The sequence below is a fragment of the Lynx rufus genome, unplaced genomic scaffold (genome assembly GCF_022079265.1).
Source record: "Lynx rufus isolate CCGP_SWC_20201006 ecotype Redwood Valley unplaced genomic scaffold, mLynRuf1.p SCAF_34, whole genome shotgun sequence".
Taxonomy (NCBI): domain Eukaryota; kingdom Metazoa; phylum Chordata; class Mammalia; order Carnivora; family Felidae; genus Lynx; species Lynx rufus.
Window position 1 is genome coordinate 2,684,644 of NW_025814850.1, and position 115,260 is coordinate 2,799,903.

General features: G+C 43.4%; 3 protein-coding genes, 1 long non-coding RNA gene and 1 pseudogene across 6 annotated transcripts; 4 read left to right on the top strand and 1 right to left on the bottom strand.

Annotated features, from left to right (window-relative positions):
* Positions 1-18,550: 18,550 nt before the first annotated feature.
* Positions 18,551-18,674, top strand: LOC124522262 (uncharacterized; annotated as a pseudogene).
* Positions 18,675-30,441: 11,767 nt separating this feature from the next.
* On the top strand, positions 30,442-45,297 carry MEIOC (meiosis specific with coiled-coil domain). The gene is made up of 8 exons (XM_047093549.1): positions 30,442-30,507; positions 31,087-31,221; positions 34,496-34,653; positions 37,549-37,653; positions 38,551-40,417; positions 40,956-41,090; positions 44,464-44,644; positions 45,068-45,297. Exons 1-8 carry the CDS (start codon positions 30,442-30,444, stop codon positions 45,295-45,297), a joined length of 2,877 nt encoding a protein of 958 aa, XP_046949505.1.
* A 2,826-nt stretch (positions 45,298-48,123) lies between these two features.
* CCDC43 (coiled-coil domain containing 43) lies at positions 48,124-58,757 on the bottom strand. Its single transcript, XM_047093550.1, has 5 exons — positions 58,527-58,757; positions 54,499-54,586; positions 52,797-52,932; positions 51,290-51,348; positions 48,124-49,735 (listed from the first exon to the last, which is right to left on the bottom strand). The coding sequence occupies exons 1-5, from the start codon at positions 58,728-58,730 to the stop codon at positions 49,548-49,550; spliced, it is 675 nt and encodes a 224-aa protein (XP_046949506.1). The 5' UTR covers positions 58,731-58,757; the 3' UTR covers positions 48,124-49,547.
* Positions 58,758-58,850: 93 nt separating this feature from the next.
* On the top strand, positions 58,851-76,676 carry LOC124522219 (uncharacterized). 3 transcript variants are annotated; one of them, XR_006964714.1, is made up of 4 exons: positions 58,851-58,950; positions 59,489-59,780; positions 68,068-68,126; positions 76,496-76,676. It is a non-coding gene; the product is annotated as an uncharacterized LOC124522219 (long non-coding RNA). The 3 variants fall into 3 exon arrangements; XR_006964713.1 differs by lacking the exon at positions 76,496-76,676 and having other exon boundaries at positions 68,068-68,669; XR_006964715.1 differs by lacking the exons at positions 68,068-68,126; positions 76,496-76,676 and adding an exon at positions 65,374-67,285.
* A 4,693-nt stretch (positions 76,677-81,369) lies between these two features.
* On the top strand, positions 81,370-114,333 carry DBF4B (DBF4 zinc finger B). The gene is made up of 13 exons (XM_047093251.1): positions 81,370-81,415; positions 82,671-82,736; positions 95,060-95,214; positions 98,703-98,888; positions 99,506-99,556; positions 100,326-100,413; positions 102,724-102,800; positions 104,457-104,490; positions 105,940-105,989; positions 108,526-108,638; positions 111,388-111,496; positions 111,623-111,747; positions 112,553-114,333. The coding sequence occupies exons 1-13, from the start codon at positions 81,370-81,372 to the stop codon at positions 113,226-113,228; spliced, it is 1,776 nt and encodes a 591-aa protein (XP_046949207.1). The 3' UTR covers positions 113,229-114,333.
* Positions 114,334-115,260: the final 927 nt, after the last annotated feature.

Sequence of the window (115,260 nt, forward strand, 5' to 3'; positions counted from 1 at the left end):
TGAAGTCGGACGCTTAACCGACTGCGCCACCCAGGCGCCCCTTGTGGGTTTTTTTTAAATGAGTGTCTGAGTCGGCAGTAGGTAACTCTGTCCCCACAGGGAGGTAATGCTGGCCGTGTGGGGTGAATAGGGATTAGGATAAGATGTTTAGAAGGACCTGGCTGCCTCCAGGTTTGAGTGGATCTGGGACTAAAGCGGTGGAACCTATGCAGAGGGTGAGGTTGGGACAAGTCCCCACTCATGGAGACCCAAGGCCCGTCCAGAATTTGTCAGCCCTACTACGAGCCTTCAACCTCCATATTGGACTCCCTGGAACACCACCATCCAAGTGACCCCTTCCACTGATTCAGAGAACACCGTACAGTTTCCCAACAATGTTGAGACCCACCCAGAGCAAACTAGGTATGCATTTAACCTCATTTAGGGCTTATTATTACATCTTCACTCTTTTTTTCTTCTGCTTTTAACTCTCATCTTTAATTTATGCTACTTTGCATCTTCTGTATCTTGTAAGCCTCTGTAAACCCATCGCACAGCAAGGCAGGATATAAATAACATTTTGAAAATAAAATTTACAGGAGTACCTGGGTGACTCAGTTGGTTAAGCGTCCAACTTTGGCTCAGGTCATGCTCTCGCAGTTCGTGAGTTTGCGCCCCGCATCGGGCTCTCTGCTATCAGCCTACTTTGGATCCTCTGTCCCCTTCCCTCTCTGCCCCTCCCCCACTTGTGCACATGCATGCTCTCTCTCAAAAATAAATAAACTTAAAAATACGTATAATTTGCAAAACGCTCTCATGTACATTTTTTCTTTTGGTGCTCAGAACAGTCCATGTGGAAGGTAAAGGTAAAGCTATTGCTATTTTTAGGCCGAGAGAGACTGAGGGACCTGGTCAAGCCATTGAATGGTGGAGTACAAACCAAAACTCGTGTTCAAACTCTGAGGTACCACTCTGTCCTCTGAAGAAGGCATCATAAGAAAGCCCTGGAGAAGGACCAGGTTGACTTCTTGTGGCCTTGCCAGTGCACACATCACCACCCAACATTGCTGACAGGCCTTTTAACAGAGAAGCATCTGTGCCTGTCTGCCTCAGGGGAAGGAGAGAGATGGCTTTCCATTTCTCCTTCCAAGAACTCAAAGTGAACAAATGCTCCTCCTTCCATCAGACATATTCACCACGCTCCCTTCACTCCGAAAAAGGGCAAACAGGACACTATTCTCCCAAGCCCTAGGCACAGGGTCCTGCTGTTCTCTGTAGGGCTGATAGGATTTCCTCACTTTACTGGGGTGGCTCTGCTTTAAGATCCCTTTCAGAAGAGGGTCTACAGGGATGGCTGCAGCGGTTGTGGAAATGGGTCCCAAACTCTTCTCATTTCTCAAACTCAAAGTAGGAAAGAAAACAGGCCACACGTCAAGGAAAGCCTGCTCTCTAACAAACATTGACCAACTGTAGGTGACCCAAAGATGGGTCACACAGTCTCTGCTTTCCAGTCTTCAGTTTGAGGTGCGGCAGGAATGAGGATGTCAGCAGACATGAGTTATGAGAGAAATATAAACAACAAAGCCCGACTGAGGAGCTGAGCTGGAAATCTGGGGGATCTGAACAGGAGTCTTTGGGGCCAATTACATTTGGAAAGGACCCAGAAGGATATGTAAATTTATCTTCTTTCTAGAAACTTATTACCCTTACTTTTTAAACAAAGGGTGGGGTGGGGTGGGGAGAGAGAGAGAGAGAGAGTTGAAGCAGGCATAAGTGATGGAAGGGGAGCAAAGAGGAAGGTGTTCTAGGCACAGGAGGCCCTGCAGGGGCAGAAGCACAGGGATGGAATGTAGGCGCACTTGAGAAGCATTGAGTAATTCAGTTTGATTGGAGCATGAGGTAGTGGAAAGGACTGGAAAGGTAGACCAGAGCCATATCACCACGGGGGCCCCTAAATTCCAAGCTAAGGAATTTGCACTTCATTTAGTAGGCCACAGGGAACCTCCACAAGTGACTGGATTACCAGTGTGCTTTAGGAGAGAAACTCCAGCAGTCGTGCGTGGGATGAACTAGAGGTAGAGGTCCTGTTAGCTCAGCTACTAGAGAATGATGCGGGGGGCGCCTAGATGGCTCAGTCGGTTAAGCGTCTGACTTCAGCTCAGGTCACGATCTCGCGGTCCGTGAGTTCGAGCCCCGCATCAGGCTCTGGGCTGATGACTCGGAGCCCGGAGCCTGCTTCCGATTCTATGTCTCCCTCTCTCTCTGCCCCTCCCTCGTTCATGCTCTGTCTCTTTCTGTCTCAAAAATAAATAAACGTTAAAAAAAAAAAAAAAGAGAATGATGCGGGCCTTCATACAGACGCCATGCTTGGGTATTGGAGGGCAGGAAGACATTCATTCAAAATTCCCATGTCTTGATTCCATCTTTATTCAGAGGATAGATACAAAGATGAACAAAGACGCCAGCCCTAAGCTGATTCATATATAGCCTTATGGAGAAAGCAAGTAAAGGAGCAGCTAAACTGTAACAGGGTTAAGTGCATCACAGGGTCAAGTGCTCTGGGACTGCAAAAAAAGGGGGAGTTGAGAAACGGTTCAGAGGTTTCCCATGTAGAAAAGAACACTGATCCTAACATCTTTTTCTTCCCCACTTTCATCTAAATAGTACTGCTCATAGATGCATTTATGTTTAGCTGACATCTAATCTGAGGAAGTTTCAACCGGCCACTTGTTGAGCAAATAACACCCCTGAACGCAGACAAGTGTCCAGGTACCTGCTCTTTGTTCATCTTCCTCACATCTAGAGGGGAAGGATGGGAAAACTGAAGCAGTGACTGACCCATTGGACTGGATGGTTTGTGAAGCCCCAGGTCTCAGGGCTAATTCTGACCTTAAGACACGTCCCCACCTCTCAGCTTTGCTTAATTGGGTTACAGGAATTAGTCTTGAGAACAGAGAAAAGGCAAGAAACCACATTCTCCTCACTCTTAAGCCTCTAAAGAAGAGGTCAAGTGAGGTCGCCCCTGCTTGACCTGGTGAGGATGGCCAAGCAAGGAAAATGGCTGCTTGGGAGACATGATAAGGCAGGCCAGCATGGGACAGGCAGAAAAGACTGTGAAAGTCAGACCAGGGACAGCGGGAGGAGAAGATGCCCCAACATGGTGCCTGGCACATGGGAGACACCTGCTAATTAATTACAGATTGCATGAATGAATCCCAGAGGTCAGGGGATCCTCATTTCAAGAGAAATGTAATTATAACCATGGTGAGAAACCATCTTTCACCTATGGGAAAGGCAAAGATCAGAAGTCTTGATAAGATTCTGTGTTAGTGAGGGTGTAGGAAACATACCCTCCAATGCCCTGCTGATGCAGCCATAAACAGGCAGCTTCTGTGCAAGGCAATTTAGCAGTATTGATCAGCATTACAAATGTGTGTAATTTGTATTGAGGCAAGCAATCTCATTTCTGCGAACTTATACTGCAGACACGCACATGTGCAAAGTGACCTACGTACAGTGTATTTATCTGCAGCTTTGCTTGTAATGGTACAAGATAGAAAATAATAGGGATATGGTTAAATTGATTATGGTTTATCCATTCAGTTCAATACAGGTATTATGAATTATGACGAGGACTGATCTGCTACATAAATTACCCCCAGAAGCTACAGGAAAAATAGTGTGCATAGTATGGTACCATTTGCATGAGCAGTAAAAAACAACGCGTGCATGTTTGTATGCTATCATTTGTGTGGGAAGAAGAATACATATTTGCTTACATAAGCACAGAATATCTCTAGAAAGAAACACTAGAAAACTTCTTGGGTTTGCCCCCCAGTATGATGAGCTGGGTAACTGGGGAGCAGGTACCTTGTATACTCATTTTTACCTTTAAAATTTTGTACTATGTACAAGTAGTGCTTACAAAAAAACTTTTTTTTTTTTTTTTTAATATAAACAAATTAAAAAGAAAGGAACAGTCAGGGAAGCTTCTGGTTGTTTCCTCCAGCAGGGGCTCCCAGGGCAGCACGTCCCTGTGTGCTAGTCTATAGCACCCCCTGGTGCTGTCTGTGAGCACGCACTGCGCAGAGAAGGTGTGGGGGTGACAGGGCAGGGGATTCTTTGAGGAACACTGGGGTTTCTTTTAAAAAAAAAAGAGAGAGGAAAGGATAGTGTACAATATTGGAGCCGGAGGAGACTCAGAAAGGACAGTGGCATCAGAGATGTAGCGGGAGAGGCGCTGGGAATGAGCGGTCCTGGGTTCGAGTCCTGACTCTGCCCTCACCCCCTGTGTGCCCTTGGACACATGACCCTCTTAGTAAGTCTCAGCTCTTACCCCATAAACTGCTCTGATAATATCTACCTCTAGGGTTGTTTTGAAGATCAAATAGGGTATGGAGTATGAACAGTGCTTTAGGATTGGAAAAGAGCTATAAAAATCTAGGGGATTATTTTTTAACTAGCCCCTCTCGTTTTATGAGGAAATAAGAGGTAGTATAGGGCAATGGTTAAGACAAGGACTCCGCAGACAGAACTGCTGCACTTGGAAGCCCCGTTTTACCACCCACTGGCTTGGGTGATCTAGGGAAAATTACTTAAATTGGAGACTTCCATTTTTTATCTGTCAAATAGTGTTAATAATAACATTCTCAGGGTGCCTGGGTGGCTCAGCCGGTTAAGCATCTAACTCGGACTCAGGCAGTGATCTCACAGTGAGTTTGATCCCTGCTTTGGGCTCTCTGCTGTCAACATGGCACCCACTTCGGATCTTCTGTTTCCCTCTCTCTGTGTTCCTCCCCCGCTCTCTCTCTCAAAAATAAATAAACGTTAAAAAAAAAAAACAACAGGGGCGCCTGGGTGGCGCAGTCGGTTAAGCGTCCGACTTCAGCCAGGTCACGATCTCGCAGTCCGGGAGTTCGAGCGCCGCGTCGGGCTCTGGGCTGATGGCTCAGAGCCTGGAGCTTGTTTCCGATTCTGTGTCCCCTCTCTCTCTCTGCCCCTCCCCCGTTCATGCTCTGTCTCTCTCTGTCCCAAAAATAAATAAACGTTGAAAAAAAAAATTAAAAAAAACAACAACAACATTCTTGTAGGGTTGTTGTGAGGATTAAGTGAGTAAATACATGTGAAGCATTTGCACACAAAAAGTGCTGAGTAAGCATCTGCTATTATTGACTTCTAATATATCCAATGCTTATGTCCCTTTTGTAGGTGCTTGATAAATGTGAGCGAGTCTTACCATTTTATATGTGAGGAAATTGAGGCTATGAGAAGAGATGTGCCTCGTTCAAGCTATCCAACTAATGAGTAGTAATAATTCTCCCTCTAAAGAACCTTAGACATCTCCTGGACATAAGTGCTCTAGTTCAGAGGGCATTTCCAGGTGGGGGTGTGTTTCTTAATCCCTGCAACCGGAAGTAAAATTGGACTGGAAGGGGGATGGGAGAAGGGAGGGCCATGAGGAAGAAAAGCTTTCTTGGGGGAAAGATATGGAGAACAGGGCTTGTGGGGAGACAAGAGGCAGGCCGGGTCAGGGTCTATGAGAATTTAGCAATGAGATGTAGCACAAATAGGAAACTGAGTGTGAACTTGGGGTACAGGACACTGGGAGGGCTTTAGTGGAGAGGCTCAAGGACAGGGGATTTTCAGCCAAGTTTCTGGTAGGGAGGAAGTGAGAACATGATAATGACCATCCTCAGCATGAATAAATACTTCCCGAGACAGGCAATATGGTCTGGTGGGAAGTGCACTAACAACTATTTATCGATCGTCTGTGATGTGCCAGGCTATCAAGCAAACACACAGAGTTAACAGACTGCTCTCTGCTCACTGGGTGACCTAAGGCAGATTACTATACTTTGAGCCTCTGTTTTCCCAACAGACATAGTAATACATACCTGGTGGGTTCTCACGGAAGATGAAGTTAGGCGACAATGAATGTGAAAACTACCACAGTGCCTGATACCCTGAGGGCACTCACAAACATGGAATTGAGCATCTCTTTGTAAGGCACTGAGTCAGGTACTGTGAGGGAGACAAGAAGCCTGAGATGGGAATCCTGTGGCCAAAGGGCTTGGAGTCTAGTTGGAGAAACAGGACACATGGAAGATTTAAAAACAAAACCAACAAAGGTCACCATTATACGTTCCAAGGACTGGAAATGAGCAGGTGAACGGTTTGAGGAATGAGCACCCACCAAGGGCTGAACTGCTGAAGGAGGCTCCCCGAAGACATGTGAGTGAGACCTTCTGGGACCTAATAAAGTTGAGAAGAAGGAAATGCGGCCTGATGGAGAGCAGAGTAACGGTGCAGGGGTGCAGGACGAGAAAGGAGTGACGGCACAAGTGCTGACTGAGCGCCCGCACTGGGGTCAGTCGCCACGCCAAGGCTCTCCCCGACCTCATCTTACTGGGTCCTCACTGCAGCTTGTGAGGTGCGCATCTCTCTCCCTATTCTATACATGAGAAATGTTGAGAATCAAGGAGGTTAAGTAACTCACTAACAGTCATGCTTCATAAATGGAAAGTCAAAATTCAAACCCAGAACTCTGGCCACAAAATCCACGGAAAGGGACTAAAGTTGGCGACATGAGGCTAAGGAAATCCACATTTTACTCACATTCCTTCACTCATTCAACTACTATTTAGTGAGTGTTTACTATGTGTGAGGTATTATGCTAAGCGCTGGCTGGGCTACTGTGAACGGAACAGATCCCTGCCCTAATGAGACTTTATGGCTTGGAAGCCAGGCAGCTTTTAAATAAATCCACAGCCGAATAAGTGCTATGAAGGAAACAAAACGAGAGGGTGTTATGAGACAGAACAATGCAGGCCCTCAATAGGCTGGGAGGTCAGCCTCTCTGAGTAAGTCACGTTTAAGCTGAAGCCTGAAAAATGAGTAGCACTGGTTTGTGTGTGTGTGAGGGAGACAGAATCCCGAGCAAGAGGGGCGTTCCCGGTAAAAGTAATAGAAAATATGAAGGCCCAAAGGAAGAAACTAGAGATCACGTGGAGGAGCCTTGGGAAGGAAGAGGGTGCCGAGGTGAGGCTGGGGAGTGGCACAAGCCACATCTCATGGGTCCACAGACACCACATTAAGAACTTCGGACTTGACCCTCAGGGCAATGAGGAATCGGTGCCTGGTTTTAAGCAGGAGAGTGACATGATCCAATTGACTTCTGAGAAAGATCAGTCTGCGACGCTGTGTGGGACAGGACTGAAGTGGCTAAGAGTGGAAGCAGCAGCAGCGAACTGCAGTTGCCTCAGAAGAAGGCTGGCGACAGCTTGGATGGGGGTGGAAGTGTGTCTCAGGAGTGGAGAGGTGAGGTCTTGAGGACAAACTGCTTATGAAGAGGGTAAGGAGAGTGTTTGTCAAGGTTCCCCCTGAGGTCTGGAAGTGCCATTTTGGAGATGGGAAAGTCTGAAGGAGGAGCAGATTTGGGGCAGCGGGGGTGAACCAGGAGTTTACAGCACTGTGGGCAAAGGGGAGGTGGGGATACGATTTGAGGTTATTCAATCCTGTTATAGAAGATAAATAAGTAGGTAGTTTTTAAAACATGAGCGAAACATTTTAAGATGTTTTAAGTATAGGTGAGTAGCTAGTAAGCAACATGTTTGTTAGACCTAGGCCGAGGTCAAGTAGAGCATGTGTGGTAGGACTAAGAGATGACTAATATTCACAAGATGCCTGCGTATTAAATAGTCATGGGACACTAAATGCATAAAAGTTACTAAATAGTTATGACATCCTAAACATGCATAAGATACATAAGGCACTAAATATACCAAAGGCAATAATATTCAGGATAGACTATATGTACATGAGGACTCGATGTTCATAAGGTGTTTTTTTGTTTTTGTTTTTAAGAAGGCTTCATGCCCAGCATGGAGCCCAACATGGGGCTTGAACTCATGGCCCTGAGATCAAGACCTGAGCTGAGATTGAGTCGGATGCTTAACTGACTGAGCCCCCCAGGCGCCCCACATGAGGTTTTAATATGACACTTTGGTGACATCTACTCTGGTATGTTCCCTGTCTACTCTGCCGAGATATACAAATATACTCATGGCTGCTCAGGAGGCTAAATAGCAAGTTACAGCTATGGCCCCGCATGCTTGTTCATATGTTTGCCATTGGCCCCCAGTGCACTTTCATTCTGTGGGTCCCCTAGCTTGAATTATAAGGACTCTGGTCCTTATAATTTCAACAGAGAAGCCTGATGCAGCACAGAGAGATACAGAATATATAGACACTGCATACCCCAAAATTCAGGTAGTGTGTTCCTTCCACCCTGCTTGTACACTACCCTAAGTTGATAAAGTAGTCCCATCCCTCTCCTTCCCCTTGTTTCTTGCTATGTGTTTTAATTTGACTTAATAAACCATACGATTTGAGCATTTCAACTCAATCTATGCATCCTTTCTATTTTGCGACCTTAGAGATAGCTCACTTGGTCATGAACTTGGGAAGCTACCATTGCAGTAAGCGGATTTCCCACACAACAGAAGTCACGGGCATATTTTTTGCAGCGAAGGTAGCATGTTTCAAGTGGTGTTTTGGAAAGATGATGTGGCAGCTGAGTGTGGCATGGATTGAAGCAGGGAGACCGAAGGTAGAACTGAGGCAATAGTCCTGGCTGGAAACTCTGAGACCCTAACTCAGGGTGGGAGCACTCAGAATAAAAAGATGGGGTGGACTTTAAGAAACATTATAAGGGGAACATCAGCAGGATTTGTGATATACTGGATTTCAGGAAGACCTTGTGGATGGAGTCAAAGACCATTCAGAATTTCAAATGTGGAGAGCTAAGGGAGTGCTAGATCCACTGAATCAAATGGGGAGAAACAGGAAGAACTGGCTTGGAGATGAAAACTGTTAGGTTTTAAACCAGTTGGTTGCAGGTGCTCAGGGGGCCATGCAGCTGGAGATACCTTAACCTGGTTAATTCCAACAATGCCCTTGGCATTGACCGATCCTTCTCTCTATCCCTTACATCCATGTAGTCTCCAAGTTCTGTTGCTCTTTTTCATGAAAATGTCTCATATCTGTCTCTTACTTTCTCGTCATGTTTACACTAGGGCCATGTCTCCAGTTCAGGTTCTGGTCCTTACATCTCAGATTCTGACAATAACCCTCTAGCTGGTGCCCTCTCACACACATCTTTTTCAACTTGTTAAAAAAGGAGGCTCCGGGGCGCCTGGGTGGCTCAGTCGGTTGAGCGTCCGACTTCGGCTCAGGTCATGATCTCGTGGTCTGTGAGATCGAGTCCCGCGTCGGGGCTCTGTGATGACAGCTCGGAGCCTGGAGCCTGCTTCAGATTCTGTGTCTTCCTCTCTCTCTGCCCCTCCCCCGCTCATGCTCTGTCTCTCTCACTCTCCAAAATGAATAAATGTTAAAAAAATTTTTTTTAAAAAGGAGGCTCCACGCCCAACATGGAGCCCAATGCAGAGGTGGAACTCAAAACCCTGAGATCAAGAACTGAGCTGAGACCAAGAGTCAGACACTTAACTGACTGAGCCACCCAGGCGTCGCTCAGACATCTTGACATTGAAACATTCCGCTTCTGCAAGGCAAAGAGGGTCATGGGGGGGGCATTTAATTAATTGATCCAAATGTACAACATGGCTTGATATGCCTTTTCTCCTTTTGGTGCCACTGTGGATGGCTAGGGAGAAGAATCAACCTGGTTCTGTTTTCCCCCATGCCAAGCACTGGATCTAGGAGAGTTGGGAGGACTGAGGAGCTTTGTTGCACTCAAAGCAACTGGTCTCCAAGTCTGCTGTTGATGATTTGCTATTGTGGAGGGCAAAGGAGAGATGGGCAATGTCCTGTAGCCACATCCGAGTAAGGACACCACATGGCTGTGGGGGATGATAATGACGGCAAAGTACCTGGCAAATAGCTGTCCCACGTTCTTGTCAGTTTGGGGTTTGGGCATGGGGAATGTAAGATGAGGATGTGGCAGGGAAGAGTCACCCCAGAAATGGAGTAGTAACAAGTTTCCATAGTAGAAGGGGTCAGAGTTAGGGGCAGGCAGGGAAGGCAGCTGAGTAAGTTGTGGGGACAAAAACTCAAATCCTGAGTAGAGAGTAAAGGATGGAAGGAACGAACCATGGGTTAAACAAGCAAGAGGTCAAATCTAGGGGTCCTAGGGCAGAAAGGAAAAAGCAGGTAGCATAGTGTGGGTAGATAGACAAAGCAAATATAGTCTGAGAAATCAAGTGTCAGGGAGCAGGAACGCAGGCTGGGAAACTGGAAAGCAACCAGTGAGGCACCAGGCACAGGGCTGAACCTTAAGCGTCAGAAAAGAGCAGCAAAAATGCAGCCAAAACCATTACAAGTCAAGGGGTCTCCATTTCCCAACTAGAACCAGACCCATTTCAGGATGTGTGTTTCTTATAACTTGATGATGGTTGTTCCATTATCATCCTATCTTTTGCCTGGCCAAGGATGATGTTTCTGAGGCTTACAGAAACAACCATGAACATATTCCTACTATTTCTCCCTATGCTGGTCTGAGTCCAATGATCACTTAGTCATTCCTTTGGGAATGAAATCAGCCTGCTTGTCTCCTGGGGTGAGAAGGCTAGGAGGAGGATAGGGAAGAGACATTTGGAGCTCCCAGGTCTGTGGCTCACTGCAGATGAGCTTGAGATCTGAGAAACCTCTCCATGCAAGCAAGACACCTGGAAGTTTTAAAGAGGTCTGATGTGGATTTTGTGGGAGCCAATTCTTCCCTACCTTACCAGTCAGGCATCAGCCATCTCTGCATTCCCTGAGGACAGAAGAAAAACGGGTGCAAAGTGACCTATTTGACAATGTTTTCAAAGCGTTCTTCAATTAGTTCACTATCATTTACTATTTTATCAAATCATTAGAATGCAAGAACCAAAAGCTGAGGTTGAGCCCCAGCTCAGCCTTAGCTGAGTGGTCTCAGGCAAATTACCTTGTCTCTCTGGGCCTCATTTTGCTTATCTGAAAAATGAGGAAATAGGAATTAATGATTCCTAAGTTTCCTTCCAGCATTAAGGGTTTTTAGTCCCCATGCTCCGCCCATCCCCCCATCCCCCAGAGCACACTTATACTCAGCACGGAGAACTGGATCCTGTTATTACTAAATGAATGTATGTCAGAAATCCAGGCTGAAAAGGGGTCATCTGTATAAACATACAGTTAGTTATTCACGTTAGTTCTCATCTAACATCCCTTGAAGGAGAAGTCTTTTTTTTTTTTTTTAATCTTTAACGTTTATTTCCTTATTTTGAGAGAGGGAGAGAGAGAGAATCCTAAGCAAGCTCTGCACTGTCAGCACAGAGCCCAGTGTGGGGCTCGATCTCACAAATCGTGAGCTCATGCCCTGAGCTGAGATCAAGAGTCAGACACTTAAACGACTGAGCCACCCAGGCGCCCTGAAGTCTCATAGCCATTTTAAAAATTGTCAGTCCACTTGACCTAATTTGTTCATTATCATCACTTACTATCTCTCTAAAGTCTTTAGTATGCATCTAAATGATGATAATGGCTTACTAGTTTATAGCAAATTGGAAACATGTCACAAAACCACACAAGCAGGTGGGAAAGATGCTATCATTAAATAACCCCCTGCTTCTTTTAAACAGATGAAGAAATTTACTAGGACCAAGTGATGATATTGTCCAGTCACAAAGGTCGCAAGAGCTGCCAAGTGGCATTACTGCATACTGAATCCATGCCTCTCACTTCCATATGTAGGGCCTCTGTCCTCTGAGAACACACATCCAGGACTACACGTCCCAGAGCTGGCTGTCTTTCTGCAACTGTGAAGGGCAGGTTGGGCTGGTATGGCCCACTTCTTGGAATTTGCTGAAATACCCCAACCCCACCCTGCCATACTCAGAAGCCCACCTAGTCTTTGTCCCATATATTTTCCTTTCTACTTTAAAATGTGAGTCTCCTCTGCGGGAAAGCCAATCCATATATTTCTGATTCGTTTACACTAAATTTCTCCAAAGTGCTGACATCCCCAAACTTCATACATTTTTCTAGAAGAAAAGAGGGAGATGCTACATACGGGATGACTGAGAAGAGATGAAGCTCCCAGGATTCCTCCCTTTGGGAAAATGATGTCTCCCATCCCTCTGGTGGTTGCTGTGCCTGGCTTTGACTCCACATACCAGCTCCAGCTCCAGCCAAGGTGACAGTTTTAACACCTGGGCCAGCCAGCATGGGACTCCATCCAGAACACAGAACATAATAAAGCAAGAAATGAACTTGATCCTTGATAGCTTGGCCAGGGCATGAAGTAACGTTGTGAGACAAGCACATTCCTTCAAGACAAACCTGACTATCATAATGAATGTAGGGGCGCCTGGGTGGCTCAGTCGGTTAAGCCTCCAACTTCAGCTCAGGTCATGATCTCATGGCTCGTGAGTTCAAGCCCCACATCAGGCTTTGTGCTGACAGCTCAGAGCCAGGAGCCTGTCTTGGGTTCTGTGTCTCCATCTGTCTCTGCCCCTTCCTTGCTCATGCTCATGCTCATGCTCTGTCTCTGTCTCTCTCTCAGAAATAAATAAACATTAAAAAAAAAAAAACAATGAATGTAAAAACATTCATTGGGATAATGTGATGGGTAGCCCTTGATGGAGAGACTATATGGACACAATGAAGCACGGTAGAAGGTGCAGGGTAGAACCCTAACCTGGGTTCAAAGTGTGGATCCGACATTAAACCCAGGGACTTTAAGCAAATTATTTCATCTCAGTGAATATCATCAGAAAACCTCCACCCCAGAAGATTGTTGTAAGAATTTTTCAGTGAGTTAATGTGTATGACAGGACAATTAATAGGCACTTAATAAATGGCAGCTAGTAGTATATTATCTGAAAGTAAAATGCTGTATGTTGAATTCCCTCTTAATTTCCATTTAAATCATGCACCATGCAGTCTCCTGACACCCCACTAAATCCAATATGGAAGTTTTGATAACAATCAATCAACAATATTTTAATGAGACCGTGACTGTGTAAAGCTAGTGCCAGATGCTATGAGGGTGGACTGGAGGAAAAAAAAGTAGCAGGTTTACAAGGTGGTTGAGGAGACATAACACAAGTCACAGATGCTTAACAAAAATCACAAAGCAATTTAGCAGTAGATTAAAAGAATCCGAGCTGAGTCTTGGGCTACTGGGGACGTAGAAGTAAGCTTGGGGGATACAGAGGCATTCCTTAATCATGAAAGGCTTCTCAGGCACCTGGGTGGCTAAGTCATTAAGCATCTGACTTCAGCTCAGGTCATGATCTCGCAGTTTGTGAGTTTGAGTGCCACATTGGGTGAGCACAAGCCCAACTGTGGGTAAAAAAACATGAGCCCCACTTTGGGTGAGCCCTGCTTCTATCTCTCTCTCTCTCTCTCCCTCTCTCTCTCTCTCTCTGCCCCTCACTCCCTTGTGCCCCCTCTCTCAAAAAATAAATAAAATAAAATAAAATAAGTGAAAGGAAAGGCTTCTCTATAATTCTGAACTTGGACTTGGATTTTTAAGCTTCCTTAACACATGGTGGATCTAAAGCCTGGGATTTTTTTTTTCATTTACATCCAAGTTATTTAGCATATAGTGCAATAATGATTTCAAGAGTAGAGTCTAGTGACTTGAAGCCTGGGATTTTATAATATAAGTTTAATTTTTTGTGTTAAAAATTTGTGTGTGTGGTGGGGGTGGGGTGGAGAAAAACTGTTTCGTGGGTATGAAGTTTCCCTCTTAGGGTAATTAAAGTGTTTTGGAACCAGATAGAAGCGATGGTTGCACAACAGTGTGAATGTACTAAATGCCCCTGAATTGTCCACTTTAAAATGGTTAACTTGGGGCACCTAGGTGGTTCAGTTGGTTAAGCATCCAACTCTTGATTTCAGCTCAGGGTCTTGAGATGAAGCCTCGCGTTGGGGTCCATGCTAAGTGTTAATCCTACTTTAAATTAAAAAAAAAAAAGGTTAACTTTATATTACATGAATTTCACCTCAATTTAAAAACTTGTGGAGGGATGCCTGGGTGGCTCAGTCAGTTGAGTGTCCAATTCTTGATTTCAGCTTAGGTCATGATCCCGGGATCATGGGATCGAGCCCCGCATTGGGGCTCTCTCTCTCTCTCTCTCTCTTTGCCCCTCTCTCCCGCTTGCTCTCTCTGTCTAAAACAAAAAATAAAAATAAAAAAACTTGTGGAAATAAAAATATTTTTTAAAGGAGTAGTCCTACCAGATATAAGAAAATATCTTTAAGCTACAGAAATTAAAACATTGTGTTATTGGCACAGGAACAGATGATAGATCGAGGGAACACAATGGAGTCCAAAAGTAGACTCAAGTGTGTTTGGAAAATTAGTGTACACTAAATTAGACAGTTAAGGGGCACCTGGGTGGCTCAGTCGGTTAAGCGTCCAACTTTGGCTTAGGTCATGATCTCACAGCTGGTGAGTTCAAGGCCCGCGTTGGGCTCTGTGCTGACAGCTCAGAGCCTGGAGCCTGCTTCAGATTCTGTGTCTCCCTCTCTCTCTGCCCTACCCCTGCTTGCTCTCTGTCTCTCAACAATAAATACATGTTTAAAAAAATTAGTTAAAATCAGTGGGGGCAAGATGGACTGTTCAATAAAGGCTGTTGGAACGAGTGGCTGACTATTTGGGAAAAAAATTAAGTTGGACCCATACCTCACAGTTCATACCAAAATGGATTCCAGATGGATTAAAGAATTAAATGTAGAAGAATGGAAGCAGGAGAGTACGAGAAAGAAAATATGGTAGTACTTTGTATAATCCTGGGGTGATGAGGGATTTTTACAGGCTTGACATGAAGCCCTTGAACCAAAAAGGAAAAGATTGGTAAATTTGACTCCACACATAAAACATACAAACAGAAGCAACTTCTGTATATTCTGTATGGCAAAAGTTACTGTAAACAAGGTTGAATGACAAATAAGTTGGGAAAATATTGGCAACTCTTATGACAGATAACTAATTTCTCCAATACATGAAGTACTTTTACAAGTTAAAAAGAGAAAGTCAATTACTTCTATTGAAAATGAGCATAAGAATGGATAGTATATAAAAGAAAAGCTGAAGAGTATATGGGTGGCTTAGTTGGTTAAGCGTCTGACTCTTGGTTTTGGCTCAGGTCATAATCTCACAGTTCATGAGATGGAGCCCTGCATCAGGTTCTGTGCTGCTTGGTATTCTCTCTCTCTCTCTCTCTCTCTCTCTCTCTGCCCCTCCCCTGCTCACACACACACACACTCTCTCAAAATATATAAACTTAAAAAAAATACTTGTAAAAAAAAAGAAAAGCTGAATGGTCAATAGACATATAAGAAGATATTTAACTTAATTAGTAATTAAAGAAATACAAATAAAATGAACAAGGAGATTATATTTATTCTTTACCAAATTAATAAAAGAAGAAATATATGATACCCAGATAATAGATCCTCTCTGCACTTTTGGTAAAGATAGAAAATGGTGTAACTTTCCTGGAGGGCATTTTGTCTCATGTATCAACATATTAAGTGAACTTAATCTTCAAAGCGCCTGGGTGGCTCAGTCGGTTAAGTGTCTGACTTCGGCTCAGGTCATAATCTTGCCGTTCGTGAGTTTGAGCCCCATGTCGGGCTCTGTGCTGATGGCTCGGAGCCTGGAGTATGCTTTGGATTCTGTGTCTCCCTCTCTCTCTGCCCCTCCCCTGCTCATGCTCTGTCTCTCTCTGTCTCTCAAAAATAAATAAATGTTAAAAAAATTTAAATGAACATAATCTTTATAAGACAAGTGAACAAAAATAATAGGTAAAAATTGGGGGGTGGGGTGGAATCCAGAATGTTAATCAATAGAAGATAGGTCCATACTACTGGATTATTCTGCAGTTAAAAAAAAAATACACACTTTGGGGTGCCTGGCTGGCTCAGCTGGTTAAGCATCTGACTCTGGATTTTGTCTCAGGTCATGATCTCACAGTCTGTGGGTTCAAAGCTCATGCTGACAGCATGAAGCCTGTTTGGAATTCTCTCTCTCCCTCTCTCTCTGCCCATCCCCTGCTCATTCTCATTCTCTCTCAAAATAAATAAATGAAAGAAAGAAAGAAAGAAAGAAAGAAAGAAAGAAAGAAAGAAAATACTTTGATAATGTCTCATGATATATTGTTGGTTGAAAATAGTAAGTTGCAGAATCACATTATACTATAGTATCACCTCATTTTTTGAAAAAAAAAACATATTATTTACTTTTGTTTGTATCAAAAGTAAAAAAGTCTGGAATAGGGTGCCTGGGTGGCTCAGTTGGTTAAGCGTCTAACTCTTGATTTTGGCTCAGGTCATGATCTCATGGTTGTGGGATCAAGCCTTAAGTTGGGTTCTGTGCTGGGCGTGGAGCCTACTTAGGATTTTCTCTTTCCCTTTCCCTCTGCCTCTCCCCAGCTCACACACGTGACTTCTCTCTCTCTCAAAAAAAAAAAAAAAGTCTGGAAGGATACATACCAAACTATTAATAGTAGATACTCTTAGAAGGGAGTGAAGAAACTAGGGGGAAGAAACTTACATTTTATTTTGCACATTTCTGTAGTGTTTTCAAATGTTTTAAAGCAAGTGTATATTACTTTTATAATCAAATAAAACAAATTTGAGAATTAATTATAAATTATAGAAAATTTGCATAAGAGAATATTTCAAAGGAATATATATCATATATACTATTATATAATGTATATATAATATATACTGTATGTGTATATATATATATATACATATGTTTGTATATATATATAAAATCTTCTTCTAAGTCTACAGATAGAAAGATCTCCATCAAATATTGTCTGGTGAAAATGGCAGATGCACATCACAATGTATCCCCATCTCTTTTATAATATTTTCCAAAAAAAACAACGTAATAACCAGAAGCCCAAAGGGGGGGGAATTTTTTATAACCATCTTAAATGTAATAAAACACACACACAAAGATGTACATGAATGTGGTAGTGCATGAACTTATCTATGTAACTATAATTTCACAACTGTCAGGACAGAACCTAAAACTAAAGATCTTGCTAAAACTAAAGCACCATTTCATGGAGATAATATTTACCACTACCATATTAAATTATGCCCCATTGTTTCTATTTGTGCTGTGGGGAGGAAAATTAGTATGACATGTGCTTTCCATTATGCTCATGCATGAGTATACACATATACATGGAAGAGAGACTAAAGGCTTTGAGAGTATGATGCGATTCCTAGGGGCTTTTTCTTTTTTTCTTTAACCTATTCTATATTGTTTAACTTCTCCACAAGCAGTTGTTATCCTTGCAAAGTGGAAAAAAATATTTACGGAAGAAGTGAAAATTAACATAAAATGTATGTATTTTTTTTAGTTAAGTTTTTTTTAGTAACTGCTCCCAGGATGAGGAATTCCTGAAAGTGTTTTCTGATTGTGCACTGGCCAAAGAATATGTCAAAGTCATGACCCACGCAACACCCCTTCCCTCAACGTATGACATTTTCCTAAAGCCCAAAAAGAAAGCTCCAACAACAAGAAATAAATAATCAAGATGGGGGGGTTTGTGTGTGAGGCTGGGAGTACTGGGTAAACAGAAACAGCTGAACTCGCCAGGCAGGGTTTAATCTTAATATCCAGTGAGGGGACCTGTAAACCACATCACCACAATCCCCTTAGCCCTTGAAGATCATGTAGCATCTCTGACTAGTACAGATCATAGTTCCCCACCAGAGTTTATCAGATGGAATCCTCTTTTCTCCTAAATCACAAAAATGCAATAACCATGCAGATGACCAGACAAAACCAGGTCACACAAGTTCCCTCCAAGTACTGTTTATTCAGGGATTTTATCTGTACAATCACCGAAACAGCTCCATGATTGGTAGAATTTACTGCACTCACAAAAATAAACCTAGGTAGGTACGTCAATAAAATATCAACACAACCCGTTAAAAAGTGGAAAAGTTTCAGGGACAATGAAGGAGAGTAAAACCATGGGGAAGAGAAAAGAGAATGTTCTCCTTAAAAAGAAAAAAAAAAAGTGGAAAATTTCAATACCAGTCTAGTCCACATAATACCAAATAACTGACTTTGATTTTCAGTTCAAGAGATTATGATTTGTGTTCTAGTAAATCTAACTAGGTTTCTGAAGTCAAATAGGTTTTTTTTGCATATTATATGCACATACATTTAATGGGGGGAAGGGGGAGAAGCCCCAATCGTTTATAGGAAAAATTGTTTCAGAGTCATACTCAGGGCTTAGCGCTTTCCAATGGCTCTTGTGAGCATTAGCGTTAAGGTTCTCACCACTGGTTCATACTGCGTTAGAAAGTAGGCCCTCCAAGGGCGCCTGGGTGGCTCAGTCAGTTGAGTGGCTGACTTTAGCTCAGGTCATGATCTTATGGCTTGTGAGTTTGAGCCCCATGTTGGGCTCTGTGGTGACAGCTCACAGCCCGGAGCCTGCTTCAGATTCTGTGTCTCCTTCTTCTCTCCCCATCCCCTGCTTGCACTTTGTCTCTCTCTCTCTCTCAAAAATATAAATAAACATAAAAGATTTTTTAAAAAAGTATGATCTCCATACTCTGGTTTCTCTTCAGATTGCATAAAATCTTTCACCTTTTACTGAAGATTTCCATGGAGAGAAACAATTCTGGACTCAGAATTGTTCACTGATTTTTTGAGAACTTGCTGGGAAAAAATAATAAAATAAAAAGTATGGGGCACCTGGGTGGCTCAGTTGGTTAGGCAACCGACTTTGGCTCAGGTCATGACCTTGCAGTTTTGAGTTCGAGCCCAGTGTCAGGCTCTGTGCTGACAGCTCAGAGCCTGGAGCCTACTTCAGATTCTGTGTCTCCCCCCTCTCTACCCCTCCCCTGCTCATGCTCTGTGTCTCAATAATAAATAAACATTAACAAAAATAATAAAATAAAAATAAATAAAATAAAATAAAATAAAATAAAATAAAATAAAATAAAAAAGCATGATCCCCAAAATCTAAAAACAAAGACAAAAAAATGGGTAGGAGATTCCACTCTTAACCACACTGTCCCCACATATGAAGTCTTTAGTTCTGCTTTCCATCCCTCTTCCCCCCAACTCTGTTCAGACTCAAAGCTATGCCACCTCTTCTCAGGAGTGGAGAGTTGCAGAGAGAGCTGCTTAAAAATTTATCAACATCACAGTTACAAAATCGTTCATTTCTGGTTATGTAGTTACCATGACTGACCTGCTGTGAGGAGAGAATATTTTATGATCTATCCCTCTTAATTGGAAGGGCTGCAGGAAGCCAGGCGTCTCACTCTTTAAGATGTAGAAGGTAGAAGAAATGCTAGGGATAGACAGGAGGCTAAGAAGTCCGGTCTTTCATTTCCAGCCAACAATGTTGCTGCATAATTGAAGTTGGAATCTATAGGATCAAAATCTTTATTGCCTGTACTACCAGATGAGCAAGTTCCATCAGGATATTCCCTAGCTTTTCATATTCAGACCAGAGGGAGTAAATTACCTAACAGTTTGTCTTTTCAATATGATGATAATATTTAGTGAAACATATGCCTGTTTTGTAAAAGTATAGATAAATTTGCATGGCTATGTCCATGCTCTCTCATCTTACACTTTGAACATACTGAAAAATAGCTGGTTGGCATTATGAGGACACATGTGGTTGAAGAGCAATGACATTAATGGAAAGTTCTAATCCTTTCGGCCAAATGACCACTGGAAAATGTCCATTTGAAATCAGGTAGACATTTGCTGAGAAGATTGTTCTGAAAGCAAAAGGGAAGCAGTCGCTATCAATGTTAATTTCATTGTCATGAAAAGCTTGGGGAGGCTGGAGGTCAAGGTTCTGGTGTTGGTACTGCAGTTAACAGCTATGTAATCATGGACAAGGTAAATCACCTCTCTGAGTCTTGGAGTAGGAGGGAAATAATATATTTTCTGCACAAAGACAGGGGATGGCCCAGGTAATCTCAAGTTTCCCTGTCAAAAGCTCTTGGAACCCCTGATCTCAGCTGAGTTAGCATTTAATGTGATAACCGGATAGTAAAGTTGTTCTTGGTCTGGCTTACAGGGACCAAACATAACACCAGCCAAACTCACCATCACCTGCATTGTGCACTGAATTCACCAATCAGTATTCACCTGCAAGCTCTTGGCCAAAAGGCATAGGTAGAACAGTAGTTCTCAAAGTATAGTCCTGAGACCAGAGGCATCAGCATCACCCCTGGACTTGTTTAAATATGCAAATTATGGGACCACACCCCAGATCTATTTAATCAGAGACGCTGGGGGTTGCACCATTTTGTTTCTTAGTATGTCCTCTAGGAAATTCTGAGGTAGGCTAAAGTGTGAGAGCCACTGGCAGAGATTAAAAACAAAACAAAACTATTCAACTGATGTTTGGAGCCAGTCAGGTTGCTTATGACACAAAAAGAATCATAGTGGTAGATCAGAATAAGATCATTGGCCCAGAACATAGTTCCCAAAATTTGTTTGATTACCAAAATTTGTATGGCTATTGCCACACATACAAAACTGGTGTCTTATTCCAAAGGTCCCTGGAATTTGTATGTTAAGAAGCCACTTTTTATTTTCCTGGAGAATATGCTACTTATAAAGCATATATATATATATAGATAGATAGATAGATAGATAGATAGGGAAAAAAAACATTATTGTATATTATATTCTCCTTCCTACCAAAGAAACTGGGGCTACCCCAGGACGGTTGCTTCTAAATTTATGAGGAAATACCTTACTAGTCAGGGAATCTGATCTACATGATGCCAAAACATCTAGGTAAAATATGAAAGTTTCTGCAAATAAAATATTCACCAACTTTGGTTTCAAAAAACTTAAATTTTATCTCTTTAAAAAAACAGTACTAAGGTGGTTCCACCTGCCCCACATTTTACTGATTATTTCCAAAAGACAACAGCTCTATCCTGGGTAGTAGCAAATTCTCTCAGTGATCAATGATTATGATGATGATTACATGAGTAGATAATTATAAGATGATGCCTTACTACAGACCAAGAGTTGAAAACAAAGTGCCTGTGATCTTGTTCATGTCCCTTTCTCCAAGAGGCAATCCTTTGAAGGAAACGGGAGTTCTAGAGTCAGCTCTGGCACCACCAGCTCTGTGATTTGTGCTTCTCTGAGCCTCATCTGGACACCTAAGGATTGGGTCAAATGATCCCCAAGAGCACTTCTAGATTTAAAAAAAAAAAAACTTTAATTCTATGGTTATACTAACTTGAAATTTTCAACATTTTGAACCAGAACAATTTAGAGTTGGAAGGAATGTTACAGGGTGATTTATCACACCCTTTATTTTACAGATGAGGAAATTGAAGCCCAGAGAAGGTAAAGGCCAGAAATCTGGAGATCATCTGGAGAAAAGCTGGAATAAAACACTAGGCCACTTGATCCCCCAGCTTACTTTCCAACAGAAACCCCCTGATAGATTTCCCTCTTGATGCCCCATATTTAAGATGAGCTAGACAGGAAAAGCCAGATTTGTGTAGAGTTTACCTACGTGAAACAGTTCCTGCCTCTTCCCACTCGCAGCCCAGAGTCTAAACTCAACTCAACTACAGAATCTAAAGATAACTGACTAGAGGAGACAGTTCTTAAGTGAACAGAGATGCAAGACCTCTCCTTAACTTTGACAATGAAGTATGGTTGAAATTGGGAATAACACCTCTCAGTGAGGCCTCTTCTAATTATTAATATTCACATCATTACAATGTTCAGGGAGTGTGCAACAAACCAGCTCATATTAGAAAGTTAAATAGTCCAGGTATAATCAGTAGAGCAAGGAAAAAAGGAATGAAGGGCCTATGGGTGGGGCTGGGGGAAGAGAGGAGAGACAGAAAGAGAGAGGGAGAGAGAGAGGTGAGAAAGAGAGAGAGAGAGAGACAGAGAGAGAGAGAGAGAGAGAGAGAGAAACTCCAGACTGGTGCCAATCTACTCAGGAATGATGCTATTATTATGGGTGGAAGGAGTAGGTTAAAGAGGGAAAGCCAGGAAGAGTACTGTTGCCAAGAACTGTTATCAATTAACATTCTGGAAAACACAGCCATATTTCTCTTCTTTGGGGATTCTATAAAATGAGACCATATAGATTCATTGAGCCAACAAGACTTTGGTTGCATATTGGTGGGGGTGGTAAGGAATAAGGATCAAGAGGCTCACAAAGGGATCCAGACGTCTGCTTCACTGGAGTGGAAAAAACCATCATAATAATTTCCACAATATATCTGGCAGAACAAGGTGCTGCAGAAGCCAAATACACTGGCTGAGAGTAGGCATAAGCTGCACAGAGAGAGTGAGAGTTTTAATTCAAGAGGTGTTGCTGAGTTATTAAAGAAAGGGGCCAGCCCTAAATCATAGGCTTACCTCTCAGTTTGGTGGAGCTATCAATCTGATGTTCTCTCGTCCTTAAGAAGGAAGGCCCCGCATTTGGAGAAAGAAGCTACTGAGCATCTCTCTGTTCCTTTTGCTGGGTCCATAGTTCCTTGTGCAGTTCTGGAAGGCAAGAACATTATTGGTCTACCTGTTTGTAGCCTGAAAAATGCATAGATCAAATCTTGCAGCCCCAAAATACCACTGAGATTAGGGTTGTAAGGGTCAAGGAGTTGGGCCTAAAAGGTAAGCAAAGGTTGGGAACAAAGAATAGGGGCAAGTTAAAAGCAGGGTCCTCTCCTAGACAGCATGTGGAAGCTGACAGTCTAGAACAGAGCTTAGCAAATATTTTCTACAAAGCACCAGATAGTAAATACTTTAGACTTGTAGGCCATAGGGCTCTTGCCACAGCTAGTTTTCTGCCACTATAGAGGAACAGCAACCACAGACAATACAAAAATAAATGAGTGTGCCCACAGTCCAATAAAACTTTATTTATGGACAATAAAACTTAAATTTCATATAATTTTCACATGTCATGGAATATCATTCTTTTGTGATAATTCTTGAAAATTTACTTTCAATTGTTTAAAAATTTAAAACCATTCTTAACTCATGGGCCATATAAAAACAGGCAGTAGGCCAGATGTAGCCCACAGGTTGTAGTTCACTGACTCACAGTCTAGAGTAATGCTAACAGAAATACAATGAGAGCTACAAATGTAACTCAAAATTTTCTAGTAACCCTATGTCAAAACAAAAAAAAAAAAGCAGGGGAAATTAATTTTAATAATGTATTTTATTTCACCCAATATATCCAAAGTATTTTAATTTCAATGTTGTTGATATAAAAATTACCAATAAGGTATCTTGCTTTTTCTTTTTTCATACTAAGTTTTCAAAATCTGGGGTGCATTATACACTTAGAGGACATCATAATTCATTCTAGCCATATCCCAAGAGCTCAATAACTACATTTTGGAGGTTATCATGTTGAACAGTACAGGTCTAGAACAGTGTCTTCAAATTTTAGCTTGCATCAGAATCACTTGGAGGGCTGTTAAAATAGAGTTTTCATTCAGTAGGTTTGAGCAAGGCCCCCAAACTCCATTTTTAACAAGTTCCTAGGTGGTGGTGGTGTTGATCTGGGGACCAGATCTGAGAACTACTTGTCTAGAAGCTGAGCAGTAAGAAAAAGAAGAGAAACAATGAGGAGCCAGGAATATGTACAAGCAAGAGGTAAACAAATGTAAAACAATGAGATACCATTACATACCTATTAGAATGGCCAAAACTAAAAACACTAACAAACACCAAATGCTTGTGAGGATAATGGAGCAACAGGAACTCCTGTTCATTGCTGGTGGGAATGCAAAATGGCACAGCCACTTTGGAAGACAGTTTGGTTGTTTCTTACAAAACAAAACATACTTTTGCTGTATAATCCAGCAATCATGCTCCTTGATATTTATTCAAATGCGTTGAAGACATGTGTACACGAAAAACAGCACATGGGTGTTTACAGCAGCTTTATTCGCAATTGCCAGAACTTAGAAGCAACTAAAATGTCCTTAAGTAGGTGAATGTATAAATTGTGCTACATCCAGACATGAAATATTTATGCAGGGCTAAAAAGAAATGAGCTATCAAGCCATGAAAAGACATGGAGGAAACTTACATGCATATTACTAAGAGAAAGAAGCCAATCTAAAAAGGCTACATATTGAATAATTCTAAGTATATGACATTCTGAAAAAGGCAAAATATGAAGACAGGAAAAACATCAGTGGTCACGAGGGGTTAGGAGGAAGGGATGGATGAGTAAGTGGAGCACAGAGGATTTTTAGGGCAGTGAAATTTTTCTGTATGATACTATTATGGTAGATACACATTATTATACATTTGTCAAAACCCACAGAGTGTACAACACTAAAAATGAACCCTTATGTAAACTATGGATTTTGACTGATAGTGATGTGTCAATTCATCAACTGTAACAAATGTACCCCTCTGGTGCTGAATACTGATAATGGGGAAGGTTGTGCATGTGTGGGGCAGGGAGTATATGAGAACTCTCTGTACTTTCCATTCAGTGTTGTTGTGAGCCTAAAACTCATCTAAAAATTAAGTCTCTTATAAAAAAAAAAAAAAGAGCAGGAGGGAGCAAGCACCAGATCATCAGGCCAGACAAGCAGTAGGACTCGAGATCAGAGGTAAAGACCTTGGGTAAACCTCCCATACTCTGCTTTCCAAGAGTCAAGGAAGTAGCTTTTCCAGGTTTCAACTTTGTAGGTACCCTAGGGATGGACAGCCTGGAGAACCCTGCCTGATCAGGGGTCAGCTCAGAACCTAAGCCAGGTTTTAAAATCTCTTGCAATGGAACAGCTATCTCCAGGCTCTGACAACTTGAAAAAGATACAGAGTCTCATTATTTAACACAATGATTTCTAAAACAACCCAGTTTTCAGACTGAACCTATAGGTAGGTGCTGTCACAGTATCTTAAGGCTGCTCAAATAGAATATAAGATAGATGAAATAATATAGAAATTTGTGCTGCTTAAAGATTGCAACAATAAGGTGAGCTGTGAGTTTTCAGAAAGATTCTATAAATACATAATTTTTTCCCACCTTAAGGGTATATAATCATCCAATTTGGAAACCACAGTTTTCATGAATATTCTTTTTTTTTTTTTTTAATTTTTGAGACAGAGAGAGACAGAGCATGAGCAGGGGAGGGGCAGAGAGAGAGGGAAACACAGAATCCAAGGCAGGCTCCAGGCTCTGAGCTGTTAGCACAGGGCCGAATACGGGGCTCGAACTCACAGACCATGAGATCATGACCTGAGAAGCCAGACGCTTAACCGACTGAGCCACCCAGGTTCCCCCTTTTTTTTTCTTTTCCATAAATGTTCTTTTAACTTAATTACCATTGGGAAGTAAGCTTACTTGCCGTGGTACATCACAACACACAAAGCTTTGCTAGAACTTTAAAAATAGACCCCTTCATAACTTCTTGAACTCTGTAGCCTAAATTAAAACTCTGGATCTTAATTTTTTTTAAGGAGCTGTTTTCTGGCTCATTGTGTCAGAAGACCCTTATATGGTCTGGGGATCCCTTAAATTCAGGAGAAATTTAAAGGCCTAAAGGAAATTTATAAAGACAGCTTTAAAAGATGTCTTTTTCTGGTGGCACTCTTCTATGAACCTCTTCTAATGTCTGGTTCCAATCAAACACTGAGAAATAGAAACTCAGTTCTGGAGGGCAGTGAGACAGATATTCAGAACTTTTCATTTTATAGTGAAAACTCTAGTTCAATATATATGTGTGTGTGTGTGTATATATATATATATATATATATATATATATATATATGAAGAAGCTATAAATATAATGCTAGAGAAACAGAAAAACACTAATTTGAGTAATTAAAAAAGGGAGTAGTTTCAAATAGCTCTGATAAGGAGCCTTTTGTAAGGCTTCTGTCATCCTTTTTAAAAGAAAAAGGTAAGCCATTCAGCCAACAAAAGAGTTTTTTCAGGAATAGCAGGAAAACTGCAATTCAGGACAAGCAAACTCTGGCAAACCACAAGCAAGTCCTGAGAACAAAGTGAGAGGGGTCCTTCATAGAGCTAAGGAGGAAGTTGGGAGGGATGCTTTGAACAAAAGTTCATTGGAGGAAAATGAGAGCTGGAAGTGGTGACAGCCTCTCATTGGCTGAAGGTGAGGGTAGCTTCCTGTTGTTGGGCTGAGAGAAAATCTTCCTTCCTGCTGGACTAGGCAAGCTGGGAGGAATGGTCGTACATGTGTGAAAGCTTGCCCTTCATGTTTTCCCAACTCCAGTTTTGAGTGAAGTTTCCTTAATACATTTTCACTCTTCCCACAACCTGTTGAGGTTGAGAAACCACAAATGGAAGCCCAGTTAACTTTCAAAGGTATAATTTAGATAATTTAACCCCTCAAGTCAGAGAAGCCTATAAAGAATTGCATGGTTTGAACTGAGGTAGATTTGCAGTCCATTTAAGTCATTGGACCACTAGTCCACTAGGAAACTGGAAAAGCAATTCATTTAATACAGATGTGAGCATAAATAATAATCCTGCAGTGATATATAATTAATTATATACTGACTTGCAATTATATGATTGCTTTCTATGAAGAATTAATTCAGAGTTCTCTCTTTGGCATTGAGACTGTGCCCCTGATACACCTTGAACTTTCAAAAATATGTATCTTATTTGAAATTGAAGTTTTAGTTGGGAGAATAATGAAATCCTATTTATTTTATCACTCAAAACATTTCTAGGGGGCAGACTGACTTTTTTCAATGAAACTGATTATTTTTGTTACAAAACAAAATGTTTAAGTATGTGTAAAAGTATAAAAAGGGCTTCACTAATGTAACTGAAGAGTACCACATTGTACATTGTCTTCCAGTTATAAAACAAAAACACCCAACCTTGTATATTTTGATGAAGTGTGCATTCTGCACTAATTTTTAAGGATGGAATAGGTTTAAAACATTTCCAGTTATATCAAAGAACGTTCTTAAATATCTTTTAAAAATCCAATCATAAGTTCATATTCACTTAAATATCCCAAAATAACAAGGAAAAAAAGGAGTTTACTTGAGGGCACCATCATTCTGAGATGGACCAAGGTTATCAAAATGTAACCAATTTTATGACATAAAATTCTTTTATGGTTGCTCCTATATAGGAACATTCAATAAATGGAGAAAGAAGGTCACCATTCCCCCAAAAAACTAAATTCAGATGAAGGCAGAGAATACATAAAACAATTATGTAGGTATTTCTAACTCCTCATTTTAATCTGAGGTTTGTATATATCTTTGGGTATGATTGTGAAATCCATCCCCCCCAACACATACATTAAGAATGAGACCTTCTAGGGGTGCCTGTGTGGCTTAGTCAGTTAAGTGTCCAAATTCGGCTGAGGTCATGATCTTACGGCTGGTGAGTTCGAGCCCCTTATCGAGCTCTGTGCTGACAGCTCAGAGCCTGGAGCCTGTTTCAGATTCTGCGTCTCCCTCTCTCTCTGCTCCTCCCCCACTCATGCCCTGTCTCTCTCTCTCTCTCAAAAATAAACATTGAAAAAAAAATTTTAAGAAAGAATGAGACCTTCTAAAAAAGAAATACAAGAGCTGAAATAAAGAACTACTTACATACTAAATACTTGCCCTGCTTCATAACCAAAGTGTTCTTTTAATAATGTATTCACTTGTGTTCAACGGGATGTTAAATTTTCCTATAACCTTTGGGTTTTTTTTAATGTTTATTTATTTATTTTTGAGAGAGACAGAGAGAGTGAGCATGAGTGGCGGAGGGGCAGAGAGAGAGGGAGAGAGAGGACCCCAAGTGCGCTCCGAGCTGTCAGCACAGAGCCCAACGTGGGCTCGATCTCACTAACTGGGGATCATGACTTGAGCCAAAATCAAGAGTCACATGCTCAATGGACTGAGCCACCCAGGCACCCCAATACCCAAAAGAATTAAAAAAACAAGAAATCAGATACTTATACACTAATGTTCATAGCGGCATTATTCACAATAGTGAAAAAGAGAAAAATCCCAAGTATGCATTAACTGATAAATGGATGAACAACATGTGGTATACATGTACAGTGGAATATTACTCAGCTATAAAAAGGAATGAAGTTCTCACACATGCAACAACACTGATGAACCTTGACATTTGCTAATGAATAAGAGTCACAAAGGGACAAATATTGTATGATTCCACCTAGGTGAGGTACCTAGAAGAGGCAAAATCCAAGTGACAGAAATTAGAATTGAGGTTATCAGGGGTTGACGGGAGAGGAAATGGGGAGTTATTGTTTATCGAGTGCAGAGTTTCTGTTTGAGATAGTGAGAATTATCTGGAAATGGATAGCAGTGATGGCTGCACACTAGGAATGTACTTAATGCCACTGAATTGTCCACTAAAAAATGATTACAATGGTAAATTTTATGTATATCTTACTACAATAATGAAGATATATAAGAGGTTTCATACTTGTTCAAAATTCTTTTGGGTACAATGGGGGAGGGAGAGGGGTACAGAATGCTGTCAATGAAAGGGGAGAATGAGCTGCACATCAGCCACTTTAAGGGTGAAGTACGGAAAGAAATTTAATTGGTACAGCCACTTCACCTGATCAGCTTGCTTGCTTTTCTTTCTTTCTTTCTTTCTTTCTTTCTTTCTTTCTTTCTTTCTTAGTATTTTTTTTTTTTTTATTAGGGATGCCTAGGTGGCTCAGTTGATGAAGGGGTGGACTTCAGCTCAAGTCATGATGTCACGATGGGGCACCTGGGTGGCTCGGTCAGTTAAGCGTCCGACTTCGGCCCAGGTCATGATCTCGCGGTCTGTGGGTTCGAGCCCCGCCGGGCTCTGTGCTGACAGCTCAGAGCCTGGAGCCTGTTTCAGATTCTGTGTCTCCCTCTCTCTCTCTCTCTGCCCCTCCCCTGTTCATGCTCTGTCTCTGTCTAAAAATAAATAAACGTTAAAAAAAAAAGTCATGATGTCACGGTTTGTGGGCTCAAGCCTCACATCCAGCTCTGCACTAATAGTGCAGGATTCTCTCTCCCTCCTCCTCTCTCTGCCCCTCCCAACTCACACACTCTATCTCAAAATAAGTAAAACAAGAATACACACACACACCCATACATATAATCTTTATTATATTTTAGGGAGAGAGAGAGAGAGAGAGAGAGAGAGAGAATGCACAAATGGGGGAGAGGAGCAGAGAGAGAGAGGGATTCTTAAGCAGGCTCCATGCTCAGCACAGAACCCTCTTGGGGGCTGGATCCCAGGGCCACCCTGGGATCATGACCTGAGCCGAAATGGAGCCCAACTCTCAATGGACACCCAGGCAGCTCTCCTGGTCTGCTTTCTTAAATCAAAGCTGGGTAGAGATCCAAAATAACTATTGGGACAATATGCGCCAATAAAACTTATCCCCCTGTACTATTTCCGTTTGTTCCTGAATTAAAAGAACATCTTTCACCTTAGTGAGCGCTTCTCAGGTTTTGATTTTAAATATAAGCACCTTAAAGGTGTTCGCAGCCTCTAGGTTTCTCATCTTCCATATTTCAACGCACACAACATTTAGCATTTCTCTGAGACTATCATATCTCCAAATGAGACTGCCCACGTAAATGGCCTGTCTGGCGCAAGTCAGAGTGAAATATGTTCAGGAGTTACGTTAAGACCAAAACGCCTTCACCCCGATTGTAGCCTGGGTCCTAGAACAGAGGGCAGCTCTGGCCTCGGGAAGGGGGTGTCCCAACAACACCCAACTCCATACGGGTTCCTCACCTTCTGTAAACAGGCACGTCTATTATTCTCTTGGCTGTTCCAAAGGACTCTGGGAGTTAGGGAAGGGCCCAAGGGCCAAAAATGAAATGTTGGCACAAGGTGCGCAGCGATAGGTTTAGATTATCAGCCAGTTGCTGAGCGACTTCTCAAATCTTCCGACCACCTCCACCGCTTCTCCCACGGGGTAGGCCTGCTCTCTTTCCTTATCTTCCACGCCCCGCCCCTCCGCTGCCCTATTAGCCAATCATAGAGCTGTTGCTTGCCAATCAGAGCCAATCCCGAACAGGTTTACTTTGAGCGGGAAAGATTCAGAAGCTGCGGGAGAGCGAGGTCAGTTAACGGCCCCTTCTAGGCTTTGTCTGGGGTGGAGGGGCGGAGGGGGGTAACAGGCCCTGGAGGCGGTTGCCTATTGGCTGGGCAGCGGGCCAATGAGAGGGTGCGAAGCGAGGGGCGGGCCTCCTAGGAGGGAGGGGGGCGGGGCGGGCTGGTGCAGGGTCGCGTGCCCGGTCTCGAGCAGGGGTAGGCAATGTAACGGCCTCTCCCCCCGCCCCTCCCTCCCCACTCCGGTCCCCTCACCCACAGACTGGCTCCAGGCAGCGCCCGGGGCGGCGGCGACAGCGGCGGCAGCGGCGGGGTGCGGGCTGAGGGAGCCGGGCTTCGACGCCCCCCCCTCACCCCCGTACCCCAGGAGCTGTACCTAGTCCAGGAGGGGCTGGGGGGCTCCATGGAGGTGAGAGGCGGAATCACCTGCCCGCCCTCTAGCCCCCCAGGCCTGAGGGAGGGACTTGAGGTAAACGGTGGGGACGGTCAGGGTCCGGGGGCGGTCGAGCTTGGAGGATGGCTACGGTGAGGAGAGGCGGAGAGCGTGAGCGTTCCCAAGACGCGGTTCTCTGAGGAGTCCGCGGCCGCGCTGGAGAGTGCAGGTCGTCGGGGACGATCCCCGACGGGACGCCCCGTCCGGTCGAGGCGCCGGTGCGGGCGGGGGACGCTTCGGTCGGGGCCGGGCTCGGGTTGGGGGGCGCGACGCGGGCTGATAGGACGGGCGGGCCGGGCCGCGGTGGCCGCGACGCCGGGGCTACGGCCATCTCCTCCGCGACGGGCGGCGGCGGCGCTGAGGCAATGGCCGGCGGCGTGGGCCTGTCACGGCAGTCGGGGGCCACACCTTTGCGGTCGGCCCGCAGGCAGCCCGAAGGCAGAGAGGGAAGCCCGGGGACAGAGGCGCCGGCCCCGGGATCGGGATCGGTGTCCTCAGAGCGGATTCCGAGTGGAGTGGCGAGAAAAACGGCGGTGCCCCAGCCGTCCGTCGTTTCGGTCCTGCCTTTGCACTGCGTGATGCCTCTCCCGCTTCCTCCCTGTCCGTTTCGTGCAGCCCAAGGTAGCGTTCCGTGGAAGCGCGAATCGCTGCTGGAACCTCGGTGCCGACCCCAGCAGTAGGCTAACGGACGTGTTCAACAGCGTGATGCTGACCGGCTCCACGTCCTTCTATGATTGCTACAAATCGCAGGTCCATCCTTTGTTAGAGGATTTTTTTTTTTTCTTCCCTAAATCAAACTCGTTTCCCAGAGCCCATTCATATAAGGTGTTGAAATTGCTCCCAAGTTTAGGACCAGAAAGCCAAGAACATTCTTTCTTTCTGTTTAAAAGCCGGTAATAATTTCAGTACAGAGTCTGCGCAGTTCCATACTTTGCTTTGAAAACAAGATCTTACATTATTCTTGTTTTCATTTTGTCCTCAGAAATGTAAGAAAATCCATACTTAGTAAGACCGTAAAATAGTTGTTGCTGCAACATTTAGTGCAAGTCGGCACAAACATACCTTTGTTAATTTGAAGGTGAAGTTTTTCTTTACTGCTTCGCTTTCTGGCTTTAACAGGGTCTTGGATTACATGCTACCTTTTACTGCATCTAAAACATTTAGTTTTATTAATCATATTAAACCAGGCTTTGGGTAGTGTAAGTCATTTTCATTTGAAATTATTTATCCAGGACATCAGTGTTGATATTGTTATACTTTGAATTATAACAATAGCCCAAAATAAATAATTTTATTTAATCCTACAACTTTGTATAATATTACACCTGCTATACAGACTGAGAAGCTGAGGCTCAGCTTGATTCATGTCTTAAGTGACAAAGCCTAAGTGGACCCTAGGTCTTTTTCCTGCCAAGACCAGCATTCCACTGCTCTCCATATTGTTTTCACAGCTACTAGAATTTACGTGAATTTAATTTCAATCAAGTACATTCAGGGTATATAAGTGATACATTTTGCAGTTATCTAAACTGATTATTATGCCAAACCCAAGCATTTGGGAATTTAATTCCCATAAATGTTTAAAACATTCCCATAAATGTTTTAATTTAATTCCCAGATATTTAAAATATAATTATGTTTTATTTTAGCTGTTTGTTTTATCCTAGAATATGAAATTGAAATCAATCTTATAAACGGATTTATTGCTAATACTCAAATCTTACTTTAAAATGTAAAACAAACTTGAAAGAATACTCCTAAAATGCATTTAGTTTCAAATACTGTGTATCTTGTTTGATATTTTTGATATTACATAATCTGAAAATACTTCTTTTAAGTCACTATCTCAAAAAGATGAACAATTACTTATGTCACTTTGGATGTTTCACACTAAAAGAGAGTTAAGGTGGGTCTATGATAAAAATTTCAGAACTAAAGGAATAAAATTATGAATGATTCCAAAGATAAAAGCCTTTGCAAAAGTTATTGCTAGCTAAGAAATTCTGGAAAGTAGTTTTTAGTGACACAGCAAAATTATTTCGGTTCCTCAGTTTCCCCAGTTTCAGAATAGTCAGCATTATATGTATATACATGTATATACAAGACAGTTATAACATGTAGTTTTCAAATAGCAGTCATAACCGCAATTTAAACAAATGGTTGTAAAGTATTTGACATTTTTAAAGATTGGTGATTGGAAGATATTAATTTTCATATTTTATTGGTATAGTAAATATTTTGTTGGCATAGTGTTTAAATTTTTTTTAATGTTTATTTTTGAGAGAGAGAGACAGGGAGAGACAGCAACAGCGTGAGCAGGGGAAGGGCAGAGAGAGAGAGGGAGACACAGAATCCAAAGCAGGTTCCAGGCTCCAAGCTGTCAGCACAGAGCCCAACGTGGGGCCCGAACTCACTAACCATGAGATCATGACCCGAGCCAAAGTCAGACGCTTAACCAACTGAGCCACCCAGGTGCCCCAGAAACTTAGTGTTTAAAGAGTTGTATTTCAATTATGTCTATGAAGAACAAAAATTTAAGAATACTTTGATCTAATATGTCTTCTCTATGTAAATTTTGTAAAAGCAATTAGAAAATATTTTTATCTAGGATTATATTTCCTCTGTATTTATAAGAAAATACTATTTCTACTGTGTCTAGATATTTATAGTTATTACATCTCAGATTTCATTTGGAGAGTTAAAATATGTGAATGTATACTTTCAGACCTCTTTAAAGAAGCATTTTCAGAATAAAATACATCTAAATAAGTTTAATCTTTATTATTTAAATTCATTCTATTTTAAGTATTTAAAATTATTTTCACTGCATATCAATCCCTCTTGAAAAGAGGCAGTATTTTATTTGTTTATTTGCTTATTTTTGAGAGAGAGAGAGAGCATGCATGTGAGCAAGGGAGAGGGGCAGAGGGAAAGAGAGAGAATCTTAACTAGGCTCCAAGCTCAGGGCAGAGCCCATCATGGGCCTTGATCCCGCAATTGTGAGATCATGACCTGAGCCAAAATCCAGAGTCAGACGTTTAACCAGCTGAGCCACTCAGATGCCCTAAGAGGCAGTATTTTAAATGAATAAAATCTTAAAACTCAAACTTTTACCTTATTTACTGAAATTATAGAACCATTCACAAAAAAAGAAAAATGACACCTAGTGAGTGTTGATACTTCGATCTGAGTGAAGAAAGAAGAAAAAGAAAAATGAGCTTATATTTTTCTTCTAATTGTAGTAATAGCTTTTAAATTTCTGAAGACATAAAATTTTATATATCATCATTTTTATAATATCTCTTAGAAATAGAAACTAGGCTGAAAATTAAAAGATAGTCTTTAAAAGTTCCTACAGTAGGAGTAAGAAGGCCTTGAGTTTGGGTTTAGTTTTGTCACCTATCAGCTCAATAACTTGTAGCCTCAGTTTCCTTGTTTTTATAGCACAGTACTCTTGTCACAAGGTTGACTGAATATAATTTTATGTAGAATTTCTTTGCAAATTCCATATGAATAAATGTACATTCACCTTTTTCCCCCCACAGATTAGGGGCATTAAGACTGAATTTTGTAAATGATTTCTTGAAAATAACACTGCTAGTGTCTACATAACACTCATCTGTTAAAAAAAATTATAAGTGCAGTAATTGTGGGTGTTTCATACCAGGGATAAGCAACAAATACTGATCAAATCTGCTGAGTGCCTGATTTTGTAAACAAAATTTTATTGGAACATAGCTATGCCCTTTACATATTGTCTATGGTTTGCTTTGGTGCTAGAACAGCAGAGTTGAGAAGTTTTGACAGAGACCTCACCAGCCAGCAAACCCTAAAATATTTATTGTGGCCATTTACAGAAAACATTCATGAACCCCTAGTGGAAAGTAAGTTTAAGTGGCTTAGTCTAGATTTTAAGTCTCCCAATTCCTACGCATGTGTTATTTCCTCTCATATCTCATTATTTCACTAATATTCTGTGTAATTTTGATGTGTTTGATGTGCAAACATGTCTTTAAATTTTCAGAGTGAAGACAGTGTTGATCTAAGGCAGACCTATACTCCACTTTCTTCATCAGCAGAATATTCAAGTTCTATAGATTCTTCACTTTTCTATGCACCGTGGTCTACTTATGGAGATGATACTAAACAGCCTTCTAATTCTCAGATCAATGTAAAGAACAGGTAAATTAATAAATTATATTTTTCAGGCTAAATGAAAACTTAAAGTTTGATTACATGGGAACCCAGTTGTATTAGCTCTTTATTCCTTACATCAGCATTTTAATGTTATGGCATTACAATATTATGTTTATCAAACTTTTAGAAACCCTACACTGGGCAGTTCTGTGTTGTAATTTTTAGCTCATTACTTTTTGTTTATTCATTAGAGGCAACCCTTAGTGAGTAAATCTTAAATTCCTCTTTCTAAAGATGACTTATATACATGGGTTATTTTTAGATCTATTTTTCATCCAATTTAATCTAAATTTTCAGTAATTATTTCCTTCACAAGTGTAGAGCAAGCAGGATTTTATCAAACATAAGATTGATTGATTGATTGATTGATTGACTGATTGATTTTTGAGAGAGAGAGAGAGAGAGAGAGAAGGAGCGAGCAGGGAAGGGGCAGAGAGAGAGGGAGAGAGAATCCCAAGCAGGCTCCATGTTGTCAGCATGGAGCCCAGTGAGGGCCTTGATCTCACAAACTGCAACATCATAACCTGAGATGAAATCAAGAGCATGATGCCCAACCGACTGTGCCACCCAGACCCTTCTAGTTATTTAAAAAAATTTTTTTTAATGTTTTATTTATTTTTGAGACAGGGAGAGACAGAGCATGAACAGGGGAGGGTCAGAGAGAGGGAGACACAGAATCTGAAACAGGCTCCAGGCTCTGAGCTGTCAGCACAGAGCCCGACGCGGGGCTCGAACCCGCAGACCGCGAGATCATGACCTGAGCCGAAGTCAGCCGTTTAACCGACTGAGCCACCCAGGCGCCCCTCTAGTTATTTTTTAATTCCATTAATATTAGAGGCCTAACTCTGCCAGATCTCTCATACTAGGGATATTACAATTAACACGGCAAATATTATCTCCAACTTTGTAGCTCTTACAATAAAGATGATGATGATGATAATGACAACAACGACAGTGACGACTTGCTGGGCACAAATATAGTGAGGTTTAAAAAGAAGTATAGGATATTATGGGAGCCTGTTGGAAAGAGAAGTCTAAAGGAGTAACATCTACCTTTATTTTAATTATGTATAAGGGAGCAGTTGATAGAGGCTGATACAGCTTTAGTTTAATTGGACAATAATTATTTTTAAAATCTTATATGTTCTTTTTTTTTTTTAAGCTTCTTTTTAAACTCTGTACCCAATGTGGGGCTCAAACTCATTACCCCGAGATCAAGAGTCATATGCTCTACCAACTGAGCCTGCCGGGCACCCTCCTTAAAAATCTTATTAATTAAAAAATGTTTTTAAAATGTTAAAAATTGGGGTGTCTGGCTGGCTCAGTCAGTGGAGCATGTGACTCTTGATCTTGGGGTCATGAATTTGAGCCTCATGTTGGGTACAGAGATTAGTTTAAACAAAGTTAAAATTTTGGAAATTTTGGTGAGTTCTGTATAATAGTGATCTTATTAGAAAGACTATATAATATATAATTCTACAAAAATATTTTTTCAGTTGATATATGTTCATTGAAAAAATTCAGACTTTACAGAAACCATAAAAAAAAGTGGAAGTTCACCTTAACCCTTAACAGTTCCCAATAACAAGTATTAGTAGTTTAGTATATATTACATTGAATTATTTTAGAGCTATACTAATATATTATTATATCAAAAAACTTATCCAATCTTTTTGAAACAACACGATATAGTAGAAAAAGCATTAGACTTGTAGGCAGACCATTTGTTCAGCAGGTGTACAGTATGACAAATCACATACACTTGTAAAATACAAGTTTCTTAAGATCTCAAATGATCGTTCTTCAATAGCTGAATGATTACTAATACCTGCCCATCTTATGTTATGAAGATCAATGAACTATTTGAGTATTATGCAAATATAAAGGTATTTTTATTTCTAAGATGCCCTAACACTATGAAATGTTAGAAATAAAGTACGAGAAAATAAGAAGCTATAACTTAAAGCAACATATTACTTCTAGGAACAGATTAGTTGAAATAGATAGGACATTAAATAGACAGGACATTAATAGATAGGCACTAATTTTCCATCTGCTTGTGGTTTTTACATTTTGTATTATTTAGACAGCATTAGTCACAAGGTGGGATTTCAGATACATAGAGCTCCAGTTACTTTAGTAAGGATTTAGGGATAGCCAACAAATCTGTTAGATTTAAGTGACAACTGTAATATTGCTGTGGTATCTAGGATGACCATATCACATTTCACTTTTTAAATCCAACATTTGGTCTAAAGAGTCACAAAAATAGAGTAGCAGATTCGTATGGTTTCCAAATCACAAATGAAAAAACTGAGCAAGTGTTGACGGAATAACGTATAATGGGACCAGATATGCTTTTAGAAGCAGCCGTGGTGCCAAGTGTGTCTAAAACATCGTAAGTCAGAGATTTATATCTTGGAACTTAAAATGAATAGCATGTGTTTGGGAGAAACAAGAGTTAAGCATACATTGCAAACTAGACATAGGATTTGAAATGGAGAAACATGTACCATAGGCACTATGCTAAGGTGGAAAATATTCTTTAAAAAAAAAAAAAGTGGGAGGTGCAGAGAGAGAGAATCACAAGCATGCTCCATACCACCAGCACATAGTCCAACACGGGGCCCAAACCCACTGTAAGATCATAACCCAAGCAGAAATCAAGAGTCAGACGCTCAACTGACTGAGCCACCTAGGCTCCCCTAAAGTGGAAAATATTCTTGAGTTTCTGTTGCCTCTTTATTTGAAATGATGGGATAAATTCAATCCAGATATTTTATAGAAAAATAATGGTATAAGAAGTCTGGAAATAGAAATCAATATATTGAATTTCAGTATGAGGAAAATAATTTACATGTGATATTCATTTATTTTTAGGATTCAAACGGAAAGAAATGACTATGGCAGTGAAACAGACTTATATGGACTTGTGTCTAACATTTTGGAAGAACAAGACAAGTCACAGCCATATTTTGCTGAGGGGTTAGTATATAAGCTATATGGTATATAGTAAGCTTTTAAATTCACACATACTAGATTACTGTATTTATTAGCTTTTATTTTTACTTAATAGGGGATCATCTGACAATAGACATCTTAATTCAAATATTTGTTTCTAGCAGCCTTGACTTTGCTGAGGTACTTGCCATACAATTGGAAGTTTCAGACTTTAATTTGCTATTAAGAACTGTCCTTTGGAAAGTTATTCTTGCATAATTCAGAGCTATTTCCCTTGAGTTCTAAAGTTTGGCTTAAAGAGTACAAATTCCAAAGAGCTTTTATACATCTATCCTAAAGAATAAAACTATCATTGATGGTATGCAGAAATACGTATGGACTTTGTTCTTATGGTAAAAATTTTTTAAATACACTTTGATTGATTTTTCGGGGATGGAGGCCATATTACCCAAATGCGGTACTTCATAAATAGGGAACTATGCAGCACACATGTAACCAATTAAAATATTTTAATTTTATCAAAGTACATCTTTTTCATTTAAAAAAATGTGGTCAACAACATTTTTGTATTCTATAATAACCTAATTAAAGGAAAAACTTATTTTGTTTTCTGCTTACTGTAGATAAACAATTCATGCAAGACCATGTAGTCCCCAGCCTCAGGCCTCAGTTGATGCCTCTTGGGAAAGTATACTGAAGACATATTAAGATAAAAATGCATATTAATGTAGTATGTGGCACATTTCAAGTGATAGAAAATTATTTGGATGTAATGGTAATTTATAAGGCAAGGTTAGAAAGGATTAGATAATGGGGAAGTGAGGCAATATGAATGTTTTGAGAACCTGTTCTACCTTCTCCACTGAGAAAATAAAGTCATTTAAAATCTGAGTTGTAATTAAATATATTTACTTGTTCTAGGACCTGCTCCTCCAATTTAAAGTCAGTTTGGCCAGTGAACACAAGCAGATTTGCAGATCACCATGACCTCTTAACAGAAACCAAAAGGCCAATAGATACAGCCATCTCTCAGCAAGCTTTTTATAGTGGTGAATCTGTGTCAGCAGTGGAAAAGCAATACCTGCATAATAGTAATCTAACACCACAGCAAAAAATAGATGAACTTTATCATGGATTTACTGGGTTAGACCTTGAAGAACAATGGATGTACCCCTCACGAAGTGATCATTCTAATTGTTACAATATCCAGACAAATGATACAGCTAAGACAACATTCCAAGATTTTCCACTTATCAAAAACTGTTTTACATCACAGACTGGTCTGTCTGACATCATGAAAGAATCAGGAATTGATACTTACCCTTATGGAAGAGAGAAAATATGTGCTAAAGGTCTTGAAGCACCATTACAGCAAAAAAGGGCAGAGATGTTTCTTTCTCAATTTAATAGATACAGTGAAAACACAGATTATTGTAGATACCCAGAATATGTTCATCCTAATAAGGTTAAGCTTAATAAGTGTTCAAATTTTAATGTCCAGGATAGTAAAAAATTAGCCAATGGCACACCTGAAACACCAACGATAGAAGCAGACACCTACACAAAGTTATTTCAGGTTAAACCAGCAAATCAGAAAAAAATGGAAGAGACAATAGCTGACCAGCAGAATTTCACATTTCCAAAAACCACACCACATCTGACAGAAAAACAGTTGGCAAATGAAGCAGCATTCACTGCTGATTTTGGCTTAAAATCAGAATATGGACTAAAACCTCATGCGGGTTGTCCAGCTAATAATGATTTTGCTAATGTCACAGAAAAACAACAATTTACTAAACCTGACCCCTCAAATTCTGAGTATTTTAAATCTGTGAATTTATTATCAAACTCAGCAACACCTTCAGGAGGTATCAGGTTAAACAGACCAACTTGGATGAATGTCCAAACAAAAAATAACACTCCTATTCCTTATCGAAATCAAGGTAACTTGATGAAATTAAATAGTCACTTAAGTGTAGCTTCTAAAGGTTCTAACCATTCTTCAGATTTCCCCCAACTATCATCCACAAATTTAACCCCAAATAGCAGTTTATTTCAGAAGTATTGCCAAGAAAATCCTTCAGCATTTTCTAGTTTTGATTTCAGTTACAATGGTGCAGAAAGAATTCAATCTGTCAATCACATGGAAGGACTGACAAAGACTGGAGAAGAAAATCTCTTTGAATCAGTTACTGATAAAAAAATAAAGCAGCCAAATGGATTTTGTGATAACTATGCAACTCAGCAGTATGGGATCATTGAAAATGTAAACAAACATAATTTTCAAGCTAAGTCTCAGAGTGGACATTATGATGCTGAGGAAGGTCCAAAGCACTTAGATGGCTTATCTCAAAATACGTATCAAGATCTGTCACAGGGTCATTTTAATAGCCACAGACAGGGAAGTGGAGACAACAATATTAATAGCCGTGTGAATTGCACACAGGCATCATGCTTTTCTAATAATTATATGATGGGAGATTTAAGGCATAATCAGAGTTTTCAACAAGTTGGTTCAAATGGGTTTCCCCTAAGATCCACTCACCCATTTGGCCATTCAGTTGTTCCACTGTTGGATTCTTATGATATGTTTTCTTACGATGACTTAAGCCATTTGTACCCTTATTTTAATGATATGATGTATGGTGATAATTCGTTTTCTGGTTTCGTGCCAACTTTTGGATTTCAAAGACCAATTAAAACCCGTAGTGGACCAGCCAGTGAACTTCATATTCGACTAGAAGAGTGCTATGAACAATGGAGAGCATTAGAAAAGGAGAGAAAAAAGGTAATACAAATCTATCCATTTAGGAGTAACTTGGGATGTTCTGTCTATCTTCATTTTGTTAGTGTAGTTCAAGAGTACTTGGCCTTATTTCTAAGCTGAATTCTTCCATAATGTGCAGTGTTTAAGTCCATGACTATAAGGAATTAGCTGACATAACTAAAAAAATGTGAGGCTTAAAAAATTGTTATTTATATAAAGTTGGGGGGTTTTTTGCCTGTGAAGTAGACTTTTTCCTTAATGAGCCAAAAGTTTACTACTTTTGGGGCTCCTGGCTGGCTTTGTTGGAAGAGCATGTGACTCTTGATATCAGTTTTATAAGTTCAAGTCCCACATGAGGTGCAGGGAGACTTGCAGGTATTTTATATGCATTAAATATAGAAAATACAGTGGTGTTGTGGTTTGCGTTTGTTCTGTTTGATACTGAAACAATTTTAAAGTACTCATTTTCAATTTATTTATTAGGCCTATGAGAAATGTCACTCATAACTGAATCATATTTAGAAAACTCAGCATCTAAAAATTATATAATTTTTTACAGACTGAATTGGCCCTGGCCAAGAATTACCCAGGAAAAAAAGTATCCAGTACTAACAACACTCCAATTCCAAGGCTGACCTCCAACCCATCTCGAGTTGATCGCTTAATTGTGGATGAACTTCGAGAACAAGCCAGAGTAAGCTGTAAAAACATCCAATGATGGATTATTTCATTGCTTGATAAAATTTTAAAGCATTTCAGCAAGTCAGAGTTCTGAATGATTTTTAAATCACATTTATGCATAATTCTCTGAAATAATTATCTTTTCCATGCTTGGTCCTACAACTATGATTAATAGGAAAGGAGAAATAGCACCCCCTCAATCCTTTAAAAAATTTTTTTAACGTTTATTTATTTTTGAGACAGAGAGACATAGCATGAATGGGGAAAAGACAGAGAGAGAGAGGGAGACACAGAATCTGAAACAGGCTCCAGGCTCTGAGCTGTCAGCACAGAGCCCCACACGGGGCTCGAACTCATGGAGCGCGAGATCATGACCTGAGCAGAAGTCGGACGCTTAACCAACTGAGCCACCCAGGCACCCCTCAATCCTTTTAAAAGTAGGTTTAGTAGATGCACCTGGGTGGCTCAGTTGATTAAGGGTTCAACTCTTGATTTCCCCTTAGGTCATGATCTCACAGTTCATGGGATCAAGCCACGCATCAGGCTCTGCACTGACAGCATGGAGCCTGCTTGGGATTCTCTCTCTGCCCCTTTCCCTGCTCTCTTTCTCTCTCAAAATAAAAAAATGAACATTAAAAAAAAGTAGGTTTAGGAATTTAAATGGTTTCTCTTTAAGAAATCTATATCAGCAATACAGCTAACTCTCAACAGAATTTTAAGGCAAAAATAATTTTGAATATTATTTATAAAGTCCCATTTCTCTAACAAAACAAAACCAAAAAAAAACCCCATTTGTTTTCTAGCTAGATGAACAAGCTGTATTTGCATTATACAAAATGGGACATTAACAGGGAATTACTGTTTTCTTAACCCTGCACACTTGAGTTATTCAACAAACATTAAGTGTATCCAACAATGTATTAAATACTGATAAACTGAAAAAATACTGAAGAATGTAGGTATACCTAAATTTATAAAATAGCTTTGTTTTAGAAAAGTAGTATATCACTTCAAATGTAAAGAATCCTGACGTTAGGTCATTTTGTAATTTAACAAATGATTATTTCTATTACCTCCTTTGAAATTTCAGAATTTTCTAGAATTTAATACAGTAGGGTAAAGTTTTTCTTTTTTGACCTTCCTCTTATAAAAACTTACACTGTTTTTCAAATATGATAAAAGATTCCTGGGAGGGGCGCCTGGCTGGCTTAGTTGGAGGAGCATTTGACTCTTGATCTGAAAGTCATAGGTTTGAGCCCCACACTGAGCATAGACATTACTTAAAAAAAAAAACAAAAACAAAAACAAATTCCTGGGAAAAAGCACGCAGTGAAGACAGCTTGCTTCTATGATTGAATAAAAGCCATTTTAGGAACCAGAAAAATCAACATAGCAGAGTCTGTTTTATTGAACATCAGTTTCATCTACTTTGCTGTCTTTAAAATATAGATGTGAATTACCTCAATGGAAAAGAGTGATTTTTACCTAGCTTTCAGTTGGTCGGTTGAAATTCTTTTATCAAATTTGTAAATTCTTACAATGGATTTATCAGTATTATAGTCAGATACCAACATGGGTTACAGCCAGATGTTAATAAAAACTTCAATCTTTTATTACTTTTTCTTAAAACCATTCCAAGTTAGGGGCGCCTGGGTGGCTTGGTCGGTTAAGCGTCTGACTTCGGCTCAGGTCATGATCTCAGGGTCCGTGAGTTCGAGCCCTGCGTCGGGCTCTGTGCTGACAGCTCAGAGCCTGGAGCCTGTTTCAGATTCTGTGTCTCCCTCTCTCTCTGCCCCTCCCCTGTTCATGCTCTGTTTCTCTCTGTCTCAAAAATAGATAAACGTTAAAAAAAAAAATTTTTTTTTTAAATAAAAAAAAACCATTCCAAGTTAAAAGTCCTTTTTCTCAGCAACACATTTCTAGGCAATTAATCAAGGAATTGCAAACTTTAAATAAACTTTTTCAGCTTTGCTTATGCTTCACATTAATTTAGGTTATGTTTATAGCTGTTGTAATAATTTATCTATATTTAGCAACATTAGGGGCACCTGCATGGCTCATTCGGTTAAGCATCCGACTTTGGTTCAGGTCATGATCTCATAGTCCGTGAGTTTGAGCCCCGTGTCGGGCTCTGTGCTGAACGCTCAGAACTTGGAACCTGCTTTGGATCCTGGGTCTTCCTCTTTCTCTGCCCCTCCCCCCCCCCCGCTCATGCTCTCTCTCTCTCAAAAATAAATAAACATTAAAAAATTTTTTTTTTATATTTAGCAACATTAGACCGATGATCACAAAGGGTAAAAATATTTTTACATGTACTATTTTCTGGTTTGCAGGTTTTATACAATTCTGAAAAGAACCACCTTTTTTATTAAAAATCACCTGTGCAAATTTATTTACACTTACCATTTATTTAAATGATTCTTATTTTAAAAATACATAGTTAGAAAAAATGTGTAATTAGTAGCTCACTGGAGTTTTTCTATGCGATTTTTCCTTTTTTTTCTTTTGTTGTTTTGTTTCCTCCTCAAAGATCCTGGTGGGTTCTGTAATTGGGAGGAAAATATTTAATAACTGTGTACTTATGTTTTCTCCATAGACCCAAAGTGGCATTACTCCAAAGAAACTTGAAATGAGCGTGAGGTTAGAGGCATTCATTCAGGTGCCATTAGCTTCTTCATTGAGAGATATTTTTCTACTCTCCCCAGTCACTGAACACCAAGGTCTTCTGTGAATTTTAAATCATTTAGTTCCCAAAGGCAATGACTATATTTATTTGATGTTCAAATCCTAATTATTGAAAAAGTTCTCTTTCCATACACCTTTCAAGTTTAGAATTTGAGATATAGGTATATGCAACTATGAATTGTACTCCCCTTACTGATCCTACTGGATTAGGGATTCCTTAAAACTACCACTAGTATGACCTGAATATTTCTGATTTTCAAAAGGAGAATATTGAAAGCCCAGAAAGGACTTGCCAAGGTCAGGATTAATCAGTCTAGGACTTCTCCCTTTTTAGCTCAATGTTTTTCCCTTTAGATTACACTACCTCCTAAAAATGTTTTATTTGCAGGCTGTTCTCTTATTTGCCAAAAACAATATTACATCTTAAATTTACACACCCTGTCAGCTAAACATGGAAATGTTTAAATGTTTGATTTTTTAACTGTTTATTCCCAGTAACTGATTACCAAAACAAGTAGGTACAAAAGACTGCCTTAACATCTTTATTTTCCCCAGCATGGTGTCAGTACACAGTAGGCATTCAAGTGTTTATTTGATGAATACTACTGCTCTCATCTCTGTTCTCCTTCATTGAAAATTTGTTCTTAAAGACAGAGCAATGTGGTTACATGCCTTATCAAAATTTAAAATGTTTCCCTCAGGTTGTGACTCTACTAGGCAAAATGGAACGTCTTCGAAGCTCTCCCCTTCATGCCAATATCTCTACTGCTCTTGATAGACACTTGGAGTCCATTCACATTGTACAGTCACGTAGAAAGGATGAAATTGTTAATGCTTCAAATCGGCAAAGGCAAGGAGTTCCTAGATGCCAAGATGACAGAGGTATAAGTGTTAATGCATATTCTATTGATAAGGCAGTGAGATAATTTGAATGTTGTTAAAATCAGATTCTGAGTTTAAAGGTTGGATTTCCAAAATTGACACTTAGCTAAAGGTAAATTGGTAAATCATGCCCACATAATTTACTCCATAAGTACTTTGGTCAGTTTGGTTAATTTTACCCATTTAATTACAACTCTGTCAAAGTCTGTGTTCTCCCCAAAGCATAGTCATTGTCACACAAGTCAGAAACAGTATCAACACTTTTTGATATTAAGTCAAATAGTTAACTCAGTCAATAGCCATCTATCTCTTATGAAAATAATAATGTTTGATCATTTAATAGCACAGCATTGGGCTTTTTAAGAGTTAAAGGATACATAAAAGATATCTAATATGAACTGACACTGAGTGTTTTCTTTACAGATGTTTTTGCCCTTGCTTCAGCAATTAAAGAGATGTGTGTGGCTACTCGGAAAGCACGCACTACCCTGTGGTGTGCACTTCAGATGACCTTGCCAAAAACAGCCAGTACAGCTGGCCAAACAGATGTGGAAAAGGCTTTACAAGATACAGTAAACTGTGAAGATAAAGTCCATGAAAACATAAATAATAGCAATCCAATGAACCAGAGAGGTGAAGCAAACAAACATTAAGGAAATGCCAGCAGAAGAGTAAAAAGCTGATAAGTAAATGTATCAAGACATGCTAAAAAATTTTAATGAACTTGTCAAACTTGAAAACTTCAGTACATTAATTTTCTTCCAGATTTAAAGTTAGTACCTTAATGAAGTTTAACTTCTATTCAAAAATCTTCTATTTGGAATGGATCAGATACAATAGTTTAAGGTGAACTCAGAGAGAAAGTTGACTACTCTAGGGAGTTCTGAGTAGTCACAGATAACAAGTTTAAGTTAATTAAATATTTCCTAACAGCTAAACTATTGCTTAAGCCCATTTGCAGTGCAGGTAAATGCAAATGTGAAATTGTTCTAGAAGATAAGTTTCATTTAGCTCTGCCTTAGTAAGTATAATTCCAAATAATGAATCTAAGTGACTGTAACCCAATTATGGCTGCAGTCTAGTAACCAAGACAAGTTTTGATTGTGATATAACTGTGTTTTCCTTACAAAACTGGATAATACCTAGGAAACCAAGGAAAACAAGGATGAACCCAATATTCATGTAAAAATTTAATATTTAAAAATACTACCATATTTATAAATTTGAAATCTTAGTGCCTGCGTATATGGAGGGAAATGCATCTGATTCTCCTAAATTAGTGATAAAAGTGCCAGTGTAAAAACCATGCAAGTTACTGAATATAAAACCTGTTCAAATCATTTGCGTATATTCTTTAAAATTTAATTATACTATCAATTATTAAATATTTCCAGTTTTAAAGTATTTAAATTCAATCAAAAACAAAACATTTCCTTTATCTGGATCTTTTAGACTTGATGCACAGTAACTAAAATAATGACTATTGTTTTAATACCCCTATGAGGTAATAATACCCTTATGAGCATTTTATGAGGGTATCACGAAGTTCTAAAATATACTTTTTTAAGGTTAATCTTTAGTTTAGTTTGCAATTGGTTAGTGTATATTTTGTGTAGTTGTGTTCATTAGTTAGCTTCTGTGTTTTTTTAAAACAGCTCTTGAAAGCTTGGCTTTTTCTGTTTCTCATCACTTAATATCTTTGTATGAAACCCAAGTAATTTATTCATTAATATGAAATGTTGGTATTATGTGACTCAGAAGATCTTGGGTTTTAACATTTCTAGCATGAGTTAAACTATAATATAATGTACTGATGAAATTTAATTGAACTATCCTTGACTGGAAACACTGATGTTTTAAATGGTGTTTTTCCTAGTTTTAGAAATCCTGGTATTAAAGAGTGTAATCACACCACATAAATTTTCTTTAGATGATGTGCGGAAGAAACTGATTGAGAATGCAGGAGTAACTGTAGGGAGAAACATTTTGATCACTGATATGCTTTAGAACTACCGAAATGAATTACATTGAGGGTAGTCAAATAAAATAGATCACCCCACCACAGTCACTGCATGGAAAGTGGTTAAGTTTGACATAAGACATGTTGGATGTTATGAAAACAAATACTGTACTGAATTTAGTCTCTCAGGAAAATATTAATAAATTACTTTGTTGAAAATATTTGGTTTCATTTTTTTATATCTCTGTGTTAGTTTCTAACCTTAAGTATCACAAAGGTCATAAAACCAGTCAAATTTCATTTCACTGATAAGAACTGGAGCCGAGTTTTATATTTCATCAACAAGAATATTGGTAGACAAAGCAATGCCATTCAGATATCCTTGCATTGAACCTCCCCTCCTTCAAAGATGAAATTTTTGCTTTGCCTTTATACTAATCCAGGCAAACCAAAATAAAAATTCTGGATAAGTTTTTACATGACCGTTGTCAGAAATGAAACACTAGTCTATTCATAAAAACCAAACAAAAATTATTTGAAATTTTGTTAATCACATCACCCTGCAGATAATTCTCAAATTAGTTGGTTATCCCCTTCTATAGGTATACTCTCTAATGGATGGTTCTTATATACAGTACTTCTGAATTACAATCTATAAGAACATAAAATTAACATCACACATAATCTGTAATGAAACTGATGTTCCCATTATTTCTCATCCAAAAGAATTTGGTGTACTCCATTTCTTTTAATAAACAAAGCAATTTATACAAAAGTGGTTGAAAATTACCTTGAATTATATCAGTGTCCTTCCACTTGAACCATCCGCTACTTTATAAAGTTTTAGAGGGTTGGGAATTAATGTTATGACTGAAATTCTGATTTTGGCTTAAAATGTCAATCACACTATAAAAGATACAGTTGTTTAAAATTTGCCCTTTGCAATATTGAACATTTTAGACATAAAGGATTTCTCAGCACCTGAATTAAGTGGCTAACCTTACTCAAAGTCTAGGGAGCTGATCCTTTTTTCTTAAACATTAGCTCAGGATATGCCTAACTGTAGAATACATAATAGAAAATACATAATTTCAAGTACTCTTCAGGGATTCATGGATATAACCTGACTCTGCTGCAGAGACCAAAATCAAAGTGAGAATAAACCAAAAATCCAAAATAAGGGTTAATAAAGTTGGCTCCCTCATACCCTATCTGTGGCCACAGCCTATTGCTGCTGCCACAGAGGACTAAGACTCCCAAAGTACTTCCAAGGCTTTCAAAGTCAATTTACTGACTTAACAAAAAAACACAGTAATCTTTCTGATCTCCTAATACCTAACCTCACAGAAAAGAAAACTGAGGCAGAGAATTTGATTCTAGGAAAAGGTTCTACTATTAAAAGAGCATATTGGACTAAACAAAATAAAATACAGAGCAAAATTCATCACATTCCTAAGTGACTATTCACACAATTCATTTCCATGGGTAGCTGGAAGGAATCAGGATAAATCAGAAAACAGTGATTTAAATAGTTTATTTTTTTAAAAGGTGGTTACTTTTTTAAAATGCAATGCCACGCTTATAGGAGTGTATAGAGGTGACATATCTTTTCCTTAACCATGCTTCTTTTTACCTTCTGCACAAAGGTAAAAATTTTTGTTAACCTCATAGTTAATAGTACAAAACAGAGGTCAGCAAACATTTTCTCTGAAGGACCAGACAGTAAATATTTTAGGCTTCACAGGCCTAAAGTTTTATCACATGTTTCTTCTTTTACAACACTTTAAGAATGCAATATTCACTGTTGACTCGCATTATATAAAAACAGACTGGGCCAAATTTGCTTGTCTGCAGTAGTTTGCCAACCTCAGGTATAAAATACCTACTGTGTCTTGTCAGGGAGATGCCTCCCTTCAGGCTTCTTGACAGTCCACTGCCTGAAGTAGAGAAAGGCCGTATTTACAACTGAATGTGGCTTGTGACCAAAGTAGAAACAGAGTTCCCGCTCACTTTTGACTCTCCTGGTTTCTCCATTCATTCAATAAATTTGTTGAGCACCCACAACGTACACTCCTAAATATCTTTGTGTTCGCAGAGATTTCCAGTGTTTGTTCCTTAAATGCATGGTTCCTGCAGTTTCTCTCAACCTGTAATTATCAGGTCTTTATACTCATGTTTTAGGGCACATCAGGATTAAAATCTCTACTAGTGCTCAAGAGGACACATGATTATAAAAAATGAATCTAGCTAACAATGATCTCCTTCCACCCAATACACATCCTTCTTCAAAACTGCAGCCTTGATGAGGAAAAAAATATGTGACTACACTTAAAAAGATACTCCTTTTCCTCCCATAAGCTGAAACTTAAAAAAAATTGTTTTCCCCTCAAATCTAGAACATCCACCACATAATTTCTTCCATTTTCATAGGTCATTGCCATGTTAACATAATATCTAGACCCAGGTAGGGCTCTTCATTAGTTTTCTATTTCATCCATAAAACAATACATTTAGGGGTAAATAGTACTTTCAAATAGTACTTTATGCTCCCACATTTCATCTCGGGAAAGGAGTGGTCATGATTCTGCTCCTTTAGGATGAAAACTGTAACTGTCAGCTTTCTGAATATTTCTGTTATTGATCCTAGGTAAGGGAAGACTTTTTAAGTAGCCAAAAGGAGCCAGAACTTCAAGATTAAAATATAAAAGTTGCCGCCATTCCAGATCTTTGGTAGAGACATCAACTACAATAATCTGATTACCCACACCACACAGACATGGCACATTTTGTAATTAGAAGTGTTTGTGATTTTCCTTTTGACCATGTAAACAAAAGGGACAAAAGCACTCTGCAATGTTCTCTCATTTCTCTTAAATACACATGTGCACAATCAGCTCTCCCTTTGATCAAGTCCATGAGGAGAAAGAACAGAGTGGACCAAGGTTATCGCTTCCGCTCCCCTCTTTGTGTCCTTTTCTTTTCCTTTTCCTTGCGCTCCTGCTTGGCTAGTTTGTCCCTCTCCCTCTGCAGCTTGTCCTGTTCCTTCTTCCTTTGGGACTCATCCCGAAGTGAGTCTCGTTCCAGTTTTCGGGCATTGAGGACATCTTCCACATTGGTGTTTCGGAACAGAGCTACAGATGAGTTAAGGGATTAGGGTACAGGTCACACAGGCCTCAACTACTGCTCTTTCCTTATTCTTGCTGTCCTCCCTCTACATGTTCCTAATCTTTACAAGAAAACTCCTTATGATAATTTATCTTTGGTCTAATGGGAAATCCTGAAACTACCATTACAAACGTTTAAAATTAATCCTCAGAATAAAAACCTCAGACTTATCTAAATTTAAATGTTAAAATATTTTATGAAAATGAAATTTCATTCCAGAATAAGCACTTAGATCATGGCAGACTATTGTTGAAGTATCTAGGCTACTTTCAGTCAACAAGAATATCAATGTAACTGGCAAAATTTTTATGTACTTGGCACTATTAAAAATGGCTGGCTCAGTCAGTTAAGCATCTGACTTCGGCTCAGGTCATGATCTCGTGGTTTGTGGTTTGAGCCCCACATCAGGCTCTGTGCTAACAGCTCAGAGCCTGGAGCCTGCTTCGGATTCTGTGTCTCCCTCTCTCTCTCCCCCTCCCCCACTCATGCTCTGTCTCTGTCTCTCTCTCTTTCTAAAATTAATAAACATTGAAAAAAAATGCTTGAAAAGAGGTAAATAAGTTGTTTAACCTTACTAAACTTTATCAATTTGCTTTTTTCCCTACACCACTGAAGCTTAAGCAAAAACTATGTCCTAATAACCACAAACTCTGAATTTATAGAAGATAAAAAATACGTTTAACCAGTTAGAAAATACCTAGCCAAAAACTTTACCCCTCATTTCTTAGGACTTTAAAAATACAACCTGGGGTGGCTGGCTGGCTCAGTCGGAAGAGCGTTTGACTCTTGATCTCAGGATTGTGGGTTCAGACCCCATGCTGAGTGTAGAGATTACTAAAACAAACAAACAAAAAAAAAACCAAAAAACAAAAAGCTCAAAAAAAGAGCAAACCCCTGTTACTACCAAACAAGCTCCTTCCTACTCTTAAAACATAACTTTTATTGCTTTAGTGCTTTAAAATAACTCAGTCTTCCTCTTCTGTGATAATCCACCATACTTGTCTTTAAGAAGGTGGGTTCTTAAAAAAACAAACAAACAAACAAACAAAAAACAGTGGATTCTAAATGTAGAAACTTCTCATAACTGATTCTTTTGGGACGTTCCTCAGCACTTGTTTCCACCTGTCCGTAATTTTAGCTCAAAAGTATTCAGTGTTTGTGTTCTCTTTCTGACAAATTATAAAGTCTTTGAGGACAAAGTCACATTTTAATCTTATTTTAGTTTGCTTCCATCACTGGGGATCCCAGTGCTATACACAGGGTACATTGATTCTTATTTTCCCTTAGAAATTCTTAAGAAATCCTTCCTCCCTTCACAATACAGGTGAACATGTTTTCTTCGGGAAAAGTTCTTGTTAAGAGTGACCATTTATGGTTGTCCTAGGAATGGGGCTCACACGCTGGCCTGACATGAGTTCCTATTGGTAAAAGGGAGGCCCCAGCAATGACAGCAAAATAAAAACTGTTCCTCAAGAGTATTTGATGGAGAAACACTTGGGGATGGACACAGAGAAGGATACATTTATCAGAACCAATGTTCATTGTGGTGGCGCCTGAATCATCCTTCTCATCTGCTTCGGTGAGTGATGTCAAGGAAAGTCCGATGGAAAACAAAGGCTAGCACATCCCAACCCAACATCAGAAAACATTCGACGAAGTGATGGGTAGGAAAAGCATGCTGAAGAAAAACTGTCAGGGATGTGGTGGTAACCCCAGCAGAGTCATCTTTAAAAATCTCAACGTGGGGAAAATTATTCAGAGCGACTGTAAGATCCTTATCTCCTGGCAGCTGAAAAGAAACAGCCTGGTCTGGGTGGACTGGCCCAGGACTTGGAAGCCAGGGGATGGTGAGATGACTTCTAAAACAGTGCTTCTCAGGGGCACCTGGGTGGCTCAGTCAGGCGTCCAACTCTTAATTTTGGCTCAGGTCATGAACTCACGGTTCGTGGGTTTGAGCCCCCTCATTGGGCTCTGTGCTGTCCACACAGAGCCTGCTTGGGATTCTCTTTTCCTCTCCCTCTCTCTCTCAAAATAAAAAAAAAAAAAAACTTAAAAACAAAACAAAACAGTGCTTCTCAGATCTTCCTGGCAACTTGTTAGGAAAGCACATTCTTGGGCCCCATACTGGACCTACTAAATCAGAAACTGGGGAGTGGGGCCCAGCAATCTGGATTTTAACAAGTTCTCCAGGGGAACCACTGCTTAAAACATTGTTCTTTTCTAGCCCAGGAAATGAGACTGTGTCATTGGAACCCTAGCTCTGCTGACCCTGGCAATAAAAACATCAGGAGAAGAACAAGTTGGCCCAAAAGAGCCTAACAATTATTTCCTAAGCTCGTGACGAGACAACTAACATTTCCGGTATCATGTCCACCACATAAGGCACCACATACTCCAGTCAAGCAGGCTCTGGAAGCTAAGCATCTCCTAAACAATTTCAAACTCAAAGGGAACCAAGCCTGTCTCTGGTCAAGGGCAACTGCCTTTGTCACGGTGCCCAAATTCCAGATTTGGGGATGTGATCTTTCAATTTTGTGGTCGCTGGAGTATTAAAAAAAATAATGAGATTCAAATGAAACTGCCCCAAATTTGGGAATCCTTCATCCAAAATGATCTGTATTCTAGTCCTGGTTTTGCCACTAAATCTATGCATATCTCTGATTACACATTCCACTCTCACTGTCTCCGTTCCCTCATCAACTGGGAAACGAATACAAAGACTGGTTATACGTATGACACTGTACTAGGCAGAAAGGTATTATACAAATATAAACATACAGCTGCATCTTAGTTTCTGGAAATACAATATAAACAGTCCATTATTAAGGCATTATTTCTTTCACACTGAAGTTTCCAACTATCCCAATATCAATTCTCACACCCACGAAGGGCCAGAGATCAATGCCATTTCAGAGAGAAAAATTCAACTACACGGAGAGATTGGCAACTTCCCAAAGCTCACTGCAAACCAGCAAACATGTCTGACTTGAGCCTCAGGGGATGGACCCAAGACTCCAAAAAGGATATTCTTCTTCATCTGTCACATCAGCATACTGGGCCAGGAGGGCAGCTTTTCTCTGTTTCTCTTCTTCTGACACCATCCTGGGCTTCACCACAATCTGTGCCTGCTTCTCAATTAGGGTGGCAATGGCCTGTACCTCATCTGGGAGGGGAAGGGAAGGGAGGGACAACAAGGTTGTATGTAAGAGAAAACAAGCTCACCGAACCACCAGTCCACCCAGGCAGTGCTTACAGGCAAGGCAATGGCATCTGCTGATTCTTTAGGGCCCTGGGGTTCAAAGGAGGTGCCTCAGGGGCCAAAGAGAAAGGAAAGAAAAGGCCCTGCAGGCTAGGCTTTAGGTCTTGTATCTATCTTCAATCAGAGCAGCCCTGCTTTAACCTGTTTTATAAATTGAAGTTTTGCTGCTTTACCAAAAAAAAAAAAAAGTCAGGGCGCCTGGGTGGCTCAGTCGGTTAAGCATCTGACTTTGGCTCAGGTCATGACCTCATGGTTGGGGAGTTCAAGCCCCACATCGGACTCTGCGCTGACTGTGCAGAGCCTGCTTTGGATCCTCTGTCTCTCTCTCTCTGCCCCTCCCTTTGCTTGCGAGCTCTCTCTCTCAAAAATAAATACACATTAAAAAAAAAAAAGTTGAAAAGCACTGCAATAGAACCACAGAAAATTTGGGTTCAAGCATGCAACTTTCTCTCCTCTCAAACCAGAAACATAAGAAGGAATCTAGAATCAACTTATGCTGGTCCCTTTCACAATGATGATGATGCCAGGTGAAATATGTAATTTTTTTAAAAGTTTATTTTTGAGAGAGATAGCATGCATGAGCAGGGCAGGGGCAGAAAGAGGGACAGAGGATATGAAGCAGGCTCTGTGCTAACAGCAGCGAGCCCAAGGCAGGGCTGGAACTCTCGAACCACGAGATCATGACCTGAGCTGAAGTTGGACACTCAACCGACTGAGCCACCCAGGCAACGCCATAGATTATTTTAAAATAAAGTCAACTAAGTTATCCATTCTCAAAGAAAGGGGGCAGCGGTGTCCAGTAGTGGTTTTTATGCCTGGACTCACACTAGAATCATCTGGTGCAGCTTTTTAAAAAATGCCAATACCTGAGCCCCAACCCCAAAGATGTTTCTACAACTAGTCCATGGTATGGCCCTAGCACTGGCACGTTTTAAAGTATATCAAGTGATTCTAATGTACAGCCAAGACTGGGAACCAATGTGTAGTTCAGAATAGATTCAAGTTTGGCTTCTAGGATTTCAGTTTTCTGCAGTTAATCTGTCATACTAATGGTGAGTATATTAACCCACTTCTCTTTCATTTCCAGGGGTGACAAATTTAGCTGAATAAAGCAAAACATCAACCACAACTGTTATGAAATGAGAATATGGAAAAGGTAGGAGGTGGGAAAATATAGTTGGCCTCATACCTGCCATGAAAATCTACAAGGGACAGTAGAAAGAGGATGAAAAGGAAGAAAGCAAAAGCCACAATGGAGGGGACTATGGTCAGGTGGAATGGAAAACTGTAAAAAAGGAAAAGGAAACCAACATCCAGCTAAAAAGTTCCAGTAAGCTGCTGGGTGTTTGCCAGCTTAAATTATCTTGGGCAAAATGTGTAGAAAATAGCAAAAACTCAAAATTCTCTAACAGCTGTACAGTAAAGGTCATTGGACAAGGCACTGCAGTTTAGACAAACTCCCAACTCTACCTTCTTTTTTCACTTTGGTGACAACATTCTGACTTTCCGACCATCGTTCCACAATCTCCTTGCAGATGTGAAGAAGAGAATCTTCCTCCTAGTTGGAGAAATAGACCAGTTAATTTCCCGAGGCCCTCAGCCTGAACAAAGCCCATGCACAGGGCACAGCTTGCCTGCTGGTGAGGAGAAGTCACGGGGAGGATCTGGGGGCCACAGAACAAAAAGCATGTTTCTGTTTTGAGGCTCTGGAAACAGAAGTAATCCTGTGTCTGAGGCCCAGAATCCACACCTGCTAGGTCAAAAGCACCCACTCCATCCTGCCAAGCACCAGGGGAAAGGATTCCCAATAATTCAGGACAGTCGTCCTCATACTTTTGGAGCAAAAACCTGTTGCCTGAATCAAAGCCGTGAAATCTTTCTTGGCTGCTACACTCAACTCAGTACATTCTCCAAGGTTCATCCACTTTCGAGCTGGAACATATCCGTGACCTTGCTGAGCTGACCCCACCTCTTTAGGTGGTAAATGAGTAGATGGTCTCCTATCCAACCATCCTTTTGTTCACTTTACACAAGCACACATATCGTCCACACACATGCCGATCAATCTTCCTTACCATGATATAAGAAAAAGGATGTTGGCCTTGGTGTCAGACATACTTAAATTCAAACCCAGATCTATGAACAAGATTCTTAACTTTCTGAGCTTCACGTCTTCCCAGGATTTTAGGAAAGATGAAAGAGAATGTGTACGAAGTCCCTACCCTGCTTGGCAAAGAATAGGCATTTCAACAGATATAGGTATTTCCCTCCATTTTCATTATGGCTGCTTCACCATCTTCATGCTCCACTCTTCAAAATGAGCTGTCAGAGTTCACATTTACTAAGTGCTTAGCATGTGCCAGGCACTGTTCTAAATACTTCACATAAGAACTCTTAATTCTTAAAACAATCCCAAGATATAAATACCATTCTTAGTTTATGGATGTGGAAACCAAGGCCTAGAGGTTAAGTAACTTGCCCAAGGTCATTAAGTAATAAGTGGATTAAAAAGGATTTGAACCCAGCAGTCTAGCTCTGAGCCCATGTTCTCAACCATTATATTATACCATCTCTCAAAAGAAAGCGAGGAGAGACAGAACACAGACTTTTTTTAAGATTTTACTGGTTTTTTAAAAGTAATCTCTAGGGGCGCCTGGGTGACTTGGTCGGTTACGCGTCCGACTTCGGCTCGGGTCATGATCTCACGGTCCGTGAGTTCAAACCCCGCGTCGGGCTCTGTGCTGACAGCTCAGAGCCTGGAGCCTGTTTCAGATTCTGTGTCTCCCTCTCTCTCTGCCCCTCCCCTGTTCGTGCTCTGTCTCTCTCTGTCTCAAAAATAAATAAACGTTAAAAAAAATTTTTTTTTAAATAAAATAAAATAAAAGTAATCTCTATACCCAACATGGGGCTCGAACTCACAACCCTGAGATCATGAGACACACGCTCTACCGAATAAGCCAGGCAGCCGACCCTATTTTGGATTTCCTTACTTTCCACCCGACAAAGGATTACATCCTCTACCCTGTGTCCTTTTTGGCACTCATGCCAAACATACAAAACTTCTTTGGTCCACAGTTTCTTTCTTTAATTCAAGGAACCCCAGCAGGAAAAGTAAAGGAAGAAGAAGAAAAAGAAGGAAAAGGAGTGGCGACGCATAAGAGAGAAGATGCTCTTGGAGGATGAGGTGGTTCATTCTCCCAGGGTTCACCCAGACCAAAGTAGTTCATTCATCCATTTGTTCATTTATTTATCCAGATACTGCCTGCCATGTTGAAGGCACTAAGATAAGTGATAAGAAATGAATGAGAAACAGTCCCTGGTCTCAAGACACTGACAATTTAGAAGGCTAGTATATAAATAGCTGCCCTAAAGTGTTACTACCCCCATTAATGTAATAATCCTACTTAAAATTACAACTCACCCCTCCATTCCACTTCTGATTCTCTTATAATGTTCCTTTTTTCCCAGTACTTACTGTTTTCTAGCATACTATATAATTTACTGCTTTTTTCTTTCCCTGCTAGAATGTCACCCCATAAGGGGTGACAGGGATTTCTCTTTTGTTCCCTAAGGTACCCCAAGCACTTAGGGCAATGCCTGGTAGAGAGTAATCCATCAATAAAAACTTGATGAATCAATCAATATAAATGCTACTGGAAGGAATTTTAAAAATGATAATAGAAAGCTTTTATTATTAACTGCTATTTGTTCCTGACAATATACACTGTCCTTGAATCTTAACTCAAGTTGCTGCTGACAAACTTCTTAATTCCTAATATTGAATCCGAGCCCAATCTGGTAGCTGATTTAGCTATGCCTTTTGTTTTTCCTAGAAAGGGATTTGGTACAATTGTCAGGGTCTTTTAGATACAGCCTGACTGACAAAAAGCAAGCAACACCGTGAATTATACATTTGACGTATACCATGTTCATTGGCCTTGCTGCTCTTTAAAGTTCCTTCTCAGGTGTTTCGTGTACAGGACCCCTGCCTCACCATATACTTCCTGGCCAGTTCTTCCCAAGGCAATTTCCTATATAGAAGGGCTTGCTAAAATCAAGAGAAAATTAAGAATGGTGTGTGAATCAGGCAGAGAGAGCGAGAAGCCACCCTTAAAAATGTCTGTCTTCTGTAGTTCATGTAAACAAGAAGCAAATATAGAGAAAATATGGTTCTAGATAACTCTTCTCACTTCTACCAAGAGACTGCTAATAGTCTAAGGCAAATTCATGCTTGCCTTCATCAGCAGATGTGCAGTTCCAAATAATGACACCATGAAAAGAAGAGGTCAAGGAGCTAGTACCAATGAGTATCCAAGTTACTTCAACCTCTTTTTCACGGAGTCTTTAGAAACTTCCCAACTGGAAATAAAAACTAACTTAAATTGCTTGCCTTACACTCTTCCCCCCACCAACCTGCTATGTCGTCAGGGTCCAGGAAAAGAATTTACTATGGCGCTCTATCCCCACCAAACTTGTAAGATGCATCACAAGCTGTGTTAAAGCTTTCCCATTCATAGGTCAATCTCACCAGAGCAGACTTCGGGACTAAATGGGGCACCTTGCCAGGAGAACCTGAGACAGCTGCACTAGTGTTATATTTCAACCCTATGCCCAATCATCAAACTGTGTTTCCACCAAGTAAGTGTAAATGGAGATGAAGGCAGCAGAATGGTCAGGTTGGAAAAGTGGACAATCTGGTGATTTACTACTTAAACACAGATTAAAGTACACATCTCAATTCTTGAATCTGCTTTTAAGAAGCTGGGTACCAAAAAAAGAAGAAGCAGAAAAAGAAGAATACCAAGCTTCTCTCCCTCCCTTAAAACTCTGACCTTAATGGTCGCTTTGGCAGCACATATACTAAAAGCTGGAATGATAAAACTCTGACCTTATTTGCCACCTCCCCCAGCAAACATGGATGGTCACTGCATTTCTAAATACTGTAAAAGATCAAGCACAGTATTTGCTTCAGTTTGGCCTAGGCCTACACCTATACCTAGACTTCTACCTCCAGCTTACCTTTTTTGAACTCCTACCTCCAAAATAGGAACTGAGAAGGTACTTCCTGCAGGTTTTTGTCATGGGATAGCACTGGGCACTGTCTCTTAAAGACCACAGACATCCCAGAGCACTTTACTCCTCTCTCTGAACACTGTCAACGGATGGGAATGAAATTGGTCGTTAGGCGTCTATGATAAAATTCTCATTTAGGCATTTCAGTGCCTTCGGAAGAAGACTCACTCAGCTCACCCACAGGGATCCAAGAGAGCCGTGTCCCCAGGAAAAAAGGAAAGCCACTCTTCTCTATGCACCTGCAACCTTCTGGCTTCCCAAAACCCTGGTTGGTGAGCAACCCCCTTCCCCCGCGTCCCAGAGCTCAGAATATTCCTCTCCCGTGGGAGACCACTAATCCTCTGGGACACAAGGTATGGGAAAGGGGGTACGAAGTACTGACAGGGGCCGCCAGGAAGCTAAAGGAACGTGTCCCGGCTTCTCACCAAGAAAGCAGAGAGGATCCCCTGCAGAGCATCCAGCCTCTCCTCTTCCTCCTCCTCCTGCAGGACACCCAGGATGTAGGCGCCGTAAACGGCTCGGTCCACTCCCAGCGCCTCCAACCGTCCGTCCAGCCACGACCCAAAGCCGCTGCCCCCGCCATCATTCTCGCCGGAGGCAGCCGCGGCCACTTCGCTGGGCGCCGCCATCTTGGGGTCAGGGTCCTGCCAGCCTCCAGGGCGCCTACCGCAGTGCCTGACGGGCCGCGCCGCGGGCGTACTGCGCATGCCCCTAGAGGTAACACACTCCCCGGCCCGTCTGGCGTAGAGCCAATCGACCAGTAGTGACCGGCGTGGGCATTTTGCACCTTCTAAATACAGCGTCAGTTGGCGACCGCATGGTTACGTCATCGCTCGGAAACCCTGGCAGGTGAGTATTCTTAACAGACTTTTTTACTGTTGGGGAAGTTCTGAGAGGTTCGGTAACTTGGCTAAAGTCACGCGGCTAGGAAGGGGGCTGGGATTCAATTTCGATTCCAGCGCTTCGGTGCATCTCACCGAGCTGCCCTTCCGCGCGCCTCGGTAGATACTACGCCGCGCATTCCCACACAGCTTTCAATAGGGAACCTGCTGACTCTGTTCAGAGTGTTGGGAAAATAAGTAAAGTTCTGCACCATAAGATGGCGACGGGACTAAAACAAGCTCTAGTTCCTAGCTTGGAGACTCCTTTTCCTAGGCTCTTCCTGCCCTGTTTGCAGCGCGGGAAAGCCACCACCAACGTGGAAAATGACGCTATAAATTACTCTTCCCACCTGCTTTTGGGGCTCAGATCTATGGAGAAACTGTCTCCTTTGAGCCTGCAGATGTTAAATAAATCTCCAATCCAACAGGATCTCCGAGTGCCGCTTGGTTTTTCCGCCAGCGTTCCAGCCTGGTTCCGTAACATATTTGGTTGGTTCCCTGACCAGGAAACCCAACTGCGCTGGCCCACTGTTGCCACTGGTTTGGGAGATGGGCGAGGCGGTGACGGAGCGAGGAATCGCAGAGGAGAAGGGGAGCCCTGCCTGATTTTCGGCAGTACCCTCAGTCGCCCAGGCTGGCCCTGCTCCGTCTTTCCTGCGGTACTCAGAGAGACCTGGTAGGTGAGGACCTGGACCCGATGTCGGAACCAGTAAGGCTGGGGCCCCAACCCAGTCAGGGCCATCCAAAAGGCTGGAAGGGGGACCTGATCACTCCCCGGAGACCTCAGTGGTCTCACAGGTAAAAAATTCTGTGGGAGATGGGGCGCCTGGGTGGCGCAGTCGGTTAAGCGTCCGACTTCAGCCAGGTCACGATCTCGCGGTCCGTGAGTTCGAGCCCCGCGTCGGGCTCTGGGCTGATGGCTCAGAGCCTGGAGCCTGTTTCCGATTCTGTGTCTCCCTCTCTCTCTGCCCCTCCCCCGTTCATGCTCTGTCTCTCTCTGTCCCAAAAATAAATAAACGTTGAAAAAAAAAAAAAATTTTTAAAAAAAAAAAAAAAAAGAAAAAAAAATTCTGTGGGAGAGAATGTAATAGCCTCTGGTATATGTGTGTGTGAATGTGCAGCTCAGCCAGGCTTGCCAGTCGGTTCGAATTTGTGGCTCCACAGATGGGCACCCTTAAGGTCCCCAAAAGTCCACGGAGTCTGAGTAGTGTCTTGGTGAAAGGCATCAGTCCAGGGCGGCATCGAATTAGACTCCCATTGTAAGTCACAAAGCTGAGCCCACCACGGCCAAGCCTTACCTAAAGTTTCCCTCCAGACCGCAACCAGTGGAGCATCTGTTTGGTCCTCTCATCTGAGGGGATAACCCCTTTTTTGTCTGTCTCTGCGACACCGAACACGAGAAAGGGATTAGTAATGGGGTCAAAACAGTAAGCCCAAGATTCTTGAGGTCCTGCTTAAAAACTTTAAGGGATTCTTTAAAAGGGATTCTCAGGCGACTATGGGATGAAAATGATACCCAGGAAGTTAAGAACCTTTGGTGAACTAGAATGGCCCACGTTCAATGTAGGATGGCCCCCAGAAGGGACATTAGATGCCCAGGTGCAGCGGGTTTGGCTAATAGTCACTGGGAACCCAGGTCACCCTGACCAATTTCCATATATCGACTCCCTTGAAATTGCCTGAAATCTCCCACCTTGGGTGCGATTCATCCATAACAAGCAGAGTCAGGCAAAGGGTTTTAGCTGCCTCACCTGGAGACTCACCTGGAGAACCAAAGAAGCAGCCCAGTGCTCCCCCGGTATTTGCAGGGGACCCAGAGGAAGGCCTTGTCTTTCCGCCACCCTATAACTCTCCGCCCCCTGCCCCCCACCTTGCCCTGGGGCTTAAAACTCCTCCTCCATCGATCTCTCCTCCAGCCCGGATCTGCCATCCATCTCTCCTTACCCCCAGACCTGGAGAACCCTCTGTCACCAGGGCCAGCAGCCAGATTGCAACCCAGACCAGACCTGACGCCCTCCAAATGCCAGTAGGGGAGACGAGAGAACCTGAAAGACAGAATGAGGACGGAACAGTCCAGCCCAGCCGTTCCATGGTGTATTATCAGTCCTTCTCTATAACCGACCTTCTTAATTGGAAGCACAGCACTGCATCATACTCTGAAAAGCCACAAGCAGTGGTCGACTTGATGGAGTCCCTCTTCCAGACCCACCGACTGACTTGGGAAAATTGCCAACAGTTACTCCGTACCCTGTTTAATACAGAAGAAAGAAGGAGGAGGATGAGGGAAACGCGACAGTACCTAGAAGACCATGCACTGCCAGGCATCAATGACCCTGCTGCCTGGGCTTGAGCTGCCGTGCCTGACATGGGACTTCACCACAGAAGAAGGACAGGCTCACATCCATTGGTACCAAGAGGATCTCCTTCAGGGAATTTGAGCTGGAGCCAAAAAGCCCATGAACATGACTAAAATAACATCAGTCACACAACAGCCTGGGGAGTCTCCCGGAGACTACCATGAAAGACTGTGTGAGGCATACCGTGTATACACCCTGTTTGATCCCGAGGCACCAGAAAGTCACCAAATGGTAAATACCTCCTTCGTGGCACAGGCTGCCCTAGACATCAGGAGAAAATTCCAAAAGTTAGAGGGCTTTGCCAGAATGAATATCACTCAGTTGATAGAGGTTGCCAATAAAGTTTCATGAACAGGGAAGTCACAGCTGAGAGAGAAGCTGAAAAAAGACTAAAGAAGAGGGCCACCCTTCTCGCAGCAGCACTGAAAGAAACGGAAACCACCAAAAGGGGGAAAGGCCAGAGCCCCCTTAGCAAAGACCAATGTGCCTACTGCAAGGAAAAGGGACACTGGAAGAATGAATGCCCGAATCAGAAGGGGCTCCCAAAACCCAGCCAATATTGAGAGCAACCCCGAGATGGGAACCTCATTGGTCTGGCTGAGCTAGAATCAGACTGAAGGAGACCGGGCTCTTTCTGCCTTGGCCCCCATGAGCCCACGGTCAAAATGAAAGTAGGGGGCCAAACAATAACTTTCGTGGTTGACACTGGGGCTGAACATTCAGTTATCACTTCCCCGGTAGCCCCTTTCAGCCAAAAGACAGCAACCATACTTGGGGCTACTGGGATGCGGGCAATACAACAACTTTCTGTCAGGCTCGACAATGTGAACGTGGGGCCACAAGGTCTGGCAGGAGTTCCTCTACTTGCCTGACTTCCTGATTCCCCTCCTGGGCCGAGATCTGCTCTCCACACTTGGGGCCCAAATAACTTTTGAACCCACTGGACACACTAAGCCTCCAATTAAACCTGAGGCAGAGGGAAACCCTGGTCCTGGCAATGACCATGCCAAGGGAAGAGGAGTGGAGACGTCTGTGCCCAGGCCCAACCCTGTAGTCCATCAGAATTCAGGCTTGCATTCCCCTCTGTATGGGCCAAAGATAACCCACCTGGACTAGCCCGGAATTGGGCCCCCATCGTTGATCTGATCCCTGGAGCCCAACCCCAAAGACAAAGGCAATATCCCCTTCCACTCGAGGCTAGAATGGGCATACAGGAGCACCTGATCAAGCTTAAAGAAACAGGTATTCTAATTGAACACCAATTGGCTTGGAATACCCCACTCTTGCCAGTCAAGAAGCCAGGAGAAGGATACCGGCCAGTACAGGATTTGAGGGCCATTAACAAAGTGACTTTCCTTACACCCAGTGGCCCTGAACCCGTACAGCCTCAGCCAAGTTCCAGGGTCAGCCAGATGGTTTACATGCCTCGACCTAAAGGATGCTTTCTTCTGCCTCCGCCTGGCTCCTCAAAGTCAACCACTGTTCGCCTTTGAATGGACTGAACCCGTTACAGGCCACCAGATGCAGCTGACCTGGAAACTTCCCCAAGGCTTCAAGAACTCTCCCACTCTTTTTGGGGACGCACTGACTGCAGACCTCGTCAACTTTCCGAGGGAAACCATAGGATGTGTCCTCCTCCAATATGTAGATGATCTCCTCCTTGCCAACAACACCCAAGAGAACTGTGCAAGAGGCACAAAGGCTCTCCTGCAGCTCCTGTCCAACTCGGGGTACTGGGCCTCTTGGAAAAAGGCACAGATTTGTCAACAGCAGGTCCGATACTTAGGCTTCCTCCTCACAAAAGGAAAAAGAGAACTAGAACAGGAAAGGAAAAAGGTTATCACGTTACCACAGCCCCAAACAAAACGAGGCTTGTGTGAATTCTTAGGAGCTGCAGGGTTCTGTCGCATTTGAATTCCCGAGTTCTCAGCCATAGTGAGGCCCCTTTGACCAATTGGGAGAGCCATAGCGGGAGCTCCCCACCTGGACTGAGGAAGCAAGGGCCGCTTTCGCAGAAGTAAAGTCGGCTCTGGGATGAGCTCCAGCCCTAGGTTTACCTGACATAGGAAGACCTTTTAACCTCTTTGTATGTGAAAAAGACAAAATAGCCCTTGGAGTTCTCACTCAGAACATAGGGCCCTGGCAACGGCCAGTAGCCTACTTGTCGAAAAAGCTTGATTCTGTGGCCACAGGATGGCCACCGTGTCTTAGGGCACTAGCAGCCACAGTCCTGCTCATCAAGGAGGCGGACAAACTCACCCTGGGACAAACACTTAATGTTAAGGTCCTGCACGTGGTCACATCCCTCATGAACACCAAGGATATCGTTTCCTCTCCAACTCTTGGCTGACACAATATCAAGGGCATCTCTCCGAAAACCCAAGGGTCACTCTCGAAATAGTGAGGACACTGAATCCAGCCACTTTCCTCCCCACAGAAGAAGGGGAACCTGACGATGACTGTTCCGAAGTAATAGATGACGTCTATACTAGCCACCTGGACCTCCGAGACCAGGCTATAACAAGCCCAGATATCACCCTGTTTAGCGACGGGAGCAGCTATTTACAAGAGGGCACGCGAAAAGCAGGATACGCAGTAACCACAACTACCGTAGTTTTAGAAGCCAGGTGGGCACAACAAGCTGAACTGTACGCCCTGACCCGAGCCCTCATCTTTAGCAAAGACAAACGAGTCAACATCTATACTGACTCTCGGTATGCCTTTGCTACCGTGCATGTACACGGGGCCATATGTAAGGAAAGAGGCCTCCTTACTGCTGCAGGAAGAACTATTAAAAACGAGGAAGAAATACTAACCTTCTCAAGGCTGTATGGCTGCCAGACAAGGTAGCTATCCTGCACTGCAAGGGACACCAGAAAGAAAACAACGCCGTAACTCAAGGAAATTGCCTGGCTGACGAAGCACCCAGAGCGGTTGCCTGTGATGACCCAGGCGAAGCTCCCATCTACACTATGACTCTCGTACCCCCAAGGGAGGCCTTCCTGCTCCTTTACACAAGAGGAAAGAAGTTGGGCCTCGACAGAAGGGGGCACACTAAGCAAAAAGGGATGGTGGGTCATGCCAAACGGGCGCATCTTTGTCCTGTCATCTGTGGGAAAACACCTAGTCAAGGAATATCACCAACTCACGCACCTGGGAAAAACTGCACTAGAGGCCCTTCTCAAAAAGAACTACTATGCAGCCAGCTGCTGGCATTATGCTGAGCTGTCAGTGAATGATGTGTCACATGTGCCAAAAACAATGCCTGGTCTGCCCCATGGCCCCCACCTGGCATACAAAGGATGGGGGCCGCCCCTTTCGAAGACTTGGAGGTGGACTTCACAGATAGACAACCAAATAGAGGATTCAGTTATCTTGTAATAATCTGCACATATTCAGGATGGGTCAAAGCCTTCCTGACCAGGACGGAACGAAGTCGTGAGGTGGCCAAAGCTCTCCTACGGGAAGTTGTGCCTTGGTTTGGTCTGCCCTTAACCATAGGGCAGTGGTGACAACGGACCTGCATTTGTGGCAGACATTATACAAACCTTGATCAGGTCCCTCAACATTACCTGGAAACTGTACACTGCTTACCAACCCCAGTGCTCAGGAAAGGTAGAGCAGATGAATCGCACCCTCAAGGAAACCCTGGCTAAGTTCCACCAGGAAACTGATCTCCCATGGCCGTATTTACCGCCACTGGCCCTCTTGCGTGCCTGATGCATGTCTGGGGCACTGGAATTCTCCCCCCTTCAAGTTACTATATGGGTGGCTTCCCCCACGTTTAGGAAAACTCCCAGGAGACCAACACCAGATTGGAGATAAGGAAATAAGGGAACAGCTTCAGGCCTTGGGGGCAGTCCTAAATAAGTTACAAAGATACACCATAGAGAGGGCTCCAATTTCTTTAGGGACCCCCGTTCATCCCTTTCTGCCAGGGGACTCTGTATGGGTCAAAGATTGGAAGAGGGAACCTCTTAAACCACTGTGGACTGGGCCCCATACCGTTATTCTAACTCCTACAGCCCTTAAAGTTTCAGGTATCACCCCATGGGTCCATCACTCCAGAGTTAAGAAGGCCAACTCAGAGGAACCCTCAACCTGGCAAAGTGATCCAGATCCAATCAACCCACTTAAACTGACCCTCAAAAAGACACTGGCCCCTGAGGTCTCCAGCCCTGCTCCAGCCACACCCCGGAAGCTGGCTGGCCTGCGCACGGCAGAAGCTTGAGGAATCAACGTGTGGACCGAGCCTAGGGGTTTGGATGCAACTCTCCCAGCCCTTACCCCTTACTAGTGTCATAGCCCTGATCTTGCTTCTTGCTGTTGGGCTAATAGAGACTGCATCAACAAACTGGACAAAAGATGAATGTTGGGTCTCACATACCTCCTCTGAATGGGAGGACTATTAAGTATTGCCTGTATATTATGTTAACCTCTCTCACCCTCACGACTGCCACATACCCACCTTGCCCCCAGGATTGTTATAAGACAATAAGGACAGTAGCCCATGGTATCAGGAACGCAAGGGCATTCAGCTCCCTCACCTCCCTCCACAAAGATTGTTATAAGGGAAAGACACCCACCCTCTGCCAGTCGCCAGATGCCCAAGCACGTAAGTTTTGGACCATAGAAATAACCCAAAATAGCAGAAGCCCATGTAACAAACAGAGTCTCCAGAAAGGAAAGCGAGTCTGCTATACGTATCTTCCCCAACTAGGGACATCAGACGGGGGAGGAGTGCAAGATAGGGCCCTTCAAAAGGTCATAAAGGATACCTGGACCAGGCTAATACAAGCCGTAAAGGCAACCACTCCCCAGCATCCTACCAGGGTTTAAACCTTTAAGCCCTTAATTAAGTGCTTACCAATTCCCAGCTCCCAACGCTGGGCCAACACTGTAAGTCCTTCACAAAGTGAATAACCACACCCAAACCTGCTGGAGGTGCTTGCCTCTCAGCCGGAGGACTTACTTAGCCACTTCTATCCCCTTGGCCTGGGAAGCTCCTGACAATCTCACAACCAACACCACTTGTCTTGATTGGACCCTTGGCCACTGGGGTCCTTCTCACGAATGCTGATAATCTAACTTGTACAGTCCCTGAAGGTATGAACGGCACTTCCCTATGTGGGAGAAATATAACCTTAAAAAAGAATACAACCCTATGCTCAACCCCTGGGGTATTCTATCTGTGCTGCAATTCGGCCTATTGATGCTTGAAGGCCAACTGGACTCAGATGTGCTATTCCGTCTTCCTAATTCCGGAGATAACTGTATACACTGAAGATCATTTCCTAACAACCGTTAGCCCCAAGTCCCAGGCTAAACGGGCAGTCCTCCTACCCGTCCTGATAGGAACAGGAATTGCAAGGGAATAGGACCTGGAATAGGAGGCATAGGTTCATCCGTAAGGCTATACCACAAACTATCGAGAACTAAATGAAGACATGGAACAGGTGGCAGACTCCCTGGTAACCTTGCAAAGCCAAATAAACTCCCTGGCAGCAGTGTCCCTCCAAAATAGGTGAGCCCTCGACCTCATTTCAGAAAAAGGAGGGACTTGTATCTTTCTGGGGGAGGAATGTTGCTATTTTATAAACCAGTCAGGAATAGTCACGACTAAGATTAAGGAACTCAAGGAAAGAATTCAACGTAGACAACAGGAAAATACCGGTCAGTGGAGAGGATGGGATCTCACAGACTGGGCATCCTGGCTCCCTGCCGTGGCAGGGCCCCTCCTTTCCATAATTTTACTTGTGACCATCAGCTCCTGTATACTGAGTACCTTGGTAATTTTATTGAAAACACTGTTGCCAAACTGCAGCACGTATCTTAGCCCTCCAGGGTACCAACCCCTAGAGCTAAAAGGTGATGCTTAATTAAAGATTTTTAAAAAGGAATCAAAGGTGGGGGGAGAGGGGTGCGTGGGTGGCTCCGTTGGTTAAGCATCCGACTTTGGCTTAGGTCATGATCTCGGTGTTTGTGAGTTCGAGCCCCGCGCCGGGCTCTATGCTAACAGCTCCGAGCCTGCTTCGGATTCTGTGTCTCCTCCTCTCTGCCCCTCCCCTGCTCATGCTCTGTCTGACTCTCTTAATAATAAATAAACATTTAAAAAAAAATTTTTTTAAGGCATCAAAGGGGGGAATGTTGGGAAAATAAGTAAAGTTCTGCACCATAAGATGGCCGACGGGACTAAAACAAGCTCTAGTTCCTAGCTTAGAAACTTCTCTTCTGGGTACTTCTGCCCTGTTTGCCACGCATGCGAAAGCCACCACCAGTAGAGAAGATGACACTATTAATTACCCTTCCCATCTGCATTCAGGGCTCAGACCTTTGGAGAAACGGTCTCCTCTGAGCCTGCCGGTGTTAAATAAATCTCCAATCCGCCAAGATCTCCCGAGTGCTGCTTGGTTTTTCCACCAGCATTCCAGCCTGGTTCTGTAACAACAATACCTGTCGTCACTATCGACTAGCACCACCTTTGCCTTTCCAAGCGCCTCCGGTATCAAAACTCAAGCTCCAGGAAACCTTCCGTGGTTCCCTGCAGTCTGTGTTAAGACCACTCCAGTGTGCTGCAGTTGCTTCTCTGTACTTAGCATGCTGCACTTAACGTAGTACCAGATGCAGTAGGTGCTCAATAAATGACGGGGCAACCTCAAGTCATTTTTTACTCGTTCATTCAACACTTAAATGCGTATCTTTGAAGAGACTTCTCTACTCTTTTCCAGGCACTGTGCTAAGAGCTAAGTATCTGTGAAGAGGTGGTTTTAATGTCCCTGTATTAAAGGTAAGGAAACTGAGGCAGAGAGGCCCACAGCTATGGGAAGCCTAACTAGAGGCAAGGGCTCATACATAACAACCAGAGCTTCAGCTGACTCTGCAAAACACCTGGCTCTGGGCTGAAAGGAATTACCCAAGAACCTGGGTTGGCTTTTCCTAAACTGCAGAGAGGCTGGTAGGTCACTGGCCTGACTCCTGCATTCACTAAATATTTATTATCTACAGCATGCATTGCTGCTAGCACCGAAAATGCAAAGATAAACGTCACAAAATCTCTGCTCTCAAAGGATCTTCAGTCTGGTGGGAACAGGCATGTTTAATGACAATATAGCAAGATAAACGTTTTAATGGAGCCTTGTCCAATGGAGGTTGTAGTAAGGTGCACAGATTAAGTCCTGTTGCAGTGGGGTTAGAGCTGTGGAGATGGGGGCTGCCTAGTGGAAATGGTACTTGTACTTTATTTAGAGAATGAATCAAAGTTCTTTTTTATAATTTTTTAATTTTTATTTTTTACAGATTTTTTTTAACATTTTACTTATTTTTGAGAGACAGAGGGAGACAGCATGCGAGCAGGGGAGGGGCAGATAGAGAGGGAGACACAGAATCCGAAGCAGGCTCCAGGCTCTGAGCTGTCAGCACAGAGCCCCACGCGGGGCTCAAACCCATGGATCATGAGATCATGACCTGAGCCGAAGTCGGATGCTTAACCACCTGAGCCATCCAGATATCCCATGAATAAAAGTTCTTTAGGCAAAAAGACTAGAAGAGAAAGAGAGCAGACCCCGATGAAGGGAACTGTGTGCAAAAGTTTGTTAGGGACCTCCAGAGATTTATGTATAGCTTGAGCAACACAGTTCAGATAGAAGATTCTCAGGGAGTGACAGCACAAAGAAAGGTGAGCTTCTATACTTTGCAAAGGATCTCTTGAGAGAGTTCCCATATTATTAAGATAATGTAAATGGATGGGCATGGAACACTGTAAAGCTAGGAAATACAAGATAGTGTGAATATTATCTCCATGACTGCTGTGTGCTTAGAATGTGATGGTAATGCAGTCAAAAGCCAAAGTCCTCCCCCAAAGACTTGCCCGTTTCAGTCCTCAAATACACCTTTTTTTTTTTTAAGATTTTAAGTACTCTCTATATCCAACATGGGGCTCAAACTTACAACCCCGAGATCAAGAGTCGCATGCTCCACCAATCAAGCCAGTCACGTGTCCCCTCATACACCTTCTAACCCAGTGGCTAACATGCAGGTAGTGCTTGTCAGTTGGCCAACTTGGGAGCCATCATGACTCAAGGATCATAGCATGAGGTCAGTACAGAGCCCCCAACCAGAAAAGTACCATGAGGTTTTGTTAGCTTTTTTTTTTTTTTAACTTTTTATTTCGAAATACTTACAGACATCATGAGAAGTTGCAAAAATAGTACAAAGAGACCTGTGCCCCTTCTTCTGCTTTCCCCCAGTAGTACTATATAATTATAGTACAATATCGAAATCAGGAAATTGATATCGGTACTACGCACAAAAGTTTTTGAAGGCATCACGAGCTTATCACAAAACTGAGTGAAGGCTGCTCAGACCCTCCATTATAAAAAAAATCCTGGGGTGCCTGGGTGTCTCAGTCAGTTGAGCATCCGACTTTCGGCTCAGGTCATGATCTCACAGTCCGTGAGTTCCAGCCCCATGTCGGGCCCTGTGCTGACAGCTCAGAGCCTGAAGCCTGCTTCAGATTCCGTGTCTCCCTCTCTCTCTGCCCCTCCCCCACTAACGCCTTTGTCCCTCTCTCTCTCTCTCTCTCTCTCTCTCTCTTAAAAGTAAATAAACATTAAAATAAAAATTTTAAAAAACCCTTATTGGCCATGTTATTACAAAAGTTCTTGCTCGTAGTTAAAAAAAAATTACAAATGGACAAACGACAATTTATAGGAAACATCAATACAACGTTTTTCACCATAAAAAGATGCTGATGCATAATTTTTAAAATATGCAAATTAAATTTGGCTATGAGTTACGATGTTTGCCTCTCAGATCAAAAAGTCTTGGGGCCGGGCGCCTGGGTGGCTCAGTCCTCTGTGAAGTGTCTGACTCTTGATTTCTACTCAGGTTATGATCCCAAGGTGGTGGGACCATCCCACCTTGTTCTCTGTGAGTGTGGAGCCTGCTTGAGATTCTCTCTCCCTCCACCCTTCCCCCTCTGGCCCTCGCTCTCAAAAAAAAAAAAAAAAAAAAAAAAAAAAAACTTTACAGAAAGTCTGATAATATGCTGTGTTGAATTGTGATTGGGTAGCAGGCACTGGAAAATGTTGAAGCTGGAAGTAAATCAGTACAATCTTGTTGGAGGGCAATTTGAAAAGATCCAGCATTCTCCTTCTGGGAACTTATTATAATATGTACATGTGTGCACAATGACATATTTTCACGGATATTCATTACAGTGATACTTATTGCAGTGAAAGGACAGAAATAGTCTCCATTCTGTTACTGGGAGACTGGCTCAAGCTACAGAAAGGAGTACTGGACAGCTGTAAAAATGGAGGAAGCTCTTTATGTCCTGACAGGTAACAAAACTCAAGATAGATTGTTAAAGACAAAAGTGAGGCTCAGAACAGTATGTGATGTTTGCTTCCATTTGCGTTTGAAAGAAGGTGGGCTACATAGAATACATACACATATGTATCCGTGCATGTGCATAAAATAGCTCTGGAAATATACACAAGGGGTGGGAGGGTGGTTGTCACTGAGGAAGAGAACACTGGGAGACTAGTTTCAAAACATCTTGTTTTAAAATTATGAGCTATTTGTTATATTTATTTACCTTGCATTTGTTTTTAAAGAAATAGGGGTGCCTGGGTGGCTCAGTCAGTTGAGTGTCCCACTCTTGATATCGCCTCGGGTCATAGTCTCACTGTTGTGGGATCCAGCCCTGCATCAGGTTCCACACTGTGGGCTCCAGACTGAGCTTGGAACTGTTTGGGATTCTCTCCCTCTTTCTCTTGGGATTCTCTCTCTCTCTCTCTCTCTCTCTCTCTCTCTCTCCCCCCCCCCCCAACTGGGCATGCCAGTGCCCTCTCTCTCTCAAAATAAACAAACATTTAAAAAAGAAAAAAAAAAAAAAGAAACCCTACTTGAATACTTCCTCCAATCTCATTTTCTTCCCTTCCTCCCCAGAGGTAACCACTATTCCTGAATTTGGTGTTTATCTTCCTCTTGAATGTTTTGAAACATAGTATATCTTACACAGTATGATATACTGTGTATTTATGTATGTGTATGTGTGTGTATGTATGTATCCATACATATATATGTATCCATAAACAGAATGTCACATTGTTTTGCATTGCTTTGCATGTTGGACTTTTCATTCTACAGTGTGCTTTTTTTCACATACTGTTTAAAATATTTATGCATGTTGGGCACCTGGCTGGCTCAGTCGGTGGAACATGTGACTCTTGGTCTCAGGGTGTAGAGATTACTTAAAACTAAAATCTTTAAAATATTTACCCATGTTGATACATACAGCTCTTATCCATTCATTTAAGCCACTGTATAGTATTCCGCTGCTTGAATATATCTAGTTGATCCATTCCTTTGTTGACAGACATTTAGATTATTTCCCAGTTCTCCAAATAGTGCTCCAATTCACATCTTATAAATGTCTCTTTGTATGTTTGTGGGAAAGTTTCAGTAGGCCAGTAAGCATCAAACATTTTTGCCACATACTCTTAGAAGTAAAAATAATTCACCATGCATTTCTAATGTATGAATGTGTATTTATTTATGAATTATATATGTGAACCACTATAACAAATTAGTGTGTCCATGATAAGACATAAAACATATAAAAGGGGGGGACTGAAAAGCGAAGGAAGGGGCTCCTGACTGGCTCAGTCCATAGAGCATGCCACTCTTGATCTCAGAGTCGTGAGTTTGAGCCCCACATTGGGAATAGAGATTACTTAAAAAAAAAAAAAGTGAACGAAATAACATATTACAAATATCCTACATATTGCAAAAATCTGTAGTCAAAATAAGGTTGCATATGCTTCATTACTTTGCCCACTTCTTTTTTTCTTTTCTTTCCTTTTTTTTTTTATGTTTATTTATTTTTGAGAGAGAGAGAGAGAGAGAGAGTGCGAGCAGGGCAGTGGCAGAGAGAGGGAGACACAGAATCGGAAGCAGGCTCCAGGCTCCTAGCTGTCAGCACAGAACCTGAGGTGGAACTCGAACCCATGAACCGCGAGATCATGACCTGAGCTGAAGTTGGACGCCCAGGTGCCCCACCACCTTAACCGTTTTTAACTGTACAGTTCAGTAGTGCTAAGGATTCATTACTGGCAAGAATTTCTCTTGAACTTCAGTGATTTTTTTCACTTGTTGGCCAGCTGCCTCCCTCTCAATGCTGGTTGGATTTTCATTGAACCTGAGTGTTTGTACTTGGAGCATTCACTTGTGAGTAATCTAAATCTTGCTTCTTTGAACCAATTTTGTTAAATCCTGTGTCCACTTTGGAGGGTTAGGAAAAGCAAATCCAGATAGCATAATCTGTATTATGTTTTAATGTTTAATCCATCTATCTGGTCATATGTAAACTACATAGAATATAAACATACAAACACACCACAGAGCTGAAAGAAAACACACAATACCCCTCCAGATATGAAGCTTCCACTTCCCCTTCCCCAGGTAACTCACCTGACTTACTACATAACCAAGGTGTGTGACAAGAGAGGCCCCGGGGAGGGCACCAGTGTCAATCGATTTATGACAGGTTAGCAAAGCTTACTTATGTTTATTCTTTTAGCTAAAAAATAAATTTAGGGGCACCTGGGTGGCTCATTCGGTTAAGCGTCTGACTTCGGCTCAGGTCATGATCTCGCTGTTTGTGGGGTTGAGCCCCGCATCGGGCTCTGTGCTGAACGCTCGGAACCTGGAGCCTGCTTTGGATTCTGTGTCTCTGTCTCTGCTTCTCCCCACTCATGTGCGCTCTCTCTCTCTATCTCTCTCTCTCTTAAAAACAAACATTACAAAAACTTTTTAAATAAATTTAATTCTAATGTTTCCTTCCAGCAGCTCTGTGATTATCTTGTGCTGGGGGGGGGGGGTACACACCTCTCTCTGGAGACTAGGATATACCTAGAAACAATTGCTGGGTCGAACGGCACATACCATATTGGATGTCTTGAAATTGCTCTCCTAAGGTTTTGTTCCAGGTTATATTCCCACCCTTTTCCTCACTTTTTTAAAAAAAGAATTTAGTATAGTGTTTCACACAGTAGGTTTAAAAAAATTTTTTTTAATGTGTATTTATTTATTTTTGAGAGGGACAGAGAAAGTGCAGGGGATGGGGCAGAAAGAGAGACAGAATCCCAAGCAGGCTCTGAGCTGTCAGCACAGAGCCCGACGCGGGGCTTGAACTCCCAAACCACTAGATCACCACCTGAGCCAAAATCAAGAGCCAGATGCTTAACCAACTGAGTGCCCATGCCCCCCTCCTCCTCACATTTTTGTTAAAACTTGGTTTTGTCATAATTTTTCCAGTCAAAAGGGTGTGAAATGGCATCTGTTTAATTTGCATTTTCCTAATTACTAGTGAGTTTGAGCATTTTTATATGTATATTATCCATTAAATTTTCCTCATTTTTGAATTGCCTATTTATATCTCTTGTAGACTTTTCTGTTGGATTGTCTTTTCCATACTGATTTGTAAGAGTCTATTTTTCTTTTTTTTTTCTATTTCATCATTTTCTATTCTTTATTCTTTCTGACCACCTGCAAATCTTGAGTGTACTCGTTCTTCATGTTCTGACTTCTCAAGGTGAACAGTTAGCTGATTCATTTTCATTCTGTCTTATTTTCTAACAGCATATCCATTTACGGTCATACATTTCCCTCTAGTTACTTTAGCTGAATTTTACAACTTCTTAAACAGCTTTTGATATGTAGTGTTTTTTGTTTTTGTTTGTTCCTTAGGTTTTTTGTTTTGTTTTTAGGTAAGCTCTACACCCAACATGGGGCTGAGATCAGGAGTCTCACACTCTACTGACTGAAACAAGTTTTCCTGATACATAGTTTTTAACTGTTGGCAGTTCTCAATATATTGCATTTCCTCATTGTTTCACTCTCCTATCATGAATTATTTGGAAGTATGGTTTTAATTTCCAGGGGTATGCATTTGGTTTTACTCCCTTAAAATTTTTTTCTTTATTGATTTTTTTTACTGTTTATTTTTGAGAGAGAGAGAGAGACAGAGAGACAGAGCATGAGTGGGGGAGGGGTAGAGAGAAAAGGGGACAGAGGATCTGAAGGGGGCTCTGTGCGGGCAGCCAGAGTGGGGCTCAAACTCAGGAACCATGAGACCATGACCTGAGCTGAAGTTGACTGCTTACTTGTCTCAGCCACCCAGGTGCCCCTTTTTATTGATTTCTAACTTAATTATAATATGGTCATAGGAGATGTTCTAGATGATGTTGATTTTTTTGGTATTCGTTGATACATTAGTGGCATAATATAAGTCTATTCTTATACTCCTCCGTGTGTACTTGAAAATCATATTTATTTTCTAATATTTGTATATTAAAGTTTGTCATATCATTTAATCTTTTATATGTTACAAATTTTATTTTATTTTTGTTTCATCTGTCTTTTCGGGGTAAAAATCTGTTAAAATGCCCTACGATATATGTAGATTTCAGTCTTCCCTTGTATTTCTGCCTTAAGTATTTTGAGGCTCTGTTTGTTAGATTCATGTGAATGCTAGGTTTTACCTAGTTCCTAGTGAATTGTTTATCATCAAGCAATGATACCTATATCCCTAATAATTCTTTTATCTCTTAAGATCTGTTTTGTGTGCCTGGGTGGCTCAGTCAGTTAAGCGTCCAACTTCGGCTCAGGTCATGATCTTGGAATTTGTCGATTGGAGCCCCACGTGGGGCTCTGTGCTAACAGCTCAGAGCCTGGAACCTGCTTTAGATTCTGTGTCTCCTTGTCTCTCTAACCCTACCCCGTACCCCCCCTCTCTCTCTCTGTCTCTCACAAAAATAAACATTAAGTGTGTGTGTGTGTGTGTGTGTGTGTGTGTGTGTGTGTGTGTGTGAACAGATTTTAATATTGCTGTGTCAGTTTTCTTTCTTCATGTTGCCAGACATTGAGAGGCAGCACAGAGCCGTGTTAAGAGCATGGCCTCTGGGGCGCCTGGGTGGCTCAGTCGGTTAAGCGTCCGACTTCAGCTCAGGTCACGATCTCGCCCTCTATGAGTTCGAGCCCAGAGTCGGGCTCTGGGCTGATGGCTCAGAGCCTGGAGCCTGCTTTGGATTCTGTGTCTCCCTCTCTCTCTGGCCCTCCCCTGTTCATGCTCTGTCTCTCTCTGTCTCAAAAATAAATAAACATTAAAAAAAAAAAAAAAAAAAAAAGAGCATGGCCTCTCTAGTCAAACTGCCTGGGTTCAAATCCCAGCCCTAACACTTTCTGGCTATGTGACCTCAAGCAAGTTATAACCTCAGTGTTCCCATGTACAAAATGGGCATTGTTAACTACTCACCTCACCAGGTTTTTAGGAGGATTAAAGTAATTACTATTTTTAAGGCACTTTCGGGGCCCCTGGGTTGAGGGTCAGACTCTTGGCTTCCGCTTAGTTCACGATCTCACAGTTCACAGGAGTGGCCCCATCACACAGTCAGGCTCTGCGCAGACAGTATGAGCCTGCTTGAGATTCTGTCTTTCCCCTTCTCTCTCTGCCTCTCCCCTGCCCGTGCTTGTGCACTCTCTCTCTCTCTCTCTCTCAAAATAAATAAATAAATTTTAAAGCACTTGAATATCATGGTATAAGAGCTACCTATGTATTTATAAAATAGAGTAATTAAATATATCTGCATTCCTTTTCTGTGTCATCATTTTATAGGCCTTCCTCTGATAAACACCATATATAACTGGTAGATACTGCAGTGCTGCAGTAGATATTACGTAAGTCCTAGCACATATGTGTGAGTATGTGTGTCTGTAGAGTAACTCCTAAAAATGAGATTGCCAGGTGGAAAGATGTACATCTGTAATTGTGCTAGGGAGGGCCAAATTGCCTTACATAGGAGGCTGGTACAGCCCCAATGCAAGGAAGTTTGGCACTATCTAGCAAAATTGATCTTTGCCAGTCTGTTAAATGAAAAATGGCATTTCAGTGTAGATTTCATTTGCATTTCCCTTATTTTAAGTGAGATTGAGCATATTGGAATGCTCTTTGTATTTATTTTCCTATGAATGTTCCCTTCCCCATTTTCAATTGGGTGGTTGTTCTTTTCTAGATCTATTTATGCAAGTCTTTTAGATATTGGGAGGTCCTTGTTCTATGATGAGCTGATTTTTTTTTTTTTTCACTTTAAGCACTTTCCTTCAGGAATCAAGAAAAATGTCGAGAAAGAAGATTTTGAAGTACTATCTCAAAATATTTTCTGCCAGATAGTAAAAGGTACCTTTTTCTGGTCACTGACTTTGCACTAAATGCATGTTTAATATTCAAAACCTCACTGTGGGGGTGGCTGGGTGGCTCAGTGGGACTCTTGATTTGGGCTCAGGTCATGAGCCCACAATTTGGGAGATCGAGCCCCATGTCAGGCTCTGTGCTGACAGCATGGAGCCTGCTTGGGATTTTCTATCTCCCTCTCTCTGTCCCTCCTCTGCTCACGTGTGTACACTTTCTCTCTCTCTCTCTGTCTCAAAATAATAAACTTAAAAAAAAAATTAAAACCCCATTTTCTGTTAGATAATGTTATCTTCCTTTTAGAAATGAAAAAACTAGGGGCGCCTGGGTGGCACAGTCGGTTAAGCGTCCGACTTCAGCCAGGTCACGATCTCACGGTCCGTGAGTTCGAGCCCCGAGTCAGGCTCTGGGCTGATGGCTCGGAGCCTGGAGCCTGTTTCCGATTCTGTGTCTCCCTCTCTCTCTGCCCCTCCCCCGTTCATGCTCTGTCTCTCTCTGTCCCAAAAATAAATAAACGTTGAAAAAAAAAATTTTTTTTTAAAAAAAGAAATGAAAAAACTAAAGATCAGAGAGATTCAGTCATTCATTCGTGCAACAAATATTTAGTAAGCACCCACCAGGTTCTTCATTTTGGGCAAAGAGCAGTGAGGGAAACAGGAAAGGTCCTTCACTTTATTGTCTTGCATTCTGGCTGGGGAAATATAGACAACAAACCGGTAAACAGATAAGATACTTTCTGAGAGTGTTAAGTGCCGTGAACAACATAAGCCAAAGTGGCACACCCGGCAAGGAATGGGGGAGCTGCTGTTAGGTTGGATGGTCTCCGCAGTCCCATATGAAAAAGTGAGATTCAATCTGATGCCTAGAAGGAAAAAGAAGAAATGGGAAATGGAGCTGTTAGTGCAGAGGCCCTAAGGCAGCAACAAGTTTGGCTCATTCAAGACACTGGGAAGTTTGGGGGGGCCTGGGTGGCTCAGTGGGTTAAGCAGCTGACCTTGGCTCAGGTCATGATCTCCCGATTCACAGGTTCAAGCCCCGCGTCGGGCTCTGTGCTGACAGCTTGGAGCCTGGAGCCTGCTGGGAATTCTGTGTCTCCCTCTCTCTCTGCCCCTCCCCTGCTCACGCTTAGTCTCTCTCTGTCTCTCACAAAAATAAACATTAAGAAAAAAATTTTTTAAAAGACACAGGTAAGTTTGGTCAGGGGAGCAAAGAGGGAAAGCCGCTCGGTGGGTTGGAAAGGGAGGGTAGTTTGACTGGTTTTATTTGTCAGTCAGGATAAGCTAGGTTTGCAATTCTGAAATTGGTTTGCTTGGTTTCAGCCCCCTATTTTCTTTTTTAAAAATTGAGGATTCCAAACAGCTTTTTTTATGCATTTATCAGTTATCTGTTGCTGTGTCACCCCAAAATATGACTTAAAACAACGCCAGGCACTGATTTTCTCTGGGTTGTCTGTGGGCCTGGAATCTGGGAGCAGCTTGGTTGGGCTTTTCTGACTTGGGATCTCTTGTGGGGTTGCAGTCATCGAAAGCTTAGCTAAGGCTGAAGCATCCATTTCCTTGCGAGATGGCTCCATCACAGTAGGGGGTGCTACTGTTCGCAGGAAGCCTCCATTCCTCTGTCTCCACAAGAGCCTCTCCACAGCATACTTGAGTGTTCTCAAGCCATGATTGCTGGCTTCCCTCACAGCAGGTGATCTAAGAAACAGCAATGTGGATGTTGAAATACTTTTTATGATCCCGTCTCAGAAGTTGCACATCATTATTTCCTCTAATGGTAACTCACCCTGTTTGATGTGGTCACGACTACCAGGAATTGAATATCCTTACAGGCCATCTGGGGAGACTGGCCACCACAATGTTGTAGAGGCCGTTTTTAGGCAACAGGCTTGAACGATGGAAACCTGAGTAAGGTAGAAGAGCCCAGGGTGACCCCAGCTCTCTGGCTGAATACAGAGAGGCCCAGCAGGCTACCCACCTCAAAATATCCATAGGCCCTAACTAACCAATGGGCTATTTACAAGCAGGCACAGTTACCAAAAAAGGGAAGATTCCACAGGTCTTCATACCTCTTCACCTTCTCTCTTTAAAAACCGCCTCCAGCCACTGCCTCGTTACCAACAGCCTCTCCTCTGCTGTCTTGCCCACCGCTCCCTTGTAGTGTATTTAATAAATTTTCTCCTTTGTTCTGCCTAGGGTGAATCCTTCCACTGCCTGTGCCCCTGGCCCTCACCCTATCAGAATGCCCCACATTTGGGGGCCCCTATCCAATTGAGAGAGACACCACAAATGGGGGTATTTTTCAATTTAAATTTATAAATTGGGGTGGTTCAGTCAGCTAAGTGTCCCGCTTCAACTCAGTTCATGATCTCGTAGTTTGTCAGTTGCGAGCCCCATGTCCTGTCAGGCTCTCCACTATCAGCTCAGAGCCCGCTTTGGATCCCTGTCTCCCTCACTCTTTGCCCTTCCCAGCCTGTACTCTCTCACTGTCTCTCTGTCTCTGTCTCTGTCTCTCTCTCTTTCAAAAATAAATAAACATTAAAATTTTTAATTTATCCATAGAAAGATTTTATATATTTGAATATATATTTAGAAAATAAAATCTGTGATATTTACCACATTAGAAATTAAAGTTTAAAAATATTGTTGATTGGGGCACCTGGGTGGCTCAGTGGGTTCAACTTCAGCTCAGGTCATGATCTCACAGTTCCCCAGTTCAAGCTCTGCGTTGGGCTCTGTGCTAACAGCTCAGGGCCTGGATTCTGTTTCAGATTGTGTGAATCTGACCTTATCTCTGACCCTCCCCCACTCACGCTCTAGTTCTCTCTCAAAAAAAAAACATTAAAAAATTAAAATTAAAAAAATAAAAATACTGTTCATTTAGGGGCATCTGGGTGGCTCAGTCAGTTAAGTGTCCAACTGTAGATTTCAGCTCAGGTCATGATCTCATGGTTTGGGAGTTCGAGCTCTGCGTTGGGCTTATGCTGGCAGTGTGGAGCCTGCTTGGAATTCATTCTCTCTCTCTCTCTCTCTGTCTCTCCCTCCCTCCCTCCCTGTCTCCTCCTCTCCACTGCTCACGTTCTCTCTCTTTCTCTCAGTAAGGAAAAACTTTAAAAATATATTGTTCATTTAAGAATAAGTCCATTATGTGTTAACTTAAATAATGCACTTTTAATGAAAAAATATTTTCCAAAACAAAAATAATTAGAAGAATGGCATTGTTTCTAATATTTTAAACAGAAGAGTGTTAGATTCTTACTTTTGCTTCTGCATACTCCACTAAACATTCATGAGAGAATGAGAATGAAAAATGGAAAATAATGTTTCTGTGTTATTACCAAAATAGTTTTGACTTCATGGATCCTTCTGAAAGGACTGTGCTACACTTTGGGAACCTTGGACTTGATTATGATATAGTAACAAATGATATCAAAATCTCAGTAGCTTAAAATAATAAAGATTTATTTCTTGCTTATGCTACAAATCTATTTGGGGTTGCCCCTGGTTCTGTTACCTGTCATCTTTACTCAGGAACTCAAGCCGACAGGTCAGCTTCTAGCTAGGACATTGCCTGTCATTGTGATGGGATAAAAGAACTTGGTAAATGATCCTGTCTCTTAAAACTTGTGCTTGAGGGGCGCCTGGGTGGCTCAGTCGGTTAAGCGGCCGACTTCGGCTCAGGTCATGATCTCACGGTCCGTGAGTTCAAGCCCCGCGTCGGGCTCTGTGCTGACAGCTCAGAGCCTGGAGCCTGTTTCAGATTCTGTGTCTCCCTCTCTCTGACCCTCCCCTGTTCATGCTCTATCTCTCCCTGTCTCAAAAATAAATAAAAACGTTAAAAAAAATTATAAAACTTGTGCTTGAAAGTGATGTCATTTTTTTTCTTTTTTCATCAGCCAAAGCGAGTCACATGGCCAAGCTTTAGTTCATCAGAGCTGTTATGTATAGTCTAGTGTAGGGAGGGGCCCCACTGGAAGGGATAAAAGTGTGTATATATATGTATATATATGTGTATATATATATATGTGTATATATATGTGTGTGTGTGTATATATATATATATACATATATATATACACACATGTATATATAAATAATATAGTGCTTAGAGAATGGATTATTTGGGGTGGATGTAGGAAGCTACTCGAGTAAAAGTAGTGTTGGGGTGCCTGGCTGGCTTAGTCAGTAGAGCACGTAACTCTTGATCCAGAATCATGAGTTTGAGCCCCACATTGGGGATAGAGTTTACTTTAAAAAAAAAAAAGAAAAAGTAGAAGTTGTGTTAAAAATTGACACAGTGCTTCGGGCAAGAAGGTATGGTGGCTTGAACTAAGATGGTAGAGGTGGTCTGATGCAAGATGTACCTTGGAGTTGGTAGAATTTGTTTCTAGAGTGGGAGTGGGGATAAGCTGAAGTAGGATAACCTCTAGGTTTTTGTCTTGAACAGCTGAGCGGATTATGTGACATTTACTGAGATGGAGAAGAATACCTGGGGTTTTTTGAAGGGTGGGACAGTGAAAGAAATGTTCTGTTTTGAATGTGTTGAGCCGGAGGTGTCCATTAGACATACAAGCAGAAATGTCCACTATCCACTTGAATATAGAAGTCTGGAGATCAAGGGAGAGATCAGAACCAGATGTAGAAGTTCTGCAGGCATTAGCACAGAACTGATTGTAAAGCCATGGAGTTGAATGAGATCTCCTGGGAAGAAAGTGCTAATATGGAAGAGAATAGGACTAAGGGCTAAAGCCTTGGCATGCTGCAACATTATAGGTGGAACAATGGCTTCAGATTCAGCAAAGGAGATTGTGGAGCCATTAAGGGAAGGTGCAGGCTCGTAGAAATAGGAGCAAAATGAAGAAACTGGCTCAGGAAGGAGGGAATAGTCTCCTTTAATGTTCTAGAAGTTGGATCAGTTGAGTACAGCAAAGTGACCATAGGATTTGGGAACGTGGAAGTTACAGTTGACCTAGACAAGTACAGTTTTAGTGGAGAGGTGAGGGTCACACTAATTACATGAGTTGAACAAATGAGGAGACACCTCTTTTGAGAATTTTTTTTGTTGGGTGGGTAAGTGGAGAAAAGGGAGGGAAACAAAGATGTGAAGATGAAATGATGTGTATGTGAAATTTTTTTGTAAATGCTCCGTGATAGGCCTATTTTGTTATTATCGAACTCCTAGGAACTTCAAACCAGCTCAGTGTGAAGAATCATGAAAACTAGGCTACCACTAGTCCTCAACTTCCTGTCTGTTAAGGCGCAGAGTATCTCCACCCAATGAAAAGCCAAGAAATGAAGGGAAGGGACGGATGGAGAACGCCGGCCGGAATAGGAAGGGACAAGGGACGTTTTGCTGAGGTTAACATTGACCTCGCAGGGCCACCGTAGGGCAGACCCTCGCAGCTATTACGCTGTATTAGGGGCGGGGCCGACAGGAAATTTAAACCCGAGCCGCGGCCCAGGGCGCCTGGAGACTGGTCGTGTACTTGCTAAGAGGCCACGGCCACTCGGTCGTTTGAAAAAGCTCATGGAGCCCGCGAATACACTACGGAGACCTTGAGGAGGGAGCCAGGAAAGGGTACGGATGCCGGGAAGGGGAAGATGGGGTAAGAAGGAAGGTGGAAGGAAGGGGTTAAACGAGTGTAGAGAGGATAAGAGATCGGGAAGGTGCACTGGAATTGGGGAGCTGATAGGGGCAGAAGCTGAGGAGCGTAGAGGGGCCGAGAAGAAGGGCTTACTGGCGTTGAGGAGGTAGAGGTCTAAAGGTGGCAAGGGACTGAGGGGACAAGAGCCTGGAGGGAAGCACGGGGATTGAAATACAAAAGGGGTGGCCAAGAGGCCATGGGAGTGAAGGCGCAGAGTTCTAGAGGGGGCGGCGGGATTGAAGGACAAGAGGCACGGAAGGTGAGATGGGATATGGATTGTGATGGAGTTCAGTCTTCCTTCCCCACCCCCCCCTCCCCGGGAGCCGCGCTGGGGGGTTTGCAGGAATTGGGAGGCCGGGGATGGGGGTTGGGGGAGAGGGTAGTAGAAGGTCGAAGGCTAATGAAGGTGGTTCTGATGCTGTTTTGTCCTTTTTCAGGTGACGGCAAATTCTCAGAGCTGCAGAGTTCTATGGCTGAGAGTAGGCTCCGGGCTCCTGTCGTAGGTAGGTAACAGGTCAGAACTAGGGATGCGAGGTCGAAGTTGGTACTCCTGCACCAAGTCTTTTGGAATGAAAATCATGGTCGAGAATTGTTAGCGCTATTGAGGTTTCCTAATTACTTAGTGGCTTTGAGTGTGTGTATATGGAGGGATGGCATGAACCACTTAGGAATTCATGGTAAAGGTCAAACAAGAGCTTTCAGTCTGATATTACTAACAAGATGAGCAGATGGACAGTCAGGATAGAGTACCTTATTAAGCTCATATTCATGGTTATTTTTACCATAAACCCACCGAAATAGACAAGTATTGCAGCCATACTCACTTACCTCACTTCCCTCCCCTCCCCTAGTTTCTTCTAGTTTTAGTTCTGGATTGTTAGAGATACAAGCTTTGGTTGCCTTTGAAACAGCAGTACACTTTACTAAGTTATTTACTCTTTGTTTGCTGGAGGACTTTCTCCAAGAGTGTTTTCAAAAGGGGGCTTTATGTGATAAACTTTCTGAAGCTTGTATGCCTGAGAATATCTTGATTTCTTCTTCGTGTTAAATTCTTGAGTCAAAGTTTTTTTCCTTCAGTATTTTCTTCCTGCAAAAAGTAGATGTTGTTGGGGTGCCCAGGTGGCTCAGCAGGTTAAGCACCCGACTTTAGCTCATGTCATGATCTCACCGTTTGTGAGTTCCAGCCCCACATGGGGCTCTCTGCTGTCAGCACACAGCCTCTTTCAGATCTTTTCTCCCTCTCTCTCTCTCTCTCTCTCTCTGCCCCACTTGCACGCATTCTCTCTCTCTCTCAAAAAAAAAAAAAGGGTGTTGTTGATAATTGATGTAGGTCTGATTCTTGTTTCTTTGTAAGTGATCTGCTTTTTTCTTTTTCTTTTTAATGTTTATTTTTTATTTTTGAGAGAGAGAATCCCAAGCAGGCTCTGCATTGTCAGCACAGAGCCCAACGTGGGACTTGAACTCATGAACCCGAGATCATGACCTAAGCCAAAATCAAGAGTCAGATGCTTAACCAACTGAGCCACCCAGGTGCCCCCTTGGCCTACTTTTTTTCATTAGAAGATTTTAGATGATTATCTTCATATTTGTTCTTAAAATTCACTGTAATATGACTATGAAATTTGAAGGGTTTTAAAAAATTTTTATTATAGTTTTATGGTTTCATAATTTTAAGAGGCTAGGTCTATGTCTATGTCTCTGCCTCTCACACACCCGCCCCCCCTCCCCCGCCTCCTGTTTCCTACTCTCTAGACAGCTCTTACAGCTATTTCTTCTAATATTTAGCTACTTATTTCTAAATAGCATGCCCATACTGCCTATGTTTTCTTTTTTAATATTTAAAAAAATTTTTTTTCCTAATCTTTATTTATTTTTGAGAGAGAGACAGAGCGTGAGCAGGGGAAAAACAGAGAGAGGGGGAGACACGGAATCCAAAGCAGGCACCAGGCTCCAAGCTGTCAGCACAGAGCCTGATGCAGGGCTCAAACCCACGAACTGTAAGAGCATGACCTGAGCCGAAGTCAGACGCTTAACCGACTGAGCCATCCAGGCGCCCTTTAAGATTTTATTTTTAAATAATCTCTACACACAACATGGGGCTTGAACTCACAACCCCAAAATCAAGAGTTGAATGCTCTTCCAACCCAACCAGCCAGGTGCCCCTGCTTTTGTTGTTTTTAACTTAAATTATATCTGTTGACTTCCTAGTATGGAAACTAAAGATTTTTTTTCTGTCTCCCCACTTAGCACACACAAACACACACATTTTCCTCCTCTCCTCCTCCTAGTGCATATGTAGTCATCTTTGATTGGTCATTTATTTATTTGCAGGATGGTGATTATGTTTATTCACAGATGACCCATGTAGTAAACTAGGAAATATGCTTCATTTTCTTTTCTTTTCTTTTTTTTTTTTTTAATGTGTGTTTATTTTTGAGAGAGAGAGAGGACAGAGACACAGAATCCAGAGCAGGTTGGTTCCAGGCTCTGAGCAGTCAGCACAGAGCCTGACGTGGGGCCTCGAACCCACGAGCCGTGAGATTATGACCTGAGCCGAAGTTGGACGCTTAACTGACTGAGCCCCAATATGCTTCATTTTCTATGTATGATCCCTAATTCATGTTCAGACTCTTACCAGAAGTATAAGCCTTCCCTCAGTATTTTCACGCTCATCTGAGAATCCATCAGTTTCTTCTTTGTCTGGAGAACATACCTTCTGAAACCATTTATCTTAGTACTCTAGTCTGGTCCAGCTGAGCGCTAGGCTTGTTGCACTGATTTCATCCTAGAAACTCCCTTCATCGTTCTGGGGATTTCCCTTGGTTTTTCCTGTGTAGGATCCCCTCTATCATAAATTCCTATGTTTTTCTCTCTACATTTACTTCCTCATCTTGATAGAGTACCCCTTCTAGTATAGCTTCCTGAGAAAGGGTACTAGACAAATTTTTCAAGACCTGCAGGTCTTACAATTCTTTATGTTAACTTATATTTGAATGATAGTTCAGCTGGTTAAATAGTTCTAGGCTGCAAATAATTTTTCCCCAGAATTTTGAAGACATATTCCACTTTTTTCTTTTAAGTGTACAATCTTTTTGTTTTCTTTAATTTTTTATTTTGGAGGGGGAGGGGCAGAGGAAGAGGGAGAGAGAGAATCTTTTTTTTTTTTTTTTTAACGTTTTTTATTTATTTTTGAGAGAGAGACAGAGTGTGAGCAGGGGATGGGCAGAGAGAAGGAGACACAGAATCGGGAGCAGCTCCAGGCTCTGAGCTGTCAGCACAGAGCCCAAGTGGGGTTTGAACTCACAAACTGTGAGATCATGACCTGAGCCGAAGTTGGACGTGGACGTTTAACTGACTGAGCCACCTAGGCGCCCCGTGGAGGGAATCTTAAGCAGGCTCCACACCCAGCTTGGAGCCCAACTCGAGGCTCAATCTCATGACCATAAGATCGTGACTTCATCCAAAATCAGAGTCAGACGCTTAACTGACTGAGCCACCCAGGTGCCCTGTTGTAATTTTTAATTCCAGTATAATTTACATGCAGTATTCTGTTGTTTCATATGTACAATATAGTGATTCAGCCACTTTCCACTTGTAGTTTGTAGTGTAGGGCGAAGTCTGATTCTGTGAATATTTCTACCTTCCTCCTGACACAACAAAGGCCTAGACTGGTCTGTCTCTGAACCATCCCTGTCCCCATCTATAGCATTATTGCCATCTAGCAGCAATATGATTATTGTGTGTCTTTTTTACTTCCAAATTAGTCATTATTATCATTGTTTTATACAGTGATTGTTTAGATTTATACATATTTTTGGCAAATTTTTGGCATTTCAGTCCTTCCTTGTGGGTCTAGCTTCCTTCATCCCAAAGTATACCTCTGCGAAGTTCTTCAGTAAGAAGTGGTTGGGGAATAAATGGATTTTCTTTGTTTGAAAAATGTCTTTATTTTGCCCTCATTCTTGAATAATTGCCCAGTCAGATATAAATTCTAAGTTGACATTTATTTTCTCCCAGCATTTTAAATACTTATTTTAGTGAAATAAAACATTTAATAATTTAATTATTTTATGGTCTACAGTGACCCTAAAAGCTTCTATTCAAAGCTGTTGGGGATCTAATTTTGCTCTTTATTTCTGCTGATTCTTACCCACAGTGGTTTGTTTCCTTCATGTGTTTTATAATGTTGGAGGGTGAGTTAATGTTTGATGATGCTTTATATGAGGAAATTTTGGGAACCCTGAGCTAAGCTGTGCCTCTAGAATTGATTTGCATTTAGTTACTTGAAAGTATGCCAAAGGTGTTAGGAGCTGGGATTACTTTTTATGTTAATTTCTCTGTTTGATGGTGATGGTAGTGGATTCTTAGACCACATAAGTAATGTGAATTTGAATTCCAAATTTTTGGGAGACGTATGGTTATGAATTCTCAGAGAAGACATTTTTCTTGCAGAGCCAGGCTAAGAAAGTATTCCTTTTAAAAGGTCTCTTGGTGGATGGATTATTTTCTGATTTACCTTTTCTCCTAGATCCATGTGGGATTTCTCAATTCTAACTCCTCACTCTAGGCAGGTGCAAGACCTTATCTCCTGATCTCCTGGGCTTGTCAGGCTCATCAGTCCCAAACCCTTTGCTTTTAAGCCCACAAACTCCCTCAGGGCAGTCAGCATTGGCTTTCCCCACTGTGGTTTTCAGTTTTCTCATTATTTGGGGTCATTTGTGGAATCTTACTTATTGATTTTGTGAACTTAGCAGTTAGGTGGGATTTGTATTTATATTTTAACTGGTATTTTTAGATATTTTGTATTAGAAAGGCTTTTTTTGTTTTGTTTTTAGTGTTTATTTATTTTAACAGAGAGAAAGAGAGCATGTGGCGAGGAGGGGTAGAGAGAGAATCCCAAGCAGGCTGCACACTCACTGTCAATGCAGAGCCAAACTCGGGGCTCGATCTCAGGAACTGTGAGATCATAACCTAAGTGGAAATCAAGTCACGCTTAACCCACTGAACCCCTGTATTAGGAAAGCTTTTAAGTTACTGGTCTCCAGTATTACCTGAAATGAAGCCAAAATCCTGTGTTTTGTGGGGTTTTGTTTTGTTTTGTTTTTTCCTCTTTCTCCTTAATGTCCTGAACTTTCTTGACAGTGTGCCCTGATGGGGGACTTTTTTCATTCATGGAGCTGGTACTCGGTGGAAACTTTCATTCTGGAAACTCCTTTTTGTTCTGCAACATTTCTTTCTTTTTTTTTTTTTCATATTATACATTTCTAAAAAGTTTTTCTTTTCTTTTTTTTAAATGTTTATTTTTGACAGAGAGAGAGAGAGAGAGAGAGACAGAGCATGAGTGGGGGAGGGGCAGAGAGAGAGGGAGACACAGAATCTGAAGCAGGCTCCAGGCTCTGAGCTGTCATCACAGAGGCCCGATGCGGGACTCAAACTCACAGACCACGAGATCATGACCTGAGCCGAAGTTGGATGCTCAACCAACTGAGCCACCCAGGCGCCCCAAAAGTTTTTCTTGTGTTTCCTTTTTTATACTTGTCTATGTGTTTATGGAACGCAATGTATTCCTTTATCTCTCCGAGGATATATAGGGTATTGTTTTTAGGTTTCTTCTGCTTTCCTGTATTGTCTCTATTTCCTCTAAGTCTTTTTTCTGTTTGGTAGTTAGATTTCTTGTTAGAAGCTTTCTTTAAATATCTGATCTTTGATTACCCATTCATACTTAAAAGTGAGGCAATGAAATGCCAATTGGAAGGGGGTTATCAGTTGGTAGATTTCATTGTAGGTAATCATGCTGGAACCTGGCAATTTGGGGGGGGGTGTCTTTTTTTTTTTTTAAGTTTATTTTTGAGAGCACGAGAGAGTACACAAGCAGAGGAGGCGCAGAGAGAAAGAGGGGGGACACAGAATCCGAAGCAGGCTCCAGGCTCTGAGCTGTCAGCACAGAGCCCCATGTGGGGGGAGCTCAAATTCACGAACCATGAGATCATGACCTGAGCGAAGTCAGACGTGTAACTAACTGAGCCAGCCAGGTGCCCCTGTCCTTTTTTTTTTTTTAATGTTTACTTATTTATTTTGAGAGAGAGAGAGTGTGTGCCAGCATGGGGAGGGGCAGAGAGAGAATCCCAAGCAAGCTCCGCACTGTCAGCGCAGAACCCAACTTCAGGGCTCAATCTCACAAACCATGAGATCATGACCTGAGCCCAGATGCTTAACCGACTGAGCCACCCAGACACCCCTTGGGGGATATCCTGTATTTCGGGCTGCTATAACAAAACATGGTAGACTGAGTGGCTTAAACACATTTATTTCTCATATTACCAGAGGCTGGTAGTCCCAAGATCAAGATACCAGTAGATTTGTGTTCTTGGTAAGGGCTCGCTTCTAGCCTTGCACATGACCACCACCTCACTATGTGGTTCACACGAGCTCTTCTGTGTGCCCTCATGGATGGAGAGAGAGAGCACGCGCTCTGGTCTCTCTTCTTGTAAGGACACCAGTCCCCTTAGGGGAGCTACACTTCATGATCTCACCCAAACCTAACTACCTTCCAAGGGGTCACTTCCTACTACTATCACATTGCGGGTTATAAGTGTGGTTGTCCGCATTCTGGGAGTTCATTAGGGGATGAGGTCTACAGGTCTCACCGTTCATCATGTGGACATCCTCTTAATCTTCTGTGTTTTCATTGGGACTTTATCCCTGCTCTCACCTGTGCTCAGTTTCCTCTAGTCCAGGGATTTTTCATTCTCAGCATTATTGACACTTAGGATGAGATAATTCTGTTGCAGGGGGTTGTCCTGTGCCTTACACGATGTTAAGCAGCATTCCTGGCTTCTATCGGCTAGGAGCATACCCCCTAACAACCAAAAATATTTCCAGACATTGTCAAATTTCCCCTGGGGGCAAAATCTCCCTCAGTGAAGAACCACTGCTGTAGTTTGTTTTATTTATTTATTTATTTATTTATTTATTTATTTATTTATGGATTCCTTGTTCAACGTGAGGCTTGAACTCACGACTCTGAGATCAAGAGTCACAAGCTCTACTGACAGCCATCTAGGCACCCCACCATTGCTGTAGTCTTCTGCCAGGGTAGGGGAACGTTCTGGGTATCTAGCTGTTCCTTTGAAAGGCTTCCAGATAACCTCTTTTTCAGCCCCCCATTTCACTCCAGCATTCTCTTCTGGTCCCTCCAGTTTCAGGGCCTTTCAGCTCCAGCTTGCTTCTCGTTGGCCTTAGATGCCACTTTCTCTGGTCTTCTGCCTGTTTTCCACTCATCCATCTGCTTTCCAGCTTCCACAGTTTACTGGCATCTCTTGTCTCTTGTCATCTTGCCAGTGTCTTTGTCCATTTTTATTCCTTTTTTTTTTTTTTGTCATTTTTAGTAGGATTTAAGGAGAGAACAAAAGTTCTCATATTCCTCCTCCATATTTATTCAGAAGCCTAGACCATTGCTTCTTCAAATGTTTTCTTCTCTCCATTCTTTTTTTCTTTCCCTTTGCAGCCCCTCTGTGATGTTGCTTACACTTCTAATTCTGTCCTCTCCATTTCTTTATCTCCTCTCGATACCTTCTGGAAGAGTCCCTCCACCTGAGCTAGTAGCTCACACTGTGTTACAAGATTTAACTCCCATCTATTTAGAGTTTGGTTTTTTCTCTGTTCATTCTTCACTTTAAAGAAAGTTCAGACTTAGAAATTTCAAAAACATGGGGTTCCTGTATACTCCTAGCCCAGCTTCTTCCAAATACTTACATCTTATGTAACCATAGTACAATTTGAAAACTCAGGAAATTATAATATTGATAAAATATTAGTTAATCTATAAATCTTATTCAGATTCTACTAGTTGTTTCCTGGCATCTTTTTTTCTGGTTTATGATCCAATCCAGAATCACGCCCTGCTTTGAGTTGTCATATCTCCTTAGCCTCCCTTCTATTTGGGAGGAGGTCTTCTTTATTTGTTGTTCATGACTTTGGTACTTCAGAAGGACAGAATGCCCCTCAATTTGAGTTTGTCCACTATGTCCCTATGGTTGGATCTAGGTTGTGCATTTTTGACAAAGAAGTGATGTTGTGCCCTTTGTAGGATTGGTGTCAGAAGGCACATGAGTGGCTAAGGCTCATCACTGGTCACGTTAACTTGATCATTTGATTAAAGTGGTGTCTGGAAGGTTTCTTCAATCATAAGTTACCATTTTACCTTTATAATAGTCTTGAAACTATACAAATACCGAGGTTTATTTATTTATTTATTTTTTTACTCTGATCATAAATGATCTTTACTGAAGCATGCCTATTCTTGTAGCTCAAAACAAATATTTTAAAAGAATGATATACCTAATAAAAATTGACATGAGTGTTTTATTTAAAATTATTATAGGGGAAAAAAATAACAAAAAAAATAAAATAAAATAAAATTATAATAGGGGCACCCGGGTGGCTCAGTAGGTTCAGCAGCTGACTTTGGCTCAGGTCATGATCTCGCAGTCCACGAGTTCCAGCCCCGTGTCAGGCTCAGAGCCTGGAGCCTACTTCATGTTCTGTGCTTCTGTCTCTCTCTGCCCCTCCCCTGCTCACATCTGTCTCTCCCTCTCACAAAAATAAATTTAAAAACATTAAAAATTTTTTTTCATAAATAAAATCATATTAAAAACAAATAGACATTTAGAAGATATTTGTCATTTTAGAAAACACAGGCAGTAAGAATTAAACTAACTTTCCAAACTCACTGCCAGAATTAAAATTGCATATCACAGAAATGTTTAGTAAAAAATACTGACCAACAGATTATAGCACAAAAGTTGAATAAATAAAAGTCTTTCTGATTCTTTTACCAAAAAATCATGAACTATTGAATTAACAATAGAAAGTTCACATTAACTTCAGAAAAAAAGGGCATCTACGCAAAGCAGTCAAGGTGATCTGTAAAATGCAGTGTTGTATTTACACTGTGTATGATCAACTGAATGCAATAAATTACTCTGGAGGACTTTTTTTCTTTTTTTTGTATTTATTTTTGAGAGAGAGCGAGACACAGCGAGACAAAGTGTAAGCCGGGAAAGGGCAGAGAGAGAGAGGGAGACACAGAGTCTGAAACAGGCTCCAGGCTCCTCACTGTCAGCATAGAGTCTGACATTGGGCTTGAACCCACGAACTGTGAGATCACAACCTGAGCCAAAGCCGGATGCTTAACAGACTGAGCCACCCAGGCGCCCCTTTATTATTTTTTTTAATGTTTATTTTTGAGAGAGAGAGTGTGTGCTAGTTTAGGAGGGGTGCAGAGAGAGAAGGAGACAGAGGATCCAAAGTGGGCTCTGAGATGACAACAGAGAGCTTGAGGTGGGACTCCAAACTCCTGAGCCGTGAGATCATGACCTGAGCCAAAGTTGGACACTTAACCAACAAAGCCACCCAGGTGCCCCACAAATATCAAATTAAAAAAAAAATTTTTTTTAACACATATTTATTTTTGAGAGAGAGAGAGTGAGCAAGGAAGGGGGAGAGACAGAGGGAGACACAGAATCCAAAGCAGGCTCCAGGCTCTGAGCTGTCAGCATAGAGCCTGACGCAGGGGCTCGAACCCACAGATCGCAAAATCATGACCAGAGCCGAAGTCGGACACTTAACTGACTGAGACACCCAGGCACCCCTAAAAATTGTTTAACGATAGTTTTTTATTGAGGTATGATTCATATTCTATATAATTCATCCATATTATCACAATGCCTGTTAAGTATTTAAAAAAATTTTTTTTCAACGTTTTTATTTATTTTTGGAACAGAGAGAGACAGAGCATGAACGGGGGAGGGGCAGAGAGAGAGGGAGACACAGAATCGGAAACAGGATCCAGGCTCCGAGCCATCAGCCCAGAGCCTGACGCGGGGCTCGAACTCACGGACCGTGAGATCGTGACCTGGTTGAAGTCGGATGCTTAACCGACTGCGCCACCCAGGCGCCCCCTGTTAAGTATTTAAATATCCCCTCGATACGACTATGTGACACAATTTACAATATTTGATTTACTGCATATGGACTGTCCAAAGGGGGTGGGTACTAATTATTATCACTCTTTCAGAAGTGAAGAAATAGAGATTCAGAGACACGAAGTGAGATTGTGACTTGCCTAGAGTTACACAGCTAGTAAGAAGCAGAGCAGGGACTCACAACAAGGTCTCTTCTGTGAAATGTCAAGGTGACTTTCCAGTATTTTCTGTCTCTGAACTAGGGCTTTCAGGAAGAGAGAGATTTAGGGGGCCAGAAGGTAAGTGCCTGAAGGTCAGGTGCCAGCTGAGGATGGGAGAGCAGGCTCTGGTTTGGGGGGAATAATGCTGATATGTAAGTCAACATCTCTTCCCAGTCTGATGGGGAGTCCAGGGGTTCATCCTGAAGGAGTAAACAAGAATATGAAGCTGAAAAATACTAAGAGGAAAGATAATAAGTAATGTGGAACTCAGAAGAAGAAAGATACTGAGGAGGTGCAAATGAGTCTGATTGGGCAGTAGCAAGGAGCGATGCAGGAATTTATGAAGTCAAGGAGTTTTAGGAGATTTATAAAAATATCTGTTCCAAACCCCTCATTTATTTATTTTTTACTTTCTAATTTTTTTTTTTTTACATTTATTCATTTTTGAGAGACAGAGCATAAGCGGGGGAGGGGCAGAGAGAGAGGGAGACACAGAATCAGAAGTAGGCTCCAGGCTCCAAGCTGTCAGCACAGACCCTGATGCGAGGTTCGAACTCACAAACCGCGAGATCATGACCTGAGCTGAAGTCAGAAGCTTACCCGACTGAGCCACCCAGGCGCCCCTATTTTTTACTTTCTAAACGGCCAAGTCAATGACCTAGTTTTTTCAAAGTTTATTTATATACCTTGAGAGAGAGGGAGAGAGAGAATCCCAAGCAGGCTCTGCACTATCAGCGCAGAGCCCAATGGGGGGCTCGAACTCACGAACTATGAAATCTTGACCTGAGCAGAGATCAAGAGTCAGATGCTTAACTGACTGAGCCACCCAGGCGCCTCAAACCCCTCATGTAAAATCCAGCAGTTTTATTAACTATATCATGGTGTTTGCTGTTCTGGGTCCATCTTTTCAACTATGTGATAAACTCTTTGAATTTGTTAGTTCAAAACATTTTTTTATTTCAGGGAACTATGATTTTAGTATTTTGGGATTTTTGTTGTATTTTTTGTCTTCAGGGACTCTCATCTGTATATTAGAAGTTCTTTGCTTCAGTGGTTGTCACATTCTCTTGAATCCTTTTTATCTCTTCAAGTTTTGGGTTTTTATTTAAGTTTTATTTGAGAGAGACAGAGATAGTGTGAGTGGGGGAAGGGCACAGAGAGGGAGAGAGAGAATTTCGAGTGAGCTGTGCACCATCAGCGCAGAGCCTGATGCGGGGCTGGAACTCACAAAATCGTGAGATCGTGACCTGAGCCAAAACCAAGAGTCGGACACTTAACCAACTGAGCCACCCAGGCACCCCTATCTCTTCAAGCGTTAAGGTTTTTTTATGAAAGTTTTCAATCCTGCAACAAAGTCTAAAGACTTTTACATTGAGCATTCATATACACACCATTTAGATTTTATCATTGACATTTTAATATATTTATTTTATCATGATGGATTTCTTTTAATGTTTATTTTTGAGAGAGAGGGGAACAGATGATCCAAAGCAGGCTCTGCACTGACAGCATCGAACCTGTTGTGGGTCTCAAGATCATGAGATCATGAGATCATGACCTGAGCTGAACCCGATACTCAACCAACTGAGCCACCCAGCCGCCCCTATCATGATGGATTTCTATCCATTATATTTTTGATACATTTCAAGTGATTTGTAGACAGTACCTTTCTCTCTAAATAATATAGCATGCATTTCATTGATCAGAATCCCATATGTATTTATAGGTTTTTCTCTTTTATATACAAAGAAATGCACAAATCTCAAGATTATATTCACTGAACGGTTGGGTTTTTTGTTTTTTGGATTTTTTTTTTTTTAGCTTTATTGAGGTGTAACTTACCCACTATAAAATTCATTTGTTGTATGCTTTCAGTGATTTTTAGTTACTTTACAGAGTTGTACATCTAATACAATTTAATTTTAGAATATTTTCATTACCCCAAAAAGAACCTCATGCCCATTTTCAGTCACTTGTTATTCCCACCCTCGGTCTTAAGCAACCACTAATCCAATTTCTATTTCTGTATCTTTTCCTTTTCTGAACATTTCATATAAATGCAATCATATAATATGTGGTCTTTGTATCTGGCTTTTCTGACTTAGCATGTGTGTGAGATTCATCCTGGTTGTAGCATTTGTCAGTGGCTCGTTTTTGTTTGTTTGTTTGTTTGTTTGTTTGTTTTATTGGCCCAATAATATTCCATTGAATGGATACACCACATTTTGCTTATTATTTTATTTACACTTGAATTATTTCCTATTGGCTGAATGAATAATGCTACTATGAACATTCTTATACATGTTTTTATCTGGACATACAGTTTCGTTTCTCCTGGGTTTATGCCTAAGAGTGGGATTGCAGGGTCACATGTTAACTTTATGGTTAGCATTTTGAGAAGCTGCCAAACTATTTCCTCAAGTAGCTGCACCATTTTAGGTTCCTGCCATCCACGTACCAGGGTTCTGATCCCTTCACATCTGGGCTTCATGCAGGTAGGAATGAACGCCAGTCCCAGGTTCATCTTTATGTGCCCAGGGTCTAGCGGGGGCACACCACAGAGGCTGTCGTTGAGCATTGTTCGGCTTGCGTGACTCTCAGCCCATGCTTCTCACTTTGTTCCCTTTTGTTCTTTCCTAGGGGCTCAACTGGAAGTTTCCAGTTGTCTGGAAAAATGCCGGATGAGCTCTGCAGATGCTGGGAGGCAGCCCTTCTCTGGAAAGTCCTTTTATCTGGATCTGCCTGCTGGCAAGAGTCTCCAGTTTTTGACGGGGGCCATCCAGCAGCTGGGTGGGGTATGTAACCTGCTTGTGACTTGTGATATCATGTGCCTTTGTGGGTTATCGGGCAGGAGCTGGAGAGGGATTGTATCTGTGACTTCTAGGTATTTGATATCTTCGCTTCTGGACTCTTAGTTTTCTTTTTTTTATTTTTATTTTTTTTTATTTTTTTTTTTTAATTTTTTTTTTTTTCAACATTTATTTATTTTTGGGACAGAGAGAGACAGAGCATGAACGGGGGAGGGGCAGAGAGAGAGGGAGACACAGAATCGGAAACAGGCTCCAGGCTCTGAGCCATCAGCCCAGAGCCTGACGCGGGGCTCGAACTCCCGGACCGCGAGATCATGACCTGGCTGAAGTCGGACGCTTAACCGACTGCGCCACCCAGGCGCCCCTGGACTCTTAGTTTTCACAGCTTCATTTTATTATTATTTTTCTTTTTTAATATCTATTTATTTATTTTGAGAGAGAGAGGTAGAGAGCGAGCAGTGGAAGGGTGGAGAGAGAGGGAGACAGAGAATCCCAAGTAGGCTCCCCACTGTCAGCATGGAGCCCAAGGCAGGGCTCGAACTCACGAACTGTGAGGTCATGTCTTGAGCTGAAATCAAGAGTTGAAGGCTTAGCACCCAGGTGCCCCTTTTTTCACCGCTTTCTTGAGATGTAATCCATATACCATACAGTTCATCCATTTAAAATGTACAACTCAATGGTTTTTGGTGTATTCACAGAGATATGCAAGCTGTGTGAATACACAATTTTAGAACCTTTTCATCACCCCAAAAAAGAAACCCATACCCGTGTCGGTCATTCCCCATTTCTCCTCAATATACCCAACCTGGGTAACCACTCCTCTACTTCTGTCTCTATTCTTTTTTTTTTTTTATGTTTATTTCCTGTGTAGCTATGTGATCATGAATACATTTTTGATTACCAACGTTTTGCCCATAACCTTAAAGCATTAGCACTTTGCTATCGTTATTGTCCCTCATGTTATTTGTAATGAGAATATATTTCTTTGAGTGGATTATTAATTTACCTAATGGTTACTCTGTGGACATCGAGATTATTTCTAAATTTTAACTCTTTTACATAACACTGGTGAAAAACTTCCCATAAGAAGCATTTGCCGTATTTGAGTCCTTTAAAATATTTTTAAGCCATGTGTGTGCCGCGTGGCACTTTTAGTAAGGGGTTGACATGGGGAACTCTCGAGTTTCGAAAATGGGATGATGGTGCTCGGCTCCAAAGAGGCGGGCAACTAAGGAAATGACTTGAATAAGCTTGGAATGCAGAGGCTCTTTTCTGTCAAATGAACAGAAGCTCAGGAATATAGAAGCTTGGCAATGGGGAATGTACCAAGTGTTGATTATACACCCAAACTGGCCCCAAATTACCTTTTGAACTTTTAGTCCCTTCTATCATTTAGCCTGTGCTGTGTGAAAAAACCACCCCAGAACTGGAGCTTAAAACAAGTTATTTCTTACTACTCTGTGGAGCAGCTGGGTGGTTTCTCTGTTGGTTTCATCAAGGCTCCCGCCTACAGCTGCATTTGGGTGGAGGGTCAGCTTGGCTGGAAGGATGGAGTTGACCTCACACATCTGGGAGTTGGTGCTGGCTGCCTCTCTATGGCTTCTCAGGTGTCGTTTGAGAGGCTTCTTACATATGTTGTATCTACGCGTAACATCATATGTGTATACAGTAAGCTAGACCAGCCTGTTGACACGGCGGTCTCATGGTAGCTTTCTAAGAAGGTGAAGGGGGAAGCTACACGACCTCTTGAGACTCAGGCTCTGGAACACGTTTCACTACATTGTGTTGTTCCAGAGGAGTCTGATTGAAGGCGATGGAAGAGGGGGCTCTGCCTCCTGATAGGAATAGCCGTCACATTGCAGAAGAGTAGGCAGACTGGAGTGGGAGCCACATGCAGCCATCGGACCATCGGCCGCGTTTATATAGGACAGTCATTGTCCTCCTCCCCCCGCCCACCATTTGTTTTTGCCATATTACAGAACATAGGTACTCTCATTCAAGCCATAACTTTAAAGATTCTTTTTGTGATAAAACGTACACAACATAAGATGTGCCATTTTAATCCTTTGTAAATGTACAGTTTTCAGCATTAATTACATTCACGCAGCTGGGCCGCCGTAACCACTGTTTCCACAACTTTTATCACCCCAGACAGACACTCTGTAACCAGTAAGCAAGAACTTCCCACTTCCCTTTTCTGCAACCCCTGTCCAATCCCCCGTCTGTCTCTGTGAATTTGCCTATTCTAGAGACCTGTCAGTGGACTCACAGATAGTCGTTCTTTTGTGTCTGCCGCCTTTCACTTAGCGTAATCTTTTCCAGGCTCATCCATGTTGTAGCGTGTATCTTCACTTCATGTCATGACTGAGCAATATTTTGTTGTATGTACACATCACATTTTGTCTATCATCTGTTGGTCACTTGAGTTATTTGCATTTTTTGGCTATTATAAATAATGCTGCGGTGAGCAAGGATGTACAAGTATCTGTTCAAGTCCTTGTTTCCAGTTCTTTGGGGGGCGTTCCTAGAAGCAGAATTGCTGTGGTAGACGTTGGTAGACCGTGTTTAGCTTTTTCAGGGACTTAAACAGTTGTTGGTTTTTTCGTTTTGTTTTTGTTTTGTTTTAAGCTCAGTGCTAAGTTTCTCATCCAGTCCACCCTTCAGAGAGGGCCATCATTCATCCTGACTTTTAGTGGTGTGCTGGAGGTGGAGCCAGTTGTTAGCATCTCTTTCCAGTTCCACGTTCAGTAACATCATGTCAGTAGCTTGCAATCAGCCATAGTGGGAGTTCTGACCCCCCAGAAATCAGCACATGCTTCGTGGCAGGGATTTTTCCCTGGCGAGTGGGTCACTAAGCATTAGCCACCTCGCCACTGCTTATTTCCATCTTTTCTTCTCCCCACAAATATGAGTTGAGTGTCCTTGTGCTTCAGGCACTGTGTTGGGCCCTTGGGATACAAAGATGAGTCAGACCCTCTCAGTGCCAACGAGGAGCTTACAGGTAGGATGAGCGGATACCTGTGCAGCTCAGTAGCAGGCAAACTCTTGTCTTGTTTCATGTTTTTGTTCCTATTTTTGGTAGTGTGGTCAGGATCACAGGCGCGGTGTCTGGATGCCCCCGAGTATCTTCACAGGAATGCCATGGCTTAACCAGCTACTTTTAATCCTGTTGGGCCCCGCCAGTGTGCTCTTTCTCTGTGCAGACTCAATCTGGTCAAACCACAGAGCCTGTGGCCTTCTGCTGCTGGGTCAGGAGCAGCAGTTCTGGAGACAAAACCTGTATTATATATATAAACCCTATTATGTTTCAGGATGATGTCTTCTTGAGGGCTCAGTACAAAACTGCACTTGGTCTATTTAAGGACATTGATTCTGAAACTTCTGGCAGCCAAGATTTCCTTCCCCAACCTCTCAGAATCGATAATTCTACATCTGCCTTCTGGTTTTCAGCCACCTCTGTGATCTGGTTTCAGGTAATTGAGGGTTTTCTGAGCAAAGAAGTAAGTTACATCGTGTCCAGCCGCAGGGAAGTGAAGGCAGAGAGCAGTGCGACAGACCACAGAGGCTGCCCCAGTCCCAGCGAGGTCAGGGTGCAGACACCGTCCACGGCCCATCCGAAGTGCGGCCACCCCCGGCCTCCACAGAAACCCACAGACTCGGTAAGAACCTCATCAGGTAGGAAAGGTGTGTTTTCTGAGCAACGGAAATAGGCCTCGGTGAGCCATTGTGGGCGGTCTCAGGCTTTAGTTCCATCTGGATTAATTTAACCTCTCATTTGAATTCGGAGACTGAAAATATTTTATCATAGCTCTAGATCTAAAAACCTTCGCAACTGGTTATCCCCATGCTGTCCCTTCTGTGATACATTTCACTTTTTAAGGGACTTCAGAGTCAGAGGGTCAAAAACAATAGGAAGGTCCTCTGTAAACCAGAGAGGGCGTGTTGAAATTGGCCCAGACCTGTCTGCTGGGGGTGTGGAGACTCGTAAAGAGAGGTCTGAGAGTACTGGTGACACTTTGGCCTTGGGTAAATTCAGAATGCGCTTCTCCACCTGGGTCCAAGCTGCAGCTACCTGTGGGTGACCCGGGACTGTGTGTGGCTTTACCTTTACCTCCAAAAGGTTCTCTAGGCTTCTGTTTCTGCTGCTCCTCAGCTGTCAATGCTCCCAGCTTTCCAAGACACATGACTCCCAAGCCCTCACCAGCACCTGTGTGAACATCTGTTTGTGCACAGGTGGGCTGCACAGCGTACCTCATTGCCCTTCTCTTCCTGTCAGGTGCCTTTGAGCAGAGGGAAGGAGCTACTGCAGAAAGCCATCAGAAACCAGGTGAGCGGAGGGGGGCGGGCTGCAGGTGGACGTCTCTGGCACAGGGGAGGATCTAACCTTTCTTAGGAGGGGCTTCTGAAGTACTGACACAGAACGCACAACCTGTGAGACGTACCGTCCTTCTTTTCTTCTTACAAATGAGGAAGTAGAGCTCAGAGAAGTTCAGTGATTTGTCCAGGGTCGCCCAGGGTGGCGGTGGTAGAGCCCAGATTTGACTCCCTAATCCTTCCAACACCAGAGCCTAGCACGAGCACCTTGGAGGGGATGCCGCGCTGCACATAAGCCGGACTTTGTGCATCTTTTAGCAGTTTGTCCCTTTTGTGGGACCCAGAGCCATGAAAGCGAAGCAGCGGGGGGAGGAGTTCAGGTGATCTCGGGAGCACAGTGGGTAAAGTGGCATCGAGAAGGGGGCGCAGGCTGTGGCAGGGGAAGGCCGTGTGCCGTCCTGGGGCAGCAGGGCAGGAACGGCCTGAGGCCAGCACAGCTTCCTGCTTGATGATGGTGACGGTCGGTCGGTCGCCAGTATTTATTGTGAGAGCTTTCCTCCAAGAGGCCCTCCTGACAGCTCTCTGGGAAGCCTGTGCTGCTTCCTGGTCACAAGTGCCTGGAGCAGCAGCCCCTGCCTCCCGCTGTGGCCAGCGCTTGTGGAGGAGAGGGTCTTTCAGGGGACTGGGGTAGACTCTCCCATAACGTCTCTTCACGGGGTGCCTCAGAGCTGCTCAGGCCTTGGGGAGTCTCTTGCTCCTGCCTGACTGCTTTGTCTTCCCAGGGGAGCAGCAGCGGAGGAGGTGGTGGGAGCAGCAACAGTCTCCTGACCAGTGCCCGCTCCTGGGGAGTGAGGATCCTGCATGTGGACGGTACCGTTTCTGCCCAGGGCTTCTGCAGAGGGGTGTTGGTGACTGACTGGGAACATCCGCTTTTAGAGGGATGTCAGCCAGTATGAGCTAGCTGAAAGCCGAATGTACCCACTCATCATGTGGCCCCACAGCGGTGGGGGGTGTGGAGACCAGCAGTAGTCCTAGCAGGTGCTCGGTCCTAGCACCTAGGACGGTGCTGCTTTGTGGAACGCCCTACGGCTCTCCTCAAGCTGGTGTGATGACCCTTTTCACAAACCGGAAACCCTCCTGGTAGCCACAACCACTTACCAGCTGTGACTCTGTGCTAGGAATGAGCTCAAGTCAGTCCCCACTGCAGTCATTTGTCCATTGTACAGATGAGGTAATTGAGCCTTAGATGTTAAATAAATTACCCATAGTTTCATCAGAAGCGAGGGGTGTGTGGGGCGCCTGGGTGGCTCAGTCGGTTGAGTGTCCGACTTCGGCTCAGGTCATGATCTCACGGTCTGCGAGTTCGAGCTCCGCGTCAGGCTCTGTGCCGACAGCTCGGAGCCTAGAGCCTGTTTCGGATTCTGTGTCTCCCTCTCTCTCTGCCCCTCCCCCGTTCATGCTCTGTCTCTGTCTCAAAAAAATAAATAAACGTTAAAAAAAAAAAATAGTCATATAAAAAAGAAATGAGGGGTGTGGCCCACATTCCAACCTAGTTTGACCTGACTAAATTTCATGTGCTTTCGGGGAGCCTCTCTGGCTCGGTGGGTAGGGCATGCAACTCTTTGATCTTGGGGGTGTGAGTTCGAGGCCCACATTTGGTATAACCTCTAATTTCTTAAAATTATTTTTATACAAAATTTTAACTAAAAACATTTTTTTTTAAATAAAATCTTAAACTTTTTCGTGGGGCGCCTGGGTGGCTCAGTCGGTTAAGCGGCCGACTTCGGCTCAGGTCATGATTTCGCGGTCCATGAGTTCGAGCCCCGCGTCGGGCTCTGTGCTGACAGCTCAGAGCCTGGAGCCTGTTTCAGATTCTGTGTCTCCCTCTCTCTGACCCTCCCCCGTTCATGCTCTGTCTCTCTCTGTCTCAAAAATAAATAAACGTTAAAAAAAAATTAAAAAAAAAAAAAGAAACTTTTTTCGTATTTATGTAGGGTTTCCTCGCTGTAACCACCTGTTTGCAGGCTGTAATAAATTTACATTAGAATAGCTATCCTAGGGGCAACTTGAGTGGCTCAGTTGGTTAAGCAGCTCATCCCAGGTCATCATCTCATGGTTCCTGAGATCGAGCACCGCATGTTGGGCTCTGCACTGACAGCACAGAGCCTGCTTGGGATCATATCACTCTCTCTCTCTCTCTCTCTCTCTGTCTCTCTCTCTCTCTCTGTCTCTGTCTCTCTGTCTCTTCCTCTCTCTCCCTCTCTCACCCTCTCCCTCCCTCTCCCCCACCTCCCCTGCTCATGCTTGCTGGCACACACAACATGTGCAGACTCTCTCTGTGTCAATAAATAAACTTTATTTTTTAAGTTTTTATTTATTTTGAGATAGCACGAGTGGGGGAGGGGCAAGGAGAGATTGGGAGAGAGAGAATCCCAAGCAGGCTCTATGTTGTCAGCACAGAGCCCGATGCGGGGCTCAAACCCATGAACCATGAGATCATGACCTGAGCTGAAAACAAGAGTCGGATGCTTAACCAACTGAGCCACCCAGGTGCCCCCAAATAAATAAACTTAACAAAAAAAAAGAATCGGCTGGCAGTGACTGACTCTCACATGCAGCTCCACCTTGAGTCTAGGGTTTTCTCTAATCCATTGTAGGGGGCTGAACCCCATCCAGCCCAAGATCTGCCAGGGCAATAGAAAACTGCTCAGGAAGGTCCTGGTCTGGGATGTGGGGGGCTCCATTGTCACTAGAAAATCAGCCATTTCTGACGTGGTCTAATTTCCTGCCTTCCAGTGTGTTAGGGAAGCTCCTTCTGGGTCTGCCATATACAGCTACATCTGAGTAAGTCACATGACTGGTCTCCCCCCAATGGAAGCAGCTCTTCAGTGGTACATTAAAGCCCTTGTGAGCCATAAGGCACCTCCTGTTCAAGAGTTGTGTTCAGTACTACAAAACAGAGTGGGGCCAGCTTAGGTACTTTTCCCAGGATAGAGGACCCAGCCCTTTCTTTTATTATCAGCAGGTGCAGAGGTGACACATAGCCAGAAGGTGGCAGGCAAGGCTGGTGTGATCCAGTGGGCCAGGCCAGTGAAAAGTATAGCCCCTGGCCCCAGGAAGGGGCCACGCTGGGGAGATGAGGAGTGGCAGTCTGGCCACAGCCCTCTGTTTCTTCCACAGAAATGATGATGCACGTGCAACAGCTGTCTCTTGACACCTTGCGTGTGAAGAAACAGGGGCCAAAGAAGAAGCCAGAGGTAAGTCATCCTGCTGAACTGAAAGGAAATAGATGGTTTGTAAACAGTGAGTCTGTGACAACTTTGGTAAATCAGTGCCCCGTGCAGCCGTGTGTTCTTGGCCATCCTGGATCATGTACAAGAAGTGCAGCCTCTCAGCACACCCCTGATGTCCACAGCCTCCCATTGCCCTGTTCCCTCTTCCCTGTGTTACCTACAGATCTCCCGTGGTATACTGAGGCATTCACCGTGGCCTAGGCCGGGGACTGCCTGTGGGTAGTCCTGGCCTAGATAAAACATAAATGATCATGGCCTGCTGGCCAGGCTGCTGTTCTGGGGACAGCTCTTGGCCAGGGATGAGCCTGCAGATTGCATGGGTGGGGGCAGGGGATGTTGTGGTTTGAAATAGCTGTCACCTTCCAAATTCTTATTTGGCTTTTCCTTCCTTTGCTGGAGTTGGAACTGTGTGTACCACACACCAAAACCCAGGCTGATTTTTAAAGTCACGGTGTCTTCATCCAGCCTAAATCTGAGAAAGGATTAAGCCTTGCAGGGCCTGGCATCCAGGAATAGGACCAACAGTGGTAGTAGACCACAACCATACCAGATGGAATCTCTGCCTCAGCTCCCCTCGCTCCACACCCTCTGGTCTGGGAGTCTTTGGGGTTTTGCTGCTGCTATTAAATAGATTTTCATTGTTCACAATTCAAAAGGTTATGCAATGAGTCTCTCTCCCCTGCGACTTCTCTTCCCCAGCCACCAAGCTCCCTCCCTGAGATAAACAGTGCAAACAGTTTTTCAGGTTTCCTTCCAGGATCCGTGCATGTACAAACAGATATGTCAAAGTCCCCCCCCCCCCCCTTATGCAAATGCACAGTATTTTTACTTTGCTTTGTTCACTTAATAATCTATTTTGTAGATACTTAGGGATCTTCCAGAGTGAGTTCTGGGTGCAGTCTGCTGATGTTTGAGGAAATATGGAAGCTGCTTTGGGTCATGTTTGCCCTGGAGGAGTGGCCTAGAAGAGAATCCTAATCTCACTGGGCCCAGAGGCACAGACAGTCATGGACCCACTAGATCTCTCCTGCCTGCCCCCACCCCAATTCTACCTGATTTCTTACATTTTTCCATTTAGTTTGTAATATTAGTTTGACCTTGGCCTAAACGTTGGTCTTGACCAAGAGAGTCCTAATACACAAGACAGGGCACAGGAAGGCAAGAGGCAGTCTCTTTACACTTGTCCTGTAAGCTGATCTGGGATGCCAGCAGTGCCTAGGAAATGCAAGCTGCCATTTAGTGAGCACCTGCTCTGCATCAGTCTATTACCTACTTTGTTTGCATTTGTGCCACATCGGCCAGGTAGGGAGGTGCTTGTCACACCCCGGGTGGCACAACTCCACTTGGTGCCCAGGCTTGGGGCTTCTGTGGCTCTTGCTCTTCACTGTCCTGCATTTCCTCCACAAACTCAGCTGCCACTGAGATGCACACACCGCACTCACCGCTCCTCACGTCCCTGGGGAGGCAGAGGGAGCCGTCCTGTCAAGTTGGCTCCGCTCAGGGCCCAGCCCATAGCAGGAAGCAAAGTGGGGCAGACTCACAGCGACTCGGTTCACCAGGCCCTCTTCCTCGACCCTCTAGCTCCCTCACATCCTTAACCTATTTTCCCTTTCCATTTAGGGAACGCGTCCAGCAGAGTCAAGAACGCGGAAAGGTCAGTGTGGTAGCTTTCCTCATCTAATTGCAGTCCCTCCCTCCTAAACGCTTCCCCACGGCTCCCTCTGTGGCAGCATCTGCTCACTTTTCTGCGGCAGGAAGCGAGTCCAGGTTGTGTTGCTCTGTTGTGTTTCCAGGGCCTGAGCTTTGCAGACAGGAGGGCAAGAGAGGGGTACCCATGAGCAAGTCCAGGGCTGCCCAGCCGGGGCTTTTCCTTGGCGCCAAGACCCCACGCGGCCGCTCTGGCTCCTACATCCCCTGCCCGTTCTGGGCATTAACTGAAGTTCGGCTTCCTTTTCCTTCTGATTCAAGAGCAGTTTGGGGTGGGCAGTTTGACAGCTGCCTACCACTTTCCCAAATGCCAAACTCCCTGAAATTGACAAACAGGCAGATTGACAGCCCGGCTCCCAGCCCCTCTTGGACCGCAAGAGAGTTTCTCCCCCTGGATGTTTCTCCCAAAGATGCTCTTTAAGTGGCATTTATTCGTGCACAAGCAGGAGCTAAGAAAAGTCACTTGGCACCTCTCATGTTCAAAATTCAAGGAAATCTGTGGGGGAATTGATTTTAATCACTGTCTGAGTTAATTAGAAAGACAAGAAATCGCCCCCAAAAAGTAATTAATGGGAGCTGCTGCCATGTGAGGAGTGAGGCTGCTTTTTGCTTGGGCGCTGGTGGAGCCTGGGGGGGGGTCTGCGAGCTGGGAGGCGCCAGCCTCTGGATGGGGTCTGGGGCTGTTATCTCTGACAGGGCTTTGGTCACTGTGGGAAGTAGAGGTGGTTCTTAATACCTAAGAGGTTTTAGAAACTGTGTGAATAATTAGCTAGTAGAGGATGAATCTCCTGATTAACTGAGCAAATTTGTCTTCCCAGCACCCCTTTGCCCTGTTCATTCAGGAACGAGATTTTACCCTTGATACGTTTTTTTTTACTGCCCTCTGCTGTGATCCCTAAACACTCTTTAGCTCTCTTCCTCCCTGCTTTCCCCCAGAAAACCCAGGATCCTCCGGGAGTGTTCTGCCTGGGAGTGTTCTTGGGCCCCTCAGGATTCTGAGACTCCCAAGAGGAAAGGTCAGGGAAGGACCCAGGGCTTTAAGCAGAAACCAGCTGGGGCTGGGTTCTGCCCCGCAGCCAGGTTTCTGACCTGCGGCTCACAGCCTCCAGAATCCACACACAGGAGGGTCCTGTACCCTGCTTTGGGGCTCGGGGCACCCTGCGGCCTCTCCCCAGTGGGGGAATTCTCTCTCCCAGGGTAGAGGCCGGAGGAGATGGGAATGGGTGTCCTGCCTCAGCCAAATGGAAAGGTGTGCCTCGGGGTGGCGTAGGCTCCTGCTCTGAGCAACTCTTAAACCTTGGCAGAGCCTTACCTCTCTAGCGTTTCCTGTGTGTGTGTGGTGTGGGCCCTGCATCGGAGCCCACAGATGGCTGACGTGTGTGCTTTTTCTTTCCAGTGGCCAGACTGAAGGCACCATTCCTCAAAATTGAAGATGAGAGCAGGCAAGTAGTGGTGGTTGGCCGGGGGGTGGGGGGGCCTCTCCCCTTTCCCTCCCCTCAGACCCACCAGGCCCGCACAGAGGAGAGGTGCTCAGGGGCCCCAAGCTGACGTGGGGGTCATGGAGCCCCTCAGCCCTGCACCTTCGTCTTCCCCAGAAACCGCTTTCTCCCCCTGTCATGGAGAAGTCTCCCACAGACCAGGAGGAGCCTCTGAAGGTGGCATTGCACAGGTGGCACTCCTCTTGGTCATGAGTCAGAGGTTAGTGACCCTGTGTGTGAATTACCTCTTTCTAATGCTCTGCTTTTATGAGCACATGATGTCCCATCCAGGCTCATTACTGCTCCTCGTTTCCCTGTGGGCACACACTGATGCTTAATACCGAATTGTTGCTGGCCCAGGACAGTGCCAGTATGGTCCTCGTGACCAAAGCCAGGGCTCTTGGGGTGGTGTTGGAGACTCCCTTGTCAAACCACCCTGTACTGGAAGCCTTTCTGGTTGGCTGTGCAAAACCCTTTTCTGACACCTGCTCTCTCATGAGGAGAAAGACTGGCATGAGGAGACTCTACCCTTTTCCTAGTGGGGAAATCAAGGTCAGAGAAATTAAGGGACTTGTATACGGCCATTTTACCAATGAATCTTAGCCCAAGGCCAGAATCCAGATGTCCTGCCTGGTGTCCTTTTCACTCAGCCCTAAATGTCCACCAGTATGGCCCCTTCTTACCTAGAGCAGGAGGGTCACATTGGTTATAATCTATGAGCTGTTAGTCACCTTGGTTATTACTGACTCTTCGATAAGCACTAGATCAAAAACCTGCGAATCTATAATTATCTCAGAGGTTTTTCTTAGGGAGAGGGAGACACAGAATCCAAAGCAGGCTCCAAGCTCTGAGCTGTCAGCACAAAGCCCAATTTGAGCCTTGAACCCACGAACCATAGGATCATGACCTGAGTCGAAGTCGGACACTTACCCAACTGAGCCACCCAGGTGCCCCTAAAGATTTTTTTGTTTTTTTTATTTTTAAAGAAAAAGCTCATGTGAACCTAGCAGAGACTCCCAGGACCAGAGCTTTCTGGGTCCCTAAGCCTCAGGCAGGGCAGCTAAAAGACCTGGTGCTGGGAGCCTGGCATGCCTGCCTACCCTCCAGCTGGACCTAGATTTCCTTCTCAGTACCTGACCACAGTACAGAATTGGCTTTGGTGACCCAAAAATTAGTGGAGGGAACACAGAAAGGTAATGAGATGCTCTCTCCTTCAGTTCCAGTTGCGGGCGGGGGGTACTTCCCAAACTCAGCCCCTTCACTACCAGTTAAATACAAGTAGCGATGACTCATACACAGCGGCATAAGAGACGCCACCAGTGCCTCAGCGTCTCACTGCACATGGCACAGGCGACATCACTTACTGGAATGGTGTCCACGTGTTTGTGTGCCCCTGGCATCACGGGCAGGATTGGAGATGAGGTTTCTTGTGGTTCTGTTTATGCGCTCTTCTGAAGCCTTGTAGCTTCACCCACCTCAACTTTGCAACCTTCTAAGCAGAAACAAAACATTGAGGAGGAAGAAAGAGGGGTACTGGGGTGGTGAAGTGCACCTCCTCCTTCTTAAGGATCCAAGAAGACCCTGTGGGCCACAGGGCTCCCACCATGCCCCGCCTGGGGAACCCATGGCCTGCACTCTCTCCTGGAGTGCCCACTGTTTCAACCAAACATGGTTTCCAAGCCTGCAAGTTCTATGAGCAGGCTTTGCTGAGTATCCACAGATCCCCAGATCTGGTTCTGAAAGTTTCTGGAACATGAGCAACTTTAGGCAAACCACCAAAACAACTTAGTATAGATCTGACTACCCAGAACCTTCACTGTGCTTCTCTTTTCCATTCAGAATACCTCCAGTCGGGTGGTACAAAGGAGCAGCCCAGAGCAAAAATGTTCCTCTTCTTGGAATAGGAAAATCACTGTTCTGGTTTAAACCTTCCTCCATTTAGGTCTGTCAGGCTAGAGTCCTCAAACATGGTTTGTTTTATTTATTTTTTAAATACTTTATTTTTAAATAATCTCCACACCCAATGTGGGGCTCAAACTCCCAACCCCAAGATCAAGAGTCGCATGCGCCACTGACTGAGCCAGCCAGGCGCCCCCTTAAAGGTGGTTCAGGGTCAGGAAGCAAAGTAGAGAGATAGATCACTAGTTGGGAGACATGCCCTGTTGCCTGGTCTTGACCACTCACCAGTCGTGAGCCCTTGGGCAAGTCACAGAACCTTTTGGGCTCCGTTTCCTCTTCTGTAAAAATGGGCTAAGAACCACTTGTTCCCGTTAGCTCAGATGAGGCAGCGAGGTAAACTGGGCTTTGATGAGTAGACCGGGAGAGCATAAATATTCATCTAACCAGGAAGGCTGGTGAGGGTTTGGTTCTAGAACCGAAAACCCTGTGCAGGGGAGTGGCCATTTTATCAGGATTGGAATTCTAGGGGGTTGGGACTGGCCGCTTTCCTCATCCTATCCTTGCCCCACTGTAGTCAAAATGGAAGTTTTCTGTGTTTCAGGAAGTTTCGTCCTTTCCACCATCAGTTTAAATCCTTTCCTGAAATTTCTTTTCTGGGACCCAAAGATGCAAGCCCTTTTGAAGCCCCGATGACCCTGGGCAGCTCGCATCATACCAGGTGGGTCTTTCTGGTCTGAGTACCAAGGGCTGGTTGCAGGCAAGGTCCTTCCCCTCCAGAGCCTGCTGGTCTGATTTGGGAATGGCCATGTGTTCGCTCCTTAGGCAAAGTCTATTCTGGGAACTTAGCCCAGACCCTAGGAGTCTTCATCCGTTTTACTTGGTGCTTTCCGTCCCTACTGAAGAATTTGACTTGTGTCCAGAGGGCAGTAGACTGGTTTCTAAAAGGTCTACAGACCATCTTTATCAGAGTCCCCTGGGGTCCCATTAAAAAGGCAGGTTCTCATACTCCACACCTACAGAATCACAGTCTCTGATGATGAATCCCCCAAAACTGCATTCCTGTGAGTTCCCAGGTGATTTTTATGCACATCAGAGCTGGAGGCCTTTGGGGCTAAACATCAGGAATAACTAAGGGGCAAGGAATCTGGGGACCTACCGCATTGTGTGGCCCAGAGTGGTTCATAGGCTGTGGGTGTTCTTCCTCCGCAGATGTGTGAGAATGTGAACCTTCACTGAGCAGAGTGCAGCAGGGAGGACTACAGGGAGAGAGTGGCCCAGGGGCGGGGGCAGAAGGGGCGAGCTGGAGAAAATCTGTGGGAGGAAATGTTTAATATTTTTCATTTTTAAATTATTGTATTTTAGTTCCAAATTCAGAAGTTACAGAGGGTTTAAAATGAAAAGTCTGTATTCCACACCTGCCCTCTAATCTCCATAGTGTGGGTCTGTGTCCAGGCGTAGTTTATGCATCCTTTTCTCTTATATAAAGAGTAGCATAACATTGGGCTATTTCTAGCTTTTTCCACTTGATGTATTCTTTTTTTTTTTTTTTTAATGTTTATTTATTTTTGAGACAGACACAGATCGTGAGTGGGGAAAGGGCAGAGAGAGAGGGAGACACAGAATCTGAAACAGGCTCCATGCTCTGAGTTGTCAGCACAGAGCCCGACATGGAGCTCGAACTCACAAACCATGAGATCGTGACCTGAGCCAAAGTCGGATGCTTAACCAACTGAGCCACCCAGGCGCCCCCCACTGATGTACTCTAGCTTAATTTCCTATTGGTCCCTAGAAAGCATCCTCATTTTTTAATGATTTTTTTTAATATATATTTTGTAACGTTTATTCATTTTCAAGACACAGAGAGAGACAGAGCATGAGTGGGGGAGGGACAGAGAGAGAGGGAGACAATCTGTAGCAGGCCTCAGGCCCTGAGCTGTCAGCACAGAGCCTGATGCAGGGCTCGAACTCACGGAGCACAAGATCATGACCTAACCTGAAGTCTGACACTTAACCGACTGAGCCACCCAAGCATCCCAATGATTTATTTATTTTTGAGAGAGTCAGGGGGACAGAGGATCTGAAACCAACTCTGCTGCGCTGATAGCAGTGAGCCCAATGTGGGACTTGAACTTCAGGAACCGTGAGATCATGACCTGAGCTGAAGTCGGAGGCTCAACCAACTGAGCCACCCAGGCGCCCCCCCACCGATGTACTCTAGATTAATTTCCAATTGGTCCCTAGAAAGCATCCTCATTCTCTTCTGTGGCTTCAGTGTCTTCCATTGTGTGGTCTTACAGTATTTTATTTAACCAGTCTCTTACTGATGGATGCTTAGATTATTTCCAGGCTTTTGCTATTATAAATAATGCTATAGTGAATAGTCTTACGCAGAGTGAATTTGTAGAATAAATTCCTAAAAGCGGAGGTGCTGGGTCAAAGGGTACCTGCATTTATAATGTTGATAAATGCAGCCAAATTGCTCTTCGTGGGGGTGATGCCAGTGTGTGCTCTCATGCCCTGGCCCTGAGCCCATCTCCCCTCTTGCCTTGGCTGGTACAGTGAGCTGTCCGATGTCCTGACCTCTGCCAGTCTGATAGTTTAAAAACTGTATCTTAGTGTAATTTTCATTTTCATTTTTCTCATTATGAATGAGGTTAAGTAGGTTCATATGTTTGATCGTTTGACTCTTTTCATATGAATCTTCTTTTTATCTTTTGCCCATTTTTCTTTTCGGTTATTGATCACTTTTCTTATTGATTTGTAAAGAGCCCTTCATGTATTAGGGAAATGAGCCCTATTAGTTATAAATACACCTTCCCCTCCCCCAGTTTGTGATTTATCTTTTATTTACATTTTCTGCCATGCAAACATTTTTTTAGATTGCATGTAGTTGAATTTATCAGCTTTTTCCCATGTTTTCTACATTTTGCATCATGCTTAGAAAGTCGTCAGAGAGGGCTGTTTTGGACTTGGTTGAGCTTGCTCATACAGCCAAGCAGCCACTAGAAAGATGGGCCTGAAATTCAGACGAGAAGACACGTTTGAGAAAGAGATTGGAAAGTCCTCAACGAAGGTGGCATCCATGCAAGGAACAAGCCAGCGTGAGGGAGGAAGCCACCTGAAGCAGGGAAAGGGGACATTCGGGGTGGAGGAGGTTGGGGGCAGTATGGTGCCCTCACTACCACTGAGGCCCTTTGATTCTGCAGGTCAGATGAGCGTGGGTTTGAGTGTCAGGCTGGAACTGCCCTAGGAGGCCTTTTTGCTGCCCCTGGCACACGCCCTCACCTATGGTTTGAGATGTGTGGGCAGGGACCGGATAGGGTCCCCTCTGAGAGGCCTCGCCTTCCTCAGTTGCCTGGATGGGACGTGCCAAGTGTAGGCAGGTCTGCCTGACTGTTCTGGTCCTTCCCTCCGAGGGCCCCAACAGTGACTGCTTTCCCCCACCCCCACCCAATGCTTTCCTCCAGAGAACCCAAGGACCGAGAGCCAAGCCGGCGATTGGCCACCCGCACCCCACCCAGGAGAAGGAAGGGCTTCTGTGAGTGCTGTCAAGAGGCCTTTGAAGAGCTCCACGCGGTGAGCCTTCCCTGCCAAGCAGCTGCTCCCAGGCTGCTCTGACCGCGCTTTTCCTACCCGCCTCCACCCCACTCGCATCTCACCCTGGCCTTGACTAATGCCCTGTGCCCCTCTCACCCCGGGCAGCATCTCCAGAGCGCCCAGCACCGGGGCTTTGCCCTAGAAGCCCACCCGTATGCAGAAGTCGATCGGGTCATTGCCCAGCTCGGCCACAGCTTTGCTGACACCCCCTCGCAGGCCAGCCTCCCCAGGTGAGCACCATGAGCGGCCCTGCTGGCATGGTGGGCACTGCCGTGTCCTCACCGTCCTGCTGCTGCCCACTCCAGAGGGGAAGGAGCCAAACAGGACCAGGGATTGGTGGCGGTTGGAAGCCCTCCATTTGTGGCTTCAGCTGATGGGGACTGGGCCAGATCAGCACATGGCTCCCATCCTGATGCATAGCCATCGCCATGGTTGTGTGGGTAGGGAGGGCAGCTCAGCAGTGGCTGCTCCTGGCATGTGCCTGCTGATGTCCCTGTGTGGCCTTCTAAAAGTAGCGAGGGGGATTCCTGGGTTCCTCCCAGACAGGTAAGATGCAGTATCTTTCAGCCTCTCTGTAAGTTACCCCCAGAAAGGATTGCAGGGGGATCTCCAGCCCAGCTTTCTCTGCTGCCACCAGCTTGCTGTGGCTTCTTTCCTCTTGACCCAAGTCTTCACCTCCCCGGGCTCAGCTTGGAGAGCCAGGCTCTGTGCTGCATTCTCCAGCCGCCAAAGGGCACAGCCTCTGCTGTGGAATTATTAAATGGAACAGCCTCTAACCTGTTCCTCTGGCCAGCCCTGACCACAGGCCACAGAGCCAAAAGAGACACAGACAGCACTGGCCGCTACTGCAGGGGCAGCCCGAGAGCAAGCCTCTCACAGAGCCCCAGAGCGGGCCGCTCTCTTCATGCCAAAACTGAGAAGGGTAGTGCCATGCATGCCCCACCCACACCCTGCCCTCAGCCCTGACCCAGAAAGATCCCAACTTGCCACCTGCTCTGGAGTTGAGCCCTGAGGCCCAGTGTTTCTGTCCCGCAGGCAGCCAGGCTCCCCGTGTTCAGATCGTGACCTGCTGTGTCCTGAGACTCCGCCTCCTAGCCAGCCCTGCCATCCCAGGGCAGCATCTCCCAGGATGAAAGAGGAAGACGAGCATCAGGCCCCAGGCACTCCAGAGCAGGATGGGACGGTGGGCAGCATGAAGGCAACCGATGAACCTGTGGGGGCTGGTGAGATGCTGGGACCAGTAGCAAGCTGCCAGGAGCTGGGAGGGTCAGTTGATGTCATTGCAGACCCCCCAGAGACACCAGTGTCCAGGAGCCCTGCACACCAGAGCCTCTTGACAAGCTCTGGTTCTACAGAACTCTCTGGCTCGGATGTCGCACTTTTTGGCCACAAGCGGAAGATTCGGCTCCCCAGTGGCAATCCTGAAAAGAGGTCAGGGGTCTCCCGGCCACAGGCCTCATTCTTTGTTCCAAGAGCCACCAGCCCTTGTGGCGCCAGGACAGCCAGTGGCGGGCACCCCCTCTTCCTTCCCCCTCCTGATTGTGAGCACAGGCCTCTGGCCCCTCTCCTCCCCTGGTGCCACCCACAGACCTGCCTCCCCCTCCCCACAGATGGGCCCGCGGAGTGCTGGGCCACACAGCCCCCTTGGCCAGGGGAGGACAGCCCCCTGGGATCTGAGGATTCTGAGTGTGCCGCCCCTGGCCCTGGCTGACCAGCTCCCTAGCTGCCCTGTGGCTCCAGGCCAGCTGTCAGCCCACCTGCACTCAGCAGCTGACGTGCAGCCTTCAGGAAGACCCACAGAGAGCCCGTCTACCTCTGTCCCCTGCTCTCAACCAGCGGGGGAGCCAGCTGCTCCCAATGGTTCTGGGCCTCCCAGCCTCCCTGTCTCAGCCCTAGCCCAGTGCCAGCAGAGAACTGATACCATGAGTCTCCTGGGGCACGCAGTAGCTCTCTACTTGAGGGCCAGATACACAGAAGTTATACTCTGCTGAGTGCTGCACAGCCAGCAGGGGCCAGACCAAGCACAGGGAGGACAGCACCTCAGGGCCTCCCCACCAGAGCCAGAAGAGCCGCTGGCCTGGCCTTTGAAGTCCAAGAGAACAGCAGTTGTCATGGCCAAGCTCTGTAGGCTCGACAGAGCCAGTCCTCCCACTCACCGGGTCTTAGGTTAGGACCAAGAGAGTCTGGGCTGGGGGCTGCCCTCTACCCCTTCCTCCAGCCAGCTCCCTGACCAGGCAGCAATCTGATGGGCTTGCTCATCCCTGCCAGCTGCCCACACCAGGAGGCAGAGGCAAGGTTGGCATAGGGAGGGACCACAAAGCATCTAGAACGGCAGGAGCCCTGGCCTGGCTTCCTGTCCCTCTGAAGGCACTTGCCTCTTGCAGAGCCGAGTTTTGGTGTTCCCCACCCCCACCCCAGCCTCCTTTCCCAGGAGCATGTGGCTCTCCTGCTTTCTGAAATGCCTGTTTGTCCCCTCCCCCAGCCCCCCACGCTCGTGCACACAGATCCTCAGGAACATACGAAGCAGAGGAGGGGCTGGGCTGCAGCACCTCCAGAGCTCCCTCGCCCCCCTGCATTTGGTGGGAGCCTGGCGCTGAAATGACCTTTCTCCTGAGCCCAGGATATGGCCAGAGCCCCCTCTGGGGACCCCTCTGCTCTTCCCTGGCTGCCCTCTGCCATTTCTGCTGTTCCAGGGTCGGGATTCACCTGCCAACTTCTGCATCACCCTCTTCTCTCCCTCCTTCCCCAAGGACCTCCCCCCATTTCTTTCAGCCAAGCCATTAATCTGGAGACGAGATGGGTTTGCTATTGATTCTTTGGCCACTTTTTTTTTTTTTTTTTTTTTTACATTTTGTGCTGTGGTTCTTCTCACCCTTCTCTGCGTCTGTGTGTTTGTTTCTTTAAATGTTGAAGCTACAAGAAGCCTGGTGCTATTCTGTGTCTCATTTTGGAGGAAGAAAGGGGGGCCTCGCTGTGGGTGAGGACCTGAGTTGTTAGTTTGGAAATAGAGCAACTGTGTGTACAACCCTCATAGAGGTCATGTTTGGCCTTTTTATGCCATTCCTGTTAAATTTCACAATTAATCTTGGTTCAGGAACTGTAAATAAATTTGTTAATAACAAATAGCAAAGGGATAGGGCTGGAATGCAGTGTGTCAGGCCTTGATGTGCCCTCCAGTGACCCAAAGCAGGACTCAAGCCCAGCAGATGTGGACAGAGTAAGTGGATGGCCAGATAGGAGCCCCCTGCAAGTGGGAGAGCGTATGTCACAGCCCCTGAGGGCCGAGGGGAGGTCAGGCGGCATCTGTCCAGTCTCTGGTCACTCATTTGGCTCTGCTGCTAAAGGGGGCCCCAGGAGACCTGAGGCCGGACAGATGGGTGCTGCCCTCAGTGGCTCCTTGGCATAGGGACTATTCAAACCCCTTCCACTCCTCCGCAGATGACCTTGACTCAGACTCCACAGGCATTGCTTCTCCTTGCTCCTGATCCCCTTTCCACATCCAACTCCTACAAAGGAAGCAGTGTCCTTCCTTCCTGTCACTGTCCCTGCTCTCCAGTCCACCCAGCCAGCCTCATCAAATTCCTTTTCTTGGGTTTGCCATCTCTTCCCTCTGCCCTAAAACTCCATCCTGGAAAACACTTGCATTGATTCAGCAGGCTCCCCCCACTGTTCTCCAGCTCCTTCCTGCGGTCTACAGCCACTGCCTCCATGTCTGCACCTTCTTGCCCTTCCAAACCCGCGGA

What these genes read in the sequence shown, in the direction of transcription:
- MEIOC (XM_047093549.1), top strand. Translation starts at nt 30,442, where the DNA reads ATGGAGGTGAGAGGCGGAATCACCTGCCCGCCCTCTAGCCCCCCAGGC. An exon ending in GCCTGAGGGAGGGACTTGAG is followed by an intron (nt 30,508 to 31,086) that starts GTAAACGGTGGG and finishes CGTTTCGTGCAG; the next exon opens with CCCAAGGTAGCGTTCCGTGG. An exon ending in CAGATCAATGTAAAGAACAG is followed by an intron (nt 34,654 to 37,548) that starts GTAAATTAATAA and finishes ATTTATTTTTAG; the next exon opens with GATTCAAACGGAAAGAAATG.
- CCDC43 (XM_047093550.1), bottom strand. Translation starts at nt 58,730, where the DNA reads ATGGCGGCGCCCAGCGAAGTGGCCGCGGCTGCCTCCGGCGAGAATGAT. An exon ending in GGATCCTCTCTGCTTTCTTG is followed by an intron (nt 54,587 to 58,526) that starts GTGAGAAGCCGG and finishes TTCTCCAACTAG; the next exon opens with GAGGAAGATTCTCTTCTTCA. An exon ending in GAACATTGGTTCTGATAAAT is followed by an intron (nt 49,736 to 51,289) that starts GTATCCTTCTCT and finishes ACTCATCTGTAG; the next exon opens with CTCTGTTCCGAAACACCAAT.
- DBF4B (XM_047093251.1), top strand. Translation starts at nt 81,370, where the DNA reads ATGGCTTCAGATTCAGCAAAGGAGATTGTGGAGCCATTAAGGGAAG. An exon ending in CACAGAAACCCACAGACTCG is followed by an intron (nt 98,889 to 99,505) that starts GTAAGAACCTCA and finishes TCTTCCTGTCAG; the next exon opens with GTGCCTTTGAGCAGAGGGAA. An exon ending in CCTTTGAAGAGCTCCACGCG is followed by an intron (nt 111,497 to 111,622) that starts GTGAGCCTTCCC and finishes CACCCCGGGCAG; the next exon opens with CATCTCCAGAGCGCCCAGCA.